The following is a 139493-nucleotide window of genomic DNA, read 5'->3' on the forward strand; positions in this document are numbered from 1 at the left end:
TCTTTCATTGAATATGTCAATTCTCAAAGAGTGTGGAACATATCAACTTCCACATTGATGATATTCAAAAATGATAATAATCTTTTGGCTAATTTGTCATTTTTCAATTGTAAAGAAGTTTTTGTTCCTATACCCATATATATATATATATGAAATATTACTTTGGTCACAATTTCTCTTAAACTTTATATTTTGCCATAGCCCACCAACCCACCAAGTAGAAAGATATATAGCTAGCCTTTAATATTTTCAATTTATACACACACACACATACATATATGTGTGTGTGTCATTCCATATTATGATAGCAAATTTATGACTTTTAGATTTTCCAATGGTGGATTTTTGTCCCATTTAAATATGGGATAGTTCTACAAACAATTTTTTTTTTCTTTTTGAAAGAAGAAGATATTGTTGTTTAATAGACTATTTTATTTTTTTTAGAAAAGGGAAATTAAAAATAAACAATTTTCAAAGAATGACATTGTATTCAAAAACTTTATATTAAAAAGATTGAACTTAGGTAGATTTTATCCACAAAGTCATTGCATTGATTTTAGAAAAAATTGGAACATCTATGCAATAAATACAATAGTAGTTGTTATACTATTTAATAATGAAGCTTTTTCTTCCATTCAACTCATAACATATTGAGTATTTTTATAACTATATATATATTTAAAATTTTCTTACTTCAATTAGCTATATATGAAAATGTTCCTTTAGAATAAGTTAAAATGCCTATTAGTTTATATTATACGTATTTGAGTAAAATTTCGCTACTTATTTTCTTAAGTTTTATGGAAATTTTTAGGACGTAATATATATTTATATAAGTGTTAAATTATGTAAAAGTATCGATCATATAAAATTTAAACCCACTTTAGCTTCATCTTTTTTATTTTTTAAAAAATAGATTACAAAAACGATTATCAAACAAGTTTTGCTTTATTTTTTACTATTATTTAAAAAACGATTCGTAGAGTAACAAATTTACGTCGTCACATCAAACGTTTATAGAGTTTTTTCTTTTTAAATTTTGTGGGAAAAAGAATTTTATAGGGTTAAAAAGATGAGAGAGTTGGTTCAATGCTGTGGGTGGCTCCTTCTACACTTTCTCTCTCACAATCACAGGACTTTTGTCAAACACCTTCTCAATGGAAAAACACTTCTCTATATCATGACTCACCACCCACCCTTTTAAATATTCACCCACCCCCTCACACCTTTTCTTCTTCTTCTTCTTCTTTTTCTTTTCTCCTTTTTCCCATAGGTTTACCGTTTTCTTTATTAAAAACACGTTCGATCATTGATGGTAAAATCAATTTATTGATAGAAGTTTATCAGTGCAATAATAAAAACTGAAGTTTTGCTACATTTCAGTTTTACTATATTTGAAAAATGACTTTTTGTTTTTTCTTTTTGAATTTTAAAAATTAAATTCGTAAACACTATCTTTATTTATAATTTTCTTTGTTTTGATTCATTTTTTTGTTCGTTTCACTAATGCTCTTTGTAAAGCCAACCATATATGATTTCCATGAATCGGAGATAATGAATCCACAACCAAATTCGAACTCGACATACCCTACCACTAAGCTAATAGCCCTACATGTGAGCCTATTTGAAATACATATAAAAGTTTAGGGTGAAAATGGAAGAAATCAAAAGTTAAAGTACCAAATTGAAGGATCACAATTGAAATTTTTCTATAGTCAACTTAAAGAAAATAATAATAATAATAATGAGAAGTTTTGGGCACAAATATTTATAGTTGGCCCAAATTTATAGTGTGAGAGGGCTTTGTCATCTGCCCCCTCAATTATATGGATCTAAGTTCCAAAATGGGCCCATCTCCAATCTTACCTTTATAAAAGTCAATGGTAGGATTTTCTTTTTGAATCATGCCTAAAATCCATCATTTCAATTTGAATCAAAGAATCAAAACTCTAGATTGGAAGTTAATAATATAAATACTATGTGAATTGATATTTTAATTGAAATAATTTAATAGTTATTAATTATTCATATGAAAATTAAAATACTATTGAAAACCTTATATTTTAAATCTTTGTTATTTATAGTTTCACCATTTTTTTTAAAACAACATACATGGAAATAAAAAATCTAACAAAGTATATATAGTTGATAATATTTTATCATAAAATAAAAAATAATCTTGTCTTTTATTGATTTTTTTTCTCTCTCACCCTATCAAGAATTTTAGAAAAAGAAAGGTTGAAAAGAAAAAAGGGGGAGCTCTAAATTTTTATAATATTTAGTATTTAGCAAAAGCTATGATGATGATTAATAAAGACGCTAATCCATATCGATAGTCAATCATCTTTATTTGTGAAGAATCAAAAGGTTTAGTCTTTAAATTTTAGGTAGTAACGATATTAGTCTTTAAACTTTAATATTTAATAGTTTAATGGTTTAATTTTCAATGTAAAAAATTATAATAAGATTTAATAAAAAACTTTACATATATAAATTTTGTTTATTATAAGGTTAATGACTAAGTTGTTAAGTAATAAAAATGGTACTTAATTTTGATTTTTTTCATCATAAGAAAATTAAATTGTTACAAATTGTAAAATGAATGGACTAAATTTACTTATTAAAGTTTAAAAACTAAAATTTTCTTTGGTAACTATTTCATTTTTGTTTTTTGTTTTTGTTTTTAATTTAAGTAAGCTTATTTTCTCTTCATTTTTTGTAATGATTTTTTTTAATACAAAAACGAATTTTCTAAAAACTACATTTTTACAATTTTAGAAAATTGGCTTGATTTTTTAAATCCTTGGTAAAATCTAGATAACAAAAGGAAAAGAAAATTGGAGGTGGAAGTTGTGTCTATTGATTTAATTTTTAAGAATAAAAACAAACAACAAAATAATTACTAAACGAGACGTAAGTTGTTCACATTTGGAAGTAAGTCGACTATTTTGTTATTTTCATGATCAATAATATTTTGTGACATCAATAGAAATTTAACATGATAGGAAAACAAGATTATCTTGTATTTACTTCAAAAATTTTAATATATTTATTTATTATTGAATATTGATAATATATTTATTTATTATTGAATATTGATAATAAATTTAAGAAGTATGAACAAAATGCAATTTAACTCTAAGTTGATGGGATTAAAAACTTAGAGACCTAAATGCAAATCTTTCTTTTTTTCTTAGCTATTCCATTTTTATCTCTTGATCTTGCAAAACTCCTACCTCTATGATGAGAGTTTATGTAAATTATCATTGAACTGAGCTCGTTTTGACCAACGTAATTACAAAACTTTTTTATGTTAGTTTTAGTTAAGTTTTTATATAATTTATATGTTATAATGGATGTCTTATCAACATTTTGTCCGTTCTAAATACCATAATGAGATATAATGCAAATAAGTTAAATTACATTCATGAAAGTGAAAATAGATGTTTTCTAGAAAAGAATAAATAAATAAAAAGGTAAAGAGTATAAGATAAGGCTTTTAAAGAGGTTTAATTCATTAATTAATTAGTCATGAAGGCTAAAAATAAATATTAGATTGCTTTTTATTTTCTCTCTTTAGTTTTTATAGAAAGTTTATTTAGTGATATATTGTTGCTTCAACTATTAACAAAAGTTTTTGAAATCAATAGTCATTTAAGAAAAAAAAAAAAAGTAAAAAGGTAGTTTCCCAAATTTTATTTTATTGTTTCTAAAATTAAATATTCCATAAAATGAATAATTAAGAAATGTATTTCGAGTTTTTTAAAGAAAAGAAAAAAGAAATGATTTCAAGTTTTTATTTTTATTTTTATTTTTATTTATCAAGTTATTAAATACAAAACAACAATGATAAAAATGGGTATCTATAAATATTTCTTTATTATTATTCTTTTATCAGCTTTTTCTGAACCTTTATTTTTCATTTTGGGAAAGCAATTGTCAACCATATCTTTAGCTTTACTTTAGAGAGAGCTAAAGTTTAAAGAAAAAAAATTAAAATAATAATAAATCAATAAATTAACCAAAAAAAAAAAGTTGAAAAATTCACTCGAAATTGAATGTATTTTTTTTTATAGGATGAAAAAGGTAGAAATTGAATAAAAGAAAGTTCATGTCAATTATTGTTGAGCTAAACTTAATTTTGATTAATTATATACTATATTTAAATTAAGGAGGTTTTCGATAGAGTTTTAATAATTTTGAAAAAAAATCACATTTCATAAAAAATTACAAATTTACCATATTAAAATCTAGTTAAATTACAAATTTAGTCCAAAACTTTCGGTTCTTTCCTTAAAAAGTTAAAATATATATATATATATATATATATATATATATATATATATTAGATACAGCTTCATCTTATAACCATTTTGTATTTTAAAATTAATACTATACACACTATTTCCACCTCCAACTTTCTTCTTTTGTTATCTATATTTTGCTAATAGTTTAAAAATCAGAGCCAAATTTCTAAAATTAAAAATTAGCTTTTAAAGATGTGTGTGTGTTTTTTTTTCTTTTTTTGAAATCCGGCTAAGAATCAACGATTATACTTAAGAATGATGCAAATCATTGTATGAAATGAGAGATAAAATAAGGTTAATCATTTATTTATATCCATAATGGTATGATATTATACTTTAGACATATACTGACTTTGGTTTTATAATCACTCAAAATGCCTTTGTATCAATTTGAATAACAATTTTCACTTATATATCCTCTATCATTCATTTCTTAATTCAGGTAGAATTTTGTTTCTACTGATAAAAGAACCTCCCCTCAAACAACGTACTCATCTAGGCTTCCTTCATTTGTCCATTATCGATGACCAATGAGAGCTATAGTTGCATGCAAAGCCAGGTAGAGAATTAGCACTACAAATTATTTTTGTAAAATACACACTAGTTAGCACGATCACCTATTGTATCCTTTAATCTCCTTTCTCTCGAACAAAGATCTACTCCTCTATTCAGTTAGTTTGATAGAGTTATTATTACTTGTTAATCTCTGCAGTTTCAATTGCATAAAATCATACCCACGTAACTAAATTTAGATCCCTCCAAGTACTATTCTTTACTTACTAATATATACATGATCACTTTCTTTTCTAACCGAGGTGAGACTTTGTCTTCAATCTTCTAGCATATTTTATATCTTTTCTAATACTATAAGATTTCAAACTTTCTAACTTCAAAGAAAATAATACAACCAACTACCATTGAAGTTACATGCACGAATTTAGTAACTCTATTTTATATTAGTCATAAAGTGATTCATAGTTCTAAAAGATGATTATTCCATATGTCATATATATATATATAGTTAATAGGTAAATAAAGTGAATTAGTGATTTAAAATATAAGGAAATTGATAAAAATGATAAAATAACTAAATTATTTACACTTTATGATTATCATAAAATCGAGTGTAATGAATTTTTGTCTTTTAATAATTTTTTACCCTAAAATATAAATAGTTTGTATTTTCTTATTATTCTCGAATAAATAAATTCTTCAATATATATAATTTAAAGGGAAAGATAAGTACTAAAGCTAAAGGGATAGCTTTTGTCCAATATATAATTACAATATTTGGTAACATCCCTAAGATAGAAATTTTAATTAATGCAAACACTTTGAAGGAGGTGTGTATTTGGATCATGAAATGTTCAAAGTCTAAATTCAGAGAATTGTTTTTTATGTAATCAAACATTATTTTATGAAAAGATTCTATCAATTTTCAAATGACTTCACCTCCCCCACATATTGTACAATGTTTTGGACAAATTATAGATATGATTCATCAATTTTGGATATGCTTTTCTCATAGCTCCTATACATTTTTGGTGAAAATTCTAAATCTCCAAAAATTACTTTTAACATGATCACTCAATTACCTACAAGTGTATTCTTTAATTTAATTTTGTATTATATATTTCAATTTTGAAAAGATGAATCGATCTTTCTTTTTTTAAACATCGTCATTGAAGTTTCAAAAGTTCCAAACAATTTAAAGTAGAGGTGTGTTTTAAAAATATGGCCAAAAAGTTTTTTTTTTTAATCAAATAAATGAACAAATAATTCTTCAAATACTATCTTTGAATATAACCATATATAAGAAACAAAATATTAACAAATATACTACAATTTTTTTTGTAGAGATAGTAAAATTTAGATCAAATTATTAAAGTCTACCAGTGATATACAAAACTCTTGAGTCGATCACAGATAGATCTTTTATATATTTGTAATTCTTAAAAAATGTTGTTATATGCTTTATTATACCTACATCTACAATGGAAAAAAAGTAGAAAGACAGATCCTAATCATCAGTAAGGTCCTTCTTTTGGTGTCTATGTTGTTGAACGATCAAAACGGAACCACTGATATTAAAGTCCGAAGAAGCCAAGAGGTCTCCGACCGTGCCGAGCTCGGGGCACTCCTCCCAGTCGCTCATCCCTGTGGTTAGGGTGGAGTGACCTCTCCCTCCTTTCCCCACAATAAATAGAGAGTACATGTCTCCTATGTCTCTTAGCTCCGCCACTGTCTCTTCCCCATTCTTCACTTGCTTCTCTACGTACCCTACTTGTCCCGTTGAGACATGCCTACCATAAATTTCAAGAACATAAATGTGAAAAACCATACAGTAGTATAAAGTTTAGGAGAAACCAAACATAAAACTAAAAGCAAATAGAGAAAGAAACAGTGATGCAAACAAACCTGTCATAGAAATCAGCAAGGAAGGTATTATCAGTCTCACTAGAAGTGGTTCGCAAACTAGGTAAAGCCATTAAGACCCCATCATCACTCGACGATGCCGTGGCCGCCGCATCAATGGTCGTTGCAGTCGGGACAAACCTTATAACGGTCAAATTAATCCTCGAATGGCTAATCATTCTCCGACTCCATGCCAACGCTTCCCTATCATCTGGCCCACCAAAAAACAGCGTAGCCACGTGCTGCACGTGATCCGATACCAACAAATGCGAGAACGACGAGAACCCGGTTTGAACCCGGTCCACGAGAATTCCTACTGAACATGGTGCATGGCGCAAAATCTTCTGATTGGTTGTTCTGATCCCTTCCTTCCCACTCTCCATTTTCCCATCAATCCTTTGGTGCTTATGAAATGGAAGAATCACAATGGAAACTCTCAAATCCTCAGCTGCATTACAAACATCCTCATACAAGGTAGGAAAAGCAGAGATAGCTTTTGAGAGTGACATGAATATTTTTGTATCGGATATGAATGCATCAATGGCACAATGTACTTCGAGCACGTCGTTGCCTCCGTAACCTTCATCGTCGCTCAATTCATCTTGTTCGAGCTCGTGGTACGAGACATTAGTACGACGCTTGTGGAGGAGTTCGATGAGGTGGAGCAAGAAAGGGGAGAGCTGGGAAGTGTGACCACCGCTAAGGGAAGAGAGGAGTGGGAATAAGCCAGATAGGTGGCGAGGACCATAGACGCACGCTAGCGCACGAAGCTCGTGGGTCGGGTCCGTGTACTCTAATGAAGTGTGGGCGTGAGAAAATAGCTTGTGTTCACGTCGCATCAGCAAGGCGACGATAGGACCTGAGATTATGGTGTTGATTACTATGCTTATTAAGAGGAGGTTGTAAGCTCGAGGATTGCTCCATGTCTGCAGCCAAAGAGTACACAACTCTACCATGACCATCGTTAGTTTTATAAACATTATCATGGCTAACTCTATATACATTAGTACATTTTAACATGCGACCATGTTTAAGTCAACGTTAAATTATCCAACAGAGAAAAGATTAAAATACAAAATAAGTACTTACCAAGATAGCCTTAGAGGCTCCACCAATGAGCAAGAGATCAGCATGGCCCTTCAAGTTAAGAACAAAACCAAGAAAAACTCCTTCATTCAAAGGAATATTCAAGTAGTTGCATGCAGCCAAAGTTCCACTCATTTTGCTCCCAATACTCAACAATACCATAATTCCCACAATAATCACATTGCTCAGTTTCCAAAGATTGTTCCCATCAAATTGGAATCCAACATAACCAAAATATATTGGTAAAATAAAATTGTGCACTGAATAAGTCAATTTGTGCATTAAAGTTCTTGCTGATTTGCCTTCTTTTGGAAACATTACCCCAAAAATAAAGCTGCTAACAATGCTGTTAAATGCTTCAAGCTCAATTATTACTGATGCTGCAATCACAAGAGACAACAAAAAAAACACTTCCATGTTTTTAAGGTACTTTTGGTTACGGTTTCTTTTGTTCAACCAACTCGCTAAGTATTTGTTCAGTATCACAACACTCGCAATGAATACAGCACAAAATATTCCTTTCCCAAACCCTCGGAATGATCTCAATGCTAAAATTGCATTGAAAACGGCCAAACATGACATTTCATTGATGAGGGCTGATGAAATCGCGAGTTTTCCCACGTCAGAAGTCGCAAACTTCAACTCGGCCGCAAGACGGATGACAATCGGGGAAGCGGTGTACGACAGAATCAGCATGATTATGAAGAAAAACCCGAACTTACTGCTTTTTTCTTCGAATTGTTGGTAGAGGAAGAAGGAGACGGCAATGCCGAAGACGCTACCGACTGCAGCACCTCCACACGCGACAATGCCAGCGACGCGGAGGTTGCGGAGAAGGTAGGGGAAATCGGTCTCCAAGCCAATAAGAAACATGAAAATGATTCGACTTAGAAAGCCAAAGATCTCGTAGTAATCGGCAGCTGAAGCCTGAAAAAATACATCTCGTACAGCTTTGATGTTTGATAGCCCAGTAGGACCCAACACCATGCCTGCCTACAGACGCAAAATTCATCGTTAAATTTTTTGTTATTCGAATACATTCTTAACACTTGAGTTAAATCATCTTAAAAAAATATGTTCCACAACCACTCAAAACAAATCTTGAAATGTGTAATCAAAACATGTCTTGACTGTCTCTTAAGAACAGTAAATTAACGATAGTACCAGAATCTGCGCGATGGGACCGGGTTGGCCGAAGGCCTTGAGGACGAGATGGAAGAAGTGAGAAAGGACAAGAATGAAGGAAACTTGAACACCCATTGATGACAAAGGGTTGAACAAGTCGTCTTGGCAAACCATTCTATGTGTTGCGTCCATTTTGCTTTCGTTCTCGTTCAAAACGCTTTCTTCTTTTTGGTATTTCTTGTTGAGAAATTGATTTGACAACAATTCTAGGAGTTAGAGAAGGAATTACTACTGATGAGGATGATTGTTAAAATGGTCAATAGAGTTTATCCTTTGTTGGGTCTCAACTAATTTTGTGTTAGTTTTTTCCCCCCACACACATAAAAAGAGAATGAACTTAAAAGGATCCACAATTTGCTCTTTCAATTTGACCTCTTCTTCCTACACACCACATCTTCCATTGCATGCATGGCCATCAATTGACCAACCAAAATATTGAACATGACAACTAGCATGTTGATTGAACTTTAAAAGTGTGTCCATTTTGTTCATGTAGTTGACCTAATTTCTTTATTTGTTCTTTAATTTGAAATATTTAAGGTATCGTTTATTAAAAGAAAAAATAAATCAATTCTAATACTTTCGAGATGGTTCAAATTATGGATTTAGATTACTTCCATCTAATGCAATTATGAGATCATGTATTTTACATAATTTTTTTTAAAAAAATTGTTCAATTAACTAAAATTTCTTCATTGGTTTCTATATAATGAAATCTATGGGCTATTTAAAATAAAAATATTATATATAAAAATATTCTTGTGTGGTTTTTTAATGTATTTTTTAAATTTAACTTATAAATACTTCTCGTACCTGAGTTTGTTTCTTTTGGTTACATAATTTCTAACAATAGTCTTCAAAAATAATGTCAAAATCTGGAAACTCAAGGAAGTAACATTTAATTCTTTTCTTTTCTTTTTTAGAAATTGACAAAGCTTATTGACTATTTTAATAATAAAAAAAAACTAAAATTTGACCCATTATATAGAAATAAATAAACACCGATAATTTGTGCATTTCTGAGTAGTTTAAAAAAAGTGTATCTTAGTAACTATACTTCGTAAATCATTTACGAAATATGTCGGAAGAAAACTCGTAGATCCAAAAGAGTTTGATAGATTTTGCTTTCGTTAACTATCATTCTTGCAAAAAGAAGAAAAAAAGACGGTTAAAATTCCTACCTCTCAAATCTGTTCCAATAGTAGCCCAAATTGAACAAGATTTCTTGAAACCCAAGAAACTATTTTACATAACAAAATCATTACAAATATTTTCAAAATGGTAAAAATGTTTTCATTTTGGCATAAGTTGATGATTATATACGAGAAGAGCTCTTGTTCTATTAAAATAAAGAAAGAAAGAAATAAAAACTAACCATATCGATTACGTGGGTCAATAAGTCTATTTACATGTAAGGGGTGGTGCCATGTAGTTTCAAAAAATGGATTTACAAACTTGACATTTACAATTCAAAAACATCACACCGATCTTAGTTGATAGAGTATTAAGCAAACTCAGCAGCCCAAAAAGCATCAGGATCCGGACAAAAAAGACTAATATCTTTCATTTCCAAATTTGCAATGTGCCAATCAACCAATTGTGCTTGTGTTGATTTGAATATCACAAGGATTACAGGCATTATCCACCACTTTTCAGTCTCCCTGTTGTCAAATTAATTCAAAACCAGTTAAGAGGTTAGGGGGGAAAACTAATCATTAATTAATTGAATTGCCATTCAATTCTATGTAGTAAATCACAATTTCGTCTACGGTTCAAGACTCATCTTTTCCAATACAACCTCTTAGGCTCGTAACCATAAACACACCTCCAAATTTCAAGCTTTCTTATCTACATTTTATTATGTATTCAAAAACCAAGCCAACTTTTGAAGGAAAAAAGAAGCTTTTGTTTTGGGATTTTTTCTAAGAATCCAGCACTTGTAAAGCTGCAAATCATTAAAGAAATTAAGAAGAAATAGGCTTCATTTTCAAAAACAAAAAGCTAAACACGAAATGGTTAGCAAATGGGCAGTATTTCTTTATTTTCCCTATCCCCTTTTCGGTTTTCATCAATTTCAGATATGGCAGAAGGTAAAAGGATTATAAATGAGATGAGAATCACCTTCTGTTGCTCCACATATTGGTCTCATTAGGTGGCTGGAAAGTTGAAAGCACATAAAGAAAAATGGCATAAATGAAGGCCACAACCTGTATCCACCAGTGAAGTAGAACTAAGAGACGTAACAATAGAAGTTCTAATTGTAGATTAAAAAGAAAAAAGAAAAAAGAAAAGAAGATGTGAAGTAATTTTTATTAAGCGTAGTCCAACTTACAATATTAACCAAAGAAGTAGCATTCCACAAAGCATATATACGAGCAAGTGATGCTCTTCTAGGCTCTTTGCTGAAAAGTGCATTCAAGCCGGCTGGAAAAGGAGATAGTAACGACAAGGGAAGAACAAGAAGAACAAGAAGAAAAGCAACCAGTGAAATCCAATAAAACTGCAGCAACATAAGCAAGGTAATGGAAATATCTGCTAGAAGCACAATAGTGATAAACAGCTGTACAGTATCCTGAAATTTTCAAGTCTCAAGAGTTAGATCGTAATGAAGATACCTCTGTTATACATATATATGAAAAACATATGCTAACTTCTACTAACCAGATGTCCAATAGGTTTTCTGTTGCGTAATAAAAGAGAGAGAGGATAGAGAAAGTCCCATCTATAATGCAAAAATCTCACGTTAGCCTTGTTTATGAGCCCTCCATTAACTACTCCTGTAATCCTTTTCAGGGATAATGATTGCCAGCTCTGATCAAACTGCGTGAGAGATTCTGTTTCACTTGTAGCATCCTCCCTAACATATTCAATAGACAATACAGCGAACTTTTTAAGTTATTAGAATCCAAATCAAGTCAAGGTTATGAATAATCTTGAATCATTACTAAAGCTGTTTTCAAAAAAGAGATTTTCTTTTTTACTAAAGCTTTAATTCAGGAAAAAAATTAACGATCTTGCAAAAACAGTTCCTGTGTGTGCACGTTTAAAGGGTAAGGACAAACCTAATCATAATCACTCTATACCACGTGTTAGGCTCAAAGTGAAGGAGCCCCATTTCGTAATCTCAAACTCAGTACGCAATCTTCCAAATTCAACAAGTTTTGAGCACCACCTCCCACTTAATAAAATGAGATCCTCGGTCCTCCTCCCTCTTTGAACCCTCCCTTCCCACACAAGATTCCTCATCAATCTCTCAAGATTCTTATTCCCTAAGCCTGAAATCCTAAACAAGGGATCCCACTTAAAATTGTCTTAATAAGAATGAGTCACCGTCCTAAACATGTTTTACTTTTATGATAATCGTTTCTACACCTTGAATGGGACAAGAGTCCAAACCAAATGACTAAATTAACACCCTACCAAAGCAGCTCACAAGCCCAACTTCGAAGAGCAACAATTTGTGCAAATGATGGAACTCTTCTTTCAGTTTATAAAATTGCTAAAAAAGAAAAGACGTCTGTTTAGATAAACAAAAGATGTCTCTTATACCGAACAAAAAAGAGCATAGTCGACAAACTGAAGCGCAACGACGAAACCAAATCCTTACCAACCTTAAAGCCCTCAATCACCCTGTTTCCTACTCCATTCGGCACTAACCTAAATAAGACGACCATCAGGAGAAAGAGGCACAGTCGAGAAGTGTATTTTATTATTTGTTGCTAAACAGATTTATTTCCTCTTTTCGAACAAAATTACATAGCTGAAGCCAGCCACAAGGGAATATATAAAATAAAAATATCTTAAATAAAATTCAGCGAGGCAATTTCTTTTTGATTTAGCTCAAGCTCATAATGGCAGTAACTATTTTTTGGTCACATTCATAACAACGCTACTTCGATAATTATTATCTGGGGACATGCTTTAATTGGCAGGAGAAGGGTGAAAAACTACCGAAGGAAGTAGAAACAAGACAATTTTCTTCTTCTTCGAATTTTGTTTTTAACCTAAATCTTATAAATGAACCTTTACCGCCAAACTGAGCATAATTCAATAGTAATTTGCATGCATTCCTTCCTTTGAATTTAGAGGTTCAAATCCCCTCACATAGTACTAAAACAAACAATCTAACTTAAGCAATGATAAACCAGAAACTATTCAAGCGTACCTTGATGGTTCATTAGTATGCTCATACAACACATCTGACTTTTCTAACTGATGAGAAGAATAATCACCAAATGCTACAACCAACACGCCAAGCTGATAGTAACCAGAAGCAGTAGCTTGAAACCATCCGACCTCAATCTTAACACCATGGAATTCGAGTTGAGGGTTTGCATGACTATTTATCCAATCTATAACAGGAATTAAGGAAGAACGAATAGATCTATTCCTCACTATCCTCAATTGAGCATTCATGCCAGCAACCAAACGATTCCACACAGTTGCTGGGACATGCTACATACGTAGAAGATTTTATCTCAGGTCAGAGTTTTTTAGTCAATACTAATAAAACCACTTCTAAAAGCAGAATCTACCTGACCGATGAGATTGGTCAACAGTGCATCACTGTGAAGGTTATAAGGAGTCATATAGCTTCCATCTCCACCAAAAATGATGCACATTGGATATCTCTTTTCAATAATTGAGACTATGTCTATACGCTTCTCATCACCGCCAAGAAAAAAGTCGATGTATGCAACCATTAAATCTGGTGTTGCTCCAACCTGCATCAGTTTCAATTCAGATATCAAGCAGGATAGAGTTAATTAAGAATAATACCATTTCCATCTAATTGACCGATAAAAAACTTACAAAACATGATACTGGGTGAGTTAATAGAGATTTAGGGAGAGTAAAAATTTCGCCACCTAAGAGATGTAATCTCTAATTCCTCTAAATTTGTAAGAACCTGGTAGAAACTTCAACTTCTTTCTCTTAGTTGACTTAATTTCTCCCATAAATTTTTACAAACTCTCTAAAATCATGTAAATTAAGTTCCTATTTAGGAAATTTTGACAGAGACCAACAGTGAGCGTATAATTGAATAATGTTATGGCATGAGGGACTCAATTGGAACTCACAAAACAGCAGGAAAAAAATAGAAAGAGAGAGGAGGGGCATTCGTAAGTGAAAATAATTCATCCATTCAACCCTTTTTTCAAACACAGCAAGGAGGATTCAGCAAACAACAAGGTCATTCTGTAGATTATAGATTATCATCCTCCAAAATAAAAATCCAAAGATCAAACTCCCTAACGGGTCCAAAACCACATGACATCACTCAATGATTAAACTCAGTTTCTACGAGGGTTTAAGAGAATTTTATTAGAATAAAAACAAAAACAAGGCAAATAAATTTCACAAGAACCGATAACTACTACAATTTATATTATATTCACTTGACTTTACAAAAATCAATATCATAGAAGGACAAGAAGCCGCCCTCTTTGATCATTAGACTGCCAATAAAAGCATTTGGAGAACATCAAATGCATATGGCTTCCTAAAATTAATGCTCAAGGACCATAAAAAATATTAGATTTTATATTCTATAATCATACTTTCATTCCTTTGTATAAAGCACGAGATCTGCAGGAGCGCAGACATGAATGGTCATATTCAGACTTCACATAGTCCTGAAGGCGGTGGATTTTATGCCTACGTCGCCACTGTTTCCAAGTCCATGCGCAAGGATATGCAAGAATACAGAGTATGCTATGTACTGATCCTTCCCACCAATGATATGCAGCCACCGAGTTTATCTCATCAATAAATCTATTAAATGCATCTTCGTACCTGAGCATAATGTAAACAGATCACTTGAACCACATAAACTACAAGGACAATACATATTTCCCAAATCTCTGACAATATCATGTGCATATTGAGACATTAAACCAAATTGAATGACGCAGCATTATGATATTCTAGATAAGGTTTTAACATTGTGTCAATATAATCCACAATACTTTCACACGCATGTATCTCTTAACACATCAAGCTTTTAAGAAAAAAATTAAATTGATGGTTAGTCTAACGTCTTAAAATCTAAAATTACAACTAGTAGAAAATTTCTCTGCTCATGAAATTCGAAGGCCTCTATACCTATCACTATCAGTTTCACGGATTTTCTATGACCATAAGTTCAGTTCAATACAAACATTGTCAAAGCATCAACATTCAACTTAAGCTCATAAGATGATAGTTGGACGTGATCACCATTAAGTTAGGAACCTTATTGGTGAACATGAAATGAATTTAACAGCTTTGAACATGAGTAGTTTAAACACTGCCACTCTAGCTAAGCTAATCAAATTATCGTCTTACACAATTTCTATAATTGCATTGGGAGGAGAGTAAGGAAGATGCCAGGGCTCTCTAAATGTATTGGGGCCCATAAAGTACATTCTGTAAACATGACTTTGAGTTTCCTCAGCTCTAGTTCCACGTACCTATGAACAAACAAAAATTAAACCTGAATTATATGTCAATAACTGCAACTGCAGTAACTGTTTGGAAATCTCTAGTTACATGATGCAGTAGGATTAGAGTAAATCATGGTATATTTGTCAAATCCTTAATTAATTAGGATTGGGTTTCCATGATTGTTAGGATTATGATTAGTTTCCTAGGTTTTTTTAGGTTTGGAATTAGTTTTTCTGATTAATTAGGAGTAAGATTAGTTTTCTTACTAATTCTCTATAAATAGAGAAATTGTCTTCTTGTATTGACAACTTCTAATTGATAATAAACACTAGGTTTTGATTCATGGAAAGAGTTCTCCTTTTATCTTTTAGGCTACATCAATTTGTTATCAGAGTAGCCGACTAAGCCAACGACTGTCGTCAATGGAAAACCGAAGAACTTTTGGCGATGCCAATTGAAAGAGGGAGCTTCCCGAGTTGTGCTTCCCGCGTTTTCAGAAAACTGTAGTTTGGTCAGATCGTTTCAGTTCAGCTTGGCTCCTTGCATCCAATTGATGTTCACAATCCAAGTTATTTGAAAATTAATCCATTCCAGACATTTTCCTTGACTGGAATATTTTTTTATCTATGTATCTTAAGTGTGTTTTTTTGTATTAAGTCCTATGTTAAGTCTTTTACTGTACTGATCTGAGTTATTTCTTTCATTTCAGAAATATGATGAGAGCGCTAAGGCAGTGTAGTTGAGATGACTCGGTGCCCACTGATTCTTAGCTATGGTCTTTTTTATTTAAAGCTCTGTGCAAGTCTCTTTATACTTTGAGCATTAGTTTTTTTATTATTTCAATGAAAATTTCGTTTCCATTTCAGAAAAAAAGAATTAGGAAAAACCTTTTAAAAGTTCTATAAAAAAAAAAAAGGAAATTGATAATAAAGACTTTGTTTTATTCTTGGAGAAAGTTCTCCTTTTTATCTTTTAGGCTATATCCTTATAGTATTCAGTACCTCAGATAAGGAAAGAAGATGCGGAAAATGGCGATGGCTGTGAGATTCAATTGAATCAGCATCCCGGTAAGAACCATATCCAACAAATTTTACTCTGAGTGTGCTTAACAGAATCGCTAAAAGAACCAAAAAGCACGACAATATCACAGAGAAGGGCCAGGGACCCCCAAAAGTGTACATCAGCTCCTCAAGAGGAGTGAAGCAATTTGGCATCCTATATTTTTCAGATATGCATTTATACGGGCAAAATGGCCGATCAACTCCTCCTGTCATAAGTGCGGACATCTTAGCAAGAAGAAGATCTGAAACCATTCCAAGGAAGAAATAAAGCTGAAACAATAACATCAACAACCACTTATCTTGTTACCTCGTCTATATATGAAATTTGCACGACTGGGCAGAAGGTCAAGAGAACAAGGAAAGCAAAGATTTGCATCAGACCCTTCAACATCTTTGTAAGTGCCAATAGGGCATTCCTGTAAATAGGGAAAAAGGTATCTGATGCTATAGTTCGCTATTTAAAAGATTCATTCTGGAATAATATTATTAAGTAATTTCCATAATGTGTCCCACTATTACAGGCTAGATTATACAAGAAAATTTGACAATAATATACGAACATGCATAATTTATTTATGTGCTAATTCCTAATTCAAACATACGTACTAGAAATTAGGTTTTTCTTTTTTTTTTCTTGAAATAGAAATGAGGCTCTTCGTTGAATAATGAATTGATATGCATAAGCAAGTGTAAGGGCGACTATTCTTCCATGGTGTACCGTATGCCTAAAGTATTCTAGTTTGTGACTGGTGCCAACGAGTCTTGAGAGAATGAGGAGATATTGCTCAGGGAGAGTGAACAGGGTAGATATGAAGAGGTAGCATAAGAATTTCTATGTCAGTGCAGAAAATGGAGGAAGAATTGGGATGGAATAAATGAGACTTCCAACTTCTCCATCTTTCAGGCTCGGTGTGGTGAACAGGTCCCTCCTAAACTGAAAAATGAAAGAGACAATCACCAATGACTTGGAGACTTCAGGAGAACCGCAATTTGGTGGCCAAAGATGTTTTAGATGACATTTTCAAGCAGTTGAGCCTTTTTCGACTTATATCAAATCTGACTTATTTCAGTCTAAACAAAAGATTCAGACAATCAGCGAGTGAAATAGCAAAAATCAAATTGAGGGTAAAACTTACTTTAAGTTTAGGGTCAAGTTTAATGAAATTGAAAGTTTAGGGTCGATAATGATACATCCGGACAGGTTTTAGGGTCAAATTTGTGTTTTCCCAAATAATCATAATTGCACATAGACTTGATTCAAGATGATTTTCTATCCCAAAAACATAGTAATGTCAAATTAAATACACCAGTCAACGCAAGTTTACCATTTGCCAGTAATCATCATCAAGTGCAAAGAGCAAAATCTAAGTATTTTGGTCAACTTTACAAAAAACATTGGATAGTCGTATCTTCTAATTCACAGCAACATGCAAGGAAGCTACCCTTATAGAATGGAAACACGCATGAATGTCCAGAAAATCATGATATGAAAGTTTCTATATGGTGCAATTGATGCATGCCATATGTATTCCAGGATTTATGCTACAGTGAAGTGGTACTAAATCCAATTGAACGTACTTCACAAAATGTACCATACAGGCCCTTAGGGCATTCTTTTCCGGTTATTGTGCCTTTTCTCCCATAACTACCACCTTTGTTGCTAGCACCTCCACTGTAAAACACCAGATGAAGTACATTATCATATTATCACAAAGTTCAAAGACGAAATGGAAATATAATTAGAATCTAGAAATAGCTATTTCCTAAAAGATGAGACAAGTGCTGCAATTGCTGCTCTGAAGCTTTGGTGTTATAAGGTTTTCACTTCTGCTTTTACCATAATACAACTCCCCAACTTGCATCTTTTCATCCAAAATGAATAGGCCTTAGTATAATTTATCACCTTCTCCATGCAAATGTATATGATGTAAATGTGAAAACTAAACGATGGATGATTATGATATAACTCTTCACAATGATTTCACAAAGTGTTCATTGTATGAGCAATGCCACAACTTTGGCCTGTCAAAAATTCACGTAAAGAAGGGTTCGTCCATTAAAAAATCACAATATAATTGGTTTCCTACCCTCCTAAACCACAAAGATTGCAATATATAGGAAGAGAAGAGTGAAATTTCAGTAGCCTTGTAGGTTTTGGAACTAATAGTAAGAAAAATGAAGTAAGCAAAAGGCTGAGCTTTGAAATCCACAGAACAGCTCAAAACAAAAGCAGAAGGCACAATCTCAAAACTCTAAAGGCTACGAAGCATCAATTGTGATGGTTTATTAATGCCATATCAGAACTCGTAAAATGGGATAAAGAAGTGTTGAATTTCCTTTGATTTCTCTTGTAAAATTGTGATGGTTTAATGTGCATATTAATCATTTATGTCTAATATTTTTTTCCTTTTTGATAGTTGGTCAGTCTTTCTTCTATATAAGAAGACCTTGTATTTTATTCATCATTAAGAAGAATAATACTACACTATTCCCTTCTCAATTTCAACTTAGTATCAGAGCAGGAGACCTAATTTTAAAAATAAAAATAAAAAATAAAAAAAAGACCAACAAAAAGCATAAATCTACTCAATTGTAAAATATTAGATTGCTGAAATCCATCAATATCATATTCAGCTATATTAAAAGATTTAATAACTCAGACAAGAAAAGTTCAATAATCTAAAAATCAGGCCATGATAAACTGCATGATGGATTTTTGTGGAGAATCAACCAAGTAATATGAGTAGACTCAGGAGCACTTAAACTCACCTAATCCAGGAAATATTGGCCCTCTATACTTAATGTTAATACATAATCAGATACATTCAAAAGAATCACAGAATGTTTACATGCCATGTAACCTGTATCTTATACCAAAACATCTATAGTTTATAGTTAGAAGTCCCATACCTATTATTGATGGAGCCACTTATGCTTGCAACAGGTGTATATTCATCCCCAACGTGTATATTGGACCAATGAAAATGCACCCTCCCACCCCCACCCCCACCTCCACCTAGAGAACCACCATTGCCGCCAACAACAGTGATTGATGAATTCCTGAAAAGCTCAAGTTCCTGAAGGAAAAGAAGAATAGTTCCACCCGAACCTCCTCCATGTCCACCAATCATGCTACTATTATCATTGCTCATTACTTTAAGAAAACTTTGTCCATCAGCCGTTAAGGATCCAAAGATTTTTAGAGTTAACAAAGGCCACTGAATGGATCCCATCACTAGAAGAAACAACACATGGATTCACAATGCATGAGAATAGGTTAAGAGACTAAACAAATTAGAGTAAATTAGAATATCTTGATAAATCCTTAATCGATTAGGATTAGGATTAGTTTTCTTGATGAATTGGAATTAGGGTTAGGATTAGTTCTTTTGGTTTATTAGGACCAGAATTAGTTTATTTGATTAATCAGACTTAGAATTAATGTGCTTTAGAAATCTCTAAAAATAGAAGAATTGTCTTCTTGTATTCATAACTTTTGATTCACAATAAAGAATTTGATTTTATTATTGGAGATTTATTTCCTTTTACCCTTTAGGCTACATCAAAAAATATAAATACCAACTTCGCACTTGTTTGCACCAACTTTATCTTGTTAATTTTTTTTTTTTTTTTTTTTTTTGCAAAGAAAACCGACCTCTTTATTAATACTAATAGAGCTCAAAGTACAAAAGGTTAATACAAAGAGTGAAACAAAAATCTTTATCTTGTTAAGCTTCATTAGATACGCTTTATCGTTTATATTTCACAATAGTACAAGAAATATTACCGATCATTCCTCCTCCAGCCACAGGTGTATCAAAATGATCAGGGCCTTCTGCTCCACTGCCAAGTTCACAGGGCAAAGCAGCATTGCCATATTCTTCTCCTCCATTACTCACCCACCCGTTAAAATATCCAGAACCCCCTCTTCCACCATGTCCAGCTCCACTGCCAGCACCATTTGAATAGTTTCCCTTACCAATTCCTTCATCACAACCTGACCATGACGATATACCACATTGAAAAGCATAAAACACAACTCATATTTTCCCGGTTAGTTTAGGGCTTGAGTTCATTTATTTATTTTCTATTATTTTCATAGGAAACAGATTTTCAAGTGATAAGAACAGTTTTTGGTATTATGTTCCTAATTACCTAATTCTGATGCAGTAATCATGCCGTTGCTATTGACAATAACAGTTCTTGCCCGGTGGATTTGAATAATACTTCCCTTGATAATTCCATTAACAATAAGGTCCTCAACACGACAAATCTAACAAAGGTAAGAGAAAACCATTTGGATTGAACTATGATAAATTGTAAAGCCGCAGTTTCCACATCAGCACTTCTTGGAATAATGGAATTAAAAGCCAATTTGAAAACAAGAATAACAATCGCAGAGCAAATACGAATATGCAAACCAAGTTCATATTGTGATAGATCACTGCTCTTATGGCATCAATTATGCATGGAAAATTTGCATGAGGTTGACTTAAATAGACTATAATTACAATTTCACCTTCCCTAAACCATTTCAAACACAACCAAACCATCAGATGATTTCTTCCAATCTCATGGGAAAACATAGAGGTAAATTATTCAAAAATCACAATGATGTTGAGGCAAATGCATCAAATATATTAACCAGGAAAAAAGAACCTAAGGATAGAAACATTATAGTCTCAGGTTGAGTGAGGCCGCACTTCTTGAGTACCTGATGTAGCCTAAAGGATCAAAAGTTATGAATACAAGAAGACAATTCCCCTATTTATAGAGAATTGTAAAGCAAACTAGTCTTTTTTTTTTTTAAGGGAAACCACTTTTCATTGAATTAATGAAAAGAGACAATTAATCCTGATCCTAATTAATCAAGGTTGTTGCAAAATTGTTGGAAGATTACACTTTCTTTTGGGTTTATGGATTTTGGTCTTGTTCTTGGTAATTTGGTTTGATAGGTCTCAAATGCTTCTTCAAGTTTAGCTTCACATGTTTCGCACATCTAAAGTTGACTCATCTCTGCGCCATCTTGTTGCACTTTTTCCTTCATTTTGCTGGCTCCACTATTCACATTTTATATATTATTTGGGATGCTTAATTCTTACTCTATCAATGTTCTCTTGCTTTTCTTTTATTATCTTCCATCAAGAATTATGTACTGCATTATTCCCTTATCATTCCATTGGCGAAAAGTTTTGTTTCCCTAAAAAAAAAAAGGAACTTAGAAAGGCACAATGGTTCTTTTCCGTACCATTAGAAGTAAATGACATAGAGTTTTCGTCTTGCAAAGGTGTATTTTAATGATGGGTAAGGCTTATTCATAAGCTTAAAAGTACTGAAGAGAATTAGAGCTTAGTTCAGCATAAAGCTTCAGATTTCTTGTCTTACAAATTTCACATCCCTATTTTTGTGTCGTTGGTTTTGGGAGCATGCTTGTGGAATTCATAGATGTACATGCATGTGTAAAGCCCCAATTCTTCAATTGCATGAAAACAACAAAATGTAATATTTGAATTGAATTGAAAAGCAAAATCTAAACGATAAGAATATAATATTATAGTTGGGAGGCTGTTTTGTAAGTTGGTTAGAAAGTTTTATGTATAAGAATGTTTAAGACGTACTTTTAAAGATGGAAGGCGCTATATTAAATTATTTTTCTGAAAAGGCAGCCAAAAGTATCTAGAAAACAATAGACTGAACGCTTTGCAATTAAACCATGATAAATGAGATGAAGTTGCAAAGCATCACCAAATGAAATCTCTTACTTGAAGTGAAAAGGACAGTGTATAATTGAAATGGCAATCATCTGGTGGAGTCAATAAATCCAGTGGACACACATCACTATCACACATTGCTTTTGTTACCCTACAAATTGAAACTTGAGTCTAAGGATTTCAATCCTATAATGCTGTAGAGATTGAGAAAGAAAGCATGCCACTCTTCAATAATTTACCTATAAAAAAACAAAATAAAAAGTCTGGCAAAAAGGCATAACATAAAACATACTCACAGGCTTCTACTGTCATCTTCATCCAATGGAGCTTGAAGGAGAGAACCGGTTCCAACCTGTTATTGTCAGTAGTCTTAAATAGATGTACCAATAGATTCCTTTTTCCCCCTTTTTCATGGGATAAAGAGGTGACGAAGAAAATGGTAGTCTTTTTAACAGTTGAGAAAATGTCATGTCGTTCATGCAAGGAATGGAAAATGTAAAATGAAGCAGGTAAATCAAGAACAGAAGCTTAGAATTTGAACATCAAAAAGAGGTCTTCAAATGAGCTGCTTCAAAATGATCCAACCTTAGGTTTGACGACGTTTGCTTTCAGAAACTCTTGGATTTCTTTCTAACTATAGTTCCAAGATAATTCCTTTTACAGCATTGATCCATAAAGGAGCAGGTGTAGAAGAAAAACAATGACCCATTAACAACTTTACCAAGTTGCACTTTGTATCAAAAAGTTTCTAAAATTGCAAAATTACTTATTTGTCTCCATTTCAAAAAGAATCGTGAAATTACTTAAGAACACTTCTGAGTACTTCTCATGTATTTTGATTTCGACAAGTTTTTGTTTCTCATGTATTTTTTTTTCTTGTTTCTGTATTTCACTACTCTTTCTCTTCTTGTGTTGCCTTTGATGGCCAAGGCTGAGTAGATTTGTTCGGCCTACTTAGTTCTGCTACAGGTCGGCCATGGATATGATGATGGCACCAAAGGGGAGTCGACCTAGTTGAGATGCCCGGGTGCACCTCCTGATTCATCTATACTTTTATATTGCTCATTGTATAGGCCCTTTGTACTATGAGCTTTTATCTCATTATTTATATCATCATTAATAAAGAGATACGTATCCTTTTTTTAGAAAACTAAGTACTTGTCCGAGTACTTCTCCCAATTATAAATTTTAGTGCTTGTCAACAGTTTGAATATTAAGTACATTTCCTTCCGAGAGTTTGTTGTCGTTTAAAAATACTACACCAAAATGACCACCCTAATAAACCTTTAAAATGAGAATGCTCAACCCCATTTCATACTAGTCCAACCCTTAAAAGAAAGTCACAGATGCGTGCATCTTAGCTTTGTTGACTAATAGTTTATAAGAAACTAAAACTTACCATAAAAGAACTTCATATCATGATTATGACTTGCAGTTATTATATAAAACAGCAATAGAATGTATAAACTTAGCTTCCATCATAATGGAAAATCCCTTAGAAGCCGATAAGCCATTGTAAATAGATCATAATAAAAACTCCAAAATGTGAAGATGGCTTACTGTTATGTTATAAAAAAGAGACAAAGATAGTCGCTGCCCTTTGATTGTGTCACCTTCACCAATCAGATGCAATAGCCCTTGACCATACATGCCCAAGTTAGAATTCGAGCTAATGCTTGAATTTTGCTGCAATATTTTAGGCATCATGGAGAACTTAGGTATTAGGAGATGTTCAAAGGACTACAAAGATAAAAGTAAATAAAATTTAATCTTATAATAATAATAAATAAATAAAACCCTGCCCCTGATGTAGTTTAGTTAGCAGAAGAGGTTTGAAGGACAATACCTTTAAAACAACAAGATTCCTGACTTCAAGAACTGAAGCAGTAACAAACGTGTTCCTACCACCATCTACCAGGATTTTAGAGTTCCACATTAGCAGCATCTTAACAAAAACTCTAAGAGCGCCAAAAACCTTCAGTCAAAGAGAATTCAAGTCATTTTGGAAATTAATACAAATAATAAAAAATAAATAAAGCCCTTCATTGGATCCAAGGGCATTCGTTCAAAGGAATTTCATAAGAAAGAATGGCATGTCATACAAACTATATTAAGGACTCTAATCCAATAGATAGGAACAATATGACAATATGGACAGTTCGTTTAAAATTCAAAACCATAGTGTCTAGCTCCGTTTCTTATCAAAATAATAAATGTGTTGGAATTCAACCAATAGAGTAAAATAGTTAAGGATTTGCTTGATCTATTACTCCCTCAATTCTTGTATCTAGAATACTACAAAAAAAAAAAATGGATTCCAGATATCTACATTTTTTTCAACTAGATACAAAATTTGTCATTGATAAAATGAAAAGAGACTAAATACTCAAAGAATATGAGCTCCCCAAGGGATTGATAAGAAAATCAATATATAAAAATAAAATAAAATAAAAGTCAATAAGTAACAGAACAAGATTGTAATGAAAATATAAAGGCATTCTGTAATTTTGTTTTTGGTCTAGTTGGTATCCTCTTGTATTGTACTTAAGCCGGAAGTCTATAAGAATTGGGTATCTTATTTAGAGATCATGAGGATGCTAAGGAGATATCAACCTAGTTGAGATGTCCAGGTCACCTCTTGATCCACTATGCTTTTTATTTCTTTTGCTCTTTCTATTTCCTTTGTACTTTAAGCATTAGTCTCATTTCATTGATTCAATGAAAAGACTCGTTTCTGTTCCAATAAAAAAATACAGGCATCCAAGGGGATGCATTAACTCTTGCAACTTCATATTGAGCCACATGAGTGATTTTTCATGAAAGACCCTTCGGAGGGTACCTTCAAAACAAAATCCTATCAAGAAAATCTTTCACCAAAGTAAAGTAGAATGAGGATTCATCGCAGGACTTCCCTATATTTGAATGGCATTCTCTTTGAATCATTTGTTATGAAAGGTAGCAAGTAATCTCCTACAACATACAATAGAGACAATAAAAAAAAAAAAGTAAGTAATAGTTGTTGTTGAACTTTTAACACTTTATAAAACTTAAATCATCCTGTAATTGAGATCCCCATAGGCGGTTGAATCAACTTGCATCCTCTAGTAGGTGGCCAAACCACGCATTTAACATTCCAACTGGATAAAGAATTTAATTTTGAAAAACAAGTAACTCCAAAGAACTTCCAACCGTGTGCCAATTAAAAGGTTATTTTCCAGGAATGCTTCGAATATCTTGCCTAAATAAAAAATTCTCTTCATTTATAACTCTCCAACCCCACTTGGCAAGGAGAGCCAAATTCTTATTTTGCAGACCTCCCAAACCTAGTCCTCCATTATGTTGAGGCCGAATAACTTTAGCCATTTAGCTAAGTGGTTGATTTTGCTTCCTGAATGCCCTTCCCAAAAAAAATTTCTCATTAATATCTTCAAAGAGGAGGCTACATTGGTCTGGAATTGTAAACAAAGACATACAGAATGTAGGAAAATTGGCCAAAAAGGATTGGCATAAAGTTGCTCTTCCTCTTGACAAGTCAAATCTTCTCCATTTGTCTAACTCTCTCTGCACTTTATCAATAATTGCATTATCTTTACTTCCTAGGGTGCAAATGCTCCCCCTATTTCATCACCATACTTAACCTCTATAAATTAATAATGTTAGGACCACATAATTTTATATTAATTTAAAGAGGTATTAATTAATCAATAAACTAAAATTTAAAAATTATCAGTCCATAGACAATTCCCTATGATGTACTCTTTATCATTCTCTTTCAAGCTTAAGTAGAACGTATGGATAGGTAGAAGCCTCCTAAGCCTCCTCCATCGATCTTCCAGTCCATGGTACCAAGACTTCGTATTCTCCCAAAGATGAGTCAAGACTACCAATGCCAGTATTAAACTTAGATCTGAACTTGAGTCTATTTCCGGTGGTAGTATTGAAGTTGCCTGTCCTGATTCATTCCAAGGCGATCCATGCAATTCAAGTAGGTCTAGTTTTTATATGCAGCTACTTGACAATTCTTAAAAGCAGAAACCTCTGAACATGAAATGTAGGGATCGTATTTTACCATTCAGCTCTCTGTGTGCACCAGGTAGAAACTCCCAAATCTTTTTTTCTTTTTTAATAACAATAAGAAGAAACAAATAAACACACACACAAGAAACCTGATTCAGAAACGTAGATGAAATATATACAAGTTTGATATGGAAGAGAAAGAGTCGAACCGTTATGATGGAATCACTCATCAAAAGTTCTTCAGCAACTAGTTCAAATTCTGATATTGGAAATTCAGAGAGCCCAAAAACAATGCTGCCTCCAGAGTATAGGGTAATTTGTCCTCTAACCTAGAAACCATGGAGCCAAAAGGATATAAGATAATTATCAAAGTAAGAATTCCAAGATAAGTAAAGCAATCATGGACAAAAAAAATTCAAAACATGAAACAAGAAGATTGATATAAACTTATATATGAAAGGGACTAATGCTAAAAATTAAAGATCTCCACAAACGAAAAGGACAACAAGCGAAATACAATGGAAATAATAAACCAAATAAAGGCTAAGATCACACAACTCAAAGCACAAGAAAGAAAATAATGGAGAAGACAAAGGGCAACTAGAAACAAAGCTCTTCCAGACCAACAAAATAAGAACCCTAAACGTGGGATTTTATATAAAGATTATGGCCATATGAATATTGAATGTTTTTCAAATGCTAATTGGGCAGGACCAAAAGAAGACAGAAGAACGATTTCTGGGTATGTGTTTTTGTTGGAGGCAATTTGGTCTCGCGGAAGAGTAAGAAGCAAAACGTAATTTCATGATCAAGTGCTGAGTCAGAATACAGAGCAAGGCACAAGGTTACATCAACTCTTGATTAAGTTGGGTTTTAATACTACAATTCCAACCAAGTTTTGGCGTGACAATCAAGTTGCTCTCCACTCAGTATTTCATGAGCATACGAAGCACATTGAAATTGATTGTCATTTTATTTGAGAAAAAATACAACAAGGTTTGGTGTCTACCGGATATGTGTAGACCGGAAAACAATTAAGGGATATCTTTACAAAAGCTTTAAAAGGAGTTCGAATAAAGTACCTATGTACAAACTGGGCATGATTAATATATATGTAGGAGCTTATTAGTCATTTGTCCATTGTTGTAATTTACTAGTCTTTAGTTAGGGTTCCATGTATGCCTATACATATTGAACTCCATTGTATAGAATGAATTAATTGAGTTATTTCATATTTTCCTCTAACTTCAACACCTCTCACCCCTAGGTAATGCAACACCCGAATAGTAAAAAAATATGCTAGGAGGGCTATGGATGAAAATTCACCCCTTTAGTTAGTTGTTTGTTGGTTGCTCTTATATGTAGGTCTTTTTTGTATTTTTGGGTTAGGAATCTTTAATGTACTAGACTGTGGTGAGAATAAGAAAGCGTGGAGAGTATCCACCCTCTTGATTGATGTGCATCGGCTTGTCTCGTGAATAGGTTACTTTTTTATTCAACTGTTCTTAAGACTTCATCCTAGTGCTCCCTTCTCCAATCCTTAACTGACTTCTCTTTACAGGATATATGTGTTTTTTAATGTCTTTTAACTTTTTTTGTTGCAATCTTGTTCCGTTATATATTAGTTGCTTTTGTCACTTTCCTTGTTCACTCTCTTGTGGAGTATGTATCCATTGAGCATTAGTCTTCTTTCATTTTATCAATGAAAAGTTTTGGATCTTGTTCAAAAAAACCTGTATGTGCGTGGCTTTCTGATCTAAGATAAAGTGAAGTATTTTCCCAAGATTCAGTACAATTTTTAATGCCTCTCTTTGAGTGCATGCAACTAAATAACTTTTCTTTTCTTTTTTTCTCTTTTTTATAACTTTTTGAAAACCATTTTTCCTGATTTTGAACAGTTGAAGTCCCTTTTTAGTAGAGGCTTCCGTTTTCTTGTCTCGGCTCCTTCTGAATTAGAGAAAAAATTCTCTTATAAATATGAAATCATTATATGCATTTCAGAAGTTTTTAACAATTGATTGATAAACCTGTAATATATGCATTTCATCAATTAATCAACAAATATTTAAAGTTTAAGGGAGCAAGGCATTTTCCACCTCTACACAACAACGGAAGCACAAGGAAGAAAACGTCACCCAATACCTGGACTCTTGTCCACAGCAATGGGACCAATGCTTTTGCATTATTCTCCACAAACACGTTTGACCATAGGGGACTAGTAGAAAAGTCTAGCAATGGGGTTTCAGTTTCTGTCGTGAGATTGTCATTTCCAACTCTTAAACTAAGCAAATCAGCATTGAAGTAAGTGCCAGCTGCCCCAGCATTACCAGAACACCCAATACTTATACCACCTGAAACAAGGATGGTGCAAACATAGAGTTGCCAATGTTGTATTCAATATTAGAAGCACTCCAAAAAGTCAAAAAAAAAAAAATTATATTTCTAGTTTCCAAGACAGGCAATGGCATACTACACAAAGCCAGATAGCCTAGTAACCAGTATTGTAGAATCCTTCCCGATCATTATTATCACATAAAACAATAATTATTATATAAACTTAAATCGCCAATTGACCCAAAAACTTAAGTTGATGGAAAGACAAATTTATTCTTATATCATCTAACTCTCCCCTTACTTGAGGCTTCAAATATGTAAAAGACTCAACAAGTGGAAGGCAATTTTAACTAGGGAGGAAATAGAACTGCAGGGGTTTGAATACATAGCCTCCTAGACCATCTGCTCTGATAACATCTTAAATTACCAATTAACCAAAAAGCTTAAATTAGTGGATGAAAGCAAATTAAATGCTATATCATCTAACATATGACGACATTGAATATTTCATCGATTCAAAGCACATACCATGTACAGTAACCTTAATATCTTCTTGAATGCTATAGCAATCCAGAGAAATTCTTCCCCCACCACCTCCACCCCATCCCTTCCCGCCTGCAGCAGATATAGTTCCACTTCCCCTTCTAGGTATATAGAAAGAGAGCCAAATATTAGAAACAGACGAAACAACCGACAGTACACAATCTCTGAGCCAATATTGAAGATATCAGAAGCATCATTCATTTGTGAGATTTCTGCATGCTACAATGAGAGCGCCATTAAATAATCAAGGTACTTTCAAACTTTTCTTCCATTTTTTTCTCACGGTCTAGTAGGGAGCAGACAAAGAATTTCAGTCCTTCAAATGGAACTAAAGAAAAATTTGGCTATAGGCCTAACAGTGAAGGAGCTGATACATAACTTCCCAAGAACAAACAATAGACATCACTGAGCAAGCTATTTTTTTATAAAACAACCTGCTTTCATTGAGAAAAAATGAAAGAATACATTGGCATACAAAAAAAACAAGCCCGCTAAAACACCCCAGCTAGCAGAAAGGGGACCAACTAAGTAAAATGTTACATATAGAATAATTAGAAAAAAGCTTCAAAATCGAAATCCAAAGGAAAACATGAAATCTAGCAAAGACCAAATATCACTATGCTCCCTCTCCCTACCCCTAAAGACCCGCTCATTCCTCTCGCCCTAAATGTCAGCATCACCAAGCAAGCTATATGCTAGGAAGTAAAAGAAGAAACTAGCCGTTTGGAATCTGTTCCCTAAATTTATAATTATTCATTTTATGTATGTCAGAGGCAATTCCATATTAAGTATATTTTGTTATATCGAGGTCATCTTTGTAGGTTCCTCCCCTTTTTGTGTGCTCTCATTTTTTGCATGCTTGTACATTCTTTCATTTTTTTTCCCCTCGAACTTTGGTTATTCATTAAAAAAAAGTACTCATGTATTGATGGTAACTTCACGTGCTTAAAACGGCACTGCCATCACTATCATCAGTGATGTTGTCTAAAGTGTATTAGATGTTATTGTTGAAGATTTCACACAGTTAAGTTAACATTAAACATGCAAAAAGCTTGTGCGGGTTTCAAATTAGATAAACAACACTAATACCAAAAAACTTTAAACATAACATACAAACAAATTCAGTAGTTAAACTTATATGGGTTTCAAACTAGATTAGCGAAAAGGTATGCATCGTAATCATAACCTCAAGAGAAAGCACTTGAAAAGTTTAAACCAATCCACAAGCATGAATTATACTCACAACTTTACAGCATGCACAAAGATACTTCCACCAGATCCACCTCCACCTCTTGATCCTCCGTCTCCACCTTCTGCTAGGATAGAACCATTTAGATATAATACACCTACTATTATAAGTTTCACACGTCCTCCACCAAGCCCTCCATATGGCTTTTCATCTGATATGCCACCACCCTTGCTCCCATAGCTCCATGGTTCAGACAATGTAGACCAAGCATACACATCACCACCCCAATTGCTTGTCTGATTACTTTTAAAACAGGATGCCCCTCGGCCACCATGACCTCCACCAGATCCATCATAACCAAATGGTGTGCCACTCGTTTGAGAAGGAGGTGCTCCACCAAGGGAAGTAGTATTTATGTACGAATTGTATTCCATTGTTAAATTAGCAGCAAAAAAAACCACAGAACCAGCAACAACACCGGCGTGGTGACTGACTTTGATATTGCCAGACATATTAAGAGTAATTGTACAACCTTCTATGGGGCAGCAAATCACAACGTGTGGAAGTATCTCCAGATTCCCCGTTCCAGATATGTAAAAATCAGAATATAAAGACAAGTTTGTGTTTAACAGGCAGGTTGTGTTAAATGACCCAACACCTCCCAGGTCCTCGCATGATACAAAATGATTTGAAGAAGAAAAAAGTATTGGACTAATGTTCTGAGAGCCATTGCCTGTCACTGGCCGGAATTCATGCCGCAAATCGTTCAGAAAAACATTTCCACTTTCATACTGAAGTGAATTGAGGGTGATGACAGACATGTATAGACATCCCCAAACTATATACTGTCTTATGTGCCAGTGCGGCAGGGAAGAACACATCACTGAAAGTTATTTTGCAGAGTCTACTCGCACATAGCACTCCAGATGAATTTATCGAGCAAACTTAACCTCAGAAGTAGAATAGTCTTTGTGGCATTTGCTCTTTTCTGGTGCACCAGAAACATTAATATCTATATAATCTGTAATCAACAAAATAGCTATGGCATTTAGTCCAAAGAGTACGGCTTACCAGTAGAATGCAAATGAGAGAAATAATTTGATTTTATAGACAACCATAACCAATTTTAAATGAGATAAATAATATGACTGCAGACTTTCTTGTTGATCGGTGATAGGTATACGTATTACCGATATACACTCTGAATCCTATCCATTAACAGATTTTCACTTGAATGAAAACTTATATTACATGTCTTCCCTCGAATTTGGATTCTAATTTAGGTAACCAGTCTGAATGAACACGAGAAATGAAAGACAATATCTAAATGTTTTCAAACGTTTATGAAACCTTTTTCTCTAACCCCATTTTCTGAAACTGTTTTCTCCAAAACAGGAGTGGAGTTTACGAAATACGCTTATTTTGCCTCCTATTACCTGAATTAGAATTGACTGAATTGTTCGAGGGCCAAAACAAGATTATGCTTTAGGAGTCTTAAGAAAGCGTGATTGTGACACTAATTCAGCTCATTACCATTACTACCAACAATTTTCTAGTGGGAAAATTGAAATTTGAAATGACACCAGTGTATGACAACGCCGGTGTCTAACAGAAAGCTCTTGCTACCAGCAATTGCTTCACCACCACATTATAATTCAGCTCATTACTCTAAATGGAAGCGATTTCTAACATGGAACGTGAAAAAATCTGTAATGCAAGATAAGATTGCCAAAACTATGTTAAAAACAGAAATAAATTCTTAGCTTGATAACTGAAGATAAATCACTTGAAGCTCACAAACACTGAAACTTACAAACAATTCAACAAACCCAAAAAAAATAAATCAAATAAAAAGAAGGAAGAAAAATTAAAGTATATACCTCATCGAAAGTCAAAGCGACCGAAATGGTCTTACAACAATCATCATCCGTTTGATGGAGACCAAAAATTTCGGTTCCATCCCTGCGGCGTCTTTGAAAGAAGAATTTGGATCGATCTTATTTCGTAAATTACTATTGTAATGCATTTACATAATTAAATAACAAATAAAAAAAGTAAAAATTGTACTCTATTTGGTTTTTATTTTTTCCTTTTTCTTTCTAAAGCGCTTTCCCTTTCCATGTAATGTAGGGCCGTAGGCATGTAATTCCATCATTCTCTCCGGTTAAATCCATTCTAAGTTTTAGTTTTTCTTTTCTTTCCTTTTCCCTTATTTTTTATTATAATAAAACGAATCAAAATATCTTTAAAATATAGTCTACTTACTATATATTGCGATAGATTTATATCGTGAAAATTGGTATATTATTGTCTATAATGAATAGATTGTAATATTTTTATAAATATTTTAAGATGGATTGTTTTACGGTTCTTAAGGGATACAATTTTATCCTAATCAACCGACTTTATCGAGAAATATTACTTTTTTTAGGCCAAGAGGTTGATAGTGAGATTTTGAATCAACTCATTGGTCTTATAGTATATCTCAGTATGGAGGATGATACCAAAGATCTGTATTTATTTATAAACTCTCCCGGTGGAGGGGTAATAGGCGGAGTAGGTATTTATGATACTATGCAATTTGTGCAACCTCATGTACAGACAATATGCATGGAATTAGCCGCTTCAATGGGATCTTTTATTCTAGTCGGAGGAGAAATTACCAAATGTCTAGCATTCCCGCAAGCTTGTTTTTTTCAAAAACAAAATGAGACAACAAATAAATGTTACTATAGTTCATTTGTACTAAACATGCAAAAATAGTAATTGAAAAGATGGGGTTGAATTAGAAGATATATAATAGAGTAAAAATAATAGGTAGATAAAGCATACATTATCTTTATATGTTGTCTAACTAAAAGAAGTGCACACACCCAATCTCATAGGTTGAGGCATCTCCCTAATATAGGCTTGTATCATTCAAAGATTGTTGCATTTCGTATTGCCAACTTAGAAAACAATTCAATAAATTATAATAGAAGTAAATAAAATATTATGATTCGATAAACAGCTAAAAGATAGTGTGAGTTCAATCTATAGTGGTTACATACCTAAAATTTAGCATCCTACACGTCGTTTAAACACTTGAAATATTATAAAATCAAGTTGTTCTATAAGATTAAGTCAAAATGCATATAATCTAATTAAAAAAGTCATGAATGACATGCTAATAATGTACTTAATCAAACTTCTATCTCATTCATGTATATATCCGTTACATTTTCGTGTAATTGATTATATTATATATACATAGCACAAAACAAAGGGATATTATCATATACAAAAAAAAAAAAAAAAGGCACATATATTTATGGGGACTTTTAAAAAATATAAAAAAATGGCAAAGTATTTACGAACAATTCTGAAAATGAAAAAAAACCCATAGCCGCACCGTGTAAAATATAAAACATGGTCCATCGTTTAGATTTTTGTTTTCTTAATTTTATCATTTAATTTAATTTGGTTACATCATCATTTAGATTTGGCTAAACTTTTTTTTTCAAATTTTGGTACAAACGGATTTTTTTCAATATTTTTTTTACACACTATTTAGCTTAATTTAAACTTAAATGTCTAACCCATTTTTTCAAGATTTGAAAGTGAATGAAAAAAATAAAAAAAATAAAAAAGAGGAAGAAACACCGCACCTAAATAAAGAGAGAGAAACAACAAAAACGAAATAAACGAGATATATTTGATTACCGAAATTTAAAAACAAAACAAACGGAAGAAATCGCAAGAATACCGAAAAAGAAGATAAAAATATAAAATAGAGAAAAAAATAGAAGACAAATATGAAATATTTAAAAAATGGCTAACGACCTTGTTAGTGGGACATAAATATTTCATTGATTCATTATATTTAACTAATTTATTATATTTAGAAAAGTTTTCCTATATCTATTAGAATAATAGGCTAAACAAAGTTTTAACTCGATTGTAATTGACACCATATTTTTCTCGACCTTTTGCTTAGAATAAAAGAAATGAATTATACAATACATATTTCTTTACTATTATTATTATTTTTATTGCCTTGATAGTCTATAGGTAAATATTCCGTCAATCTCCACTTCAATACACATTATAGAAATTATTTAGGGAGAAGGGACGAAGTTGTGCAATAAATACAAATCTAATATCTATTAATTTATAGCGAGGGATGCCAGCTTGTACACGTGCACGGCCCAGTTCTCTTGTCCACCCTACCATATCCTTCATTAAATGCCCTTTCTTTTTCCTTCCATAAAAAGAGAAGAAAAGATCGTTTAGTCTCCCTTTCAACGGTACTGCAATAAATGTAAATAATGGGTTCGTTAATTGTCTTAAATAATTGGCTTTTAATGGATGACCATTGATTAAAAAAAATTTGTATTGTATTGTGATTAATTGATATCTATGCGTTTGGTTATTTTGTCCACTTTTCCCAATACCTTTTTTCCATCTCTTTTCTGATAGGGATGGCAACGGAGCCAGCAGGTTTGAAAATCGGGATTTTTCTACGGTAGGTCCAAAGTAAGTGTCAAATTTGATTAAAAATGAATGGACTTTTGCATATGCTAATTGCTACGTGTGATTTGTGAAAGTACCATAATGACCTCAAATCGTTATTGTCAACACACGACCTCGATCGTCCTCCACAAAGAAATTACAGCAAAATAAGCAGATACAACGTCAAGAATCAGCATAACCGTAATAAGGGTTCCACGAGATGCTGGTGAACATGGATTCTAGAGCAACAAATTAATATGGTCACAACTGTCATTCGAAGAATCTGAAAACCATTACCAACCATAATATACAAAAGTGCAAAATTTGAAGGAGCCATGAAAAATCTCTGACCACGAGTTTCTAGTTAGATAACTCCTCATTCATCTGTGTTTGGACCTCCTCGTTGAGCTCTTATAATAGGTCAGATCCCATCTGACAATCCTCAAGAAGACAACAAAAATAATTCTAACAAGAAAAGTTGCTTTATCAATTTATAATATTGTCATTTGATTATTTTTTATTTTTCCACATATATCGTCAACTATATGTTGCCATATAGGAATTAGGTGACAACGGTGAATTTGTCATAGAAAAATAGTCAGATCATATTTTCTATTTTAACTCTTGAAAGCTTGGCTTTTATGGTTTCTTCACTTCTAAATCACCTTGAGCAATTGCAACATCTGCTTTGAAAAACAAACCATGTTGGTGAGAGTTGGAAAGGTTTCAAGACCAACCATGATAAGGATAGTTGTTGTTTACCAACTATATTTAATAGGACATAAGTTTATAAGTTTATATAAAATATAAATAGCTTTTTAAACTTTAAAAAAGGTTTATATTCTTTTCTTAATTGGATTTTAGTGTCCTAATTAACTTAGGTCAATGAGAAAATATTATAAATAACAAAATTACTGCAAAAAAAAAAATATTTACCAAATATACAACGTCGTTAATAAACATTGATAAAATTATATTTCTATTGATAAAATTATATTTCTATTGATATTCACTGATGCAACCTATCATGTTTAACATTAATAAAATTTGAATTATACATACATACATATAGTATGTCGATTTCTACCATAGGCCTTTGTATGCATACTCAATCTAGGTTTAAAGATATTAGGTCAATTAATTATGCAATCCAATTAACTAAACCACCTACTAGAATCCTAAACTAATTAATAAAACTTACATGGATTGTATCGACCCTAGTAGGACAAGAACATTTAATTAATTAAGGCATTAACTTTAATTGATAGTTAGGTAGCCTGGCTAGACCTTTTTTGACAAAGTGACAGCTTGGTATGCAAACTAGTCGGTTTGCACATACAAATCGAATATATGTTTAATTAAGAGACTCTATGATGATATTAGATTTGTATAATTAAGTGACTAGGCGTATTCCAAGTATTGTTTCCCATAAAGACTAGGATTAAAAAATCATAATCTCAATCTCATAGAATCGATATTCTATTACATCATAGAAATATCACCAATAGCAAAAAATAAAAATAAAATAACATTAATATGAAAAATAAAAATAAAATATTATTTTATATAAATATAAATTTACTTGTTTATTTTATATAAATACAAGACAAGCACATGAAAATAATAAAATATTAATTTATTAATTTATTTTATTTTTTGACTTTTTGTTTTTATAATTTTTTCAAAAATGTCTATTTGAATTGAAATTTATGCAAAAAGAAACAAATATATTTTTTTTCAAGCATGCACCAGTATTACAATACTCCTATTAACTGTCAAGTGGTACATGTACCCATGAGCTGACTGGATTGACATTCATATATCAATTGGTATTCGGTGAAATTAAGGATGGGCGGTAAAAGTTCACACAATATTTGACAAGTAGAAAGTAGAAAGTAGTAGAATCATATATGAACCACTTTTGATTATTTATCCACACACACATGACAAAACCAAAACCTTAGATCGGACCAGGAAAGACACCAAGCTCCCTTTGCTCGTTCCATTTCTCAACCTGTACACCAACCAAAGATATGGCCTTATTATATTCACTAGCTAGACTTTAGTGTATATATATATGTATATAGACAGGGTTATTATATTATACGCAGAACTCTCTTTTTATGTCTCTATACTCGTCAGAATAATAAAAGAAGATGTTAGGTGAAGTGTTGTGGTACTGAAAATTTCCCCCTTACCCATTCACCAGGGCATAGAGATCGATAATAGTTGGCGAACTTCTTGCATTCAGGTGCGTGTTCCCCCTTCTTCTGTACGCACCTAATACGAGCCAAAATGACATAACAGAAGTACAAATTAATAAAAATAAAAATCAGAGAGAAATATAATCAATTTCATACACATTTCTAATTGAAAAGATTCTCTTTATGTATCATCGATGGTTGGGAATTAAATGAAACAAATATTTGTTATTACAAACCTTTTAATTCACCTAAGATGTCCCAAGTTAGTCTAGTTGTTTGGATTGAGATTTAAACGACAGAACCCCATATGTTATTAAATGAGTTTGTGCGAATTAAACAAATGGTCGAAAGAACATGTGTATATATGTGTTCAATTAGGTACATTTCAATTTACCTATGATATTCCAAATAGCGTGCATAGCAATGTCGTGTTTGATTGGTGAAAGGAAAACGAAGATCGCTTGGCGCTGTTTCTACTCCCTCATCCATTACCACCTATATGCAATGTTATAATGTGAAGGGATACTCTTCATTAATTCGAAAGTTCAAATCCCCCACGGCCTCCCTAACTAATTCATAGATATATTGAGAAAAAAAAAACATATACTATATTTACACTGAATAATATACCTACACTAACCCATCCATTTAAGCTTTTATGTTCAATCATATGATTTAAGTCGGTTAGAGTTCATAACTCTGGTCCAAAATAAGTATGAGAATTGCCATCTTTAATTAAAAGAAGAATAGTGTATTATAAATCTTTGTCGTGTATCATTTCACACCATTAGTCAGTTCAGTAATACTCACTTGGCATACGAATGATTAACTGCGACCAACCCATGGGGGATAAAAGCAAAATTCTAACTTCTAACTTTTGAAGTAAAAGTACTAAATTCTTGGTTATTCTTTAGGATTAAATGTGTTTAACTCTCTAAAATATAACATTAGAAATTTATAGGGCAATTTAGATATATGATCAACAAACATAATATTATTTTCTCCTCCATCAGTATGTTGATAACCAGTACCTTTATGGTTCATTAGACATATTTTGGTTTAGTTCTTTATGTTTTGGGTTAAATTTTCATTAGTTTTTGGAACATTCCCAACCTCTCACTTCCATCATAAAAAGAAAAATCATGTAAACTATAGTTGAAAATAAATAATTTTACAAATAACAAATTTACTTTCTTAAACCATCCAAACTAAGACATTAATTTCTACCTATCGAAGGAAATTAAAGAGACCTTATTGTCTTTGTCTTTGTCTTCGCTTCCGCTGCGGCGATGGTCGTCATTGGTCTGAGCGGAAGGAACGGAGGTGGAAGAAGGCGGCGGAGGCTTTGAAACGGTGCCGTATTCATGAGCTGGCCTTGGGGCTTGCTCGCCACGTGCCACCTTGCTTACGTCTCTAGATCTCATCTTGTCGTGAGGATCTATCTGGGACGCCGACATTATCAAAATATTTTCTCACCTTTTCTTTTCCTTTTTTTTTTTCTTTTTTATTTCCTTTCTTTGTATATATAAAAATGGGAACGGCATTGAGGTCTTAAGAAGATAGTGTCGGTCTGTTCATGGAACGGGAGCCATGCACGTTGCAACGTGCTTGGTACGTGTTTTCTTTCTCAAAGTCCCATCTGTCATCGTTTTCATCATCTCCAATTTTCTTTGGAAGAAAGAAAGGTTATATATATTTAGAACTAAATTGTTAATTTCATTTTAAAATTAAGATCCATATGGTAATCAATCATTTATATTCTGCTGAATAATAATTTTTTTCAAAGATTAAAGTATAGTTTTTCTCATTTCTTTTATATTAGTTTGCTGTTGAGGAATTGATTAAGATCCATAGGGGTAATTAATACGTATGAGGAATTGTTAGCTAAATTTTAAAAAAGAAAAGAAAGATTTTAATTTCTTTTAGTTCTCTAAATTTGATTTCGTCTTGAGTAAAATGTAGACAACAAAGCAATAATTAGAGTTCTGATAATAGGATCATGTCTTCTGTTATTGGCTGAATGCCTTTTCCTGTGTTTATATCGGTTAGTCTCCCTAATTAATCAATAATATTGAGAAATCTTACTCCAATATCAAAAAGAAGAAGACGACGACGAAGAAGAAAGACAAAACTTAGATCTAAGACAACGTTTTCTCAGCGCAATAATTAAAGATGGATGAGATTCGAACAATCTACCTCCGAGGTAGGAGATAAAATAAATTACTATTGAATTAAACTTGTTTTAGCAAAAGAAATACGTTAAAGACTGAACAATTTTGTAAGGAAACCTACCTTGATTAATTGAATCAGATTTCCCTTCTCATTGATATTGCGTAAATAATGTTTAAAACCGACCTAACGAGCACTTAGCTCAATATCCTCGATAGCGACTTAAACATTAAAATATGTTAAAGAAATAACCATATACCACATCAGTACGAAGCTCTGTATTGATTTGCATATCATATGAGAAATCTATCGATATCAATCAAAACTTATAATTTAACTTCAATCTTAAGAAATAACTGTTCGTATCTTTCTTAGACATTTGATAGTCTTTTTGAAGAAAATATTTATCGTTGATTTAAGGAGTTCTAACTTCGTTACCTTTGGGCGGTCGGTTTACATGGAGGAACATCATAGGCACGTTTTACAGAAATTATAATCACAGAAATTAGTTGTAATTATATTAAGTCACTTTCAAGGGTTCATCAGGCATAAAACCTGATTTGTGCATGATTGACTTATAAGTTAATCACAATCGTTGGTTTTTAAGCATTCACGTTATAATAATTGTAAGAAAGAATAAGAATAACTTTAAATGAACAACAAGAGATTTATGGAATTTTGAAATTTTGTAAATAGTTTTGATATTTTGTTATTTTTTAGAATAATTTTTCAATATAACAAAATATCACTCTATCAATAACAAAGACTGACAAGTAAATTTTTGTTATATTTATAAATATTTTAAATAATTTTATCATTTAAAATCATTAATATGAATAAAGAAAAGTTCATAGTAATTTTTTCTTTTAAAAAAATACAATAATTTTCTTAGAATTTTTAAATTGAATAAAAAATAACATTTCAATTACCATTGGATTCGATGCACCAAAAAACGTGTAGTAAGTATAGCAATAGAACAGGTCGGCCGACGGGCCATTTTGACCCACAACGAGAAGGAACACAGAGAATAATGTCATTTTTTTTTTCTTTCCAGCAATAAACTATTCCTATGTTGCTTTAAAAACTTAGTTCTAGAGCAACCTTTGAGTCCAGTGCACATTTTCAAAATAAATTCGGCAATTCTTTTCTTTTTTAAAAAAGTATAATGTACGGTTGAAAAATATATAGATTAGTATACATAAATCAGGTCATTGATAATTTTTTATTTTTCTTTTTCTTCCACAACGTTTTTAGTAAATGCTTATTTTGCCCTTCAATCTTTTGACACTATGCTTCTGATTAGGTGTTCATCGGAGAGATTTTTCGACAGTAGAGGTACAATTTTTGTCAACATGACACAATGGTTACACATTGGATAATGTATAAATGTGATCCTTGTTTTAAATGATTATTCAAAGTTTATCTGTCCTATGATGCTCATTAAGCTATATAGAACACTCTTAGAGATGTTAGAATAATAGATGTGCAATTAAAAACCACAAGACACAACAATTAGTTTACCGTAAACTTAGTTAATGCACTTTGAGGTTTTTGTTTGTTAGAATTTTGTTCCTTGACCATCTATTGACTTTTAATTTCGTATTTAATGAATATTCGACAAAGTCAAAAACCTTAACTAATTGACCAATCACATAAATTTTTAAAGTTTATGTTTAAATAAAATCTTAAACTTTCAAACCATTTTATTTCTTGTATTTGTTTTTTAAAATTAAACCTACAAAACACCATTTTCATCTTCAAAGCCAAAAAAACTAATTAGTAATTCAATAACTAACGTGCTGTCACAATTCATCTTGAATAACTAACGTGCTATCACAAATCAGCCACTCTCGGTCAAAGCCTATCAAGGGAAGAAAAAACACAAACTCAAGAACACCATCCCATAATATTTTTTTCCTCCAAAGTAAAATAAAGTCATCAATTAATTTCCTCCAAAAATCTGGTTTTCTTCATGAACGTGCTACCCACAAAAAAAAAAAAAAAAAAAAAGGATTATAAATCTCTTTCTTCCTTCAGTTTGAAACTCACAATCCCTAAATTCTCAAAATGGAAAACCCCATTGCAAAATCAATTTTATTTCTTCTTTGTGTTCCAACACTTATTCAATTAGCATATGGTTTGGACATTGTTCAACACTATTGCAAATTAGCTGCGAAAACAGACCCATATGTTGATTACAAACTATGTGTCCAAACCCTAAAAGCCAATCCCAATTCCGAAGATGCAGATTTCAAAGACTTGGTTATGATTTCAATCAACCAAGCAAAGGCCAATGCCACAGAAATTAGGTCAGAGATTTCAGAGCTAATGAAAAGAACAAGTGAGAAATGGGGGAAATATTCATTGAATTGTTTGAAGAGCTGTTTGGAGCTTTATTCTGAGGCTGTTTCTGATTTGAAAAAAGCTTTGAGAGGTTTGAAAATGGAGGATTATGAGACAGCAAAAACAGCGGTGAGTGCAGCCATGGATGCACCAGTGAGTTGTGAAGATGGGTATAAGGAGAAAGGTGGGGAAGTTTCTCCTTTGTCAGAGACCAATGATGGGTTCTTTCAGTTGGTTGCAATTTCTCTTGCTTTTATCAACATGTGTTAAGTGATGGATGATGATGCCCTATAGTTTTTAATGGTTTGGAGTTGGGGCTATAAAGAGAAATTTGATGGGTTTAGAAAGGCCTTTTAGCAATAATATGCATTTTTTGGGGGGCTTTTGGTATATGGTTTGTGTTTTGGGAGTGTTAATTAATGTTTCTGTTGTAGAACAACGTACTACATCGTTTCAAATGTCAGACATCGTTTATGTTGAAAAGTTTTCATAGTACTATTGTAATATTGCCTCTATTTGGTGTTTGCTATAAAAGAACTATGGTTGGTTATATTATAAGCTTTAGACACTAAACTTTGACGTTTGTAACTCTCGAGTTGAGTTTTTTTCTCTTGGTCCTTCAACGGAAAGATTAAAGAGAACGGCAAAATGGGTTTGAACCTTCTCTGGATCCAAAACAATAATATACTGGTATTTACTAGTAACAACACAATGGAGACAGTCGATCAATATAGACTAATTCGAAATTTTAACTCTCCAATAAAAACAATAAATAGTGGATTTGCTAATAACAACCTAATGAATTCCTCCCCCTGCATCCCAGCCCAGCCACAGCAAATTTTATCTCAGAGCAAGTTTAGGCCGATTAAGTACCTGTTTGAATATTTCTTGGTAGGACTGGAAGGCAGAATTCAGCAACAAACTAAACCAATTAATGAGCGAAAAACAAAAATCTGGGAATTATTTGAGAAATTCGTACCTGATACAACCATCTGCATCGAAAAATATACCAAAATCCTGTATGAAAAAATCAACAGAAAAGATATACCTGCAACTAAAATCATGTATGATTTTCTATTGGAAAAATTAATGGCCAAGTACATCAGATGGAAAAATTAACCTTTTAGTATCCCAACCACACAATTGATCCACGTCAAAATTAGAGCCACATAGGAAACAGAACCTCCGAATTTACGGAGGAGAATATGTAACCCATACCTGATACAATGCCATAATTTCTGATACAGATCACCGAGACGGTTGTCATATCGTTAAGATGAGACTTGAAAGCACAGCAGTGCGAATCATTGAGAACTTGGAATTTTACCGAACGTCTTGAATTGTTAATTTGAATGTTCTAACAGCGGTAATGAATCGGAGTCCAAAGGATGCAAAGTTTTTCCTTAGGTTTGAAGATGGAGCATAATATCCGAACAAAAGAACTTTATACTTCAGCTGCTTGGTCATGCTCTTCCAATTCTTTGGATTTGGAATCATGACTATCCAGGTTCAAACCCAATATTCGATGATCGCCACTGTTCATTAGGGACATCTGATCCATGGTTGCATTCCTCTTGTAATTCCATACAAGCATTGAAATGTAATCTTGAGGTGAGACAAGGCCCAGTTCCCTAATGCAGCTACGTTGCTCCTCAAGTGTTCTAGGATCTTCAAGCATTATAAATTCGAGCAGGGCCTTTTCATGATCCGGTCTCCAGTTATTTGGCAAGGGGGTGTAGTCTGTCTCAGGGACAAGAGACATCCGAGTGAACTTAAGGCCATCAATTGACTCAGCAAGGCCCATCCTCAGAAGATTGTGGTACTCAGGCGATTGTCCTTTCTTCTCTTTCAAAGGGCGGCTAAGATTTCGAGCACCAATCTTGTAAACTTTTGCTCGTGAACGGAGTTTGTACTTTGCAGCATATAGCTTTGCAAGTGAACCTCTTAAGATGTAAGAGCAAAAGTTCACCACTTTCCTCCTATTGTCTGCATATTTGTACCACTCCACAATTGTTAACAAAAACTTGTTCATTTGTGAATTTGTGTGAGCTTGTGTCGCATGAAACATTCTAAAACAAGGCTGTGGATCAGGATCTCTATCACCCTTTAGAAAGTTCAGCTTCCTGAATTGCTTAATGCATTGTTTCAAGCTAGCCGTGACAGAAAGGAGCGTACCAACACCTTTCTCGCTAATGATCTTACCACCAGAAGCAGTATACCGAAGCGTTGGGTAAACGACTCTTCGACAAAGTACATGATCGAGAAACATGATACCCTTGGTAATGTGTTCAATGGGAAGGCACTCGCTGTCAAGCTTGAGCATATATTTCTCATCACAAAATTCAATCAATTGCTTTCTTAATGTTGCTGCATCTGCTCTAGGTCCTCGTATGCCAATCAGAATATGACCTCCATATCGAATGTAATCCATCTTCCGTGTCTTGTCCGGACCACTTGTCGGTACAAATTCTGGCCAGGATGTATTTCCTTGATCTGCTTCTCCTTCAGGACTATTCCATATAACATCACTCTTAGATGGAGAGTAGAAGTCTTTGATCTTTCCCTCCATCCAGCGGTCCAATTCATCTAAACAAATATTAGCTAGAAGAGGGCTAAGTATCCCACAGTGTCCCCATGAAGGATTCTTCACTGCCTCTTCAGGAGCAAAACCAAAAAATGTCTCCAACCAATATGGATCAGGCTTTGGTTCATCGTCAGCTAATACTCTCTTCTTCTGATACTTCCTTTTCTTCTTCTTCTTTTCCCCTTCGTCGATCTTGCTTGTTATAACTGGCGTAACCAAAGCAGATTTAATTAAATCAATCACTTTTTTATCTCTAATATCTCTCATTAAAGCATTTATAACTGCCCCTACCTTCATACCATCTAAAATTGTACTTAAATCCCCTTTCACATACCATAAATAACCAGCAAAATGCCTTCTAATTACCCGCAACACCGTATGTGCATTCCTCCCTGGCCTAAATGCATAAGACTTTGACGAAAACCGAGCTTCGTAAATTGGTTCCAGAATCATAAACAGAACCTCTTGAACAATTTTATCTTGAAATGCAGCAGGCTGTGTCGTTGTCAATATAGCCTTTATCTTCCTCTTTGACAATGCTCCATAATCCGTCTTATCTTTTGGTGATTTTATGAAGAACTCCAATCTTGCCCCCCATTTGAACCTACTATCTAGAACTGCATTTCTAAGCGCAAGTAAATCTTCCAATGCTGACCTTTGAATTGCATTTCGAGGCATATATGCGCCCATCTCATCCGTACAAACTTTCTGGTACGCCAAAACCCATAATTCAAACCTCCGAAGATACGTGGTCAAATTGGAAACAATCCTATCCGGTTCGCGAAAATTCTCTATCCACATCTGGGAACAAACAGAGATTCCATCCTCCTTCAACAAGTTGGATGGATCGTCGGGATCAGGCGCACGGCGGTGCGCCGGCATAAAGGAAAACACCCTACACAATGGAAATCCATGAAAACTAGATTTCAGAGGATTGAGCTCGGAGAACAGAAATCCACTGCTAGTTCTGACAACACTGGAACTCGCAAAAATCCGATGTGCAAATATGGAAACGCCACGATGCATTTAGTGCAGAACGTTATGCTCGATATTTTAGATCATTTCACGGGAAGAATTTCATGAACCATCAATTCATGAACCCGTATCAATCAATAAACTATAGAAATTAACACAAACCCTAACTGAAGCAGTTTGCAGAAAGAGATTGAAATGCAAAAGTTTATCGTCCAAGTCTGAGCTAACCGTGTTAAACCCTATGGCGGCTGTGGCTTCAACTGAGTCACTACGGGAGCGACGAAGAACCAAGAAAATACGGCCAGTGAAGGAAGCGGCAACGGCGGAAATGAAAGCAAAAACCCTTTGCTTAAACCCCCCTAGTCGAAGTCGCCGCTTGTAATTTTGAATTTTGCAGCAATGCCCTTCAACTCTGTTATATTATATTGTGTCTCGTATTTAATTTTAGAATATTTAGGTTCGGTGTTGTTTTCTTTTCAAATATATAAAAATGAATTAAAATATTTATGAAATATAGTAAAATATCACATTTAATAGATATTCCTATATAATAATATGATTGTTCTATTATCTATCATAAATATATCGTGATATTATGTTATATTTGTAGTTTTTTTTAAAACTGTTGTTATTTAAAATAAATTTTCTTTCATAGGTATGGCTTATTGATTAATTGTTTGATTTGTTTAGTAGTGTTAATTTTTTTTCGTATAATAATTATGGATAAAGATTCAAGTTCATTTTGGTTCACTTTAATTTGTTTGATGTGAAACCTTGAATTTTGAGTCAATTATTTAATTTACATTTTACACTTAACTCACGTCTTAAATTTAAAGTTGTGTTAATTAAAATTTCATGCTAAGTATTGAATTGATTTAAACCCTTGCGTGAATAACTATTTGTTAATATTTTGATTCATATTGATTGGTGCAAATAAATTTTGCAATCATCAATGTGTTTTTAGATAGACATATAACAAGAAATAGGTTTTTTTGTGGAAACAAGAAACATAGATTCAACTTCACTATTAGTTGTTTGGTTCACTTTTCTTTATTTAGAGAATTTTCAAAACAATTATACTTAAATAATTATTTGAAAAAAATAGGATTGTCATAAAAGTATTGTGAAATTTAGGTGGACAAGTTGTATATCCAGTACACGATTGACATAGAATTTGTGTGTTCATAACGCGACTGTCGTCATAACTTTGACCAGGTGGATTGTGATTGGATTAAAGGAAACCGTATACTCGTACATGACAATTTTACACTATGTTTTACAATACTTTCAACTTAAACCCTTCTTTTGTTTATTTTTTCGTGGTTTCCCAATCTTTGTCATTAGTTTGATTAAAAAAAAAACCTTATTTTTAAGACTAGTCCTTTATTTTGTTGGTCCTAGAATTTGTTTGCAATAGTTCAACCTTAGTAGTGTTAGTTTATCACAATTTGATCTTTATTCTCTACAATGCTACACTTTTGTCGATTTACTTTCCAATTTTTAACAATTAGATTCTCGTTCTAAAAAGGTTATCAAAATTAAGTATATATTTTTAATATTACTTATGATGTATACTCTCTACTTTACAAAAATATTGAGCTCCCAATTAATTTATTACATTCCATCGAGGATTGTATTGCCACAATATTATAAATAAAAATACTAAATTACTATCAACCATATTTTATAAACTAAATCATTGGAAGAAAAAGATCTTAAAATTAAATATGGTATATTATAAAATAGAATTTCGTAAAGACATTTAAATAAAAAATGTAATATAATTTAAAATAACGTTCAAATCATACCAATATAGTTTAAAATATATATATATATTTTTTTTAAATACCACTTTTAAAATGTGAGGAAGAGGAACTAAATAGGACTTGAAGTCAATGATCCAATACATTGGTATTGACATAGGTCAATACATTGATAATGAAATACACATTTATTCATAAGGTTCAAATTTTGTTTTCATTGAAAAATATAGTCAAGGTGTCAAACATTACATCTTAATAATTTTTTTTTTTTAAAGAAAAGACAGCATCATATTTCCTACAAAGTTATATATTAATAATTTAAACAAGTTGAGAATAATATATAAAAATATGTTAATATTTTTTAATTAAAAAAAAAAAATGAAGGGTGAGAACGAACCGAGAAATTGGATCCGACCCGTTTGTAAAGAAATTTAGATCCTTGAGGAGTTAGTGCGAAACTGAAAGCAAATCAACACAAAGAACAAACCAAAATCCAGAGTTTCTTCCATTTGCAACTCATTTCATTTCATTCCCAAACCTTCTTCTCCATCCCTTAATTCTTCCTCTCTCGGAATTTTCAATCACAGATCTCCCCGGAAATGGCTCCCACCTCAGCTCTGGCGAAGTATAAGCTCGTCTTTCTCGGTGACCAGTCTGTTGGCAAAACCAGCATCATTACACGCTTCATGTACGACAAATTCGATAATACATATCAGGTAATTCCTTGCTCAATCCTTAAATGAGTAGATCCTTCGTTTCTATCACACTGCGCGCTCGGATCGGTTTCCAAACTGTTAATCAATGCCTGATCCTGTTGTTTCATCTTTAATTTTGATTCCTCTTGTAGTTTTCTACGATTCTATGTAGCTTTCTTTTCTGCTGTGTGTTGGATTGTGTCATTGAGGAGGATAAGAACTCCGTGTTTACGTTTTTAGATCTTTTGGTTTTTGTTCTTAGGCGATCAGCATTTTATTTACACACTGTAACTGTTTCAATATATTGGTTTTTAGTCAAGAGTTCAGTAATTAAGCAGAGTCTTAAGTCTATGATTCTGACCTTGCTGCTTCCAGGTGGATGATGTCAAATTTTAGCGTTGTTTCTTGTCGACAACATTAGTCTGTGGTACTAGTTTATCGAGTACGTTTTGCAGAATTGTTTCCTCTATGTTACTTTGTTGGATTATTTGAAGAATAGTTCGTTGACTTTGTACTATAAACAACCACTATTTTAGTCCTTACCTCATGGAGTTGGTGAGTATTGCTAATTATCCAACTTTCGACTTGATAGTGCAATTATATGCTCGTCCCATATCATGTATGTAAAAAATGCTTCGACTATCTCTCTTTGACACATTGGCAAAGTTTCATAATCACTTTTATGTTCAATTTGGTAATGCTGTTCCATGTCATGTATGTAAAAAATGCTTCGACTATCTCTCTCTGACACATTGGCAAAGATTCTTAATCATTTTTATGTTCAATTTGGTAATTCTAATTGCACCAAGCTGTAACAAGTATGATTCATGAAATCGGATGTATCTTGGTTATTGTAACTGCATTGACGGCACGACATGTTAAGTTCCATATGGTCTTGGACTCTTGGGACATTTTTGTCCCAGCTACTATGGAGAACAGGATTTGTAGAGGGAGCAGGTAAAGAGTGAATCAGTGATTAGTGTTCCGTGGGCTTGTAGATTGTGCTACTGATTTGTTTTTAAGTTGATAACAAGTAGAAACATGCTAGATCCATCCTGCTTGATGTGGATGGTAGATACACACTTCCATCTTTTTCACTGTCTATTTTCATTCGTCTTTTATCTTTGGTGGGATACTATGAAGTTCTTTCTAAATTTCAGTTTCAAATTTATACCACACATTCACTTCTTGCAATATATTTGTTTTTGTGCCATTGTACAGGCTACCATTGGTATTGATTTTCTCTCAAAAACCATGTATCTGGAAGATCGTACCGTTCGACTGCAGTTGTGGTAATATAAAGATTCATTAACTTTCATGATTTTTCATATCTAGGCGACTGCTTTCTTTTGTTTTTACTAATTCACATTACTCTTCCACAAGAATTATCCGTAAATCACATTTTCACGTCTGTATATTTATTAAGCATGTGATTTATTTGTCCTTGAGAATGGAAGAACTTGTGTGAATTATGTACTCAAGTCCATGGTGTAAATGATAGATTTCTTGAACAAAAGTTTTATGCAAACAACCCAATGTAGCTATTCCTTCTAGATTAAAACTATTCTCTTTTGAAACTTTAAAATAAGTTTAAGGATGCAGAGTCTTCAGACCCCGCGAAAGACATCTGAAAAGTCTGAATTTGAAATCCTTTTTGGTGGAAAATTCTAAAAAAATGATTGAACTGGTATGCTGCTCCAGTCTGTAGACTGTGGAGGTGGGTGCTCATTTGCTGCATTTAACGCTTCCATAGTATTCCCAATAAATTGTTAGAAATTTGAAAAAATTCTTTTGGGATGGATCAAATTTCAAATAGAAAAAGGGAGCCGCCTCAATGGTTGAAATTGTGCCCTCTGTCCTTCTGCAGAATCAATGTCTATATATTGGAAAAACCAAACATAAAGGTTTCATAGCGAGGGAGCCCATGTTCTGGGATAGAATTAATGAAAGTAATGTTTCTCCAGAAAGCTCACTAATTGTTCGTGTTCCTATTCTTTAGATAATAGTTCTTGATCTCACATCATTGTTTATGTATGTGGATAAAATTGAAATTGTTAAATGTGAAAAAGGAGAGAAGTAAAGCCTCAAACCTGGGCAAGGAAGTTGGTGAAAATAACATTCCAGTTGGCACAAAGAGAATAAAACTCATGGTTAACAGTAAAAGGTTTGTACAAATCTGCATCAGGGAAATTCCCTAGAAATAATTTGATTCCACAAAACAAGAAAAACCTCTTGAAAGACTCTATTGTTTCTTTCCAACCATGAAGTCTAAATAAAAGTTCAAACTCATCTTCAACAAATACCACTGCCACTTGTCAGAACAAATGGGGAGTCAGTTCATTAGAGTCTCGTGGCTTCTTTTTAGGTCTCTTTTGCTAATCTTTTCTGTTACCATACTTTCTTTCTGAACATGACCTACTGGGGAGAACCTTTATGTTTTCTTTTAACTTGGCCTGGCCTGTTCACTTTGTGCCTGCTTCGACTCAAAGTTGAAAGAGGAGATACAAAAAGAAAAAGAAAAAATGCAAAGTGTTGTATCCTCTTCCAAAAATATACAAGACTTCATTTTACTGTACAAGGAACTAATTTAGGTTCTATGGAAATCTCATCTAGAAGCTAAGTGACAAGCAATGTTTAATATATCTCTGCGGTTTCTAATTCAATCAAATAAATGATAATGTTATAGGTGCTAATAAAAATTTTCCTTTGATGGTTAGGCACATCTTTTAAATTTATGTATTAATTTTTAATCGTGTGCACATATATTCACGATACTTCTAATTCTAGTTAATTGAAGTGTCTAACTTCCTTATTTGTCCTTTACAGGAAATTGGGTTTTTGCTGTACGTTTTAAAATTTTATGTCACTTTGTTTCTCAGGGACACTGCTGGACAGGAAAGATTCAGAAGTTTAATACCAAGCTATATCAGGGACTCATCTGTCGCTGTCATCGTTTATGATGTTGCAAGTATGGAATCTGAAATTTTCTATAGAATGAGAATAATAATTAAGTAACCACTTGAAAATGTGTATTATTTCATGTGATAAACTATTTTGTATACTCCTGGGGTGGATCTGGGATCTAATATCCGAAAGCCTTTAGATCCTTAATCTCATATAGTTAATTGATTGCATATAGGGAGTCCTTGCCATGATGTGGTCAATGGACTATTTTTAACTGTTTTCATCCTGTTGCTACTCAGGCCGGCAAACTTTCCTAAACACTTCAAAGTGGATTGAGGAGGTGCGCACTGAGAGAGGCAGTGATGTCATTATAGTGCTTGTTGGGAACAAAACGGACCTTGTGGAGAAGAGGTAATACCTGGCCATGGTTTTTCTTTATTTTGTGTGCATGTTCCATAATTTTGGCTGTTTCAAATCTGAATAATTTGCAAACCCTGCTAGCAAAACGTTGATGATCTTGAAGTGGTGATGTATTTCATATTTTTTTTACCTTTTAAAAACTCAAAGCATAATTCAATTAATTGAAACATTAAGGTCTGTCTAAAGGTCATATATTTGAATTTTCCTCCTTACTGCTCAATGCAAATACTACTGTACCCCTTATGAGGCGACTCAGCAAACAATCTGTAATTAGTTATTTCGAAAGTTGGGCAATGTCTAGAACCTCATCCCCCCTTCCCTCCTTTTTTTTTTTTGAAAAAAAAGAAACTAGTAGTAGTTTTTTTTTTTTTTTTATATGCTACTTATTGTACTATAAGATTTCTGAATGTAGCTTTGAAAATAAATTGAAATTTGAGTTTCATCTAGTTAGATACTTCTCTTAAATTAATCACCTAGTTAAATATTGAACTTAGATGACACGTAATAGTATTATACTATGATAGTTAATGAAATTAGAAGAACAAAAGAACAGCAGGAAATAATTGTTCGAAACTTTATATATAGATACATAGTTTTCAACTTTTAGGAAATACTTCCAAGTGGTTCCTACTTATATAATGTTAGCAGTTGTATATTGTATCTTTATCAGATAATCTTACGTTTATGTTGTATGTGATGTGTGGAAAAAGAGTAAATATTGTTTGTGTAGAACATGATGTTGTGATCTACCTGTTGAGGATTCTGCATTGGTTAAACATAGGGACCTCATAATCTTAATAAGATAGTAACTAAAGGCTACTCTCTCATTGTTAGTTGTTCTGAGATGGAATCCCATGTTTTCTAATACTACGATTGTTCTTCTTGCTCTACATATTCATATTTTCATTTCCAAGAAGTCTTGTTTAGCATTTTGTTTCACCATTTTCCCATATGCTGCATCCCTAGGCAAGTCTCCATAGAGGAAGGAGAAGCCAAAGCCCGTGAACTAAATGTCATGTTTATCGAAACAAGTGCTAAAGCTGGATTCAATATCAAGGTAAAATCAATACGAAATCTCATTCCTACTATGACAGGAAGCTCTAATCTATGTTAAATCATGTTAGATAGTATAGTATTAAATTTGAGTTGATCCTTCAACTTAAGCTTTTGATCCATCCTTGGCTTAAAATAGTATCAAAGCAAGTAATCCATCCTTGCAATGTTATTTTCTTTCCAATTAATATTGATTCCACTTGTTGGGCGTTCTTCATATTTCTAGCTCACAAGAGAGTGCGTTAGATGGAAATTTGCCTATTTTTGTCTTTGTAACTGGGGAACTATATTACTTCCACAGGCACTTTTCCGAAAAATTGCTGCAGCATTGCCGGGAATGGAAACTCTGTCGTCAACAAAACAAGAAGACATGGTCGATGTTAACTTGAAGTCCACAGGAAGTGGTGCCGCACAATCCCAGCCGCAGTCGAGCGGATGCGCGTGCTAATGAAGGACAATACGAGGGGTTATTGAAGGAATCCAGTGTTTCTTGGTTTTTGCTTTGAACACCTCAACCTTCTTGAACTGTCAGCCCATTCAGGTAACAAAGATGAGGTTTTATATCTATGAATGCCTTCTTGAGCAGAACTAAATTCGTAAAAATGTAATCGGTGGCAAAGAGTAGACTGAGTTGTTATTTTATTGAGTAATTTGATGTATTGGTTGGTGGAGTCATTGTTTGGGTTTTGGGATTCAGGAGATTGTAAAAAATAGAAAAAAAATTATGTGTTGGACTCGATTACAGAATTTTGCTTTTATCTTGTAAGTTGTAATTCATCTCTAGAATATTTTGTTTTTCCATTGGATTTTTGTCATGTTCTGCCTGCCAGGAAATCATGGTTCTCTGAAAAAGGACGAGCATAATAAATCGAAAAATCAAGTCGTTCGATTTTTTCGAAAGTTTCAAATCGAGAACTTTTAAAAAGTATTTTTAAGTGTTAAACCGACTTGACAAAGCCTGCCCCCTAGTTATTGATGTCATAGTTATTGATGTCAAAGTCGGTTTGACACTTTATTAAATCTACTATGGTTCGGAATCGGTTTTTTTACTAAATCTATATGGTTGGTTCGGAATCGGTTTTATAAAAAAACTGATTCCGACTGACAATTCCGACCGACAATTACCCAAACTGATTCCGACCGACAATTACCCCTGCTTTGGAATGAAGATTAAAATGGTAAATAAAGTACATATTTAACTATTATGTCATAAATTATAACAGTTGAAGTTAATTGTTGTAGTAGTCCAAAACGTGAAGAAAGTTATTTTAATATAAATTGAATTGTGTCGCAACTTATAAATAAATCAGCAATTTATAGCTTTTATTGCAGGAGTAAAGGTCCTTTACTCCTACAATGGCCGATGACCCTAACAAAAACTTAACCAATTAAATTGTTTCAAAAGAGCAAATACCTAATAGCCTACCTAGTAACAATCACACACATCTGATGCCTGGTTGTTGTGGTATCAACGCAGAAGAAACGCTTAGAACAACAATAACCTTATATTGGCGGAGTAAATATTTATACAATATAATATACACTCAAGCAAGTTCGAAGCTACGTCCTGGTGGGAAAAAATAAATATATACTTTGACTGAGCTTTGTTGGGTTGCGCCAGGCCCAGGCAATAGTGCAAGGCAAGGGAGACGCGCAAAGGCCCAAGTAGCAAGCTACTTATGTGGGCCTTGACCCATAAAAAATAAATTTAATATCATGTGGGCCAATGGCCCACGTATCAGATATTAAACTGATAAGAACAGATACTACACTTGATCTTAGCCAAAAGGCCGAGAAAGGTATGAGTGTTCTCATCATCTAAGGCGTCTTTTATATTTGGCGGATGACGCAGCTTTTCTTATAGTTTCCCATGTGGGACTAAAAAAACTTCTAAATTCAGATAATCGATATCATTTGTTAGAGTGGAAATGAATACATATCGTTTCTTGTATGTGTAAGATGGATATATCAGATATAAACAAGCAATACTATGATTTCTCTTTCTAATATATAGTTTCATGCAAAAGTTTAAAGAAAAATAAAAAGAATAAATTTGTTTTCGTGTTGTATTTGGGAGCAACTTTGATGGTAAATACGTGAAAATATTAAAATAAATTTGTTGTATAATTTACTTTACAATGCTAAAATTTCAACAATAAATTAAGACACATCTGCAAATATATCAAAACGAATAAAAAATATATTTACAAAATTCAGCGTGATTTTAAATCTTTCAGTAAGTATTTTCAATCATCTACAACAACTGTTCATCACTTTCTCTAAATTTAGAAAGTTTGTTTGAAAAGAAAATTAATACAAAGAACATTAATAAAATTGTTACATATTACTTTCTAATAAATAGTTTGTTAAAATTTGATGATGGTAAGTAGATAAACCTACCTAAAATTTAATTATTGTATGCTAAAGAATCACAACACGAAAAACTAAATTTCACATATATTACATTTGTTGATTGACTACTATACTAGAGAGATCAAATATTTGATAGACATGTTTCTTTCTACTTTCTCGAAAACTAATTTTGAAATGAAATAAACTATATACGAAATATAATAATAGATCTAAATAAATTATTTTTAGAAATTTTGTTTTTACTATAGCAAATATTTAACTTCAATGTAATTGATCCATAGAATATTATTGGGTGCCAAAGAGATGGCGCCAAAAAGAAGAATTTGAAAACCACTCTAAAATCACAAACAAACATAATTATTTCATTATTCTTTTTGATAATGAAGAGAGTTACGAAAGTCGAATCCCATAAAAACCGTTGTTGAATCGTGTCACCGTTGAAATCGTTCAACATTTCCTCTCCCAACGCTGATATTCCCTATATATATATATATAATATATATATATATACACGAGAATATGGCTATGCTTTTGTTCTTCAACGTTTTCTCGTTCTTCATTCTCATCATACACGCTTTCTTTTCCCTCATTTTCTCTCATGCTGCCATTTCAACTTCTTCTTCTTCTACTTCTCTAGTACATAACGCTCAATTTGGCGCAATGGCTGCCATGGAGTCCTTGATCGCCCTTGTTAACCGTATTCAGAGAGCTTGTACTGTTCTTGGTGATTACGGCGGTGAGTACTCTGCTTTGCCTACTATTTGGGAGACTCTTCCGTCTGTTGTTGTCGTCGGCGGTCAGGTAATTTTTGCTTTGACTTTTATAGATGCCTTTTGTTGCATGCGAGGTTTTATTTATTTATTTATTTTGTTTGTGTTTGGTTGGAAATGTAGAGCTCTGGAAAATCATCGGTGTTGGAGAGCATTGTTGGTCGTGATTTTCTTCCCAGGGGATCAGGTTAGTCAGGGATGTAGTGGTGGTTCTAGTTTTGTTGTTTTTCTTTTTCTAGAAAGTGGTAAAATGATTAACGTTGTGTTTCGAGATGGTTTTTGCTTTGTTTCGGATGGATTTCTGTTAAATATCTGTATCGACGTCGAAGTGTGGAGTTGCGGAAGAAACGTCAGATTGAGATTTACTATTAATTTGAGTCTGTAATGGAGAAGGAAAAGCAACAAAATTATAGAAGACCTTGCGTAAATAATTTAATTGATTTAGTCACGTGGCATGTGTTCAGTGTTAAAAGTTAGTCCAAGAACTTCTACTATCAGTGACTTGAAGAATCTATATTCTGGAGGGAATGCTAGAAGTTTGCCCGGGATGTTACGTTCAATTAAATTAGAACTTACTATTTTCGAGAGGATAGTAATATCTCGCTGAACTTCTGAACGGACAAAATCCCTTCTAATCAATCGCATTCTTCGAATTTCTACTGCCTAGCAGTTACCAAAGATTAAGAATATCCGTCGACGGTCCTACTCTTCCTTAATTATTTAAACCCACCAACCGATAATTTTATTTTCCAGGAATTGTTACGCGGAGGCCTCTAGTTTTGCAGCTCCAGAAGGTTGAACCAGGAAGAGAGGAGTATGCAGAATTTCTTCATCTGCCTAAGAAAAAATTTACTGATTTCTGTACGGTATTTTGTTTTTTTTAATACTATAAAATGTCTCTTTCTGTATTTTTAGACAATAAAATATCCTCTAGTTGGTCAGAAAAGTTCTCCGTCTCTTGCTTTCTGTTTCATATTTAGCTTCAGAGTGCTTCCTGTTACGCCATTTCCATTACTTGAGAGGAAATATTTACTCTAGATTTGTAGTTACTAGTTACTAAAGAATTTTATCATCATCATCATCATCGTTATTTATAATCTTTAGCAGCTTTTCAATAAAAAGAGAAAAAAATTTAAGGTTAATAAATTGAAGTATACAATTGAAATGTTGGTGAGAGAAGTGTCTGTTGTGTATTACCTAAGAAGCATACAAAATTTAGTTTCGCTAGCATGCCTTTGTTGGACACATGTCCGGCACTTGTTGGACATGTATTGGACACTTAATGAATGTGTTAGACACTAGTTATACAAAGTCAATATGGGTCCAACATTGGTTGAGCATGTGTCATACACTTGATTTTGAATTGAGCAAAATGCATTGAACTCATTTTTTAAGCATATAACTGCATCGACTTTGAATTTTTTTCGTATATAAATGGATATTTATATTTTTAGAAATGTATATTTTAATAAATGTGTCATCGTTGTGTCTTGTATCCATATCTATGCTTCTTACTACAATTTCTTCCCTAACAAATGTTACCTTTACTAATAAAACCACAAGTTTTTCACATTCTCATAAATGCCAGGTAAAAACGGCAATCAAACAGATTAATGGAAACATATTAAGATCCAAAGTCATGTGCACAAAGTCATGGTATAGGCTATCATGGTAGTTCTGAAGTCTCTAGGAGTCTCTACCTATTTAGCTATCGAATTGGATTATTGTTGTACTTATCTGTCCTCCAAACTCCGAATACACCTACACTGGCTAGGTATTCCTTTACTTCTCCACTTATATCTCTCACCATCTTGCATCACAATCAAAGTTGAATGAGAAAAGGCTGCTTTTAAATTCAACAGGTATTGGGTTGTCTTTTTAGATACATACACAAAGTTCTGTTTGAAATGTCTCCAACATAATTGAAATGAAAGATGCAATACTTCCTAAGTTTACAAAGCTGAATGTTATGATGTATATCTTATCATGCTTTCCATTATAGAATCAGTAAAATTATCTAGATACCTTGTCTGGCATTATTATCAACTTCTATTAGTTTTTTGCAGCGTTGGTTAGGAAGGAAATAGAAGATGAAACTGATAGCTTGACTGGGAGGTTAAAACAAATTTCTCCTGTTCCAATTCATCTCAGTATCTACTCTCCAAATGGTAATAAATCTAGATTTATGTTGTGGTTCTCATTATTCAATAATATCTGCTTTTTGTATGTTCAGTGATTCTTCCTGTTTTCTCTTCACTAGTTTCTTACCTTGCTTACTTGTACCGATGATCATTAGCTTTTGCTTTCATTGTAGCTAAACACATTATACATTGAAACGTGTTCTTCATATTATGCCATATTTTTAAATTTGATTAGTGATAAATGTTCCTACATAATTCAATGAAAACTCTGTGAAACCTCCAATTAAGAACGTGTACTTGAGGAAGAAACAAGGAACAATTGGTTAGAAGGCTCTGATGAATTGGGGTGGGGACCAGTCTGGTTAAGATTTATTAAGGGTTTTTGCAAGGCTGAGAGGTGGGAATCTTTCTGGAGTGAGTGTTGTCACCACAGGAGAGAATCAGCTCCATCGAATAGCGGCGGATTGTTCTTAAAGTTTCCCTGCTGTCCTTTTTCTTCTTGATTATCTTTCCTTGTAATTAGATACTCTGTCTTTTGGGAACTTCATTATGGAGGGTGAAGTCCTCTGTTTTTCAATTCTTGGGATCTTTCTGGTTGCAGGTTTAGATACCTAGCAGAATCATAATCTTAGGATAGATGCTGCGTTTCTGTTTCCTCTGACCTACATCTTAAAGACTTCGCTGCCACGTTTCTTGGATAAATATATAATTCCAAAAAAGGCTTGTGCTTGGTTTGCCTATTTGATTCATAGAATATAATTGCAGGGTTCTTCCTCTTAATGAGGTTAATCAATATTATTCACTCTCACACATCAGGTGCTGCTCTTCTGATTGTCTCAACTCCAGTATTTTTTTTTCTTCATAGTTTTGGTTTGACAAGATTGCATAGTTTGACAAAAAACTGATCTATATGTAGGATAGGTATTCTGTTTCTGATGACTTTGTCATTCATGTCAAAGAATTAGCTGTCTCTTTTTCAGGATAGTTTTAATTTCTTATTTTTGTATTGTGGTAATGATTGCTTTGCTCATGTATATCATCATATGGATATCTTTTGCATTTTTTTTCATGGATGAAGCTAATCTATATTATTATGTAACCAATTCTGTGTGTTAACTGATGATTAAAATCTTTTGGTTTCTTAATGTTAATCTGATTGCAGTGGTCAATTTGACACTCATAGATTTGCCTGGTTTAACAAAGGTTGCTGTAGGTAAGCTTCCATCATTTCATCCTAAATAATTATAAAATAACATAATAAGTTCCATCGTTAATAAATTTATCTGATGCAGAAGGACAGCCTGACAGCATCGTTCAAGATATTGAATCAATGGTCCGGACTTATATCGAGCAGGTAAGGAAGTATCTTTTACTAAAAAACTTTAGTTGCCAGTTAATGGAGTTACTTCATTGGGGTTATAATAAATTAAATTAGCCTGAAAGTTATGCGTGCTGGCCTGTCTCAATCAAAATCTTATAGAAAAATAGAAAATGGAGTTGATGTAAACAGAGATTTATTACTTTTTCGGCAATTTTTTGCTCCATTTCCTCCTTTAATTGTAGAAGACCTTAATTTTAGAAGAGGATATTGAAATAATGAGTTGGTTGAAATCAGTTAAGTTGATATCCCAATTCAACGATCCTTCCTTGAACAAGTTGCAGCTCTCATTACATTAATGGACTTTGCGTCTAACTAAATAAAGATATAAACGAGAGAAAAGCTAGTAGAATGTTTATTTGAATTTTTCAGCAAGCAGAAATTTCCTGATCTGTTTATGGATAAATTAAATTCTTAACTGCAGCAAAACTGCATAATTTTGGCCATAACTCCGGCTAATCAAGATATTGCAACATCTGATGCTATTAAGCTTTCTCGAGAGGTTGATTCCACAGGCATGTTCTTTTGCTGTTGGCTCCATTTATGAATGAATTATGCAGCCTTATATACAAGTTATAATGCATGTTTATATCTGTTTTCTCTCTCTATTATTTCCTTAGGTGAAAGGACATTTGGGGTATTGACAAAGCTTGATTTGATGGATAATGGAACAAATGCTTTGGAGGTAAGATCTAGTTCTTTTTATGTGTTCAGTTCTATATTTTAGTCTACACTTGCCCATTAAATGATGCCACTTAATTAAAACGTGATTCATTGAGATTGCTCCCTTGATGTTATTTCAAAACGGTTTAAAATAATATCAAGCACTGCATGCATTGATGGATAACTTTGTGATCCTCAATTCCTCTGTTTCCGCATCCCTTTTCTTTCCTCACGCTTCCTCAAAATTGCTCTTTGAAGGTTCTTGATGGAAGGTCCTATCGGCTTCAACACCCTTGGGTTGGAGTTGTCAACCGTTCTCAAGCTGATATCAATAAGAATATTGATATGATTACCGCTCGACGAAGGGAACGTGAATTCTTTGCTTCTAGTGTTGACTACAAACACTTGGCTGGTACAATGGGGTCAGAGTATCTGGCGAAACTCCTGTCAAAGGTTAAGCTGAGATGCATTAACTGCTTACTCTGTCGTTAGTTCAGTATTCACTTAATTCCTATTGGCATCATAAATAACAGTCTCAAATGGTATGATTTCAGCACCTAGAGTCTCAGATAAAGACATGTATGCCTGGCATTGCATCGTTAATTAACAAAAGCATTGATGAAATTGAAGCAGAGCTTGATCAACTTGGGAAGCCTGTTTCTGTGGACTCTGGGGTAATCGTTTATTTCTTGTTCAATAACTAATTTGTTTCTCTATTAACTAAATTTGTTCGGTTGACATATAATAGGCTCAATTGTATACCATCCTAGAGCTTTGCCGTGCATTTGACCTGGTGTTCAAGGAGCATCTCCATGGGGGGTATATACTATGCTTTTTCTATTGAATTTTTATCAGCAAAATCTTGTAACCGTTGTTTGATTTTCAATATGTACGTATTTACCAGGAATTTCATTGTTCATTGATGCGCAGGTTTGTCAATGACATTATGCGTGTGTGTTTTTTGTTGAGCATGTTTCTCTTATCATTTGTATGAAGTGCTAATTTTTTTATAGCTGTCAGGCTTTTGGATTGAAGTCCAAGTTAACATTACTCGTAAAAGGCTTACTTTAGATTTGATGTTTTCTTCAACTACACAGCTGGATTTGGATTATGCTTAGTTGTGTTTTCACATAACTATTTTTCTCTTAATCTCAGACGACCTGGTGGTGACCGGATATATAGTGTTTTTGATAATCAGCTTCCTCATGCTTTGAGAAAGCTTCCTTTTGATCGGTATCTCTCACTGCAAAATGTGAGAAAAGTAATATCGGAGGCCGATGGATACCAACCCCATCTGATTGCACCTGAGCATGGGTATCGGCGCCTTATTGAAGGAGCAGTTAATTATTTTAGACGTCCGGCTGAAGCTTCAGTTGATGCTGTAAGTGCCACCTGTTTTTCCCATGCCATATTTTCCTAATGATATGAGCTGTTTATTGTTATAGTTCGACTATGCAATGGACAAACGTCCTTTAATTAATGTTGTATAGTGTATTTGTTGTATTCTATCTAAATATACCTTGTAATTAGGTGTACGTAATGCAGTGGATTATTCGAGCTAAATCAAACATTCATTGATTTTTAATCTTGTTATGAAAATTTTCCATCTGGTACTTTCAGGTTCATTTCATTTTGAAGGAACTCGTTAGAAGATCAATGGCAGAAACTCAGGTTCAATTAAAAAAATATTACATTTTGATAATGCTAAACTAAAGTAGGAATTTAGGATTGTCTGAGCTAAATTCTTCAAATGGAACAGGAGCTGAAGCGCTTTCCCACTCTCCAAGCTGAAGTTTCAAGAGCTGCAAACGAAGCGTTAGAGAGATTTCGAGAAGATAGCAAAAAGACAACCTTGCGTTTGGTTGACATGGAATCCTCCTACCTAACAGTAGACTTCTTTCGAAAGCTCCAACAGGAAGATGAAAAGGGAGGAACCCCACCATCTACAGCTACCACAGACCGGTACACTGAGGCGCATTTTCACCGGATAGCATTAAATATTTCTTCATATATCAGGATGGTGTCTGAGACTCTGAGGAACACCATTCCAAAGTCTGTTGTTCATTGTCAAGTTAGGGAAGCAAAGCGATCTATATTAGATTACTTTTATGTGCAATTGGGACAAATGGAGGTATTGAACTTATAGCTGACAATCTACTTTTGTTCACTTGTAAAGACATTTTCATGTTTCGCTCGCAATTCACTGAATTATTTGTCTACTACTTGATTCTTTTGTAGGGCAATCAACTTGCAGCTCTTCTGGGTGAAGATCCTGAATTGATTGAAAGGAGAAAGCAATGTGTCAAAAGGCTTGAACTACATAAATCAGCAAGGAATGAGATTGACTCAGTCTCATGGTTCTGAAAACACAATGGTATGGATTTTATGGTAAACTTTTGCTCCCTTAGTTTGCTATTATATGAGTATAAAGCTCTTAATCTAAGTTTTCCCCCATTGATCTTGATTTTTCTTAGATTAGGTCCCTTTTTCTGGCAAGGCTCTGATTTTTGCATTGTCCTTCCTTTTTTCCCCAAGCCTTTTTTGTTTCCCTTAACTTTTGATTAATATCAATTCAAGTAATTCATCAATTTTTTCCAACTTAAAGATTGACGTAGAAGGGTGCACTACAGAAGGAAGGAAAATTATCATATCCTTACACCACAACTAGATACAGTGTGTACAATAATAATGTTCAAACTTAAAGGTAAGCGAGCCAGATGGTATAATAAGATTTATAAATTGACATAACATAGAACATAGAAAAAATCTCAAAAGTTTGTAGAGATTCAAAAGGTAGTCAAGACACTTTTATAATAAAACATTGTCTTGAAGACAATTATTGGCTTTGCATAGGCTGCAAGCAAACTATAGCAATCTGCTCGGCAAGATACAATCACTGGTTCTATTAATACTAAAAATTTTAACTACTTGGATTTGACAAAGAGCTCTTGGCTACTTGCTCTCAACTTAACCCAAGATCCAAAGAACGAAAGTGGAAAACTCTTCGACTTGAAGTGGGATTCTATAGAGGAAGAAAATCTTGCTATTTATATGCTAGCATTTGCTAACTCAATTAAGTTGTTATTTGACCAAAAGCATACATAACTCATTCAAATTTAACTTTCACATATGTTAAATTTGTACATAAAACGTCATCGAATTTGATGGTTTTAACCCAATTTAAAGTTTCTAACCAGAAATTAAATCTTTTATGTTTCAATGTTCAATAAGATTTCACTTTCTTTCCCTACGATATAAATGTCCAATATTCCATACCTCTCCCTGAGATTATTCATTTTGGAACTTATGTTGCCTTTCCTTTTCCTTTCTTGGTGGGTGGCTTTGCTTTTTCAATAAGTTTTGATGGGGAATGTCCAAATGTCAATGCATTTAGCCTGGCTGCTGTCAGCTTTTTTCCCCTTCACCACTTGATATATCCTGCTGAATTTCCTAACTAGTTTTTTTTTTTTTTTTTTTTTTTTTTTTTTTTTGGGAGGCTGTACTTTGAGAACTATTTGATTTCATTTTTTAATAGGGAAAATGGTGTGTGATTTTGAAAACTCAAGGTTTAAAACCATGCATTACTGGAAGGCTGAAAAGGTAATTTTCCTTTTAATATGCCATCAAATGTCTAAATTTAGTTTTTTAATTTTTTTAAGGTCATTTTCATTAAATTTTGAAAGCAGTCCCCACCACTAGTTTAGTGCTAACTGCTAAGAAAGGAAAAAGAAACCGATTACCAAACAAGTCTTCAATTGGAATTTGAGAAACATTTATTTGGCTCAAGTTTGGTGTAAATTTTCTGACTATTAGTGAGGACTACGGTAATATGTTTTTATTGAAAATTTTAACCTAACATATATATGAACTTCTTAGCGAATTGATCTGATGTTAGAACTCAAAAAGATTGTGACCATAGCAAGCATTGGGTGGGATGGGATAAACTATTTAGAGAATGGATTCCATGTCATGAATAATGATGATTTTCCCAAGTCTTAGCCTTTTTTGGTTTCTTCTATTGTAAATCTATGTCGGCGCGAAAGTTGTTTGGCGTCCTTTACTAGCCATTTGTCAATTGTCAACTACCATAATTCCATATTGCTCAATTAAATATAAAAGGGTCAATCTTGGACTTCGCCATAGAAGGGAAGGCTGCTCATTTCTTCCTAAAACCTAGAGCTGATCAAAATTCAATGAACACATTCTTGCATCTCTTGGAAATAAGTTTCTTAGAAAGTATCAAGGGGTCTTTTCTCTTTCTTTTAGATATTGTTCGCCTTGGCACAGTTGAACGTGAACTTCCTAAAGAAAAGTCGGGTAGGAGTTTTGAACCTTAGAACTCGTAGAAATGAAGATAAGTCAATTATTTTTGACTTTTGTTTAATTTGATCATTTTGTGAGAGATAATTGTACTGTTGACTCAAAATTTGGTCTCTCGTGCCTGGGAGTTAGGATCTCACTCCCTCTTAGTTATCGTTCCTTATATTTTTCTATTTTTCTCTTTCGTTATGATTAAATGCTAGTGTCTTTTCCTCTCACAAGAACAAGAAACAATGGATGTGGGAGTGAAACAAGAACAAGAGCTAGAGCATGAATATATGAGCTCGTTTACTCCAATTAGGACATCACGACATGTTATATAAAATTAGTTTCTAAATATGATATGGATAGATTATTTGTACAAAAATCTCAAATATAATAACTTGTTTATTCCCTGACTATTACGTCATTCAAGCTTAAACCGTATGGAATTTTGTTGCTTGAAAGGTGTGCATCCTGGCGCAATGGCATAGGTCAAAGATGATTGCATTCATAGTAATGATACCAAACACAAACTTCGGATAGATAATAGATTTGCTTCAACTTTTTTATCTAGTGGAAACCAAACTGACTTTCATTGATACACAATGTGAAAAGACAAAGAGATGCTCCGATATGGCATTTGACCAACACCTTGTCAGTGAAAATCCACCAAACCTTTTTCTATTTTGAGGCAAACAAATTCAATTGGGTATTTTCTTATTAAGAAAACCATCGAATATATTTTCAGTGTAAGATCAAGTTAGGTGACTCAATGACTTGGTTCAATTCTATCTGTCGTCATCAAATAATTACAACCATAGGCTAAACTTATCTTAAACTCTCAAACTTTGCACGCTCTTGATATCAACAGTTTCGAAGATGGTGCCCCAAAAAGATGCTTTTTTTTTATAGGTGAAAGAGAAAGATCTTAATCTTAATTAATTTACATTATATTCAATTCAAATGACCCAATTATATGACCTAGTTTGAACTTCAATTATGCCTAATACATGTTTAACCTTGTAGTATTTAAATTACCTTTTCTTTTAGACATGCTTATTCGTAATATTCACTATTATTTAACATTTGGATTATCAATATTATTGGAAGGAAAATGGTGATTTCATTACCAATATCTTAACTTTTTCTTTTTTCTTTTTTCTTTTTACACTATTATGTTTTTTAAAATTTGGAATTATTATCCTTAACATTTTTTAAATGTTTCAAATTCACCAAGTCATCGTCAAAGTTGAAACTTGTTTGAATATTGGATAAGAAAGTTGATGTGGTAGAGGTGGCTATGATGCTTGTCTAGATTATATTCAATAGAAGAAAGTTTTTATTGTAACAGATTTTTACAAGTTTTTGGGTAGGTTTAAAATGAAGGACTAAGTTTCGTAATTTCAAGAACGTTTTTCATAACGTTAGCATACCATGTTATATATATTTATATGTTTATATGCCAACTTTTCCCTTTTGATGATTACAATCACTAACAACAGAAATAAAAAAGGGAGAAGAAAACTAATAATCTAAGCTGATAAAGTGGTCTTTGTTTCTCGTCCAACAACACACACAAAAATGAATACAAATGAACCATATAATAAAAGGGTGGAGATATGGAAAAGGCTAAAAAGACTAATTAACAGAATTCCACTAAGCATTTTTAAAAATTACATTCAAATTGTTTTATATAAAAAAATGTACAACGAAAGCTAAAGGAAATTGGATAGGGATAACCCAAATTTCACTATAAATACTTCAATAACACTGCCCGATTTCAATTCATCTCCACGTCTTCTTCTTTCATCTTTCTTCAATAACATCCTAAAAGCTTGTGTGTGCTGCTTTTTTATCATGGCTCTCTCTTCTTTCTCTTCTGTTTTTGTTTTTGCAATAACTTTGCTTCTCATGCTAAGGCTTTCAGAGAGTGCCACATGTAATGATTGTTTCACACGCTCTCGAGCCTCTCATTACCCTAACTCGGAGGAGCAAGGAACAGATCGTAAGTGCTCTCTCTTAGTCTCATATTAGTTAAATTGCAAGTGTTAGTACTTCAAATTTCAAGCTCGTGTCAATTGGGTCTTTAAACTTTTAATCCTGTGTTTAATAAGTTGGTGAACTTATAAAAGCATAATAGATGATCGAATTTTTATTATTTTGTTATAAGTTGATTTGTAAATTTTTAAAAAGTATTTGATCGGTGAAATCATTTATTTGAAAAAAGAATCAATATTGGACATAAAAAGTGAAAGTTACAGTATACTTACTAAAAGTTCGGTTAGATACAAAATTGAAAATTTTCTAAAATTTAGAAACAAATTAAACAATTGGATAACCATTTTATTTTTTAATTTTAAGTTTTTTTCCTTTCTACTTACCCCAGCTTTCATTTTTCTTAAAAGGATATTAGAAATCTAAAAACAAAAACATATTAAAAATTCATTTTTTAAAAGAACTAAAAAACCCAACATAGCAAAATATTAAATAACAATAAAAATAAAAATAATGTTTAGAAGCTTAATTTTCAAAAACTAAAATTAAAAAAAAAAACCAAACTAGTTATTTAGTTAATTATAATTATTTCTCTCAACACGACACCCTTTGCATTATGTCCTTCAATTTAATTTAATTTTAGATGGAGCATGTGGGTATGGAACTTTTGGAGCAACGATTAACGATGGAGATGTTGCAACTGCCTCTGATCTTTACAGAAATGGCCTTGGTTGTGGAGCTTGTTACCAGGTGATCAAATATCAAATAATATTCAATATTAATATAATCTACAAAAATTTAATTAATCTTTTTTTCAAAAGGAAAGTAATGTTAATATATTGTGTTGGGAATATTAATTATATTGAACAGATAAGGTGCATAGACAGTGAATTGTGCTCAGAGAAAGGAACAATGGTGGTGATAACAGATCAAGGCTCAGGTCCTGGCGATTTTATTATGAGCCGAAGAGCCTATGCTGGGTTGGCTCAAACCCCTTATGCTGCTGTCTCTTTGATGGCCCTTGGTGTCATTGACATTGAATACAAACGGTTAGATTTTCTATACTACCTCGACAATTTTTAAGCACAAAAAATCGACACTTTAGAAATATATCTACTATCGAATTATATTTAAGGTCGTATTTATTTTAAGAGACGAAACATAATCTATCTATGGTAATCTAAAAAATGAACTCTATTTTATTTCGTTTGTTGTTGTTTACATATGTTTCAAAATTGTAATGAGTCATAGCTGATATCGATAGTCCAAAAAGTTTTCTGATATAGTTAGAATAATGGCTGCTTATTTATCCTAAACCCCCTATTTTTGTTGTTTTATGTGGAACAGAGTGGCTTGCAGTTACCCAAACAAAAACATAACAATAAAGATTGATGAGAATAGCGATGCTCCTCATTACTTGGCCTTTGTCATAAGGTTTCAACAAGGAAAAAATGACATCACAGCAGTTCAACTTTGTGAGGTATCTACTTCAACATTATGCTCCTTGTATCATCATCGTCTATGCATATTTAGTAATTATTTCATTTTTAGTTTTTGAAAGTAGTATGTGTTTGTTTTGTCAGAAGCTTTTTACGATGGTTTTCATCTTTCTTAAAGTAACAAAACAATTGTATTCAGAACAATTGAAAATACTCTAGAAGATATTTCACAACGTTTACAAGCTTAACTTTTGACAACGTTGACAAATAAGACCTAAACTATTTAATCTCGAGTTCCATGAATTCAAAGTTACCAAATCGTAAACTATAATTCGTATAAAATTTGCAGACGAAAAACTTCGTGTGCAAGTTATTAGATCGAAGCTACGGTACTGTATGGACGACAACATCGCCACCGAGGGGACCGTTGTCATTGAGAATGTTGCTGACAAATGAGGAGGGAGACGAGCAGTGGATTGTCCCCATTAATGATATTCCTCGTGATTGGAAGGCTGGAGATATCTACGACACTGGAGTTCAAGTTAATTAAATTCATCATTCCATATTATATTTATAGAAATTTTTCTTCATGTTTTTATTTTAAAATTTTCTTATAGTTATTTTGATCGGAAATAAATGTCTCACTAGATGAAAAATTAAAATTCTTCTTGTTTTTGTTTGATTGTAGTTTCCCTTTTTTACTTTTGTTGTTTTTTTTTTTTTTTTTTTTTTTTTTTTTTTTTTTTGTTTTGAAATTGGAATATTTGGCTAAGTTGTATTGAATCATGTGTAATCATTCTATTATTTGGTTGAGTGTATGTAATTTTTTCAAGCATGTAATAAAACTAAATATTCGAGTTTTTTCTGTGTAAGACCTACGTCGAATTTTAATTTTCATGTTTACTTTTAACCTAAAATTATATAGTTTCGATTTGATATTAGAGTTGACATCAAATTCATTTATTTCTCACAACATACATCGATAAGTTTATGATAGACTATGTCGTTGATAAATTATCTATTTAATATAAATCTATCAACAATAAAGTCTAAAACTTCGTTGTATTTGCAATTTTTTTTTAATGTTTTTATATATGCTAATATTTCGATTTTGATTGGTATATTTGCAATTATCCCTAAAAATTACAAACGATACTCAAAAGCCTCAATCCAAACACGGGCTTGCGATGGGTTACATTACGACCTCCTAATATATAAACAACTACTTAATTATTAATTAACTATGTTGTTAGAGTGAACTTAGCCAACGATAGTTGACTTGGACTTAAACTATAGGGATAATTGCAAATCTAACTATTAGATACAACCTATTGGTGTATATATCAATATTTTTAAAAAATTGTAAATATAACAAAATTTGACAGAATCTATTAACAACAAGAGTCTAACCAATAACCAATAGATCAAATATTAGCTATATTTACGATTTTTTATAAATATTACTATATTGATCGTAATTGTTCTTAAAATTTGTCATCTAATGTAATCTTGGCCCATGTAAATTGACTTGAATTTTTAAGTATAAGGACAAATAAGGCTTTAAAATTAAATTGTTATTTTTAGCAAAGTTTAAAAAGGGTTATTATTATTGGTATTTTTTCAAAAATATCCTCCAATCGTAGAAACTACGTCGTTTGGATTTAGCCGCAGACCTATAAAAGGCTCAATGGTCAAACTTTCTCTCCTTCAGCTCTGAACTGAAAATGGAGTTCCTGGACGAAGATGCGAAGCCCAGGTTCCTCTTCCACTCTCGCGCCAATCCATCTCCGGCGATGGAGCTCCAATCAGATTCTCAGTCCACCAAACTCTTTCTCTCAATCACCGTCGTAATCTCTTCCATTTTTCTCGTTCTCTCAATCGTATTCGTCCAATTCGAACCCTTCAGATCCCTTTTCATCTGGCTTTCTCTCTCCCTTCTCGTCGGCCCTTTTGCCCCCATTTCCCTCACCGGTGGCGACATTCGTGTCGGTCGAGGTCCGATCCTCGAAATCCCCGACGAAGAACTCGAAGTAGAAGACGATTCGAAGAAGAAACCCGTTCAAAAGCGCTCAAAAGCGCGTAGATCTAACGATGAAATCGCCGTTGCTTCAATCGTAGTCGCTGAAAAATCCTCTGCGAAAATTGATAACAGGAATGGAGTAGGTCATCAGAGTAACAAAAATGGAGTCGATTTTGCGATTGAGGAAGCGGAATGGGACGATGCGGAATTAGGGTTTTTGAAGAAGCAATTAGCGAAACATCCTGTGGGGAAACCGAGACGGTGGGAGATAATTGCTGAGGCGTTTGGTGGAAGGCATAAAGTGGAGAATGTGATTAAAATGGCTAAGGAAATGGGAGAGAAGAAATTAGGCGATGAGGATTCGTATGCTCAATTTCTGAAGAATAGGAAACCAATGGATAAGAGAATTGAGAACGTCAATGAAGAAGCCCCCACGGCCGCCGTCGCCGGAGGTTGGAGTTCAGGTGAAGACATTGCATTGCTTAATGCTTTGAAGGCATTTCCAAAGGATTCAGCGATGAGATGGGAGAAAATCGCAGCTGCAGTTCCGGGGAAGACCAAGGCAGCTTGTATGAAGAGAGTTGGGGAATTGAAAAGGGATTTTCGAAATTCTAAAGCTGGTAATGAAATTTGAGGGAATAGATATGGAGTTTATCAAAGATCAAAGAGGTAATAGAAATTATTGAATTTGTCTAATTTTTCTTTCCCTTCCCCTCTTACACATTTGATTGGTTATATATCAAGTTTTTGCAATTTGCTTACCATTTTCATTTTCTTTGGTGATTGATTGGATGGATCTGCTAGCGTTTTGATGCCAAGGAATACCATGCTCTTTCTTTTGTTTAGAATATTGTTCCATGAAAACTGCTCAATTGGTAAGTTTCAAATATAAAGAAATTGATTAGAGAGGTACATCCTAATCCTAATCTTGTTATAATTAAATATGATTAGCTCAATAATCAGTTGGTTTTAGGCTTATTTTGATTGCTTTCGGCCTATTTCGCTCAAAATCACCCACAATACAATCCAAACCTTTGTATTCTCACAGGATAATTTAAATTCATTTTTGAGTAGCTTAAAACACACTTATAAAAATACATTAAAATTGTTTAAAACACACTTATTTTAAAATATTTTGGGTAGCTTTCATGATTTTTTAAATTGAATATTTAAAAATGTAATCTGAATACACTATTATACTCGAGACTTTTTGGTTAGTAAAAAATTGTCAAGTAAGAATCTATAGTTAATTTTATGGATATACATTAATAAATTAAATTTCTTAATAATTAATATTAAATAAGATAAAATCTTTTAAAATTATTTTAATTATAAAATAATATGAACTTTTAATAAGGTTAAAATAGTAAGAAAAGAAACAATTCTATATATATTTTTTTTAACTCTCCTGATCATGAATACCACCAGTTAACGCTCTTTTATGAACAAAAATAGGCATCTATTGCATTCACTTAGAGTATTTTTTAGCACAAAATACTAATAATTTCTCTCTAAATGGGTAAATCACAAAAACCATCCCTAAAGTAGGACTATAGTCTATAGTGATAATTACACCTTCAATCTCTCAAAAATAATAAACTCCTAATTCCTAAACTTCTAAACGAATGAGATTGCCATAACTGAACTACAAGAATATTATGTAATCTATACAATTATTTAAGGGGAAGTAGGGAATAAGTTTGAGGGGTTGAAATGGAATGTTCCGGATTAAAGACATCAGCGTCACACGTCAGAAGAAACGCACCGTTCCGACGTTACGTTACGTCCAAAGCTTTTTATCCACTTTCAATCAAACTCCTATTTCATTTCCAAAACCCTAAACCATTCTTCACTCCATCTCCCGCGAATTCTCCCCGATGGGTCTCCTTTCATGGTGGAAAGGCCAATCTCCGCCATCCGATTCCACTTCCAAGCCGCCGCAGCCTCCTTCCAAGAATCTCTCTCAGCCTGCCGAAGTCCCCGGCCTGAATGGCGCCCTCGAAGTCCCCCGACCAGCTGCCTCCGTCACCGTCTTTGAGTTCGGCTCTGTCACCGCTTCCTCCGATAAGGTCACTCTCGCCGGTTACTGCCCTGTCTCAGACGACTTCGAGCCCTGCCGCTGGGAGATTATGCCGGCAAGCGGCTCCGATGCGCCTCTTTTTCGCATCGTCTTCTGAGGATGCTTGAGAATGTAAGTTAAATTCAAAGTTTATAAACGATTATTCTAGCAGAGAGAGCTTTGTGAATTACGACTTCGTTGAGGAGACTTTGGATTTTTCCTTTCGCATATAATTGACTTTTCTTTTTTAGTTGTCTTATGAAATTGTTCCATTTTCTGCTGTCCACAATCCGTAATCTACTGCATTTGCGTTTGCATTCGCATTTCTGTTGGTAGTAGAAATTGATTTGTTCATCTTTTGAGTTATAGATTTGGAGCAACTGAGTCTTTATCCTGGTTTCTTAATTTAGGACAGGTTTAGAGTTCGAGCATGCTCGGGTAAGTTATTTTACAATAGTTAATGGTTAAAATAACTTATCATTTTTAAATCACTCTGAACCATGTTATCAATCCTTCCAAACCAATGGGATAATATGAAAACTACATTTTTAAATGTAAAATTTTCATCCAGTATATGATTGGTGTGCCTAAGATTCTTGTTTGTTTTTGTTCTTTTTATTAATATCTGAGCGTTCGGGTCATGGATTGACTTTTTATCACTAGACCCGACCCATAATTCTTGCTTGTGACCCATAATTCTTGCTTGTGAAACCCAAGTTCTCCTCTCCTCAATGAAATCTTTCCTTTCTATGTGAGAAAGAATCTTCTAGTAAGTGAATTCTGACCCGACTTCGAAATTTAGATTTAGTACTTGATGTTTTTGCCATCTTACAAAAGATATATTCTCGTCGAGCTACCTACTTGTTTTGATCAATTTTTAACTGCAAGCTTTGTTCTTCCTCGATACTTAACTTTATATTATACTTGAAGGAAGGCGCACCTCGTTAGTATTGGTATCAATTATTGATTCTAATCATTTATATTACTATACATTTATTTGAATATAGTATCGATTCATCAATGCATTTTTTCTCTAATTCGACATTGCAGGAATAACATTAGAGTTACTTTGTGTTTAAGACTATTAATATCTCTTCTGTTAGGTGATCAGAATCTAACAACCCAATAGGTTTTTCACTTTACATCATATGTAATTTGAGTGGTAAGATCAGACCATTTATTTATTTCAAAATAATGTCTTTTTTTTTTCTTGTAACAACCCTTGATTCTAAAGCAAAATGACATTTTGAATTTTCTGCATATTTATTAACAAGTTTTTCTTTGAAAAGAATTAGCATAATCACGTTAAGCAAAAAAGAAAAATTGGTTGATAACACAGATTAACTTTTCTCAAAACTTGATTTAGGGTAGAATCGAGTTAAAATTTGAATATAAATTTTCTCGCGAAATTTGTACCGATTGCTTGTGATGAAGAATGGTCTTTTGTTAGTCTAGTGTGAAGTCCTATTGTCCATATACGAGTGTGTTCAGCCGTCAACAAGCCACTCGTATCATCATCTTGATTTCCAATCCTTTTTTTTTTCTTTTGTTTTGGAGTATTCTTTCAATCTTGGTCAATGTAATACCTCTACGATCCTCAATCTCAATGGTAGTTAAGTTTCTCGATCCTGATCCTCGACGCACATTAATGATTTTCGATCTCGTTCCATATTTCGCTTGCAAGTCAAATAACAGTTTTGTGAAATTGGTCTGAAAGATACTCTCCTCAGTTTTCAATTCTAACATGAGCTAAAAGTGCTTATCTTCTATCTTCAATGTTAACAATTAAGTTTTACTTTTTCTCACTTTTAAAGTTAGATTTAAAAAGTTTCTTTCTAATTATGTTTAATTTAAAAAAATCCTTTATAATTATTTTAAAAAATGTATTCTTATTTGAACATTTTTTTAAAAAAACTACTTAAAAGGAAAAGTGAATTTAGGTAAAATTTTGTTTGGTTTGTTATATACTAAAAAGTTATATATATAATTTCAAATTATAATAAAAGAATATGTTCCTGAAGATTCTGATAGGAGTACGATAGATCATCTAGATGATGGTCGGGGACTTTGTGTAAAATAATAATAAGAGGTTGATAATAAATATGGTTGAACGTCAATCCACCTTAAAAACGAAGAGCGAAACTTGATCAACAATGCCAAAAATAGTCAACAAAAGTAAGTCAATAATAGTCACCGAAAAAGGACCAACAAAAATTAGGAAGCTTGAGGATGGTATTCAAATTTCATTTCTATTTTAGGCGGTTATTATAAAAGATATCCAAACACATAAATTGAAGTTAAAATTTAAAACATCAATCTGTGACACGTTCGAGACCTAAGCTTAAATAAAAATTAAACCTATAAACTAGAGATTAAACTCTGTAACTTTCTCAATATACTTTTGGCCATTCTTAAGAAAATCACATATAACCATTCGAAAACCAAAAGCAAAGGAAAGAAGACTGCTCTGCTGGGGAGAGAAGGCAGCCTGAAGAACTAACTACGTTGATCGATGTCTTCAACTCCGAAGAAGCGAACCAAAGTCAAGCGTAATCCTAATTCCGATGTCGGTTCTGGCGTCGATTCCTCTGTTTCATCTTCTTCGTTGTTGCTGAAGTCTATGAAGGAACCGCCTCGCGATTTCTTTCCCTCGAAGGATGATCTTGCTGCGCTGATTACTGTACTTATCATCGCCAGCTTGGTTTTTGTGAGCTGTAACTTCTTCGTATCTAGACTTTCAAGTCGCCATCCGGTCCCTTTTTGTGATACCGACGCTGATTCTTTGGATTTGCTTTCTGGTAAGTCTTGGCATTGTTTTGTTTCTTGTGTTTATGTGTTTGGTGTTTTAGAAAATCGGAGATGAGGAAATTTGAAATGAAAATTTTCAATGATTTATAGTGTTTGTTTGTTCTTTATGAAGTAATGTTATTCATAACTAAGATGCATATTTTCGCTCACTTTTGCACATTTGTATTTAGTTTTTCTTTCTTTCTTTTGCCAACAATGATTTCCAGTCGCATGAAATGAATGTTTTAAGGACAATGTCGCCATGAGGTAGTACATTTTGTTAAGCTGAAACTTGGAAGTAACTGGCTTGGGCGGCTAGAGAATCAAATTGCCGCTGCTTGTTTATGTCAATTTCTAGCCGTTTTATCGTGAAAAGGAAATTAAATCTTCATCTGTCATGTTATCTTGAGGTGATATACAATTAGAAGTTATTCTGTCTCTTCTTTGTTCTGATTTCATTGATTTTTTTTTTCTGTAAATACCTAAAGGCCCTTTTCTTTTTACCCTAATGTTTGCCTTTTATAACATTCTGTTTGTGTTATTTATATTCTCCGAGTTGAATGTAAAAGCGATGTAACTACTTTCATTTGGAGCGATCTGTTGGTATTCATTATTTTGGTTCCCATTTGATGGTTCCATACTTCTTACCAAAATCATGTAATGTAACTAATTTCAGATGTTTGTGAGCCTTGTCCAAGGCATGGAGAATGCCGTGATGGTAAGTTGGAATGCCTTCATGGTTATAGAAAGCATGGAAGGTTGTGTATAGAAGATGGAGTAATCAATGAAGCAGTTAATAAACTTGTACGTATAGAGATTTTTTCTCTTGTAGCTGGAATCCTCTTTGTCCATTTTTTATTTGTCAGACTCAAATTTCACAATTTGTCTCATTCTTGCAGTCAGAATGGCTAGAATCTCACCTCTGTGAATCAAATGCTAAGTTCTTATGCGATGGAATTGGGATAGTTTGGGTTTGTTATCTTGATGTCCCTATCAAAGTTTTACTTTTGTATTTATTTCCTCCTATAAGTCTTTCTAGCCTTGCCCCTTTTGGTTTGTTGTTTCTATTTCTCTCGACGAATGAATTTCTTTCTATTAATTGTTAGATTTAATGGCTGAAATTTAGTTGCAGCTTTGAATTGAAAGGACCGAGTATTTTTGCTAGGTTAAAGAGAATGATATATGGGATGATCTAGATGGTAAAGAGCTGGTGGAAAGTATTGGCTCTGACAACACTACCCTTATGTATGCAAAGAGCAAGGCGTTGGAAACTATTGGTGGGTTACTTCAGACACGACAAAATTCTTTTGGGTATGCCCTTCAATATTTTGTATGAAACTTGAAGTTTAGTGGAAACAGTGTATCATTTGATTGAATTTCTTTGCATCCTCCTTGTGTAGGATCAAGGAATTGAAATGCCCAGATCTGCTAGCTGAAAGTTACAAGCCTTTTACTTGCCGTATTCGTCACTGGGTTTTGCAGCATGCTTTTGTTGTTTTGCCAGTTTTCTTACTGGTATTCTACTCTACAAGGGAGCTTTGAACTGATTAGGTTTTAGTTGCAATATGTTGAAGCTAGTTGATGACATTGAGATGTACAGCTTGTGGGATGCACATGGTTACTGTGGAAACTTTACCGAAGACAAAACCTAACAAATAGAGCTGAAGATCTGTACAACCAGGTATAATGACCTTTTTTATTTTACTTTCTGAGTAATAATTTTTCTTTGTCGGTTTTGCCTTGTCTTTGTTTGTTCCTATTTCAAGCTGAAATTTTGTCCTCAAAACATGCATTATCTGATTAACTTTGTTAACATACTACATAGGTTGCAAATAAAAGACCTCTCCACAGATGAACCTTAGAATAGTAAACAATTCTTAGCTGGATCTCCCTTCTTCAAAGGGGTCTTTTCTGGGCTGGTTCTTTTTTATGCCCTTGTATTCTTTCCTTTTTTCCCCTCCATGAAAGCTGAAAAACAAACAAATGAATTTTAGTTTTTTTTTTTTTTTTTTTGGTGAGGCAAGATAAGAAACCATGCTTTCGACATTAGAGGCATGAAACCCATTTATCTTTATTTCCTTGAAGTTTTTGTTTTGTATTATTGAGAATGTCTTCTACTGTCAAGAAAATAGGAGTGTAAATATTTTGCAAGTACAAATTCATTTGTGTAGATTTTTGCATTTTAGCGGTACTCTCTCTGTTTTCCTCACAGGTTTGCGAAATACTTGAGGAAAATGCTTTAACATCAACTAGAAACAGCGATCAATGTGAATCATGGGTTGTTGCTTCTAGGTTACGTGACCATCTTCTTTTGCCACGAGAGAGGAAGAATCCTTTGTTATGGAAGAAGGTATCATGTCCCTCTTTGACTCTCATTTTGTCTTATTTTATTTTTAATTAATAATATCTCACCTTAGAGGTAAAGAACAATTTGACTTGCTTCTTAAGAGCTATCAAGTCATAAATTATTTCATCATCTTGTTTTGTATTGCATTATAGTTTTTTAGTGCTAAACATTTATCTGAAATAACAATCTGATTGGTGGAGTTCTGAATGTTTGGGCTTCAAAGTTTGCTACACTACGTAGGTCGTTTAAATTCATTGAAACCTAACTAAAACTTGTTGTATTTTTTCATACCATAACTTTTGATGACATAATTTCTCAATTCATTACGAGATTTATTCTGTTAAGTAGGTTCTATTTGGATGTGGCAATGACTAAAATTTTTAAATGAAGTAAATTATGCAACCCTATGCTTTGCTAATGAACTAAATGAATAAGGAGACCACACATTCTGCTTGCCCTCTCCACATGGCAATTTACAATCACTTCATTCTTGATGCTTTCCCTTGTACTTTTCGACCAGCACAAGGTCAATAAATTTTATTTATTATTATTTTTTAGATAACTTTAATTGACATTTTATAAGTTCGTTTTCATGAATAAATCTTGACAATTTATTCATTATATGTAGGTAGAGGAGTTGGTTCAGGAAGACTCACGAATAGATCGTTACCCAAGACTAGTTAAGGGTGATGGAAAAGAAGTATGGGAATGGCAAGGTATGAAAATAGTACCCTTTCCTTTATTTCTCTTTCTACCTCATATAGAATGGAACATTCTCATCTATAAATGAAATTGTGGTGAGTGGATGAAGAATTTGACAATGCAGAAAACACACGGCTGCCAACATGAATTTAGCATAGTGGTTAAGGGCTTGAGGTATCCTTACTTTCTCCAAGAGGTTCTAGGCTTGAACCTTCAACCCCACATGAGATGAAATCTTAAAAACTCGTATCTTTCCAAATTATGAGGTGTGGCAAATCCTAATTAGTGAATCTTTATACAGACAAACATTTTTAAGTCACGTTTACTGTAGTGGAGATTAGTACTGAATTTCCAACCGGATTTGGGTTATTGTTAAATATTTAAAAATATCAATGATGAGGACTAAAATAGGTTTTCACAATGCTTGATACACTAAAACATAACATTTCAAGTCAAGAGTTAAGAACAGAATATCAAAAACAAGGAACGAAAAACCAATATATTTGGAAGGTCAAAGTCCAAAATAGGAGTAAACTAATCTATTTAAGCTGAGAAGCACTAAAAGGAATGTTGGAGGCTCAATGTGCCAGTAAGATGAGCCTTTGCATCTGGTTGAGGGAATGGTGTTATTCTGCTATCTCTTTCTAGGAGTGAGCATGATAGACCGAGAAGCCTAGTCAATTGACCAAAATCAACCAAACTGAAGGTGGTTTGGTTGGAGATGAGGAGGGATTCGGTCAGTGTCAGTTTGGAAAAAAATCCAAACCGATGACATTTTAAGAAAATTTCAAAAGCTTAAAATGACCTAAACCGACTGATTGACTAAACAATGGTCGGTTTGTACTCTTTTATGGTGGGAGTCGGTTTGAACATTTACTAAACTAACTATAGTCAGTTTGGTGACAATTTGGTCGAAAAACTGATTCTACCAATGCTCACCCATATCTCTTTCCATCTCCCCTACATTCTAATGTCCATGTTCCTGTTGAACAGTGGAAGGCTCTTTGAGCTCGTCAAAGAAAAAGAAACTGGCCAGCAAATCCAATTCCGCCAGCAAATCCAATTTCTCGAAGGCAATAGGAGTAAATCCTGACCCAATGTATCATAAAATAGAAAACGGTGAGTCATGAAATTATCTTTTACACGAAAAGATATGCTTGTTCCAGTTACAATTTGTTTTTTCCTTTTTGCTCCATCATTGTCATCCAATCAACTTCTTGACTTTGAAATATAATTAAACCACATGCAGACCCAAAGCCAGTAGTTTTGTGACATGGCGCTTTCGGGTACAAGTTAAGAAATGGAATAGAAGCTTAATAGGAAAAAGAATCATCAGAACAGGTAACAAGTTTAGCAATTAACATTCAAAGTCCGTAATTATTATGCTTTTGCTGTGTTGTATGGCTGCCATGAATTATTGAGCGAAGTATTTGCTTAAGGGCGTGTAAACTACTTCCGTGGCGGCGTATTTGTAAGGTAGAAGGTACTGTAATGTATCATTATTCCCTTTTGCTTCTTTCAGGACCATTTTGCCCCACCCACCTTGAGAAAGGCCATTTTTGAGAACTTTGTTTGAGTGTGCGGTTCAAAAGTTGTTTCTAAAGAGCTGTCTTTTTGTGGATTAATATTTTGAAGGGAGACAATCAATCTATATTCTTAAACTTTGGAGATTGTATTACTTAAAACATCAAACTAATAGTTCTATTTGGAAAAACTCGGAGTATGGTTAACACAAAGTCAAATTTATGGATAGATCCATCCAGCATACATGCGCCTGATCCTTTTAGGAGTGTAAAGATTTCAAAGAATAATAATTATTGAGGAGGATAAATTCTTTCCAAATCAGATAATATTCCCATTGATGAAGAGGTCGATCTATAGAATAAAGTTCCACTTCCAGTTGATAGGTTACCCCATTTTTGTCTAGGATCACTTAGCTTTTCACTAAAAAAAGCTTGGCAGTCTTTGGACAGAACTGCTCCAATTCCTATGCCATTAGCATCTGCCACTAGTTCAAATGGTTCAGAAAAATTAGGTAAGCCAAAACTGGAGGTGACACCAACTTGGATTTAAGAGAATTAAAACTATCTAAAGTCTGATTCCAGCTTCTTTTTAGAACTGTTTGTTAAAAGAGCAACTATAGTGTTAAAATTTCTGGTAAATTTTGTGATAGAAAGAGGCAAGACCAAGGAAAGATTGGAGTTTGGACCTTTTAAACTGAAAATGGATGGGATAGTCCTTGATTGCTTTAGTTTTTAAGGATTAGCTAGTATCTGCTCTTGAGATACAGTCGGTCATAAAAGTGCACTTCTTGAAGTTAAAAGCTGTACTCGAGTTTTTAAATTAAGGACTTTTTGAATGAAAAGAGTGGAGGATCCAACTTGTTTCAAATATATACGTACATACATACATATATAAATATATATAAAGTTGATAGTAATAGTACTTTAGGTTCGGTGGTTATTTTGGAGTCTAGAAAATTTCTAGATCTTTCGCTGAGTTGTTGAAAATCTGCAGAAAAGAACTTGGAAATCAATATCCGGTCCCTTGGAAAGCACAAAGTTAGATTGATAAACAAAGGCTTAATTGGAAAAATAGCAGTTTTGAAAAAAAAATTAGGGAAAGGGGCACTTTTGAAAATCATTAGATAAATAGGGTTGTTTTTTCTTTTTCTTATTAGATAAAGAGTGCTAATGTGATTGATTTACCATTTTCATACGATTGGCTAGTGGGGTTTACATAATCTTCATGCAATTTCACTCTTTGCTCATCTATTAGATTGCATTATCTGACTACCGATTTGGAAGCGGTCCCAATACTTTATTACGTTTATGGAACATAGTTGAACAAGTGTCATAAGTGGAGTCAATTTTTTAGATTATCATCGATTCATTAATGTTTCTTCGGGAAAGAACATGGTGTAACTTCATTTGAGTCATGAAGATTCAATTGTAATTGAGCATACTTCATGAATTGATTATGAAACCATGGTATGCACTTATTGAATGCCGGAAAAATCGAACCAAACATAAATTTTTTGTCAAACCTTGTCATATTCTTTTATTTTGCATTTTTTGCAATAAACTTTGATTTCGAATATAACACCATATCATGGTTCATTTTTTATTTGTTCAATTTTCTCATTTTTCTATTAAAACCTGAAAATTCAACTTTTAAAACGAACTTGAAACTTCTCTGGGTGAAACAAACAATGAAAAAACTGAATAGTCTTAACGAAAAGATATGTGTTTATTTTTTAAGCGATTGGACAGAAGAGATGTATTTTCTTTCCTCTCTTTTTTGACCTAGACAATTGAAAAAGGATGGTTTCTCTTTCTTTTCTTGGAAGAAAATTGAAAAGGATAGTTGAGTTTTGGTGGGACGAAAAGCTAAAATGTTTGAGCATTTTGTAATGTATAGAAGAGTTTGAGAAGAAAGATGACAAAGTGATCTATAACCGAGCACTGTTGCCAAAGATACGCTCACCTGCCTGTGATCTTTCGTGGGCCCCATTCTCTTCCTCTTTGTGGCAGACAACTTTACTATGTCGTCGCGCTGGACCAATCCAAACTTGCCTTCATGTACCTCCCGGTCATCTTATCCAATGGCTTTTCACCTTATTATCTCTACTTTTCTTTACAAACAAAAATTATGATTCATTTCCAACAATTATATATAAGAACTAGAAATTGAATTAATGTATTTTTTTTCTTAGAAATTTCCTTCAAGGTGCATTTTCATTTTTTTTTCTTTTTCCTTCATGATTTCTGATTAAAAGTTGATTAAAAATATATTATTATTTTATTTTTAAGTATACAAGAGAAAAGCTAACAGAGACTTGTCTCAGCAAACTAACAAATCTCATTAAGTATCAAGAAACCAAACAAATTGTTGATAATCGCTCTACTATTTTCAACTCAATAATCTCCTCCATGAAGGACTTCACAACAATAAAATTAATGTTCTCCCTCTTTATCAAATGTATTGTTGTCAAACTATTTGACCCCACTTTGATTAGAACTCATTAGCGGTGGTCCACACCTTCACGAGTAAAGATCATATTCTCCACGCACGTGCCAACACCCCATGCCTCTGAGCCACCCTTTATGATCCCACAAAACCTACTCCAAAGCCATGGTCCCATCCCCTTTCGTCGCTAGCCGTCTTTACTAAGAGCAAGACAATAGGAGGGAGAGTAAGTCGTATGCGAGAAACCCTAACCTTTGTCTACACATATTATGATCGAGGTCTTACTTCATCCTCCACCACTAGCACATGCCTTTTGAAACTCGTCAACGAAACCTTGAATGAGATCTACAAGAAAAGGCAGCGAGACACCACCTCCACGAATCACCACATGGTTGATTATGCAAGGTTCAGGTCGGCCACAACACCACGAGCAACATATGTACTGATATCCTCGTGACCCCATCACGTGGAACATAAGCAACATTACATACAAAAGGAACACTCCAAACATTCCTAGCCTCTCTATAGTTCTAGAGTAGGTGGTGCAGTACTGAAGTCTTAAAGCTAAGCCACCAATGCCTTGGGAGATGATGATGACCCCTCACCTCTTGCACCCAACCAAAACTCAGTCTTTGTCCACCTTCATTCAAAAACACAGTTTTTATGTATCATTCCCTCTTAAGACCATTCCTTAGCTATTGGTAAGAGCAAATTTGTATTATCCTCCGGACAACAATGCCTAATTGGGTCACGTAAGATTATTGCATTGTCTCACTTTTGTCAACGAAGATTTAACCAACAACCTAAGACTTGTTCACTTACTGAGGCATTGGATTGGTTGGTAATTTGATGATATTGAAAACTTAACTTAGTTTTTGAAAACATTAGTAGAAAGTGTACAACAGAACATAAAATAAATTCATTGACAGATGTTAATAATAAAACAATAATTAAATGATTAAATGATCAAATCAATTCAAAACCATTAAAGAAAAGAATAGAAATGAGGCGGATAAAAACATTAGCATAAGGCCAACTAAGTCATCAGACTCTTCGATTTAATCAATAGATATTCAATGAGTGGATTTGCTTTAATGAGTACTCTTCGGAGTGTTGTTAGCAAACAAAAGACAACCCTAACCTCAACTATAGCCACTAATTTTTTTAAACTTTAAACATAATTCCATCTCATGTTTGTTTTGTTTTGTTTTAATGTAGGATCGAATGTTCAAGAGTACTCGTGTTCTTTTTTACCATTTAGATAATTAAAATCTTTAGATGCTTGAAATCATGGATAATAGAAAATATACGTACATGACATTCCTTTTTATAATATGTAGCATCTACGATGGACGATCAAATCTTAAGCCACAAGATTGATATATAGTATAACAAAAAAATTAAATTACAAACAAAAATGCTCATGAATTTTGTAGTTTGTGTCGAGATATTCTTAAACATTCAAAAATTTTAAAAAACTTTCTTAAACTTTAAAATGGTTTTAAAATATTCTTATCGCTAATTTTGGATAGAAACTGTTAAAATTTTATTTCAAAAATACCCTTGGATTATCGAAAAGTTTCATAAATACCCTTGAGCTTAAAAAGTTCAAAAATGCTATCATTGATTTAAAAATTATACTAAGAATAAAAACCAAAACTTTAAGTTAAAACCATAGTTTTAAATTTTCATCCATATGTTAATATTTCTATTGGTATCTTTATATTTACATGGGTTTGAGAGCAATAGAAGGGGTGAATCAATATTTTTATTAGTTCCTAGAAAATCCATGAATCACAGAAAAATAAACATCAAATTGATATTAATATAAATATAATATAAATAATAGCTTTGTTTACTTATTTGAAAACAATAAATATTTATTTAGTAACTTAATTTTTTAAAAACATTTTTTTATAATTTTGTAACGACCCAACTTTTCCGGACTAAGCTGAGGTTACTACCAAATACCAAAACTCGACCATTCAACATAAAATTTAAAACGGACCAGATACGATTCATTAAAACATTATAAACCTTACAAAAGACAGTTTCGGGCCCTATTTTAAATAATTTAAAAAAAATCACAAAATAAAATGTCAAGTCACCAGTCCAAAAATCACAGTCAAAATATTCTGACAAAATACATGGCGGAAGCGAAAAGAAAACCAGACACGTCCATATGGCCTTCACGCATCCTTCCTGCCTCTCGTCGGTCTGCCCCTCGCTGCACCCCTACCTGAAAAGTTAAAGAAGGGAAAGGGTGAGTATAAACATACCCAGTAAGGGACCCACTACTGGGCCCGTTAGGAAACAACAGTTAACTTCCTATTCGGGGGTACCCTACATATCAGTCTAGTGGTTCCGTAGAACGCACATATCAGTCTAGTGCTCCCGAAGGATGCACATATCAGTCTAGTGCTCCCGAAAGATGCACATATCAGTCTAGTGCCCCCGAAGGATGCACATATCAGTCTAGTGCTCCCGAAGGATGCACATATCAGTCTAGTGCTCCCGAAAGATGCACATATCAGTCTAGTGCTCCCGAAAGATGCACATATCAGTCTAGTGCTTCCGAAGGATGCACATATCAGTCTAGTGCTCCCGAAGGATGCACATATCAGTCTAGTGTTCCCGAAGGACGCACATATCCGTAAGGCACACTACCCCATAGATGAAGCTAACCGTTACCCCTCAGTCCAAATTAAACTGTCTACATCAGTCACCACCCAACGACATTCATATTACAGTCCCGCCGTAGACTTTGTCAGTCAGATAGTATAGGTTTAAACATCTACACCCTCAGTTGCTATATGCATTACCGATTCGTACACCAATAGGGAAGCCCTAGGTCCAAACGACTAACCAACCAAAACCGGACTCACTGTCTTTCCCCGTCCAAATTCCATGAACCACAACCAGACCAGTGTTTTACTACATACTAAACCGTAACTTTAAGGTCCATCAACATATAATTTCAATCCACAAATAGCAGTCACATTATATTTTAATCAGACAAAATATAATATCAGTACTTAACAGTCAACACGCATACAGATATTCAGTACAGTCACTACCGTGTAATCCCCTGTGGATTACTACGGTTTTAGCCTGGACTCGGGGTCCAGTAGTAGGAAAACCCTTACCTGAAACTCGGTTATGCCCCTCGATCGAAATCCACGCTCGACAGATCTACCTAACGAAACACGAAAGTTTAGTTGATGACTTTAGTAGCAGTTGTTTTAAAAGGTCATCCGCTGACTTACCCAAGGAAAAGAAGCTAACTCCAACCAGGTCTGCCGCGGAACCCGAGAACTTAAGCGTCAACTCTGCACTACCTTCAAGGGAGAAAAGTAGGACCATATCTTAAATCAACATTCAAACTCGAATCGGACGAGGTAACGTTAGGGAATTCATCAGAACAATCCTTACCGAAGACTCACCGTGAACCGAATTTAAGGAAGGAAGGCTTAGGTGGCTCGGCTCGGCTCGGCTTGGACTCGGCTCGGCTCGGCTCGGCTCGGCTTGGTTCTCGGCTCGACTCGGCTCGCTCGGCTCGGCTCACTCGGCTCGCTCGGCTCGGCTTGCTCGAATCGGATCCGTGGCTCGGGTCGGGTTGCTCGAATCGGATCCGTGGCTCGGGTCGGTTTTCTTCCCTTTTTCTTTGCTCCGCCCGACAACGCTCGAGTGAGAGACGTCGACGGCGGACGTGGGTGGCTCTCCTCGGCGTTCAATGCTGCGTCGGGAACACCGATTGAAGTGAAGCCGTCGACGGTGACAGAAACGGAGGAAGAAGAAGAGATGACGGCTGCCGGCGGTTGGGGGCGAAGCGAAAACGGATGGAGGCCGCAGCGGACGGACGTCTGCTGTCGTCGGTGGGGGCTGTAAAGAAGAAGGAGAAGGAGAAGAAAAAGAAGGAGGGATGATGGTGATGGTGGCGAGGCAGAGACGGGGAAGGAAGAGATGGAGGAAGAAGAGGAGATGGATGGGGCTCGGGTTTATCGGTGGCGCGGCGCGAGGAAGGAGGGAAACGGAAGAGAGAAAAAAAAAAATCGATGGGGGGCGGCGCGAACTTAGGGTTTTTCTTTTTTTTTTTTTGTAATAAATATATATATATATATATATATATATATGTAATAAAAATAACTAATAATAATAATAATAATAATCTTAATTATAATAAAAATAAAAATAATAATGATATATATATATATATATATATATATATATATATATATATATATATATATATAGAATAAAATTAATATAAATTTATAATAGAATATTAATATATATTATTATAATAATATTAAATAAGAATATTAATATTTATTTTAAATAAAATAAAAGAAAATATTAACATTAAAATAATAATAATAATTCCCGATAATAATAATATAATCAATATTATATTATTATTTTACCGTTTTACCAAAACTCAAATTTTCGAACAATTTACTTAAAAATGCTAAAATTTTACCTCGAACGTCGGGGCGTTACATTCTTCCCTCCTTAGGGAACTTTCGTCCTCGAAAGTTTTATTCCTCGAACAGCTCGGGATAACGAGACCTCATGTCATCTTCACGCTCCCATGTAGCCTCTTCTACCCGATGATTCCGCCATAAGACTTTAACTAGGGGAATTTGTTTATTTCTCAACGTCTTCACCTCTCTAGCAAGCACCTCAACAGGTTGTTCAACATAGCTCAAGTTTTCATCAATCTCTAGTGGCTCGTAATCCACTACGTGGGATGGATCTGGCACGTACTTCCTCAACATAGAAACGTGAAACACATCATGAACTGTCGAGAGTGATGGAGGCAACGCCAAGCGATAAGCTACAGGGCCAATCCGCTCCAGAATCTCAAACGGCCCAACAAAACGGGGACTCAACTTTCCCCTCCTTTCAAAACGCAAGACACCTCTCATAGGTGCTACCTTTAAGAACACTTTATCCCCTACCTCAAACTCAAGGTCCTTCCGCCTCACATCTGCATAACTCTTCTGCCTACTCTGAGCGGTATGCATGCGTGATCTAATCTTCTGAATCGCTTCGTTAGTAGACTGAACTAACTCAGGACCCATCAATCTCTGTTCACCTACCTCATCCCAGCAAACCGGGGACCTACAACATTTGCCGTACAGGGCCTCAAACGGTGCCATGCCAATAGTAGCCTGATAACTGTTATTATAAGCAAATTCCATCAAATGTAAGTGGGAGTCCCAGCTACCTGGAAATTCCAATGCACACGCTCGCAACATATCCTCTAAAACCTGGTTCAGACGCTCAGTCTGACCGTCAGTCTGTGGATGGAAAGCCGTACTAAAGTCCAACCTCGTGCCCATAGCAGTCTGCAAACCCTTCCAAAATTTGGAAGTGAAACGGGCATCTCTGTCAGAAACAATCGACACTGGCACTCCGTGCAATCTCACTATCTCAGACATGTACAACTGTGCCCACTTACTAGCAGTATAGGTGGATTTACCCGGAACAAAGTGCGCTGACTTAGTAAGTCTGTCCACCACAACCCAAATCACTGTAAAACCCCTCAGAGTTCTCGGTAGCCCTGTAATGAAATCCATGGACACGTTCTCCCACTTCCATTCTGGTATGCTCAAAGGTTGTAATAAACCCGCTGGTTTCTGCCTTGGTGCCTTAACCTGCTGGCACACCAAGCATTTACTAACAAATTCTGCTACTTCCCTCTTCATGTTACGCCACCAATAAACCCGCTTCAGGTCCTGATACATCTTCGTACTACCTGGGTGCATGGAAAATGGGGAACTGTGCGCCTCAGATAATAATTCTGTCTTAACCGCACTATCTGACGGAATACAGAGGCGTCTCTCAAACAACAGTCCACCATCAGAGGATAACGAGAACTCAGCCGTTTGCCCTGCCTCTGCTAGGCCACGTTTCTCAACCAGATAAGGATCGTTACTCTGAGCATCAATGATCTTCTGCCTCAAAGTCGGCTGTACCGTCAACTGGGCTAACTGCGTAGTAACTGCCCCCACTGACACTGCAATCTCAGCCCGCTCGAGATCCCGATGCAATGGGGCCTGCCGGGTAATAAGTGCTGCAGAATGGGACACCTTCCTACTAAGAGCATCAGCTACCACATTTGCCTTGCCTGGATGATACAGTATCTCACAATCGTAATCCTTCACTAACTCAAGCCACCTTCGCTGTCTCATATTCAATTCTTTCTGAGTAAAGAAGTATTTCAAGCTCTTATGATCTGTGAATATCTGTATCTTTTCACCATATAAATAATGCCTCCATATCTTCAAAGCAAAAACCACTGCTGCCAACTCTAGATCATGTGTAGGGTAGTTCTGCTCATGACTCTTCAACTGACGAGACGCATAAGCGACCACCTTACCCTGCTGCATCAAAACACAACCCAGACCCTTCTTGGAAGCATCACTATAAATCACGAAACTGCCAGAACCATCGGGTACCGTGAGAACTGGTGCGGTAACTAGCTTCTGTTTAAGGGTCTGGAAACTGTCCTCACATGCCTTGCTCCAAACAAAAGGAGCTCCCTTTCTGGTCAACTGAGTAAGAGGAGTAGCTATACGAGAAAAGTTCTCCACAAATCGTCGATAATAGCCTGCTAAACCCAGAAAGCTACGAACCTCACTGACTGTGGAAGGTCGGGTCCAACCGGTGACTGCCTCTATCTTAGCTGGATCCACAGAGACTCCCGCCTTGGAAACCACGTGGCCCAGAAAGGACACCTGCTTCAGCCAAAACTCGCATTTCGAGAACTTTGCATACAACTTATTATCCCGAAGTGTTTGCAAAACCATACGTAAATGCTCCTCGTGTTCGGCCTCCGTCTTGGAGTATATCAAGATATCGTCGATAAACACGATCACAAAAGTATCTAGGAATTCCCTAAACACTCTGTTCATCAAGTCCATAAATACTGCCGGAGCATTCGTCAAACCAAAAGACATCACAATAAACTCGTAGTGTCCATATCTGGAACGAAATGCTGTCTTCGGTACATCCTCATCCTTAATTCTCAGCTGATGGTATCCCGACCGAAGATCAATCTTAGAGAACACTGTGGCTCCCTGTAACTGGTCAAATAGATCGTCAATCCTGGGCAAGGGATATCTGTTCTTCACGGTTACCTTATTCAACTCCCTATAGTCAATGCATAGACGCATCGATCCATCCTTCTTCTTAACAAATAAAACTGGCGCACCCCAAGGCGACACGCTCGGTCGAATGAATCCCTTATCAAGCAATTCCTGTAACTGTACCTTCAGTTCTTTCAATTCTGCGGGGGCCATTCTGTAAGGGGCTCTGGATATAGGAACCGTGCCCGGCTCCAACTCTATGGCAAACTCAACTTCCCTGAGCGGAGGTAACCCTGGAAGTTCCTCAGGAAAAACGTCCGGATAGTCCCTCACTACTGGTTCTGATGACAGGGATACATCAGCCTCTCTAGTATCCACCACGCTCGCTAAGATACCCCAAGTACCCTGACTGAGCAGTTTACTGGCCCTGATGGCTGAGATTACCTGAGGCAACGACTTTGACCCTCCTCCCTTAAATTTAAAACTGGCCATCGAGGGAGGGTTAAACGTTACCTCCTTACGTGAACAATCTATGCTGGCGTGGTTAGCGGCCAACCAATCCATACCCAGGATTACATCAAAGTCCAGCATATCCAGAACTATCAGCGTTACTTCGATCACATGGCTTGCTATCTCAATCTGGCATGCCTTCACCTTTTCCTTCGACAACATACATTCCCCGGAAGGAGTAGATACTGACAGAACATGGTGTAAGGGCTCTACCTCTAAGCGGGCATGCGACACAAATGCGGAAGAGATAAAAGAATGTGACGAACCCGAATCAAACAAAACTAAGGCGTAATGCCCCAACACTGGGAGCGTACCTGTCACTACTGTGCCTGCCTTCTCAGCCTCAGTCCTGTTGGTAGCAAAGACTCTACCCTGATGTGGAGCACCTGCTCCCTGATTCTGCGCGATCCCCGTGACTCTCAACGGGCATCTATCAGCTGTATGACCCTCTTGCCTGCACTTAAAGCAGGTCCTGGTCCCGAATAAGCAACGGCCCAAATGGTGCTTCCCACAAGTGGTACACAACGGCTTCCCTCTGGCAGCCTCCCCTGCCTCAAAAGGTTTCTGCTGGAAGCTGCGAAACTCACCACCTGGTCTGAAATTCCGCTGTGGCACTGGAACAGGCTGCTGCTCAGCCTTCCTCTTCTGTCCCGACGTCGAACCTCTACCAGCGGTCTTAGACGAGTTGGCCCTCTCCTGTAAACTGAGATCCACTGCCAGGCGCAGTGCATCGGCATGAGTAGCGGGTCTGAAAGCTCGGACCAAACCCTGAATGTCCAGTCTGAGGCCTCTAACAAACTTGTCAGCTCTGGCCGCCTCGGTCGCTATCATCTCGGGAGCGAAGCGGGATAACATGTCAAACTCCGCATCATACTGCTCCACTGTCATGTCACCCTGCTCTAAGTTCAGAAACTCTTGCCGCTTGGCATCTCTCAAACTGGCAGAGAAGAATTTCGCATAGAAACTCTCCTTGAACTGCTGCCACGTGATCTGACTCACATCACCACCTAGCATCCTCTCTGTAGTCTCCCACCAGGCAGTACCTCTGTCAGTCAACATAAAAACAGCACACTGAACTTTCTGATCCTCAGGGCATTTCATGTAACGGAATATGGTCTCCAAGGACGATAGCCACATCTGAGCTCTGGTGGGGTCCTCCAAAGACCCATCAAACGTCGTGGGATTATACTTCCTGAAATCCCTCAGGTGCTTAGCCTCTGCTGACAACTGATCCGGCACAAACTGGGGTGCAACTGGTACCGGAGCCGGAGCTGGAGCAGGAACTGGTGCTGGAGCTGGCGCCGGAGTTGGCGAGGCAGGCTTCTGCTGCTCCCGCATTTGCATAATCATATCTCTAAACCTCTGCTCCATGGCGGCTAGGTCCGCATGAGTAACTGGCGCAGCCGGGTCAGGGGCTTGGGCTACAGGCTGCACCTCAGGCTGAACGCGTCCTGCTCCCCTTCCTCGGCCTCCTCGGCCACCCCTTCGTGCACCTCTCCTTGGTGGCATTTCCCTAACAACCACCAATGATTCCTTTAGTCACAAATGGTAATTGAATTTGCAGTTTAACTTAGGTAAGGTAATGCATGTAGAGTTATACATATACTTTCATGAGAGCGTACCTGACGAGCGGCAAGGATCGTTTCAGCCATAAGGACACAAAACACAGACTCACATTATAAGTCAGTCTACAGATCCTAAAACTTAGGCTCTGATACCAACTGTAACGACCCAACTTTTCCGGACTAAGCTGAGGTTACTACCAAATACCAAAACTCGACCATTCAACATAAAATTTAAAACGGACCAGATACGATTCATTAAAACATTATAAACCTTACAAAAGACAGTTTCGTGCCCTATTTTAAATAATTTAAAAAAAATCACAAAATAAAATGTCAAGTCACCAGTCCAAAAATCACAGTCAAAATATTCTGACAAAATACATGGCGGAAGCGAAAAGAAAACCAGACACGTCCATATGGCCTTCACGCATCCTTCCTGCCTCTCGTCGGTCTGCCCCTCGCTGCACCCCTACCTGAAAAGTTAAAGAAGGGAAAGGGTGAGTATAAACATACCCAGTAAGGGACCCACTACTGGGCCCGTTAGGAAACAACAGTTAACTTCCTATTCGGGGGTACCCTACATATCAGTCTAGTGGTTCCGTAGAACGCACATATCAGTCTAGTGCTCCCGAAGGATGCACATATCAGTCTAGTGCTCCCGAAAGATGCACATATCAGTCTAGTGCCCCCGAAGGATGCACATATCAGTCTAGTGCTCCCGAAGGATGCACATATCAGTCTAGTGCTCCCGAAAGATGCACATATCAGTCTAGTGCTTCCGAAGGATGCACATATCAGTCTAGTGCTCCCGAAGGATGCACATATCAGTCTAGTGCTCCCGAAAGATGCACATATCAGTCTAGTGCTTCCGAAGGATGCACATATCAGTCTAGTGCTCCCGAAGGATGCACATATCAGTCTAGTGTTCCCGAAGGACGCACATATCCGTAAGGCACACTACCCCATAGATGAAGCTAACCGTTACCCCTCAGTCCAAATTAAACTGTCTACATCAGTCACCACCCAACGACATTCATATTACAGTCCCGCCGTAGACTTTGTCAGTCAGATAGTATAGGTTTAAACATCTACACCCTCAGTTGCTATATGCATTACCGATTCGTACACCAATAGGGAAGCCCTAGGTCCAAACGACTAACCAACCAAAACCGGACTCACTGTCTTTCCCCGTCCAAATTCCATGAACCACAACCAGACCAGTGTTTTACTACATACTAAACCGTAACTTTAAGGTCCATCAACATATAATTTCAATCCACAAATAGCAGTCACATTATATTTTAATCAGACAAAATATAATATCAGTACTTAACAGTCAACACGCATACAGATATTCAGTACAGTCACTACCGTGTAATCCCCTGTGGATTACTACGGTTTTAGCCTGGACTCGGGGTCCAGTAGTAGGAAAACCCTTACCTGAAACTCGGTTATGCCCCTCGATCGAAATCCACGCTCGACAGATCTACCTAACGAAACACGAAAGTTTAGTTGATGACTTTAGTAGCAGTTGTTTTAAAAGGTCATCCGCTGACTTACCCAAGGAAAAGAAGCTAACTCCAACCAGGTCTGCCGCGGAACCCGAGAACTTAAGCGTCAACTCTGCACTACCTTCAAGGGAGAAAAGTAGGACCATATCTTAAATCAACATTCAAACTCGAATCGGACGAGGTAACGTTAGGGAATACATCAGAACAATCCTTACCGAAGACTCACCGTGAACCGAATTTAAGGAAGGAAGGCTTAGGTGGCTCGGCTCGGCTCGGCTTGGACTCGGCTCGGCTCGGCTCGGCTTGGTTCTCGGCTCGACTCGGCTCGCTCGGCTCGGCTCACTCGGCTCGCTCGGCTCGGCTCACTCGGCTCGGCTTGCTCGAATCGGATCCGTGGCTCGGGTCGGGTTGCTCAAATCGGATCCGTGGCTCGGGTCGGTTTTCTTCCCTTTTTCTTTGCTCCGCCCGACAACGCTCGAGTGAGAGACGTCGACGGCGGACGTGGGTGGCTCTCCTCGGCGTTCAGTGCTGCGTCGGGAACACCGATTGAAGTGAAGCCGTCGACGGTGACAGAAACGGAGGAAGAAGAAGAGATGACGGCTGCCGGCGGTTGGGGGCGAAGCGAAAACGGATGGAGGCCGCGGCGGACGGACGTCTGCTGTCGTCGGTGGGGGCTGTAAAGAAGAAGGAGAAGGAGAAGAAAAAGAAGGAGGGATGATGGTGATGGTGGCGAGGCAGAGACGGGGAAGGAAGAGATGGAGGAAGAAGAGGAGATGGATGGGGCTCGGGTTTATCGGTGGCGCGGCGCGAGGAAGGAGGGAAAGGGAAGAGAGAAAAAAAAAAATCGATGGGGGGCGGCGCGAACTTAGGGTTTTGCTTTTTTTTTTTGTAATAAATATATATATATATATATATATATATATATATATATATAAATAATAATATATATATATATGTAATAAAAATAACTAATAATAATAATAATAATAATCTTAATTATAATAAAAATAAAAATAATAATGATATATATATATATATAGAATAAAATTAATATAAATTTATAATAGAATATTAATATATATTATTATAATAATATTAAATAAGAATATTAATATTTATTTTAAATAAAATAAAAGAAAATATTAACATTAAAATAATAATAATAATTCCCGATAATAATAATATAATCAATATTATATTATTATTTTACCGTTTTACCAAAACTCAAATTTCCGAACAATTTACTTAAAAATGCTAAAATTTTACCTCGAACGTCGGGGCGTTACAAATTTCCTTGGAAATATCGATTAAAATAAAAAATTCTTTAAAATTAAGACACTATATATTCATCAAAACCTTGAATAAAACATAAAATTCTACATAATCTCACGAAATTTCAAAATAAAAATAAACATAAAATTCCACATAATCTCACGAAATTTCAAAATAAAAATAAACATAAAATTCCACATAATCTCACGAAATTTCAAAATAAAAATTTCTTCTTAAAACATACTAAAAGAATAATTAGTCAAGTAAAAAAATTATCACACTATCACACTAATATATCTATCAAATACATTTTTACTTGACAATTAGCTATATATATTAACTACAACAGAAATTATTGAGATTGATTTGTGTGTTTTATCACCATGTGTTGTAGTTAAATAAATTTAAAACTTGAAATTTTGGACTTTATCTTAGTCGGTGAGAAAATTTGTATAAAATTGGAATACTTTTCATATTTTAAAAATATTTTTGAAACAAATTTTTAAAATTTTCGTAAGTATATCGTTGGATTAAGATTATTTTTTAAACTTTTAAAACTAATGAAAATTTATGAGTATTTTCTTTTATATAATTTAGGCTTTTAATTATGTATTAAAGAGCAACATAGTGGGACGTGGAATGTCTTCACCCAATGTTTCTCGGGGAAGGACAAATGTCAAATGTCAATCACATTCCCTTTTTCTTTGTGTTCTATTAAAACGTGCTCTATTGATTCTTATTCTTTCTTCTTATTATTACAAATTTATTGAATTGAAACAAAATGATTTTTTTCTTTTTTTTTTTTTTTTGCACTTTCAAGTTTGAAGTTAACTAAGACGATTAAAATACAAATATAATCAACAAATATAATGAGTTTTTATTCTTTAAAAGTCATTTTTTACTAAAATGTATCGATAGTTTGTATTTTTTTATTATTCTTGAAAAACCTTCTTTTTCTATTTTATTTGAACGTCCTCTCGAGGAGATGCACCCTTGTATCCAATGTTTGGATCTAAAAACATTTTTCTCTTTTTTATTTTGAAAAACTATGTTTTTTTATTTTCAATTTAATAAATATGTACTTTTGGACTCTAAGGGGCCGTTTGGGGGAAGGGTTATGGAGGAAGTGTTATGATAAGATGTGTTTGGGGGAAGTGTTATGAAAGAAGTGTTATAATAATGTTGGGAAGAAGGATTGAGGAAAAGTTGAAAAAGGATTAAGAAGTGTTGTAGAAGGGTTGAGGAAGGGTTAAGGAGTTAAAACTAGGGTTACATAACCCTTCCCCCAAACGGGGGTTGGATTACATAACCCTAACCCCCGTAATCCAACCCTTCCCCCAAACGCCCCCTAAATTTTAAAAATGAAACATTTTCGACCGTTAGGTTTATAATAATAAACACATTTGGTTCTTGAGTTTTCAAAATGTACATTTTTGGTATCTGAATTTTTAAAAATAGGTTTTTAAGATTCTAAAAGTATTTTATGGTTGATCTTTTAAAGATAATTATATGATATTTAAAATTTTTAAGATTAGATGGAAAGAAGATATGATTTTTAGACATTATTCTTCTAATTTAAAATATCATATAATTATTTAAAATAAAAATATAAAGTTATTTGAAGGGTTTTTAAATCTAATTTTTAAAGTTCAAGAATTAAAAAGGTATATTTTAAAAATTCGAGAACCAAATGAGTTTTTTCTCATAGGACTAAAAAGATCTATTCTTAGAATTCGGTACCAAACGAACATATTCATCAAATCCTAGGAATTAAAAAGATAATTTTTCTTCATTTTTTTTCTTTTTTTATTTCCTATATACTGTCTTCATTATTTTTTGTCTTGTCTTTTAGTTTCCTTAAAAAAATCTATTTTCTTTTTATTTTTACTCTTAATTTTTCAACTCAATTTATTTATTTATATTAAAAATTTTAAAATCAAATTTTAGAATCCAAAAAATACATAAAACATAAATATCTTTTGTTCATAAAATTGGAAGGGATATCTATTTAATTAATATTTTTTTTTAAAAAAACAGATAATATATAATAGAATATGAAGAAATTTGACCACACAGAAAGGATCTTTATTGTGGTTGAAAACAATCCAATTTTTCAAATATATTGTCATACATAATAAGTATCTTTGGGCATGATTTAAAACTAAGCAGACATAAAGTTAAGTAATCATGCAATTATATTTAATCTTTTGATTTATATCAATTAAAGACAAAAATAATAATAGTTTTAAAGTATAATTCTTTTAACTCTCAAACTCAAAAAAAAAAAAAAAAAGAAAAAAAAAAAAGAAAAAAAAAAAAAAACTATAATTGAAGCCTTTTCTTTTCGTATTTAAAAAAGCTCAAAAATGTTGAGAGCCACAAGACAACAATCTGTGGGCTGCCAAACTATGTGCCTAAAAAAGAAGAATTCAAAAACCATTTTTGTGTAAAAAGAAAGAATTCAAAATCATCATTATGATTTTTCTTTTTGCTAAAAGATTAAATCATTAATGTGTTGAGTAGTCTTTTATATGTAAAGTTCCTTTGCCCATTTGGTAGGCCACATTCTTCTCTCTTTTTCTAAATTCAAATATCATAATTCTTATCTTTATCCTCTCTTATTTTTTTTGTTTTATTTTAGATCGATGTAATTTCAATTAGTAACACCATAACGTGTTGCAGTAGAATTGGTATCAAATGATTTAACTCTTTTACAAACTTTAACGATATTCGTTATCAAAGTTTGAATATCTTATCGATAAACCACGTACCTTTCTCTAACTAAATAACTTTACACTTCAGTTACTGAGTTTTTGAACCTACGTTTTATAATTCAATTCAGTGTCACAAATATCCATCAAATATAATAAAATTTTAAAATCAGACAATTAAAAATATATGAACTAAAATCATATTAATAACATAAAATAGTTGAACGAGAATGATATATATATATATATATATATATATATATATATATATATACACGTTTCATGATCTTAGCCACATAGATATTGATATAAAATTCCAAATAATTCCAAAAGTACCCTAAACAAACAATGTAATAAAGAAAAAGTATTTAACATTTATCAAATTTATTACCTACATTCTCTTGAATTAGAAAGAATATATAATATTTTGTGTTCTAAAGAAAAATATTGTGCTTAACTTGTTTGAATGTTCTTTCATATCAACTAGAGATGCCCAAGAAGTGATGTCTCGATATAATTACTAATCATTGATTACATTGTGAAATATATTAACTTCGTACACAATTCAACAATTCCTTTCATGAAATGATAAAAAGTAAACATAACTCAACCAATCTTGTCTTATTTTCTTATCAACTATTATTTACTACACATGTTAGGGTTTCATTCCTCTATGTGTGTTAGCATTTCAATCGATTAGTAACGTCAATTCTCTCAAGTCTCATCTATTTGTTATTTTGAATGGTGTAATAATGTCTCTTGATTATTGATCGAGTATATCGTTTGATGATTTTGATTTTTTTTTTTAATTACTTTGTTCGGTATATACTAGATCAATTAAGAGTTATTATTACGCAACTTTAGGAAAAAAAAAGACGTATATGTCATTTAATAGCTTTTATATAAAATAAAAATAAAAGTCAAAATTACCGGTTATATGTATTCAGAGACATTATTATGCAATTCAGGATAAAAAGGACATTTTTAATTTCTGATAAATGTTTATGATAATCTCCACTCTGATCTTTATATGAAATATCACGTAACTGGAGAATGGAATCGGGAGAGATAGAGAAAGCCATACACAATTTCTCCTAATCAACCTTTCTACTTTGACATTCGGTTTTATATGGTTAAGTGAGACGATTATACATAAATATTCTTTATTGATTAATTTAGGGAAAATAAAATTATGATTAAATTATTTCTAATTTGTATAATATATAAAATTAACAAAAATCTCGATCTCAATCACCCTACCTTGCTTTTTCATTATACTCGTTGACACAACATACCACTGCCTTTGGTCTATCACTTACGATCTAGTCTAGTAAAACTTTTAGATCTTTTTTTCAAAACAACTACCTCGAATGATCAACTCCAACGACCAACCACTAATAGAGATGTATCATCGTTAAGGATTTCAACTTTTTTTTCTTTGTTGAGATTGCGTTTCGTTCCTATTTGACAAAATTGACTTCTCAACTTTCGTCATTACATTTTTTGTATTATTTTATTACAATTCGTAGATAAAATAAAAAAAGTGAAAATTGAATAAGAGGTAAAACTTTTAGACATTTCAATCATGGGAAAGAAACTATATTTCATATACATTAATTTAAATGGTGAGATCATATCAAAAGCACATTTCTATGACACTTTTTTGTTTTACATTGAGGTGGAAAGAAAATAGCCATTTATTATTATTATTATTATTATTATTATTATTATTATTATTATTATTATTATTATTATTATTATTATTATTATTATTATTATTATTATTATTATTATTATTATTATGATTATGATTATTATTATTTTGAAGAAAAGGAAAAGAAGAAATGGGAATAATTTCTTTCCTATTTAGCTAAAAGAAAATTAAATAATGATTTTTATTATTCAATATAGTGTTTTGATTATTTAGTTGTCATATGAAATCAATTTAATGTCTCGAGTTGACTTGTCAATGCTAAACTTAACCTTAATAATTGATATCTACGTATATCCAAATTGTCCATCAATTCCTATATTCCATTTCCAATTGAGTTTCAATCATAATAATTTATCACGAAAATTGCATAAAATGTTAAAAAATTAAGAAAAAAATATCCCACAACACCTCTTTTTTGCATGTTACTAATATGGCAAATATGATAGCCATCAAAGGTCATCGGAGGGTTATCAGGAAGCTATCAGATGACTATCTACTTTTAAATTTGTTACTTTTGCAATTTAGAAAATGTAGTGAAATAAACTCTATTTTCATACATTTTTTCTGTTATTTTTACAAAAACCCTAATTTATTATTTAGCAAAATTACAATTCTTTTTTAGTGTTGTAGGTCTTTTTCGTTCTTAAGTTTTTAAAATATATCTTTTTAGTACTGATTTCTAGTAAAAGATATAGTTACATGTTGCCGCTAAATTTTCAAAATTTGTCCTCTTAAATCTCCAAGTTTAATATGTAAATGATGTGACATCTTGAATTAGAATCCCATCTTCATCAATTTTTTAACTTTAACCTTAGAATTTGGGATAGGTTAAACTTTTTTATGTTTTTTTTATGAGTTGAATTCGAGTTACATTTTTTAAAATCTGAATTGACCCAACCAAGTCCAAATTTTTAATATTATTAAAATATATATTACAACTTATAAATATTATAATTCGTAAATATTATTGATTTGAAGTTTACAATAGATAAGTTGAATTTTGATATTTAACATTTGAGTTTTTTAAAAATAAAAAAAATAAAATAAATAAATAATTCTACAACTCAACTTTCAAATTTTGAGGGTTGGGTTGGGTTGGGCCGAAGATTTTATTTTGGTTGTCAATTTGACCAATCCGAATAACCGAGTTGGTTCAACGATCTCTCCAACCCAACTCATTTACACTCCTATAATCAATCAAAGATGAGTAGAAATCGGTCATCTTCACCCAAAAATATTGTCTCTCTCTCTGTTTTTCTTTTTTGTTTTGGGTAAGACCAAAAGTATATTTTACTTATTTTATTTTGAAAATATTTTACTTTAAAAGGTAAAAGTTGTAATAAGCAGTGTGTCGTTGCCCAACTTAAGTTGAGTTTTGTCGCCACTAAATGCATTGTCACACCATTCTCTATTTTATTATATTACATAAAGTGACAATCCATATGCCTCTTTCATCTTCATAATCAAAACTTTATTTAATTCCAAATTTGTGAGTTTATGATATATTACTTAACATCTTTTTGGTCCATTAATTTTGAGCATTGTTTTCAAGTTTTTAAATTTGGTTTCAATTTAATTCCTACACTTCAAAATCTTACGGTTCATTTTTGATATTTAAGTTTTCCTTTCAATCTAATATTAGATTTCAATATTTATACTTTTAACATCGAACTTTATTTGGATGGTATAATCTATTATTTAACTTTGAAATAATTATAATTAGTTAAAGTTTAACTATAGTTCATCACTATTAAAAATAAATTTACACTTTACAATTATTTTAAATTAATGTCAAAGACGGAAAATGTGTACGCAGTAAAATTTATGGACCAAACTGAAATAAAATTTTAATTAGAAGGCAAAAATTGTAATATTTTGGAATCAAGAACCAAAACTAAAATCAAATTCAAAATTAAGGACTAAAATGAAACATTACGAAACATGTATGAATCAAATCGAAATTAAACTTCAAATACATATGGATCAAAAAATATTCTTTTTTCATTTTTAATTGAAAATAAGGTATGTTTGTATAGTTAAATGCTTACATCAAAAACATAATTCAACTACCATATAGTATGCATTTAATGACTAAAATGTCTTTGTATTTTATAAGAACGTTGAGTTTTTACCTATTTTTAAGTGAACATTGGTCGGTCAGAGTCGACTTACCTTTGTCAATTAGTTTAGGTCGTCTTAAGCATTTGGAGTTTTTTTTTTTTTTCAAATGTTGTCAGTTTGAATTTTTCCAACCCATCATCGACCACCTTCGATCCAATCAATTTTGATAAATTTGTTCGGTTTTTCAGTCTATCATATTTTTTCCTACCTAGTTTACCATTTTATTTACATCAGAACTCCTCAAATTCAATCAGTGAATATATAATTAATGAGATAAGTGAATCTGTGATTACCTAATGCTCACTTGCACAGTTCCATTGGTGAGTTCTATGCCTTTTTATGACAAACCCTTGATTCTTGCGATCCGGTTTTTCTTTTCAAATTGCCGAAAGACGCTGCCGCTGCCGCTTCCCATGAATTATTGTTTCACAAAATCCTCTAAATTTGTATATATATTTGCATTTTTACATTTTTCTTTTCTTTTATGTAACTTTTTAATTTAAGAAAAATAAACCCATGCATGGATATAAATTATATAAACCCATGCATGGATATAAATTAGTTTTAGAGAACTATGTAAACCTACGTATTAATAGTGTACAAACATAGGGATTTTGATTAATCATGGTCTCTTTAATAAGATTTTTATTCTTTTTATTTTTATTTTAAAATTTTAAGTTAATTAATACCATTATCTAAAACTTTATTTATATAAACTTTTTAGATAAAAACTATTTAAAATATACTTAGAAACTATTTTTAAAAGTTACTAGACACTCTAATTTTATCGATAATTATTTATTTTCTAAATTAAATACTTTAAAATGTATTCTAAATACATTTTGATTTTAACAATATAGCATCCAAAGTATATAAGGTAAAGAGCTGGATAATTATAATTGGGTTATAATAGTTTGTATTTGAAGTGTAAATTATTTTAGTTTGTGTTATAATAATGTATTTAGACATAAATTATTTTAGCTTGAAAAGAAAATAGTAATCACGTGGTAAAAAGATTTAAAAAAATTTTGAAGATAGAATATAATATCATTTGAAATAGCAAGCGCATGCAGATTCTTAGCAAAATTATTATAGTCATCGACAGATTTAGCAAATGTCAAGGGAGCTCGAGCCTTCCCTCAACTTTGGATATGTTTGAGAGTGATAGTTGAAGCAGTGATTTTAGAGAAAAAAAATTAGGTACAATTGATTTTGTAAAATTGATTTCTAATCAATCAAATTTATGTTTAGTTACAAACTCTTAAAATTGATTTTCAATTATTACGCTGGATACTAAAAGTAATTTTAAAACTATCAAATTACTAAAAAGGGTATTTCAAAAATACTACATAAAATAAGATGATGATTATCGGTTAATCACTTTTTTCCACCATCATCGCACAAAATTAATTTTGAATGATTTCTTATTTTTCCAAAATCACTTTCTTTAGGTTGTCAAATAACATATTTTTACGACAAATTGCAAAAGTGATTTTGGTATCACTACCAAACACACTCCTTATATTATATATATATATATATATATATATATATATATATATATATAAACTAAGATAATATCAATTTCATAAGTTAAAATTATATTTAATTTTTACCCTTTTATATTTAGATTTAAATTTCACTAATTACATATATTTTAAAATATATAATGAAATAAAATTTTATAGAATACGGAAACGGCCCCATGAAATTATAAAAGACATTTATATTTTATTAATTTGTTAAGAAAACATCACATGTGTGTATTTGAGTGACGATGTACAAAAAGTTGAAGCCTACAGTGTAAACTGAAACTTTAATTTCTAGAAAGGGAAGAATAACACTCCCAATAAATAGATCATCCTTTAGCCCGCAAAAGTATTTCAACTACGTACGCTCCAATTTTCCTTCTTCTTTCTTCATCTCTCACACTGTAAGCTTTCCTTCTTCCATTTCTTCTCTTCAATTTTTCTTTCTATCTTTGACACTGAACCACAGATTCCACAGTTTTCTTCATTACCATGGATGCAGTGCTGTGGTCCGCAATCCTAAGGATCCGTGATCTCTCACATTTCCACTCTCTCTCCATTTCTTCTTGCTTTATTTGTGTAGATGCTGAACCTACGTACCAGTCCGTCAGAGCAACAACACACGAAACCGTGATTGATGTAATATCCTTTCCCTCTCTTTTCGCCTTTTTTTTTTTAATTCCTCAATGTTCCAGCGTTGTTTTTTTTTTTTTTTTTTTTTTTATGCTCCTGTGATTGTTATGAGTTTGATTTTCGTTTCTGTTGGAAGGATTTCGATATTCGATATGATTCTTAAATCTCTCTATCTCTATGTTTGGTTGTTTCCTGATGCGTTACGTTGGGAATATAAGTTTTTCTGAGAATTTAGTCTTCGAATAATGGTATTCTGCTTCATTAATGGAGTTCAGGATGTTTATGGTTACTGTATAGTGTATGTGCCTTTTTGTGTAAATGCATTATCGTTTTCGCGAGTAGTCTCTTGTGCTGAGACGTCTGTGTGCATTTGTTTTACTTTTTTCCTCGAGCGTTTCGCTCCATTTGTGAGATTTCGATTGGCTGTTCGATGTTTTTCTTTATATAGATATGTTGAAATTTCCATTTGAAATGAGTTTATGGTTTGAATATGTTTGAGTTTTGCCGATGAGCAGTGATATAAGAAGAAACATGCCAAGCGAGCTATGGTTTGCACTGCCGACGATTTACAAGAATGGAAGGACTTCCCTAAGGGTCTGAGGGTTCTTCTTCTTGATAGGGACAGTTGCTCAGCGACCGAGATAAGATCAAAACTTGAGGAAATGGAGTATGTTGGTGAGACATTTCAAAATATCTTTTTGTTAGAAATTCTCTTTCTTTAAAATCGATGTTTCTTTGCTGTCTTTTTCAAGATTCAACTATGTTTTCTTTACTCACGCTCTAAAGAAACTATCTTAAGGTACTTGATTGCTTGAGGAGATATGCATTCTCTTTTCTAGAATCCACCTTTGGATGCTAATTACATGTATAACTTAGCCCTCTTTCTTTTTTGGCTTGGTTATGATTTGAGGCTCGAACTTTTATCCATCCATGTTCCTTTTGGTTGGAAATTTGATTTTGGACCTTAAACTTTAAGTATACTGCATATTTAGTATTTATTGAAAAAATGATCATGAGTGAGATGACATCACATTGTCAATAAATTAGTTATACATCTTTATTGTAGGGAGTACATATGGAATATAATTATGCTCGAGGACTAAAGTTGAAATTCTAAAGAAATAATAAAAAAATAGAGAATAGAGACCAAAGTAGTACATTAATGAAAGTTCAAGTACCAAAACTATGTTTAATATTTTTTTATTAAAAATTGTTACTATAGCTGGAATTATGAACAGATTGAAAATGCACTTATTTCTACTCAACGACTATAGAGTTTCACTATTTTTTTCGCAAAATGTGTATTTCCAAATATTATTAACTTGTTGAAATCTGATTTGGTACACTGATCCCATTTTCAGGTTCTCCATTCCTTTAAGAAGTTTCCTTTTTTACTTTCTTTTGTACTTCTGTGCGTTGAGAAGTTTCACTTGTCATACTGCAGTTTATTCCTGCACTGATGAAAAGGAAGCTTTGTCAGCAATTTTGAACACACCGGGAAACTTCCATGTTGCGATTCTGGAGGTATGGCTAATGACTTTCTGAACGGAATTATACATTTAGGCCCTAAGCTGACTCCTCTGGTATGTTTACTTGATAATATTCACTGTCTTGTTTAAGTTCTTGGATCCATCTTTGGTCACAGGTTTGTGCAAGAAATTACGATGAGATTTTTAAGTTGCTTGGAGCTTCCAAGGACTTGCCTATAATAAGTAAGTTAACAACAAAAACTGTTTAAAATATCTATCTCGGAACAAAAGGTCAAAGGTCCAAATCTCACCCTTATGCTGTTGTACTACTTAAAAAAAGCAAAGCTAGGTTCTCAGAATAAACAAGACAGGTTTAACAACTTCTTTCAACTAATTTTTGGGTTTCTGACCTGCCACTGAGATTATGTTTTTCTTTGGCGCAGTGACTTCAGATGTTCATTGCTTAAGTACCATGATGAAGTGCATTGCAGTAAGGATTCTAGTCTAATCTCTCTTTAAATGGCCTCTGTCTTTGGTAATTCCAAAACTGGACATTAGTTTAGCTCGGGCCTTTCAAGTTTCTTCGGGACTGGTTACTTTGTATAGATTGACTGATTGCAGAAAGCTTTCCCCTATCATGTGTGTGTTCTCCAATAGTTGATTCTCATAACTATGGTTTTGCATTAATGTCTATGCATCTAGATTTACAATTCACGTTCAGCTTGGTGCAGTTGAGTTCTTGCTGAAACCGCTCTCAGAGGACAAACTCAGGAATATCTGGCAGCATGTTATTCACAAGGTATTGTTCAGTTCTAGCAAAAATTGTGATATGCAAAAAAAAAAAACACAGAATTATATTGACAAATGTATTGACCGGCAATATTTTGAGAAGGCGTATTCCAATACTTCAAAGCCGGGTGAAGAATCCGTAGCATCCTTGATGCAACTCCAATTAGAGAATGAAGACAAGAATGGAGTTCCGGAAGACATGGAAATTCTTTCTTGGATTCAGGACATTGTGTGGGAGCAACCAGAAGGAAGTGATGATAAGTCTCAACTGAACCTTGGAGCATCTAGGCAAGGTAGCTGGGAAAGCGGAGATCAAATGAACTGTTCAATGGAAACAGATTGCAAGGACAAGGACGTGCAGTCTAAATTCGTCGAAACTACTTCACATGATTTAGTTTGTGAAGGCCCCATTCAGGAGGGCCAACCTCAATTATCTGACAAGGTAATGGTCAAAGAAGACAAGAACTATGCAGTTTGTTTAATGATGGCAGCGAGTAACGTTTATCATCCCTTTGCAGAAAAAATTTGGTGTCGAGAGTGATCCTTTAGCTGCTGAGAACTCAATCCAAGGAACTGGTGTGAACCAATCTGCTGGATCCAAAGCGAAGAAAACAAAGGTAAAATTATCCGACACAAAGGTAATATTAATGTTACGTTTAATGAGGAGTGTCTTTTGTGTGCATATATTAAGTTCCTGCATCTGGAATTTCTTTGTATCCACGCAGCGATTTTTTTGTGAAAGTGTGTTTCTTATTCAAGAATGTCACTCATCTAGATAAAAATTTAAACACATGAAATAGGCAAAATGTTGAAGTCGCTTTTATGAAAACTGCTTACAAAAGAATCCAGTGTAACTTTTACACCTCCATGCCAAAGTCGAGTTATCATTTGACTGTGGTGGCCACACACACACACCCACAAATTTATGTGGATGACAACTTAATGTTATAGGGTCATTGATTGTTTGCTTGTGTATAAACTAGCCAAGTATATCATGAATGTTAAAAGAAAAAAAAAACTTCCTATTTACAGGCTAAGAAGCATGGACACGGACATGGACACGTTTTATGTTTATGTCCTTTATATCTTTGGTTAAAAAAATAGTTTCCCTTTTCTTTAAGCATATAGGTGAGTTGGAATTTAAGTTGGGGTCCAACATAAAAGGTTGGATAGTTGTTTTTCAAAAAAGTGTCCCAGGCAGGTTCAAGAAGTGTCCCAAGCATGTTCCACACGTCTGAAACTAAAAATAAACCATGGAAATTTGTGTATCTGACACGAACATCATCCAGCCTCAAATGACTCGTTTGTGCTTCGTAGTTTACGAGATTCTGAATGGTATATGGTTTATTAGGTGGACTGGACCCCAGAGCTACACAGAAAATTTGTTCAAGCAGTTGAACAGTTAGGGATAGATCATGCAATTCCTTCCAAAATACTTGAGCTTATGAAAGTTGAAGGTTTGACAAGGCACAACATTGCAAGTCATCTCCAGGTGGCCACCTGACTTTGCTCTCTTCCATATTCTAAAAATTCTTCACCTCCTAATTTCTTTGTTAATTACTTGCCAAATTGACACCTTTTCTTTCTTTCTTTTTTCTTTTTTTAATTTTGTTTAAGCAGAAGTATAGAATGCAAAAGAAACATGTGATGCAGAGAGAAGAAAATACAAGGTGGTCACATTATCCAAGAAGTACATTACAAACCAATCACTTGAAACCTATAATGGCTTACCCTTCTTATCATCCAAACTGTGGAATATCAGTGTCTGCTGTTTATCCAACATGGAGACAGACCAATGACCGTCCACCTAATATCCACGTCTGTGGTCCGTTTGGTTATCGCCATTGGCCACAACCTGGAATTCAGCCCTGGAATTCCTATGCACGGGTAACGTTTTCTTGTTCTTTGAGTTCACTATCAAATAATGGGTCTAGTCCCAAACAACCACATTAAATACGTTGTAGTTCTTTGCATAAAACGCAAAAAGAGAATGTTTAGGAATGAATTTCATGGAATTAAAATTGCTTTTGTCATTGTTAAAATTACTTTTCTTAAAAAAAAAAAGTTGAAAATTATTTTTGGAAAAATCTAAAATCACAATAATTTTTTAAAAAATAATTAATCCCTTTTCTGAGTAAAATTATCTCACTTATTTTTCGATATTTTCTAAAAGTAAAAAATATTTTTTTAGTAATTATTAATGTAGTAATTCCAAAAGCATTTTCTAAACCAAACAGAATAATTCAAAATCAACTTTAAATATATGGAAATTACTTTTAATAGGTTGGAACCAAAGTTCAATAGGACTGTATGAAAATAAATTGAATTATTATATTATGATTTGAGCGTTTGTCAAACATCAACATTTTATAGAAAGTGATCTTGTCGATCACTAAAGTAATGTTCTAGACATACTTAGGACTAACAGTAAGATTTCTCGCTTTCAAATGGTAGGTACTTAAAGAATAAGAAACAAAAATAAATTTTTGGATACATCTATTTTGTTTTATTTTCAAAACTTGTACAAATTTATTTCTTTTAATGTATATTATAGACTTATTGTTTTGTTTCAAACTTTTTAAAGCTACTATTCCTCACAAGAACAAACGAAATAATAGAATGAATTGTAAAAAAACAAACAAACAAGTGGTCTAAGAAGCGTGAACTCTTTGGTGTGGACCTACTCATGTCCTCTAACATGTATCAGATATTTGGACACTTTATGGTTGAATACTAGAAACTAATTTCACAAACATGTAAATGCATGAATTCATTGACTTTGAATTTTATTCTTCCATGAAGGTTGATATGTTTTAAAAAAGACGTACTATTGTAGATAGAAAAATTGTTAAAAATACTTGCTAAATATAGCAAAATTTAAAATTATATCAATGATAGACATCAACAAAAATCTACGCACTGATATAAATTCTTATCAGTATCTACAGAAATAAAATTTTGCTCTATTTTGTAAGTACTCATTTTTTTTAATTTAAAAATCTCCCTTCAAAGAACGTATAGTTTAATAAACATAGCATTGTCATATCCGTTGAACTATTTGTTGTAGGTGCAAGCTGATACATGGGGTTGCCCTGTGATGCCGCCTTCTCATGCTCCATATTTTTCATATCCTCAGGTGAGAAATATGGAGTTCTTTTTTTCTTTTTACCTAGAGGTAAACTGAGATTTAACCTTCCTTATTTATTTAATTATGGCTGCTCTTTTTTGGCTATTTTGCAGCTTGTATCAGCATCACAACACAATATGCATACAGTAAATAAGAGCTATGGCATGCCTCAGGGTTTATTTGATCTTCAACCAGTAATATATATACCTCCTTTTCTTTTGCGTTATGTGATTATTCGTTTTGATCTAATCTAAAAATCTTTATCTTTAAAAAAAGAAAAATACATTTTGTCTGTTACTCAAAATTATTTTTGAAAAGTTTTCACAGTTTATTTTTTTAAACCGACTTTGTAAAAAAAAAAAGTAAAAAAAGAATTCTCAAAAAACCTTTTTTATTTCTAGTTTAAATAATTTAGTTTGTTTTTTAAAATATCAATAAAAAGGTGAATAACAAAACAATAAACTTTATAGATAAGATTAGAAAAAACGTAATAGTTATCAAAGCCAAAAACTTCCATTTATCGTTTTTAAATTGGTTTGTTAACTTGCTTAGTTATTTTTTAAAAATTAAATTATAAATACTACTTTCATACTTCTATTGTGTTTCCTTGTAATAAAAAAATCAAATGAAATTTTGTTTTTGTTTTTAATATTTGGCTAAACTTCTAACTATTTATACCGATACTTACACGTAACAAAAAAAATTACGATTGTTTTAAAAGAAAAATCAAATAATTATCCAATGGAGTTTATGAGATGTGATTTAAATAACTAATAAATTGATTAATTGTTTTTGGTAGGATGAGGAGGTGGTTGACAAGATTGTAAAAGAGGCAATGAGGCAGCCATGGTCACCCCTTCCATTAGGGCTTAAGCCTCCTTCTACAGAGAGTGTTCTCACAGAGCTTTCTAAGCAAGGAATCTCCACCGTCCCTCCTCAAATCGACGGCTCCAGATCACCCTGATTTTAACCATGTTTGTTAAACAATATTACTTCTTTTGGAAGGGAATAACAGTAATTTATTTAGATAAAAATATTGTTTTAAATTGCATTTTTTCTATCACTAGAGTTTGAAATTAACGTCTATTTGATCAATTTTTAAAACGTTTTAATATTCTTAAGTGTTTGAATATAATTCCTTAATGGTGAGTGACTTAACACCATATTCGACGAATTGAATTGAGCTTACAAAATAATTTGATTTTTATGATTTTAAAAGTCTAAATTTAATTTATATAGTTTGATAAATGGAAAATTTCCAAAAGATTAAATTAAACGAATTATTATTATTAAGTTTTGTTGTGCTCGAGTTTGATATTCATTTTAATTATATATGTCACTATCACGAGTGGCACATTAACATAAAGGCATTCTTAAACCATTTCAAAAAAATTTATATACCAATAATAAATCTCAAAGTTAAAAAGAGATTTCTTTATAATTATTTTAAAAATAATGCTAAAAGACAAGAGGATATCATAGTCTAAGTTCAAAACGCAAACAAAACCCAAAACAACAAAACAACCAATCCGCCTAATTCAAGAGCACACCTCTCACCAAACAATTTCTTTGAAAGAGAGCTTCGTTGAAAAAAGATCATTCAACTAACCACAACCAATCGGAGAGGAGAATCAAGAAAGAACGTTAGGATCCAAAAGCAAAAACCAAAATCTTCCAAAGAGGAGGAAGAAGCGACACCGTCCAAAAAGAGGAGAAGTAACCAGAAAAACAAAAACACACTTTAGCAAGGAGCTGAGTTACAAGAACGAACACACTTCGAAAAGAACATCTTCAAGAGTAATACATTTTAACCACAATTTTAGTTTTGATTTCCACGGCATACACCACCACACAAACTTAAAATGGAGACTTTAGATTTTTTTCTATAATTTAGTCTCATTTATTGTTTTTTATAATGCAGAATTTATTCTCTTTTTTCCATTTTGTTTTATAATAAATTTTTTCTAATGTGCTGCAAATAAATAGAATTTAACTTCATATAATATGTGTTTAATGATTAAGAAATTTGTTGTTTGAAATCTCCCGACACTGTTAACTAAAAGAGTAGGAATGATTTTTTTAAAAATTATTATTTACGAATGGATGGTAAGATATTATAAATACTCAACACAGTTCAATAAATTAAAATGTTTTACGATATATTGCAAATTCTCATCTACAATAGTAAACTAAAAAGTAAACATGAATACAGTTTAACTGTTATGAACTTGCATTATAAGCTTTTGAGTATGAGATTCAACCCCAATCCCAAATATTGAAAATACATATAAGCAAACTTAAAAAACAGTTAAATCAACCATTTTCTAAACAAATCATCAATAATCGATCAAGTGATAAATAGTGATCAACGTAACGTTTGATGAAAAGTTACGAGCGAGCATAAGTTCAATCCACGATGCTCAATTGCCGATTAATGTTGTACGTTCTTTCCCGGGATTAATTAGATATATATAAAAAGAACAAATAATATAAATTTATATCCATAAACTTTAACCTAAAATTGATATTTGAAAAAAAAAGCCAAAAAAAAATAATGAAACTAAAATTGGAGTTGAAATTATATATATATATATATATATGGGAGGTGGTGTAAAATGTAAATAAATAATTAATGAGGGGGCAAATGAGAAATATAAATGTTCAAACTGTCGTCATCCGAAATTGACAATATTGTCCCCGGAACATCCGGGCACCCAAGCGTAAAGGGTAAGGACAGAAATGTCCTTCTGTTAAAAAGAGCCATTAGGGTGCAATTCCATTTGCCAACTGGCCTCAAGAGAGCTGGACCGTCTTTCAAATTCCATTTTCTTTTTTTCTCTCTCTCTCATTTCAAGGTCCGCAAAAGCGAGCAATCCGATAATCATCTTCTCTCAATTTGTAAGTTCTCCGATTTCTTCCATCATCCTCTTAGATTTTCAGCTAGATTATGTCCGCTTTCGTACTTTCTTCGATGTTTATTTGAACAATTTTGCATGATTTCATTCTAAAGCGGAGAATTGGGATATCTAGATAGAATTGTGCTGTTTTTGGTATTAATTCCACTTTGATTGTTGATTTATGGGGAAGGGAAGTGTTTATTTGAAGTTTTGAGGATTTTATTAGTTCAGGTGTTTTGGAAATTTGAAGTTGTTGTAGTTTAATTATAGGTGAGGATCCGTATTTATTCGGTTTTCTGGATGGAGAATTTCGTGTTCGGATTCTTTAAGTTTGGGATATTGTAGCTAGTTGTATGTATTGAGAAATTGTTGGGGTTTTTTTATTTTTTATTTTTATTGGATATTAATTAGGGTTCTAATGCATGTAAGATGCATATTTGAAATGTTGTTTTAGGGATCGGAAGTACATATAAGATGGCCTGCAGAGGGTGCTTTGAGTGCCTATTGAAGCTTTTGAACTTCTTCTTATCTCTGCTGGGTCTTGCCATGGTGGGCTATGGGATTTACTTGTTGGTTGAGTACTTGCAATCTTCTAGTGATGTTCCAGGACCTTCCTTGAGTGGTGATCATGATCTGGTCCAGCTTGGTCGACCAATGCTAATGGCCGTGTCTCTGTCTTCTAACATCTTTGATAACCTTCCAAAAGCCTGGTACGAATTTTACTTTTAAATTTACCGTTTAAGTTGTAACATGTATGTTTCTTGCTGCTTGTAATTGCGGAATTTAGGAAGCAAAATATTCTGGAAAATAACAAAGGGCATGATTGAGCTTCATAAATCATTGGTTTAGTGGCCATGAGCCCGAGATCCCCATCTTCGCCCTCCCCCAATTTCTGGTGTAAGAATATGATAACTTTTCAGAAAAGAAAAGGTAAAACAAACAAACAGACAATGAACCTGAAGGATCAAGTGGTACATGATTGAACGATGTGGTGGGTTTATGAAGTACCTAAATTATGATTCCACTCATTGACGATATAAAAATTATGGATTTCCCATACATTCCACAATATTGTTTTGTCCCTTAGTGTTTCAGAAGTGACATTTAGCTTTAAGGTTGTTCCATTTGTTTGTTTGGAAATAGTTCAGTTTGCTGTCACAGTGGAATAGTTTCTACTTTTTCAAGAACAGTATAGAAGTTTAAGGGTCTTTTGTCATTTGTTGATTTCTGATATTTGGATAAGTCAGCGAACCCATTGAGTTTTTGGTTGAGCTCCTTCCTATTCAAGAACTGTGTTTTTTTTTTTTTTTTTTTTTTGCCCCAGAAAGAACCCAAATCCATAAAATCTCTTCAAGACTACAATCACATAACATACTTACACGAGTTAAAGAGGGGAAGTATTGATTGGGTTTTTAGTGGGTCAACTGGTTCGAATGCTTACAAACATTTATAAAATTTTAAAATAAAAATGAGCGTAGGATATGGTTGTCCGCTATAACTTTTTAACAGCAGAAACGGTTTAAGTGTATCAGTGAATTACAATCAACTTCGAGATTTTCTTTATTGTAGATGTTGAATAGGAATTGCTCACTGGTAATGTTATAAATTTTCAACCACTACTCATGTTGCTTAATTTCATTGAAACTCAAGCCAGTTTATTGACAGTCTCAGCTATATATTGGAACTGGTGTACATATTGATCTGCAGTACATTGCATTAAGTATCGTTGAGAATATAAGATATCTCGTTGTAAAATGATGGTATGCCATATCAAAAGTATTGGATGTGAGTTGTGACATCTTTGCCTCTTCTTCTTCTCCTCCTTTTTTTTTTTTGTAATAATAATAATTTTTTAATCTGAAAGGTTTAGATTCCCTCAATCTTCAGACACAAGCAAATTCATATTGTCAGTCAGTTATTTTCGGATCTGATTAATCTGTTTCTTTTATTTTAATTCTTTTGCAGGTTCATATATTTGTTCATTGCTACGGGAGTCATTGTCTTTGTTGTCTCTTGTTTTGGCTGTATTGGAGCTGCAACACGTAGTGGATGCTGTTTAAGTTGTGTATCCTATTTGTCTGCATGTCTGCATTGTTGTTTGATTTATCAATTATTGATGAAACAATTAGGCCACCAGGGAACCACTTATTGGCATTCCGATAATTACAATATTCATAGAGATAAGATGGTGATCCTAAATATAATACAACATATTAATGATAACAAATAAAGTTGAATCTAAAAAGTTTGATATCTGTTTTCATTTGAGTTTTATATTACCATATCCTTAATGATCACAGTATTCGATTTTATTGCTTCTACTGATTTTGGTGCAACTAGGATGTGCTGCCTTCATATTCTTTGACAAAAATTGGAGAGATGTGAGTATTCATTCACAAACTAAAATTTAACATATAAGTTCATTTTCTTATGCTCTTTCTTCTTATCCTGAAGGAAATTCCTGGGGACAAAACAGGAAACTTTGATAAGATCTATGAACTTCTGGAGAACAAGTGGAAAATCATCAGATGGGTTGCATTAGGAACTATAATTTTTGAGGTACGTGAACCCCCTTTTGGAGTGTTTGAATCTTAGACTAGCATGATGGCGGACATCGTTGGGTAAAAGGGCCTAGTGATGATCTAACCTCATAACTAAGTGATGCTCTAACTCCATAACTAAGAGGGCTAACATAGCAGAAATGTTGATTGTCCCTAAACTTTTGTAAGTGTATCAATTTACAACCTTTAGGTTTTGTTCTAAAAACATTGTATGAAACTTAGAACTTTTAGTTTTAGCAATCAAAATATTAGAGTCAATTTAGACTTTTCATTATGACTACCTTTGAAAATCATCATTGCATTAATTTTCACACATGTGAAGACTTCTCCAAATGTTGGTTTTACAAATGGACAATTGTAGTTGAAGCATGGACACCTCTAAAGAGAAATCCTAAATAAGCATTTTAATTGATTTGCTAACAAAAGTTTGGGGGTTTTATTAATACAATTAAATATCACATGTTTTCCAAACAAATGTAATGGTTTTAGTTAATACAACTCCTAAAGTTTATGAATATAATTTGATTTCTTCCCTTGATATAATGATTAATAGAATATATTGCTGGAAAACTTTGATTTAATTATTGAATGGATAGTATCAATAATCAATATGCTAATTTAATCTCAATAAGATAGTCCATTTTTGTTTTAAGATTCAAATGACGTTTGAAATTTTTATTCTTTTTATGATCTGGGTTTAATCTTATTTTAGTTAGTTATCTACTATTTACTGAAATTCTCTCGGCAACAATGTCACCGGCGGATCTAGCATAGGCCCAGGGGAGGCTCGAGCCCCCCCTCAACTTTATTGCCTTTGTATAATATATATAAAGAAAGCTACTTAATTGTTAATAGTTACCATTAGCTTAGTGGTTACTTTGATTGTCAGCCCCCCAAACAGGTTCAAATCTTACCTATGTAATTTATTTTTCATATTTTTCTTTTAGCCCCCGTCAATATATTTTCTAGATCCGCCACTGGCAATGTGTACTTTTACACCCTTCATTAAATTTTAGAGATCCATTTCTTTGTCTAGTGAATTTTGGTTTAGAGGATTTTTTTTTCAGGATGAGTTTAACATGTGTGATTTGTCGGGTTTTAAATTCCAATTTGTGATTCCATATCAATTCATTCTACTTTTACATCAATGATAAAATTTGCTGTGTTGATCACAAGAGAACTCACAACTTGTAATACTTGAAATGTTGCTTCAACGTAGTTGGGTTTCTTTTGCCTCCTAATTGATTTAATAACTGTATGTTTTTTAGTTTTGCCTAAGCCACATAGCTTCGAATTCCCTTTTACCATGAATAGCCATGGATTTGCTTTTCACCGATTATATCTCCTTTTTTTTTCTCTCCCAGTGAGATCAAAAGTTCCACTTTGTAATAATACAATATCTTGATAGATTTCTCTACACACGAACTTCTTTTGTAAATACAACCTTTTGATGATTGTCAGTGACAATGATTGGAAGGCTCTCATAGTTTTTTGTTTGGGGGTGCCCTCTACCTCCGTCCCTAGGTCGATCTTGCTCTTTTTGGAACATCATCCTTTTGTTTCTTAACCAAAAAAATTACTGTTTTGTTGTATTTGCAGGCTCTCCTTTTCTTGTTGGCTCTTGTGGTTCGTGCAGCAAACAGACCTGTAGACTATGACAGTGATGATGAGTACATTGCTCCAAGGCAACAAATCCGACAACCGTTGATCAATAGGCCCGTTGCTCCAGCAACTGGTGTGCCTGTTGCTGGGACACTTGATCAACGACCAAGTCGAAATGATGCTTGGAGTGCACGAATGAGGGAAAAGGTATAACCTTCTCTAGGTTGAATTTTCCCACTGAAAATAATGACAATGTAAAGATATACAAGTCAACGGCAAAGTTTTCCTTTCTTCTATTCTTTCATTTACTATAGGATAGGAAATTGATCCTGATATTAATCGAATAGCTAAAATATATTGAAGATAACATATAGAGGAAATTCGTGATATTTAGACCTTCTCACTTTAACCCACTAAACAATTGCCTACCTTCTACTCCTCTCGCTCATTCTATTTAGTCAACTCCGGCTAACGAATTCCTTGGCTAAGTATTAATGTCTTTAATTCCCTAATAATATTTCTAGCCTCCCAAATATCATTCCTTTCAGATACTAGGACTTCTCTTGGCACTTTATCTGTTGGGAGATTCCATTTGAAGTTGGTATAAATATGTCAGACGAGAGAAAATTAATTGTTAAATAGTCTTTCTGTTTCCCTAAGAATCGTAGGTGGCATCTTTTTGCCTACCTACTTATACTGATAAACCCTTGACCTTTTGATTTTAATTCACCTGCAAACTTTGGGTGTCATCATTGGTTCACATTGAGCACAACAGAGCTCTTAATTGGAGATTTGCATGGGTGTCATCATTGCTTTTGTCCCAGACCATGAACTACTTTATATATGATCTGATGGCATGTTCTTTTTCACAATTTATTTCGATTCTGACTTTCTTCTTTTTCTGCTTGAAACAGTATGGGCTGGATACTTCGGAGTTCACGTACAACCCATCCGAGTCTCACAGGTTTCAGCAAGTTGCTCCTCAGGCAGCCGAAGAAAAGAGCCGCTGCACCATCATGTGATAGAAGTATGCTTTGTACTATTTGTTTCTCACTCCACTGTGGTGTTTTAGCGGGTCCAAATGCTTGTGTCCGCTTGTGTTCACTTGTGTATAACCAAGAGGTTTTTCCCAGAGGCTTTACTTGTGTAACCTGAACTTTTCAGAAAAAAAAAAAAAAAAGTCGTGACTATTTGTTGTGTGAAACCATTCTTCTACATTTGGATTTGTCCTTATGTTCAAGATGGAATGGGTCAACATAGGACCAAGGAAAATGATTGTAAGCTCCATCTCAATTGTGGAAAAACTGCTTGCTGGAAGTTACTTTTAATTGTGAGTTCAATCCAAAGTAAATATGCAATGTTATTATGTGTCATGCTAGGCCTCTGCTCTCCTTGAGTCCTCTCGACTTCACAAGAAGACCGAATATTTATTCCATAACTGCTCGTGTTTTTATTTTTCTGTTGGGCCTATTTTTGTTGCTTTGTTTGTGCTTTGTTCTGTGTACAAAGAATGAGGAGTTGAACCACCATTTTTTGCTTTAGCTATTTACAAGAGTTTGAGTCAGCCTTAAGAGTTTGGATGTTGATATTAGGAACTCGGTTCTCTCAAACTAGTGGTTTTGACTTTTGAACTTGTGTTTGTTTTGATATAAATGTAACTAAACCATTGCCTTTGACTATCTAATTTGTAGATAAAAAATCAGCATTAATCAATTAATGCTTTACTTGAAAGCAATTTTTCTTTTCTTTTCTTGTTTACAAATTTAATTAATAGCTTGATCAAGACTAGCTTACATTCTTGTGCTTGAAAAGAAGGCTGTATAAAAGGGTGTAGAATAGGTGAGGTTGGGTAGAGTTTGTTGTATCAACTTTGATCAAAATCTTCAAATGGGGAATTTTTTAGGGAAAAAAATGGTACAATTTCTTACTATAAAGAAAACTACTATGGAGCTTTCCTTTGTCTTCCATCTTCAAAACTTCACTATCAAAACATTTAATGGGGATTTTGAAGATATTGGTGGTGGTAATATTTGGTGGTGTTTTGCATGGAATTGAAAGTTTAGGGGAAGGACTTTTGGTTTTTGACTACTACAAAGAAACATGCCCTTTTGTCGAAGATATTGTTCGACGACAAGTTGAGATTGCTGTGCACAAAGATCCTCGAATGGCTGCTTCTCTCCTTCGATTGCATTTTCATGATTGTTTTGTTATGGTATTATCTATCTCGTTTTTATAAATATTCTCTTTTTGTTGTAAATTTCATTATAAGAGTATGGTCTAAAATCTTCATTGATAAAATAGGGATGTGATGCATCAGTTCTTCTAGATAGCATTGACGAGATGGTGAGCGAAAAGCAAGCGGCTCCAAATTTAAACTCTCTTCGTGGTTTCAGTATCATCGATGAGATAAAATACATATTGGAAGAAGCTTGTCCTTACACTGTATCTTGTTCTGATATTTTGACCATTGCTGCTCGGGATGCTGTTGTACTCGTACTAATCTTTCTTCATCTATTTCTTTTTACATTTAATTTCATTTAAGAACACATCATTATTTTTTTTCTCCCTAGAGTTAAAGTCATATTCAAAATCTTACATTAATATATACGCATAGATTAAATTATCTTTGTACCATATTCATGAGCATCCTTTCAAGTATGACTTAAAATTAGCTTAGCACATTGTTAATGCAAATGTAGTATGTGATACTAATTACTAAGTTGATTTTTTATTTTTATTTTGTGGAAAGAGAGGAGGACCTGAATGGGCAGTGTTATTGGGAAGGAAAGACTCCTTGAAAGCAAGCTTTGATGGTGCCAACAAATACATTCCTTCTCCCAATTCTTCCCTTGAGACCTTAATTGCCAACTTTCAACAACAAGGCCTTAATGTTCAAGACTTGATTGCTCTGTCAGGTAAGTCCTAAGTTAAGACATCTTTTCGTTTAACTTTTTCAGGTGTTTAATTCTGAAAATAAGTCATTATGAAAAAACTTACTATAATTATTTTGTGATTGTCGTTGTTGCTCGTTCTAATTTAAAATAGAACTACTTTAACTTCCATTATACTTTTCAACCAAAATTTTGCTTCAATACACCCGTGAGATAAATGCCCTAAATTCATCTTTTGTTTAAAAAGTATTCATATTTAAGTTGTAATATTATCTTTACTTTATAAATATTTTAAAACCACCTTGAATAGGGGTTTCTTAGAATGTTGTATCAAAGTTTTGCATTTGTTTCAATCTCAATTTCCATACATCACCTCATTGTTCTATCAACCAATTTCTACTCCACTATTAGTTTTGATCATTTGAGTTTTGAAAAATTACATGTATTTTGTCAAAGTGTTTTTTAACCTAAAGAATAGATAAACCAATTGTGTTGTTTCATTCACTAACATCTACAAGTGTTCTATTGTGAAAAGGAAGCCACACCATAGGGAAAGCAAGATGCTTGAGTTTTAGACAAAGAGTATATGAAATGAATGAAGGAGAAGAAGGAGGAGGAGAAGAAGGAGATAGATACAAGAGATACAATACATATAAAAGAATTTTAAGGTCAATTTGCCCTAAAACAGGCCAAGATCAAAGGGTAGCACCCTTGGATTTTAGGACACCAGCAAGATTTGACAACCATTATTTCCTCAACATTCTTGAAGGCAAAGGGCTTTTAGGGTCTGATGATGTGCTCATAACCCAAGATTATGAAGGTGAAATTAGAAGACAAGTTTGGAGCTATGCTTCTGATCAAACCCTCTTCTTTGATTCATTTGTTAAGTCCATTGTCAAGATGGGGAATATCAATGTCCTCACTTCTCATGAAGGTGAAGTAAGAAGAAATTGTAGGTTTATCAATCACTAATTTCTCGTCGGTTTACGTACCACGAGAGTGATTATGCAAGGGTTTGAAATCACTTTTGTTATTTTTAATCAAAATTCAGTTTTGACGTTAAGAAACTTACATTTATAAGTGTAAAAAGTAAATATTAAATTAATTCTGAGTAATTAACGACATGTTTCAAAGTGATTTTAGACATAATAAAAATAATCATAACAATTGTTAATAGAACCATAAACATCTTATATTCAAACTTCAATTTAGGGTTTTTAATATATAATTTCAAATTAAACCAATGTTATTTGTATATTTTGTATACTATATATTGTGTTTCTGAATTATTTAAAAATCACATGTTTTTATAATTACTTCAACCTAAGTTCAAACTATTGAAATGATTGATTGTAGTATTATCAAAATGAGCTTAATTGAACAATAATTGACACGACCTTACATCTTAAAAATTGAATGCTCGATTTTCTAATTATGTAATTATCGTACTGAAAAAGTTATAAAAATTATAAATCTAAAAATGAATTGAGTTAAGAGACCATCGAAATTAAAAACTAAAAACCAAGATAGAAATCTTTTAGTATAATTATTGACATGGAAAGTATAAGAACTTCAAGTATTATTTACATAAAATAAAAACAAAAGAAAATAGACCTTTTACAAAATATTATATTTATAAAATATATCAAAATAGTCGAAGAGATTGGGCTCAAAATTTTGTTATAGGCCCAAGCCATGGTCCTTTTCATGGGCCGAGCAATCCAAGAAATGGCAAATCTGCTTTCCGACGGAAGAAGCTTCAGGCGACGCCAACAATGGCGACAGCTTCCCCATCAGGTCGAAGCAACAGAGATGGAACAGCCAAAGCCATGGTTGCCGACCACATTTCTCAGTCTGTGCGATCCACGTCAAATCTCCTTCATCTAATGCAGCAATCTTCTTCAGCTCAGGCATCCTCTCTCTCTCTCGTTTGTGTTTTCTGCAGCTTCACGAGTTCATTCGAACGGATGATGATCTTGATCATATGAATAGATGATTGAATTTCCTAATCTTAATTGTTCGTTTTGTATCTTTTCCATTTTCTAGCTCAGTTAATTGAGAAATTACGTTTTGTTTCAGGAAATTGTGTAATATTGTACGAAATTTGACTGTGTATGTGTTGTTTGCATCGAAGTCATAATTTCAAGTTTTCACTACCTTGGACAATTGAAATGAAAGTTATCTCTGATTTTTAGATGGATTCAACTCTTGGAAGTTTTAGTCATATTGCTGAAATGCTATTTTGTTTGAGATTTTTTGTTATTGCATTGCTTTCAGATTTTCAGTTTTGTCTTCTCTGCAGGCTCAGTTAAGAAAGTTGCCAAAGAATCTTTTGGCGAAAGCATCTACCATGAGAAATACTGGGAAAGTATGTAGCATAAGTTAATAACTTCAGCATGTTCTTATTTCGTTTATTTATTTCTTTACAATAAGCCTTCTGATAGTACTTTCACTTCTCTTCTTCTGATGCAGATCTTAGAGCAGATGCCGCAGGTGGTTTCATCATTAGATGCATATGTTGAGAAGGGACTAGAAAGGTTCTTTTTTTACCTTGAACATGCATTGGTGGAATTAATTCTATTTCTATGTTCAAATTTATAAGCTCATGCGTTATTTCTTTGGTGAAGAAACCAATGGTTTCCGACAAATTTGATTATAGTTATTGAAGTGCATTAGTAAATGCTTTGTTTTCCAGTGATATATTTAAATTAAAAGAAATTCATGTTGAAATTGATACGCCTGAGACGGTGGGGAGGCTTGATGATTCTTGAAAGAGTAAAGAGAGACTTTGATGGTGGAATTTGTTGACCTAATCAGGAAAGAGACCAGCAGCTGGAGGCAAAATGCTAAGAAGGCCATTTTGGCTGAAGGAGGGGATTGGAACTCGGTCTTTCTTTCTTGGGATGGTTAGTGGTAGGAAAAGTAAGACCGCCGTTTGTTCATGGTATTGATTGGTGTTATATTTCTGAAAGGGAAGGGGTTAGGTTGCTTGCTCCCTTTTCCCTCGAGTAGATTAGTAGAACAGTGTTTGAGTAATGGGAATCTATCCCCAAGTTCAGATGGTTTCTCCCCACGGTGTTCTATCACGATAACTAGGATTTTGTAAAGAGAGATTTAGAAGGAAGTTTTAAGGAATTGATGTAGAAAGAATGGGTTAATTGGTTAATATTCTAGGTTAATTTCATTTTTACGCCCAGTTGTAATAAAGTCTATAAATAGGAGTCTTTTCCTCTTGCGTGAAACACATTATCATTCTAACAAAAGATTCACAATCTTTATTCTTAGACAATTACTCCTTGAGAATACCTAGGGTACGTCAAGAATTCTCTAAAAAGGGCATCTGGAACAATTCTATCTCTGAAACCTTTGTGTCCCTTATCCTTAAGAAGATAAAGCCAGCAAGATTAAGGACTTTCACCCTAAGATGCCTTGAGAATGCTTTCAATGATTTCAATGATTCAAAATCAGGTTTTTGGTTGCATAGAAATCACTTTTGAAATGTAAAATCAAACATTAAATTAATTTTCTATAGATAAGAGCATGATTTGAAGTGACTTTTGAACTTGACAAAAGTAATTTTAACCCTTCTAAACGCACTTCCTAAGATGCCTTCAGAGTGCTAGGATTCTGCTATTGCTAATAAAACAACTTTCAAGGAAAAAAATTTCCTAGATATTTCCTCTTCAAACAATATTTTCTTAATACTTTAGTTACTATTGGCATAATTTTTGTTGGCCCCAAAGGAACTGATATCAATGGATTACGCCTGATGACATTCTAGATAATCCATTGGACAGATATTTCACTATATTGTCTGAACTCTGAATTATTACTCTGTTCTTGCCCTCTGGTATATCTAGTAAAAATTGCTTCTACTTTTACTCTATCCTCCACAAGAACAAGTGTCCTATGTTGCATTTTAAGACAGTTCTGTTCTGTCTACTGATCAATTTGGTTCCTGTCTTGATTTACTTCCTTCCCAATGTTTGCAGCATTCCTCGTTTGCAAACTGTCGTGCAATTACTTACAAACATGGAAAGCTCCCAGCTGAAATCTCTCTCTCAATTCCAACACCCTCAAGAGGTTCGACTTCTCCGACCTCCTTTTTCCCTCGGGTTGAGGGATTGCCTTGTTTTGTTCTATGGTAATTTGTTGACTTAATTTCTTATGTTCAACTGTTTCTCTCCTAGGAGAGCGAATCTCTTCATCAACCGAAAGATGTGGACTAGCAATTCTGTCCTTCCAAAACATGTAAAGATAAGGCCATAAGAGTAAATACCCTAATCTTTTTCCTTCTTGTCGTTAGCTATCGGAATGGTACTATGTATGTGTTGCCTCGATTTCATTTGTTTAATCCCATTCAATTCAAGTCGATTTCCGCTCATTAACCTAATTGTTTCCTGCATTTAGATCTTAACTGCGACGCTGACCATGTAAAATGAAATTAATGAATTGCCACATATCCATATATCATTTTGATTGTTGGTTGAACAGAGTGATGATATATTTTAAATTCTCATTTTTATAGATCCTTGTAAGAATTTGTTTTCTCCATCTTAGATACTTGTATGAATTTGTTTTCCCATCTTACTCCTTCTGTAAGAATTTATTTTCTTTTGTTGCATAATCGTATATGATCAAAATTTAGGGCCATATTGCAAATTTGGAATCATTTGGTTTGATTTTCGCTGAATCTGACCTGGAACCCTAATCGATTGATTGAATTTTGTATGTTTTCTTTTGTTTTTAATTGATGCAGACATTCACTTACCAATTGTGAAGTGTGAACTAATGAATCCCAGTTGGATCAATCAATGAAGAAGCCAATTTTGGTTTCTGTGTTCCATGCTTTCAAGCATGGATTTAATTACCACGTCGATATCGATATATAAATTTTACCGATCTATGAGATATCGATAACGAAGATAAGTCGTGAAATTAATAAAATTTAGTTAGATTAATAACTAATTTTTTTGGACTAAATAGATAACATTTCTTTTATATGTTTTATGAGCATTTATAAAGATGTTGATATTTGTGGATGTTTAATATAAATTTCGAACTCTTCGATTTCATCATTGCTTTTGTTGTAAGACTTTTTTTAGGCAATCAATAAATGTCTATTGAATGACATTAACTAAAATGTCCTTTTAAGTGTGTTTTTTTATACCAATTTTGATTGCCAAACATTTTTAATGTGCTTTTTATTGGCATTGACACGATGTAAACGCCATTGTCATCCATTAAACACTTCGAAGTCTTTTCTTTCCTCGAAGTTTGGTTTTTGTTTAAGAAAAAAACACATTTTAAGGGTGCTGAGTTGAATAATGTATGTTTGGACTTTGGAGTCAGTGACCAAATTTATTCTTGTAGATCCTTTAACAATCTGATGAAATGTTGTTAGCAAAATGTAGTTTTCGTCACCGTCTAAAAGAACATATTGCAATGCAAAATTAGTTATTGAAATACGTTTTTAAAAAGACAATGTTTGGTCAAGTGGTTATGATGTCCTTCCTTTGTCGTAGAAAAAATGAACACATCGTTGATGAACTACGTACATGTGTGATATTTAATTGTCAACTTGTTAACATCAACTATCTAATTGGAAATAAATTTTAAGAGTTCATGGTTGATGTTTGTCGTTGACAAAAGTATCTAAATGTGAATGATTCTAAGAGTTGATTTTTGTCGTTATTTGCTAAAATTTACGTACGAATAATAAGTCATAAATTTAATGAGCAAGAGGGTGTATTGGTAAAATTGCATAAGAGAAAAACGTTGTGGAAGAGGGAAAAAAAAAACTCTTTCCAAACTATATGTAGTCTTTTTTAAAGAAATTTATGTTAGATGGGTCACTTCTAGCAACTGGCAATTACTCATATGGGCACATATTTAACTCCTATGGACTAAATCATTATACTGTTTATGAACATTCACAAACATCTTCCTTCCTAAAGGCTAAATAATGATCGTATTGGTAACCATTTTTCATCATCAAAACAATCCACTTACGTTATAAACTTTTCATTTTAAGTCCGTAAATGTTTGGGTCGTTAGAATCCACTTGCATGTTTTTTCCTTTCTCTTTGACAATATGCGAGCGTGGAAAATCATACTTCAAACTTTAAAATTAACAATATCAAATCGTCTCAATTGAATCATATTACTCATGTTTGCATTATCATAACATATCGATACCATTTTCCTTAAAACTAACATACTTTTGAAGTAATTATTAGTAATAAATAGAAGGAAGTATGATCTTGATGAATAATTTAGTACGTGTAAGTTGTCTCGGACACTCACGATACAAAAAGAATCATGGAAATTTAAAAATAAAAAAGAAGGATAAGAATGGTAATGTGACAAGGAAGGAAGAGATAGTGAGAAGAGAGAAAGAAAAGATAAGAATGCCAACCATTTTGAAGATGGGAAAGGGATGAGAATGATGAAGTCAAGAATTTATCAAAGTTTCATGGAAATAAATAAAATAAAATAAAAATGCTGACGTGGATATATTTAATTGAACCAAATAACTCAATTCCAAATTATTTATTTATTTATTTATTTATTTGGGTCACTTTTTAAGAATGACGTATGGAAAAATGACAATCCAATTCACTCCGTTTTTGATGGCCATAACGCATGCTTTTAAATAATTAAATTTCAAACGTTTTCTTTGACTTTTTCTACTTATTAAATGTATATGTAAATAATGTAACGTTTTAAATTCAACTTCCCAATGCTTTTCTTTTTCTTCTCTTTTACTCTCCTTTTCTATTCCTTTTCTTTTTTCTTTTTATTTTTATACTTTCAAAATTTTCCTTTGGGTTTTATATATTTTTACAATAAGAATATTTTGGTTGATTATTAATTTATTTATCTTATTTTTAAGATACATTATATTTTAAAATACATATATGAAAACTAGTATTTGAAGAGGAATTAAAATGAACCTAAATTGAAATTACGTAGTTACTCACTTATATCGAATCTACTAATTTAAACTTTAAATTTAAATAAATATATTGACTCGTGATTAAGTTTACAATGTTAGAAAATATTATCACGTATTACTTTATAGTATATACTTATTTGTCATTTTTTAAAATAAAAAATAAAATTGTTGAAAGAAATTATAGAATATTCCCTATAACTTTTTATTTTATTTTAGGGCCGTGTTTTACGATAATTAACGTATACTCAATTTTTTATTAAATATTTAAATTTCAAAACTCTTGCTTGTTGTGCCATTTTTTAGACAATTTTAAAATGTTAAAAGTTCATTGAATGTTATTAAAAGCTTGTGAATCCAATCCGCATAGATTTTAAAATTTACCCATTTTTGTAATTAGCATTTTCGATTTTGTAGTACAACGATCCTCGAAATAGAAATACAAACCTACCACCTTTAAAATGAAATATCATATCAGTTATTGTTGAACTAAACTAACTTTTGAGCGATTTTCTATTATTATAAACAAACAATTTAGCAATTTTCCTTCACCTTTGCATTACTAAATTAATATTTAACAAACAAATAAAAAACAACCGTTAAAAATATCATTTTGATCCCTATACTTTATAGTCTATTAAATTTTGATCATTCTACTTTTAATAAATCTTAAATTTAGCTTTCGAAGTTAATTTTTATAGAAATTGATTAAATAATCACTATAATTTTCTTGCAAATAAACATAATATATTGATATATTTTTAAATTTTATAGTGAAAAACGCTAATGAAAAATTATACAACAAACTAACCGTATATACTAAATTTAAGATTTATTAAAAGTTTCGAGAAATAAAATTGAACGATTTCTAAAGTACCGATATTTAGTAATAATAATAATAATATAGTAACAATTGTTGTTACTTACAAGTTAGAGTCATCAAACAATTGATGCCTACCATTCAAACTTATCCATTCTTTTAGAAAAGAAAAAAAAAAGGCTCAAACTAACTTTAGATTTAAAGGAGAGTGGATGATATAAGCTATCCTCCAAATCTTTTATATAATACTATTTTGTTTGACCATTAGTCATTAACATTAACATTAACCAATATGAATAAATCACTACACCTTTATTACTATAATACTTAATTGGAGTCTTTATCTTAAAATTTAATAAAGTTATGAATCGTTTGACAATTACCCATTTACATTTATTAAGTATCTTAACAAGTTGTTTAAGAACTTACAAAATTTTCAATCCAAAAATAATATAATTTATCAAACTTTTAACTTATTAATTTTTCATGATTGAGTATTGACTAAATTTACATGGTGTGTTAGTTATTTATCGTGTGTTTAGTGCGAACATAATATGCATTTTCTTTAGTTAGTTTAGATGTTCGATTTGAGATTTAACGCTTGTTGTTTTAAGTGGTCTTGAGACTTATCTTATAAAGACCTCAAGAATTCCTGTTCTTCGATATATTTTCCTTCATCGTGTATGATTCACTTAATTGTTTTGTTAGTTTTTGTCATTGTTTTCATTTTTCTTGTTTTTGCGTGTTTTGACCTTTGATCGTAAATCCCTTCTTATAAGCAATCCAATATTTTTCATTTTAAAAATATATCGAGTAACATTTTTTTTAGAAAATTGTTTGACCAAGTAATAATATATATGTTTAATGCAAAGTCAATTTAATATCCTATTTTACATGTGAAATGGAAGAAAAATAAATAATTTTACTCGATTATTTAAGATAAGACGTAGAGATTCTTTTTTTACTTTGTTAAATTATACGTTTGATTTTGGAAATTTGTATATTTAGTTCCTAATTTTAGTATGAATAAGTAAATCAACTCTCCATTCTCGACAGATCTTTAAATTTTGAATAGTATTTAACAGATAATAAAAAACTTTTAATTTTGTATCTAATAGATCTATAAATTTTCAATTTTAGGTTTAATTTAACAAATCTTTAACTTAATTTAATGTCTTACAAAATTTCATGGATGTACTCGAATCAAAATTCAAAGGTTATGGTTTATATGACATAATATTCGACGTCGCATCTAATAGATGAATTACTTTTAAGCATATCAACAAAATTGATCGATGTTACAAGACATATATAAGAACAGTTGTAAAAGTATGATGACCTGTTAAACTCAACATTACCCTATTGAAAATTCATATAAATTTTACGATATACTTTGGAAACTATAACTAAACTTTATTTATTTATTTTTCTTCTTTGTTCTTCTATTTTCTAAGTTTAACAATTTTACGACGAAAAATTAAAACATCGATTCTTATTATGTTAGTTGATATGTTATCCACTAAGCTATATTATTTTTTTCAATTCAAACTAATCATTCATATGATAGATAAAATACATATCTTTATGAACGACAAATATTAATTAGAGTTGTTTTCAAATAAAGTAAAATGAATCAAAACATCTCCAAATATAACAGTCAATTAGATTTAGATAAACTACTATTAGATGAAGATAAAAAGTAGTATATCTTAATCAATCATCGGTAATTAGTTGTGATATTTTTACTATATTTATGAATATTTTAAAGCCTTTCGTCATTTAAAATGTTTTTCTTTCTTTCTCTTTTAAGATTTCATTTAAATGTTGTTTTCAAATAAAGTCATCTGAAAACCTAATTGGAATATTGGACTTCTTGGTCATCTCGTGATACATAATTTTGCTCATTTGTTTTATTTTATTGTCTTTTTCCCTTACTTATATTTGTAATGTTTAAGTCCTTTCACACATGATACCTACACACGTACACGTGATATGACTTAGTCAATTTATATGTAATTCGATTGTTCTTACCAAACAACTCACATGTGTTTATCGATAGACTCCGTCTTACAACTTTAATTTATACTTAAAAAGTCAAGCTTTCTAACTTCAATCCGTTGATATGAGATTTTATCACTCAAACTCAATATCTTAAAACATACCTATAAGGTTTATTTTTAAAAGTTTATTATTTATAATTTTAATCTCAAAACAATTATTTAAAATAATGTAAAATTTTTTTAGACCCTATAGACTTATTTTTACGTGGTTCAAAATCTAAAGCATCATTTTTTTTAAAATTTAAGAGCTAAACGCATATATATTAGAAAAAAGCTAAAAAAAAGAAAAGACAATCGTAAGAAATTGCAAATTTAACGAAATATTTGTAAAGTATAGTAAAAGATTTTAGGTTCTACCAATATTAAATATTGATAGATATCAATATGATTCTATTAGTGATATTGATAAACAGTAATAAAATAAAAGTTTATTTGTGTATATTATCAATAAAATTTAAAATTTTACTATTTTTTATAAATATTTTAATTTTTTTTTTTTGAAAAGAAAGTATAAGACTTTATTCTTTCAAAGGATATTAGTTTCGTATTAGAATGAGAAACATTAATTTGTTTGTGGACTTTGAACTTTTTATTTTCAAAGAAAGGAATTTTGATTCTAAAATGTCCTTTTAATTTAGATTCTTTTTCTATAATTTTCTCTTTTTTCTTTTCTTTTCTTTTCTTTTCTTTCACCGGACCCCACACTCCCACAAATCCGCAGCCAAACAGCCCCTCTTTAAGAAGGAATAACCTTGCGTCAAACGACGACGTATCAGGTGCTTGATGTGACTCCTTTTTCTCTCTCACAATGAAAGAAAATGAAAAACTTAAATTTCGTAATTAGGGATTATAAGTAAATAAACAAATAAATGTAAATAAAGTTTTGTGCTCTACCGCCATTGATGTGTATATATATATAAGAAGCTCACAAAGCTGTTCTTCGTCATCTCCTCAATCTTCTCTCAAATTTTGTCTTGTTGGAGGGCTTAACCCTAGCGTGCTTTTTGCTCCTTTAATCTGAAAGAAAGGGCTTCTATATTCTATGGCTGCGTTGACTCTGTCGTCTTCTTCTTCTTCTTATTTGTCGTCGTTGTCGTCGTCTTTGTTCTCTGTTGGTCCCCTTGACCATGATGGTTTTGTTCCGAATGAGTCTCGCATTCGAATGTGTTCCAATGGCGGAGTTGTATGCTTCATCTTCCTTGGACTTTTTCTGTTATTTGTTTTGGAGATACTTTTGATTGTTTTTGTTTGTTGTCGTGGTTCCTGAATGCAATGCGGATGATTGGTTTTTTTTTTTTAAAAAAAAATTTGGATTCTGTTGATTGGTTTTTGTTCATGAGAGGATTTGATGAACTTTCAGGTGAAGGAAGGGATTTTTTTTTTTTTTGTGTAGAAGAATGATGGGGGAAAAAAATGAGATAATACAGTTTTAAGTGTTGAATGTACAGTTCTGTCATGTTTGAAGATCAATGTTAGAGATGGGAAGTTTTGGGGGGTTTTCCCCCTTTCCCTGTTGTTCTAAGAATTGTGTTGCTATTACTTTTCTGACCGTATAAATATTTTGTTACTGGTAAAAGTTTTCTCTGTTAAGGTTCTGTTGCATTCATTCTTATGTTTTGTTTTAACTTAGTTTTTTTTTTTTTTGCCAGAGATGTGATATGTCCGAGTCTTTGAGGCATGTGAACGGGAAACCAACAATTCCAATTGTTACTGAACGGACGTTGCCCAAGTTCTTGGAGTCAGCTCGCATGGAGAAAAGGGTTAATAGAAGTAGTACACGTTTGAAATTGTTTTCTGGGTCTGCAAATCGTTTACTTTCTCAGGTTAAACTCTTCTATTGTACTTGTGGAACGTTTTTTTTACAATGGAATGAAAGTTATATTTTGACTTTTCAAATGACTGTTTAGTAATCACCATCAAGATGACATGATATGTGGTGGGTTTTCTCTTGATAAGTTAGTTTGATTATTGTTTTCGTGGAGGGGGTTTTAAGGTTTTAATAATGATGTCTTGGTCAACGGAAGAACAGCCTACTCATGTTGTTGGTTTGGTCGAAGTGAAATTTTCGTTGGCTATTGTCTAATCAAATGACTTTATCTTCCTTATATCTTTATTTGCTAGATTTTGACTTTTCGTTCTATATTTCTATTGATTTACTTTTACTCTTTAATAGTTTAGTTTAGATATAAATGATTTTAACACTTAATATTGCTTATTTAGGCATATCATAACATGTTCATAATTGTGATAATATTATTAAGTTGGAATTCAGCGAGTTCAGTTTATTCTCCAACCAATATTTTTTTCTAGGTAATTCTGTTGAACTTGTGGGGTTGCTTGTTATTTTTTGTATTCATTCTCTTGGAGGACGATTGTTAGCTGAACTTATCATACTCGGTTAAAGTGACTGAAAAGGCTGAATAGTTTTAGCCATCAAAGTGTTCATATTGAAAAGTTTCCCGAGCAACATGCAAATATGGATCATTTTTTCTCTCTGGAGACTAGTCTTTGTTTGCTAAATGTGAGTTATTTACTTCTCAGGAAATTGCCTGTTACATGGGGCTGGAACTTGGAAAGATTAACATTAAGCGGTTTGCTGATGGTGAAATATACGTTCAATTGCAAGAAAGTGTTAGGGGATGCGATGTATTCCTAGTACAGCCCACCTGCCCCCCAGCTAATGAGAATCTTATGGAGCTTTTAATTATGATAGATGCTTGTAGGAGAGCCTCCGCCAAAAATATTACCGCTGTGATTCCTTATTTTGGATATGCTAGAGCCGATAGAAAGGTAATATTTTTAGTTGAATATTTTTGTAAGTCATGTTTGAGTATATGCTACAAAGTGATAATTCTTAAATGAGTGAGGAATTTGAGTTTGATGTGCTGCTTTTATTAAGTTTGAATAGAATAAACGTTAGGAACGCAGAACTATTTGCATTGGGTTTGTTTGATGAAGTGCTCTTGGACGAAAGTGGTTTCCTTTATTTGCTGTGTAACAGTCTGTTTATACTCTTCCACTAGACTCAAGGGCGAGAATCCATTGCTGCAAAGCTTGTTGCCAACATCATTACTGAAGCTGGTGCAAATCGTGTTCTTGCTTGCGATCTTCATTCTGGACAATCCATGGGTTACTTTGATATTCCCGTGGATCATGTAAATTGCCATGTAGGTTCATTCATTTCTTTTTTTTTTTTCTTTTTGCCATCTATTGGAAATATTAAATCTTTACTGAAATTTGTATTGTTTGCCTTATTGTCATCTACTTTATAGCCCGTGATTCTTGACTATCTTGCCAGCAAGAGGATTTGTTCTAGTGATTTGGTTGTGGTTTCTCCTGATGTTGGAGGAGTTGCCAGAGCACGTGCTTTTGCTAAAAAACTATCTGATGCACCTTTAGCCATAGTGGATAAGAGGCGCCATGGTCACAATGTTGCTGAGGTAATTTTGCACTATACTCTGTGGCTATAATCTCTTGGTGTAAGGTTTTATCTCTTGAACTCAGTGAAATATGCACCAAATCTATTTATATTGAATTTCGTAATCTCTAATTTAGAATAAATTGTGGCATGGACAATTGTGGTCGTACAGGGAATTGAAATCATGATTTGTTGGGTTTATCGACAGAATTCTACTCATTGTTTGTTGATGAAGCAATATATACGTTAGATTGCTCAGTTGAAACTGGACCACCCCCCCCCCCCCCCCCCCCCCCCCAAATGTTTTTCAACAGTTAGCCTTTTAACGAAAGAAATAGGAGGGTAACTAATATGTACTTGAGATATGAGATATTTGATGCCGTGGCATTTTCCTTCTCTTGTAAAATTAATAGAATGCTGATGGATATAGGAAAAGGTAGTCCTGACTAAAGCTTTAGATTAAATTACTTATTATATCTTTATGCAACGTGTTTGCAGGTAATGAACCTGATTGGTGATGTTAAAGGGAAGGTTGCTGTTATGGTTGATGACATGATTGACACAGCTGGTGAGTTTAAGAAACCTGATATAGTACCATCTGCTTTATCCCACTTCCCCATTGATACCACGTTTTCTAAATCTTCTACCTTGCTGGATGTTCCTTTAAAGAAACATGTCTAATATAATAAGCTATTGTGGGTGTTAGGAACAATTACTAAAGGGGCTGAATTGCTACATCAAGAGGGAGCCAGAGAAGTTTATGCTTGTTGCACCCATGCTGTTTTCAGGTATGTTCTTCCCTCCTCTTGATACAAACCTTTCTCTACTTAAACAGAAGTAATTACAAATTTATTCTCTCTCACTGATTATCACTGTAACAGTATTTTATAGATTTTTGTTAAAGAGTTGATAAGATCTTGATGGCACAGACTAAAACAAATAATTTTTAAGTTCAGAGACCAAGAAGAACACTTGAAATTTTAGGAACCAAAATAGAATTATATTTAAAATTGCAAAATAGGATTTAAAACAAAATAGTAAACATAGTAATAAAAGGGAATCGAAATAGTAATGCTATTCTAGGTTATAATATTTGGAAACACCAACAATTTTAATTGGATTCCAAACATGGAGTAGACTATAATAGTTCGCTTCACTCACTTGTACGAGTATCCATAGACTGTTTTCCCCCAACAACATTTGACCTCTTAGATTCGATGGTATATGCCTAAACCAGACTTTTGGCCACGACGTTCTATTGTTATTGCTTGGGATTTTTACCTGTTGGCTGTTCCTTATAATCTGATGGCTTCGCCTTCACCACTTAAATTTGAATGTCGTCATGGATTTCACTTAAGGAACATTCCAATATGCGGTAGCATGTATCAATTTCACTTAACGAACTCTCTCTCTCTGCAGCCCCCCTGCCATTGAGAGGTTATCCAGTGGCTTTTTTCAAGAAGTGATTGTGACAAACACAATTCCAGCCCCCAAAGTTCACTTCCCTCAGTTAACAGTCCTCTCAGTTGCAAACTTGATGGGTGAAACCATTTGGCGTGTTCACGATGATTGTTCGGTAAGTAGCATTTTTCAATGACGAAACTTCAGTTTGCCGCTGCTCCCTTATTTATGGAGGTTTTGTGGCCAACTTATTTTACAATTGGCATATAGTGTTTGTTCCCTTTAAGAAAGTGAGAAAAAAAAAGAAGGAATCTCCCTTTATTTAATTTATAGCTTGGACTAAAGTCCCTGGCTGAATGTCATATTTACTACAGAAAATGGAAAAGGAGAGGGAGGTTCTTGTAATAGAGAGAGATTAGGAAGATAATTAGCAATTAGCATAAGTTATTGCTTTTTTTTAGCATTGGAAGTGAGGATTGTGGACTCTAAATCAAGGTTTCTGTCAGTAAGCTTCCTTGAATGTATAAATATTTGAGTCTCATTTTTCAATGTCCTTAAATGAGAAGCATCTGCAATTTTGAGCCTAATCGGGTAGAAGAATCATTTTCACTTTCTTCTATGACTTTGGTTTCACTTTTATGGAATATCCTTGTGATTTATGATCTTTGTTTTATATTTCACTTTGATCAAAATTGTACCCTCTTTTTTTCTCCCCTTTCCAAATAAAGACCATTGATGAAGAATTTGATTTATAGGAATACAATTCTTGGTGGGAATATTATTCCAAAAGTGTCCTTTTCTTTTCCTTATAAAAAAGGGTTTTTTTTTCCATTTTTTTCTCTAATGTAGTATTTTTCCTAATTGATCCTCTTTTACCCTTAAATTTTGAGTTGATTTCCAATTGATTTTATTTCTATATATATTTTAACACTTACCATTATTTTTACTAATGTTCACTTCTAGATTAGAATACCGAATCATAGTCAAAGATCATAATAATCATCCTTCAGTTTTTGCAAGAAACAGAAAGTCTTATTTATCAATTTAGATAAAATCTTTGTTTCCATTTTCTCGCTATTTTTATCAACCACAGATATTTTTATATGGGTAATTTTGTAGTAATATATTTTATAAAAAAGTACCTAATTTTTATTATATTTATAAATTTTAAAAAATATTGTTATTCATGTGAACAATTTGAATCTAATTGCGGTATCTACAAACCTATGATAGCATAATTCTCATCGTGTCTTTGGTAATTCAAGCAACGTTTTATACAATGTGTTATATGTTATATAAAATTAAAGGTTGATTATTATTAATAATTAAACTTATAATAAAAGATTATATTTAAATATTAAATACAGTTGGTCTTAGCGTACCCATAGTGTATTTTGTTTTGAATATGATTTAATTCAATTATTTTTTAGAAGTATTATTATTAGATATCCTTTTAGACTATGTCATCGCTACAACAGAATAATTCGTGATAAAATAATAAAAAGAATAATTCTCTTATTAGTCAATTTTAAGGTAGTAAGATAAGATAAATCCGTACAACGATTAAAACATACATCGAGTTTTATACTTATTGTATTAAATTATTTTACCAATATATATTGGCTTGAAATGAAATAAAGTATTTAGAGTAATACTTTATATCACAAAATCCGTTTTATTTAGTAAGAAAGAAAAAGTAAAATTTAGCGAAATCGAAAACCATCCGAATAAACGGTGAGATTTTACTATTTAACCCTTCAATTTTCGTCTACTTTAGTATCCTCCGTTTCAAGCACCGGCGGTGTGATTCCCATTCCGTCGCAATACTCGTTAACCGCACCGCTAACCTCCGGCGAAAACTCTCCACCAGACGAAAAAACCACGGCAGCGCATTTCTCCGGCATTCCATGTAAAATCACTTTACAACAATCGTAACTCACCTCGATCTCATTACTCTTCATCGCCGTGTCGATTTGATTCTGGCATCCTTCCACCGCGTTTATCGCGTCCCAACAATCGGCTGAATAAACCGCCTCCGCAATTTTTCTAACAGCGAAAGCCGATTGAAACGACGATGAAATTGCTAGGGCACAGAGGAAGAATCCGAAAAATCGAAAAGATTTAGACATTGTCAGGTTCGTTTGATCTTCTTCTTCTTCTTCACTCCCTTTTCCTTTGATTGGTTGAATGATTGATTCTACATCTTCCTTCTTCGATTTGCTGTTTATATATATGCATATATATATGAATAGAGAGATAGAAACGGAAATATGAAATTCGTTTAGGTTTTAAATTGAAAAAGCAGTTTAGGAATTCATTTAATTGGTGCCGATGAATTTGATTCTTACAAGTTTTTTGGTTTCAGTTTCGTTTTGGCTGCATTTATTGTGTTGGTGAGTTTCACTTAAATTAGATTAAAACATTCTTTCACATTCTCACGTTGTTCCTTTGGTTGATAGATGAATTGATGAGTTTTATTGCTTAAATCATTGTGTGGGTAAGTGATCAAACCAAGAAGAATAGAGGATTGGTGTTCATATTATCTAGTTTTGTGATTCAATGGAAAATTTGGATGTTTAGAGATGAGAGAATATTAATTTGTGGATTGATGAAAGGAAATCATAGTAAATAAATCTTCCATATCTTTTCTTAATACACATAAAACAAGGCAAGGCTCCATGAACTCACCATCTTTCGTCTTGGTTGGGGATGAGGTCGAGACAGGCCAATTTGACCCAAAGGTCAAAAATTTGCACTCACGTACCCTCAGAGCTTGATATCAAAGTTTAAGGAACAATCATATAGCTCAAATCTAGAAATGTGAAACAAATGACAAACTCTTAAGCAAAGGGCAAGAATTTTGTATTAATATTTTCTTTTCGTTTTTCCACCTGTTAGAAACCCTAGCTTCTTCCTCTCTTACTATCGTTTCTTCATCATGTTCGATTTATTAAGAAATCTAGATCTATCTCCATCCTAGTCTCTTGTTTTAAGCTTCCTTTCTTTTGCTTTTATACCTTATTTTGCGCGTCTAAATTGAGAAGTTGTGTTAGCCTTGTGGAACAACCAACTTTATGATTAACACAACCGACATATCATTATTGCTTTTAAGGCACACAATCGACATATCATTATAGCTTTTAAGGCACACAATCGACATATCATTATTGCTTTTAAGGCAGTGATTTATCACAATACAACAATTCCTTTCAACATCAATTTACAACATAAAATACCACCTATACGTACGTATAGATCCGTTATATACATATCATAGTCGGCTTTCCAAGGAGCAAGTCAAATTTCACTTTAAAAATTTTTCAAATATAAATTTTTTCTCAACATTGTAACAATCATTATTCCGATATTTAGAACATTTTTCTTTACCTATTGATCCAAAAGTTTTATATAGAGGTACTATATAATAAACACACCTAAAAGATTCAAATATTGAAATCTGAAAAGGTAAGACTCGAACAACATAATTTATTTAATTAAACACTTCAAAATTAATATTAAAATATAAAAATCGATAATGTGAGGGGGACATGTGCTCCGTTGACTCCTACATAAATACATCGATGATCACATGTTCTCCAATCTACAAAGTGAGAATTGAGCACATGCCAATTTCATACAGAAGATATTTTTTCTCTAGATTTGTGCATCTATGTATAACTATAGGACAAATTTATATTTTTCTTTCCTTTTTTACAAATGGTGGAAAAGGTAGCTAGCTAGCAACATGGACTAATTTAACATTTATATGGGCAGAAAATTGCAAGATCCTACGGTGGACAAAAACCTCAAATAGTGGCCGTTGGATGATGATGTGTATTGACACGTGGCGGTTGTAAGGAAGATCAGGAAAATATATTCTATGTTATATTCGATTTTATTTTATAAAAGAATCTTCGATATACGAGAGAGATGCCTGTCGTCGTTCGTTGCTATAATAGAAAAAGATCTTCCTACCATTTTAACACACTCACTTGCTTATTGCCGCGTACCTTTCACCGCTAAACAAATCCCATTTTCTTGTTTCTTTTCTTTTCTTTTTTTTTTCATTCTTTCAAAATAATTGACAAATTATAAAATAAATAATTTTTTTTAAAAATAATAAACAGAATATTAAAATTTATCATTTAAATGTTATAAATATTATATTTATGACAATTTTCTTAAAATTAAATAATTGCAAACTCCCTTTTTTGTGACTAAATTTTCAAAGAAGGTTTGTAATTGTTAAATTATAATTCATACAACTATTTCATTTTTTTTTGTGAACTAGTTTGAATGGGTAAAGATTTTAAAAAATATAAAAATTTTAATTGAGGTTTATTCTTTTAAATTTAAAAATTATAATTTTATGGGTTTCCACTCCTTTGAACAAAACCACTAAAAAACAAAATTTATTACATTTGATTTTTCTATAAAGGGTGAATATTTTTGTTAAATGTTCTATTTTAAATTTTTTAAAAATTTTTATCAATATAAAAATTAAAAAGTTGTATGTTTATCAATTTACATCATCTGGTTAAAAAAAATTTGTGTTAAACTTATGATTGTATTAATTAAACTTGTTAACTTCATAAATGAATCAATTTAGATTCTTAGTCGTTTTATTTTAGAAACCGTTAATGCTTTTACTTTAATTATCCATTTTGTAAAACTGACATTCGAAGACATCTATATATGCTTAATAATTGATGCACTAATGATTTTCAAATTTGGTCATAATTACGGGGTTAAATTGAGTGTGGAATGTAAGTTTAAGAATGAATCAAATTGAAAATTAGGAAATAAAAAAAGAAAAGGGGAATTTAAATAAAAAGGAAAAATAGGGTGAAGAATACGCGCGTGAGGGAAAATGAAGAAGAGAAAGAGTATAATAAAAAATGTGAAAGAGAAATGAAAGAGTGATAAAAGGAGTCAGAGTCAGAGACCCCTAACTGTCCCCAAAATCTGTGGCTCCCCTTCTCTCTCTCTCTCTAATATAACACAAACTCCACTCCACCGCCGCCTCCTCTCGACGGCCGGCTGCAGCTACATCACCACCACCTTCTGCCTCTCCTTTAGCTCTTTCACTACGAAACTTCTCCTTCTCTTTCACCATTTCTCAATCTCTCCGGCTTCATACACTATCCTTCTCTACTCTTCTTTTCCAGGTTTTCATCTATGGCGACGTTTAATCTCTCTACTGGTGTTCCTCTCTTGAAATCTGATTCTACCAGAGTCGCTGACCGCCTTGCCTCGTGTAGAATTGTTTCTGATGCTTTTGGTCTTGACGTGAAGAGTGGAAAGATGTGTTTGCAATCGAAGCAAATCGCTTTGGTTAGATGCTTGAGAATAGTCGAGCAGCGGGAAGTTGCGTCCTATAATGCCTCTGTGGATACTGTGAGTTTGTGTTTTCTTCTTGTTTTTTTTTTTTTGTTTTTTTTTTGATGTTTACTTTGGTGCTCGTTATTGGCTGCTGATGATGTTTCTCTCTGTCTTGTTCTGGACATAATACATATGTTGGCTCTTCTACGAGCATAGAGTTTTTATGGATATTATGAGAATGTTGTCTTCTTCGATTTTACTTTGTGTAAATTTAATTTGTTATGTTTGGATTGTGCTGGAAAAGTTTAATGAATATTTGACGCTGGAGTTCAATGCTGATTATTCACTTTTTTCCTTTTTTCAGTTTAACTAAAACGGAATGTTTTGTTATTTCTTATTGCTATTGTTGATGCATCACGGTCCTAAGAGTGAGATTTTTGTTTGGTTCAGGATCAGGACGTTTCGAACTCTACCTTTGAGCTTCAGTCTAATGCATTCCATTTTAGCAGGACGAAGTTAACGACAAAGTCTAGAAGGAAAACTAAGATAGTATGCACGATTGGCCCTTCGACAAGTTCACGGGAAATGATATGGAAATTGGCAGAGACTGGGATGAATGTGGCGCGTTTAAATATGTCACATGGAGACCATTCTTCCCACCAGAAAACAATTGATTTGGTTAAGGAATATAACGCCCAATTTAATGACAAAGTTATAGCCATTATGCTTGATACGAAGGTATGTTTCTACCCTCTATATGCTTATTGAATGTTGAATTATGACTCGTCCAGAAGGAACCAAAGTTAAAACTTCAGATTGATCTGTAACTCTTAACCAAACGATACTTGAATTAAATGATTACGAAATTTTCTAGAACCTATTATTCATAAGTAAGTATGCTTTGATTGGTTAGTGAGATTTTTGAAGCTAATTTCAATTCGATCTTCTATAGAATTGTTCATTACTGTTCAATTTGCCTACTGGTACCCAAAATTTATTCTACTCATGGAAATATGATTTAATGATTGATGCTTTTAATTACTGCACTATTTTTCTATTTGTTTCATTCAGGGTCCTGAGGTTCGAAGTGGAGATGTACCTAAACCAATCTTGCTCAAAGAGGGACAAGAATTTAACTTCACAATCAAAAGAGGAGTCAGCACAGAAGACACTGTTAGTGTCAACTATGACGACTTTGTAAATGATGTAGAAGTTGGAGATACTTTACTTGTTGATGGTGAGTATATTGCTCTTGTTTGTTTCACATTGGTACTGCAAATATATGATACAACTTTTCTCAATCAGCGGCTTGTTTTATGTAATGATCAGCCAAGTAAAAGTTTAACTGCCTATAAACACTTCTAATGATTGGGAACTCACTTTAAAATATTATTCTTGTGGCATGTGGGTTGGAGAGGAGGTGCTTCAAGATAACCTTTACTTCAGTTAGAATTACAAGTCTTATGGTTTTACGATTTTTTGCGTTATGGTGGAAATTCTTTACTATATTTTTGAGACTATAGCCTTCTCCTACTACACATTGACATTCTTTATCGCTTTTAGATGATGAGTTATAGAATCACAGTTGACTATTTTACTGCCTCAAAGAAAAACTTTATTTTCCATACTCTAGGTGGAATGATGTCATTGGCTGTTCAATCAAAGACGGATGATTCGGTTAAGTGTGTAGTCATTGATGGCGGTGAACTCAAATCAAGGCGTCATTTGAATGTTCGTGGAAAAAGTGCAACTTTGCCTTCTATAACAGGTATGTTCGGTATTTAACTTCAGTGTTGCATTATAGAATTTCCGTTAATTATTTTGTTAAAGAGTTATATAATTGCTATGATACAATCACAAGTAGAAGATGAAGTGTTAACTTGGTATGTCGCATGAACAAAAAGAAGTGGCAACATATCAGTATTGAATTGGTGTTATGACAACCTTTTATTACTTCTTCAAAAGTCAAAATACAAAGAATTAATAAGTAAAGAAAAAAATACATAGGAAAATATAAGAGCAACAAGGACAATGCAAAATAGTAAAGAGAGCCTAGGCTTCAAAAACTATTTGAGACTTCAGCACTGTTTCAAAATTTCACGAGACAAAATATACTTTCTTCCAACTGAAGAAACTTCCAGCAAGGACAGAACTTGTAACTCAACGATTTAAGAGCGTTGACTACTTCCAGCAGAGGGCAAAACTTGGGGCTTTGGCCGTTTTGGGTGCTTCCAGTTTGAAATTTGAAGATTTTCTTATTTTGAATGCTTCTGCCTTTTGTTACAATTTAAATGGATAATTGACTTAAGGGACTGAATTGGTATGTCCACAAAACATTTACCAAAATGAAACAAATGCAAGGATAGAGACCCAAATATAAAATATGGGAAAGGATGAGGACCATAACTATAAAATAACTTTGAATTTAGTATCTTCTAAATATATTTATATATAATATCAACTTTTAATCTATTAATCTTTTGTGGTGCAGACAAGGACTGGGAAGATATAAAGTTTGGGGTGGATAATCAGGTTGATTTTTATGCTGTTTCTTTTGTGAAGGATGCTAGAGTGGTTCATGAGCTGAAAGACTATCTGAAAAGTACATTTTTGTATATATCTATTAGTTGCCCGTTATGTACCTCTTTATTACATCTATGCTTCCTCTCATTCTGATAGCAAGTATATGTATACTTTTTGT

The 139493-nt window shown here is 33.2% G+C and overlaps 17 protein-coding genes, 1 long non-coding RNA gene and 1 other non-coding gene across 38 annotated transcripts in view; 14 read left to right on the forward strand and 5 right to left on the reverse strand.

The window, feature by feature from the left end:
* Positions 1-6218: 6218 nt before the first annotated feature.
* LOC103504000 (cation/H(+) antiporter 1-like) lies at positions 6219-9251 on the reverse strand. Its single transcript, XM_008468421.3, has 4 exons — positions 8973-9251; positions 7812-8801; positions 6726-7648; positions 6219-6610 (listed from the first exon to the last, which is right to left on the reverse strand). Exons 1-4 carry the CDS (start codon positions 9123-9125, stop codon positions 6328-6330), a joined length of 2349 nt encoding a protein of 782 aa, XP_008466643.3. The 5' UTR covers positions 9126-9251; the 3' UTR covers positions 6219-6327.
* Positions 9252-10353: 1102 nt separating this feature from the next.
* On the reverse strand, positions 10354-32329 carry LOC103503496 (uncharacterized). 2 transcript variants are annotated; one of them, XM_017048060.2, is made up of 24 exons: positions 32155-32296; positions 31808-31981; positions 30329-31295; positions 29071-29186; positions 28351-28559; positions 26418-26537; positions 24038-24166; positions 23752-23877; positions 22488-22543; positions 22243-22342; positions 20636-20753; positions 20268-20477; positions 19391-19715; positions 18059-18152; positions 16788-16896; positions 16421-16686; positions 15321-15445; positions 14555-14789; positions 13529-13717; positions 13159-13448; positions 11655-11850; positions 11326-11565; positions 11115-11200; positions 10354-10654 (listed from the first exon to the last, which is right to left on the reverse strand). In XM_017048060.2, exons 3-24 carry the CDS (start codon positions 31153-31155, stop codon positions 10498-10500), a joined length of 4323 nt encoding a protein of 1440 aa, XP_016903549.2. In that variant the 5' UTR covers positions 31156-31295; positions 31808-31981; positions 32155-32296; the 3' UTR covers positions 10354-10497. The 2 variants fall into 2 exon arrangements, with proteins under 2 accessions (XP_016903549.2, XP_050939425.1); XM_051083468.1 differs by lacking the exon at positions 31808-31981 and having other exon boundaries at positions 32155-32329.
* Positions 32330-36583: 4254 nt separating this feature from the next.
* Positions 36584-38669, reverse strand: LOC103503497 (putative cytochrome c oxidase subunit 6b-like). 2 transcript variants are annotated; one of them, XM_008467696.3, is made up of 4 exons: positions 38220-38669; positions 37364-37464; positions 36964-37045; positions 36584-36779 (listed from the first exon to the last, which is right to left on the reverse strand). In XM_008467696.3, exons 1-4 carry the CDS (start codon positions 38424-38426, stop codon positions 36726-36728), a joined length of 444 nt encoding a protein of 147 aa, XP_008465918.1. In that variant the 5' UTR covers positions 38427-38669; the 3' UTR covers positions 36584-36725. The 2 variants fall into 2 exon arrangements, with proteins under 2 accessions (XP_008465918.1, XP_050939426.1); XM_051083469.1 differs by lacking the exon at positions 37364-37464 and having other exon boundaries at positions 38197-38669.
* A 2460-nt stretch (positions 38670-41129) lies between these two features.
* On the forward strand, positions 41130-42036 carry LOC103503498 (putative invertase inhibitor). Its single transcript, XM_008467697.3, has one exon. It carries the CDS (start codon positions 41206-41208, stop codon positions 41749-41751), a length of 546 nt encoding a protein of 181 aa, XP_008465919.2. The 5' UTR covers positions 41130-41205; the 3' UTR covers positions 41752-42036.
* A 98-nt stretch (positions 42037-42134) lies between these two features.
* On the reverse strand, positions 42135-45444 carry LOC103503499 (nuclear intron maturase 2, mitochondrial). 3 transcript variants are annotated; one of them, XM_051083472.1, is made up of 2 exons: positions 42700-45444; positions 42135-42473 (listed from the first exon to the last, which is right to left on the reverse strand). In XM_051083472.1, exon 1 carries the CDS (start codon positions 45089-45091, stop codon positions 42926-42928), a length of 2166 nt encoding a protein of 721 aa, XP_050939429.1. In that variant the 5' UTR covers positions 45092-45444; the 3' UTR covers positions 42135-42473; positions 42700-42925. The 3 variants fall into 3 exon arrangements, with proteins under 3 accessions (XP_050939429.1, XP_050939427.1, XP_050939428.1); XM_051083470.1 differs by having other exon boundaries at positions 42135-42498; XM_051083471.1 differs by having other exon boundaries at positions 42135-42529.
* Positions 45445-47248: 1804 nt separating this feature from the next.
* LOC103503500 (ras-related protein RABH1b) lies at positions 47249-52676 on the forward strand. Its single transcript, XM_008467699.3, has 6 exons — positions 47249-47519; positions 48720-48790; positions 50378-50466; positions 50702-50813; positions 51789-51879; positions 52177-52676. Exons 1-6 carry the CDS (start codon positions 47403-47405, stop codon positions 52321-52323), a joined length of 627 nt encoding a protein of 208 aa, XP_008465921.1. The 5' UTR covers positions 47249-47402; the 3' UTR covers positions 52324-52676.
* Positions 52677-53482: 806 nt separating this feature from the next.
* LOC127149271 (U2 spliceosomal RNA) lies at positions 53483-53678 on the reverse strand. The gene has a single exon (XR_007820673.1). It is a non-coding gene; the product is annotated as a U2 spliceosomal RNA (small nuclear RNA).
* A 1150-nt stretch (positions 53679-54828) lies between these two features.
* Positions 54829-62874, forward strand: LOC103503502 (phragmoplastin DRP1E-like). 2 transcript variants are annotated; one of them, XM_008467703.3, is made up of 16 exons: positions 54829-55049; positions 55142-55205; positions 55772-55879; positions 57085-57186; positions 58322-58372; positions 58452-58513; positions 58962-59052; positions 59158-59222; positions 59459-59653; positions 59755-59874; positions 59949-60019; positions 60356-60581; positions 60821-60871; positions 60960-61331; positions 61439-61574; positions 62736-62874. In XM_008467703.3, the coding sequence occupies exons 1-15, from the start codon at positions 54909-54911 to the stop codon at positions 61562-61564; spliced, it is 1845 nt and encodes a 614-aa protein (XP_008465925.2). In that variant the 5' UTR covers positions 54829-54908; the 3' UTR covers positions 61565-61574; positions 62736-62874. The 2 variants fall into 2 exon arrangements, with proteins under 2 accessions (XP_008465925.2, XP_008465924.2); XM_008467702.3 differs by lacking the exon at positions 62736-62874 and having other exon boundaries at positions 61439-61790.
* Positions 62875-65278: 2404 nt separating this feature from the next.
* Positions 65279-67796, forward strand: LOC103503501 (expansin-like B1). The gene is made up of 5 exons (XM_017048036.2): positions 65279-65507; positions 66141-66247; positions 66368-66546; positions 66845-66977; positions 67286-67796. Exons 1-5 carry the CDS (start codon positions 65360-65362, stop codon positions 67484-67486), a joined length of 768 nt encoding a protein of 255 aa, XP_016903525.1. The 5' UTR covers positions 65279-65359; the 3' UTR covers positions 67487-67796.
* Positions 67797-68634: 838 nt separating this feature from the next.
* LOC103503503 (transcription factor MAMYB) lies at positions 68635-71304 on the forward strand. Its single transcript, XM_008467705.3, has 2 exons — positions 68635-69625; positions 69761-71304. The coding sequence occupies exon 1, from the start codon at positions 68661-68663 to the stop codon at positions 69588-69590; it is 930 nt and encodes a 309-aa protein (XP_008465927.2). The 5' UTR covers positions 68635-68660; the 3' UTR covers positions 69591-69625; positions 69761-71304.
* On the forward strand, positions 70717-71304 carry LOC103503504 (uncharacterized). Its single transcript, XM_008467706.3, has one exon. It carries the CDS (start codon positions 70834-70836, stop codon positions 71131-71133), a length of 300 nt encoding a protein of 99 aa, XP_008465928.1. The 5' UTR covers positions 70717-70833; the 3' UTR covers positions 71134-71304.
* A 1850-nt stretch (positions 71305-73154) lies between these two features.
* Positions 73155-80572, forward strand: LOC103503505 (uncharacterized). 5 transcript variants are annotated; one of them, XR_540846.3, is made up of 11 exons: positions 73155-73813; positions 74479-74606; positions 74702-74773; positions 74968-75113; positions 75203-75317; positions 75403-75483; positions 76015-76152; positions 76778-76865; positions 77845-77970; positions 78101-78192; positions 80272-80417. XR_540846.3 is itself a non-coding variant. In XM_008467708.3 (10 exons), exons 1-10 carry the CDS (start codon positions 73528-73530, stop codon positions 78121-78123), a joined length of 1203 nt encoding a protein of 400 aa, XP_008465930.2. In that variant the 5' UTR covers positions 73155-73527; the 3' UTR covers positions 78124-78512. The 5 variants fall into 5 exon arrangements, 2 of the variants coding, with proteins under 2 accessions (XP_008465930.2, XP_008465929.2); XR_001764755.2 differs by lacking the exon at positions 80272-80417 and adding an exon at positions 79630-79896; XR_540845.3 differs by lacking the exon at positions 80272-80417 and adding an exon at positions 78374-78565.
* A 20511-nt stretch (positions 80573-101083) lies between these two features.
* Positions 101084-107916, forward strand: LOC103503507 (two-component response regulator-like APRR2). Of its 10 annotated transcripts, none has more exons than XM_051083473.1 (14): positions 101084-101251; positions 101326-101486; positions 101996-102155; positions 102925-103004; positions 103126-103192; positions 103393-103439; positions 103671-103748; positions 103842-104180; positions 104257-104376; positions 105090-105230; positions 105356-105625; positions 106806-106874; positions 106979-107059; positions 107665-107916. In XM_051083473.1, exons 3-14 carry the CDS (start codon positions 102026-102028, stop codon positions 107827-107829), a joined length of 1587 nt encoding a protein of 528 aa, XP_050939430.1. In that variant the 5' UTR covers positions 101084-101251; positions 101326-101486; positions 101996-102025; the 3' UTR covers positions 107830-107916. The 10 variants fall into 10 exon arrangements, with proteins under 10 accessions (XP_050939430.1, XP_050939433.1, XP_050939435.1 ...); XM_051083476.1 differs by having other exon boundaries at positions 101085-101251; positions 105359-105625; XM_051083478.1 differs by having other exon boundaries at positions 101085-101251; positions 104257-104355.
* A 1697-nt stretch (positions 107917-109613) lies between these two features.
* Positions 109614-115298, forward strand: LOC103503508 (tobamovirus multiplication protein 2A). Its single transcript, XM_008467714.3, has 7 exons — positions 109614-109763; positions 110217-110472; positions 111728-111827; positions 112063-112143; positions 112217-112321; positions 113923-114132; positions 114840-115298. The coding sequence occupies exons 2-7, from the start codon at positions 110237-110239 to the stop codon at positions 114945-114947; spliced, it is 840 nt and encodes a 279-aa protein (XP_008465936.1). The 5' UTR covers positions 109614-109763; positions 110217-110236; the 3' UTR covers positions 114948-115298.
* Positions 115299-115447: 149 nt separating this feature from the next.
* LOC103503509 (peroxidase 20) lies at positions 115448-117887 on the forward strand. Its single transcript, XM_008467715.3, has 4 exons — positions 115448-116137; positions 116227-116418; positions 116675-116840; positions 117352-117887. Exons 1-4 carry the CDS (start codon positions 115922-115924, stop codon positions 117786-117788), a joined length of 1011 nt encoding a protein of 336 aa, XP_008465937.2. The 5' UTR covers positions 115448-115921; the 3' UTR covers positions 117789-117887.
* Positions 117888-118532: 645 nt separating this feature from the next.
* LOC103503510 (tobamovirus multiplication protein 2B) lies at positions 118533-121894 on the forward strand. Of its 2 annotated transcripts, XM_008467717.3 has the most exons (6): positions 118535-118726; positions 119119-119184; positions 119289-119353; positions 120809-120899; positions 121007-121087; positions 121576-121894. In XM_008467717.3, the coding sequence occupies exons 1-5, from the start codon at positions 118592-118594 to the stop codon at positions 121043-121045; spliced, it is 396 nt and encodes a 131-aa protein (XP_008465939.1). In that variant the 5' UTR covers positions 118535-118591; the 3' UTR covers positions 121046-121087; positions 121576-121894. The 2 variants fall into 2 exon arrangements, with proteins under 2 accessions (XP_050939440.1, XP_008465939.1); XM_051083483.1 differs by lacking the exon at positions 121576-121894 and having other exon boundaries at positions 118533-118726; positions 120809-121276.
* A 5647-nt stretch (positions 121895-127541) lies between these two features.
* LOC103503511 (ribose-phosphate pyrophosphokinase 1) lies at positions 127542-132057 on the forward strand. Its single transcript, XM_008467719.3, has 8 exons — positions 127542-127834; positions 128301-128474; positions 129193-129441; positions 129675-129818; positions 129924-130091; positions 130568-130637; positions 130776-130857; positions 131489-132057. The coding sequence occupies exons 1-8, from the start codon at positions 127694-127696 to the stop codon at positions 131664-131666; spliced, it is 1206 nt and encodes a 401-aa protein (XP_008465941.2). The 5' UTR covers positions 127542-127693; the 3' UTR covers positions 131667-132057.
* A 1082-nt stretch (positions 132058-133139) lies between these two features.
* LOC127149009 (uncharacterized) lies at positions 133140-135457 on the forward strand. The gene is made up of 2 exons (XR_007820180.1): positions 133140-133605; positions 135245-135457. It is a non-coding gene; the product is annotated as an uncharacterized LOC127149009 (long non-coding RNA).
* Positions 135458-136409: 952 nt separating this feature from the next.
* The window catches only part of LOC103504001 (pyruvate kinase isozyme G, chloroplastic), an 8004-nt gene continuing 4920 nt past the window's right edge, over positions 136410-139493 (forward strand). The window contains exons 1-5 of the mRNA XM_051083484.1: positions 136410-136867; positions 137243-137530; positions 137864-138029; positions 138426-138560; positions 139284-139394. Coding sequence (XP_050939441.1) covers positions 136649-136867; positions 137243-137530; positions 137864-138029; positions 138426-138560; positions 139284-139394 — 919 coding nt within the window. The 5' untranslated portion in view covers positions 136410-136648. The remainder of the gene's footprint in view (positions 136868-137242; positions 137531-137863; positions 138030-138425; positions 138561-139283; positions 139395-139493) is intronic.

This window comes from Cucumis melo, chromosome 4 (assembly GCF_025177605.1).
Source record: "Cucumis melo cultivar AY chromosome 4, USDA_Cmelo_AY_1.0, whole genome shotgun sequence".
NCBI lineage: Eukaryota > Viridiplantae > Streptophyta > Magnoliopsida > Cucurbitales > Cucurbitaceae > Cucumis > Cucumis melo.

What these genes read in the sequence shown, in the direction of transcription:
- LOC103504000 (XM_008468421.3), bottom strand. Translation starts at nt 9,125, where the DNA reads ATGGACGCAACACATAGAATGGTTTGCCAAGACGACTTGTTCAACCCT. An exon ending in GAGCCTCTAAGGCTATCTTG is followed by an intron (nt 7,649 to 7,811) that starts GTAAGTACTTAT and finishes CTTTGGCTGCAG; the next exon opens with ACATGGAGCAATCCTCGAGC. An exon ending in CTTGCTGATTTCTATGACAG is followed by an intron (nt 6,611 to 6,725) that starts GTTTGTTTGCAT and finishes AATTTATGGTAG; the next exon opens with GCATGTCTCAACGGGACAAG.
- LOC103503496 (XM_051083468.1), bottom strand. Translation starts at nt 31,155, where the DNA reads ATGTGTTCTTCCCTGCCGCACTGGCACATAAGACAGTATATAGTTTGG. An exon ending in CATACTAATGAACCATCAAG is followed by an intron (nt 11,851 to 13,158) that starts GTACGCTTGAAT and finishes TGAATATGTTAG; the next exon opens with GGAGGATGCTACAAGTGAAA. An exon ending in GAAAACCTATTGGACATCTG is followed by an intron (nt 11,566 to 11,654) that starts GTTAGTAGAAGT and finishes TGAAAATTTCAG; the next exon opens with GATACTGTACAGCTGTTTAT.
- LOC103503497 (XM_008467696.3), bottom strand. Translation starts at nt 38,426, where the DNA reads ATGTCGGCGTCCCAGATAGATCCTCACGACAAGATGAGATCTAGAGAC. An exon ending in CGCTATTTGGAATATCATAG is followed by an intron (nt 37,046 to 37,363) that starts GTAAATTGAAAT and finishes GGCTCGTATTAG; the next exon opens with GTGCGTACAGAAGAAGGGGG. An exon ending in CTCTATGCCCTGGTGAATGG is followed by an intron (nt 36,780 to 36,963) that starts GTAAGGGGGAAA and finishes GTTGGTGTACAG; the next exon opens with GTTGAGAAATGGAACGAGCA.
- LOC103503498 (XM_008467697.3), top strand. Translation starts at nt 41,206, where the DNA reads ATGGAAAACCCCATTGCAAAATCAATTTTATTTCTTCTTTGTGTTCCA.
- LOC103503499 (XM_051083472.1), bottom strand. Translation starts at nt 45,091, where the DNA reads ATGCATCGTGGCGTTTCCATATTTGCACATCGGATTTTTGCGAGTTCC.
- LOC103503500 (XM_008467699.3), top strand. Translation starts at nt 47,403, where the DNA reads ATGGCTCCCACCTCAGCTCTGGCGAAGTATAAGCTCGTCTTTCTCGGT. An exon ending in ACCGTTCGACTGCAGTTGTG is followed by an intron (nt 48,791 to 50,377) that starts GTAATATAAAGA and finishes TTTGTTTCTCAG; the next exon opens with GGACACTGCTGGACAGGAAA. An exon ending in AAGCTGGATTCAATATCAAG is followed by an intron (nt 51,880 to 52,176) that starts GTAAAATCAATA and finishes TTACTTCCACAG; the next exon opens with GCACTTTTCCGAAAAATTGC.
- LOC103503502 (XM_008467703.3), top strand. Translation starts at nt 54,909, where the DNA reads ATGGCTGCCATGGAGTCCTTGATCGCCCTTGTTAACCGTATTCAGAGA. An exon ending in CAGTATCTACTCTCCAAATG is followed by an intron (nt 57,187 to 58,321) that starts GTAATAAATCTA and finishes ATCTGATTGCAG; the next exon opens with TGGTCAATTTGACACTCATA. An exon ending in AAGGAGCATCTCCATGGGGG is followed by an intron (nt 60,020 to 60,355) that starts GTATATACTATG and finishes TCTTAATCTCAG; the next exon opens with ACGACCTGGTGGTGACCGGA.
- LOC103503501 (XM_017048036.2), top strand. Translation starts at nt 65,360, where the DNA reads ATGGCTCTCTCTTCTTTCTCTTCTGTTTTTGTTTTTGCAATAACTTTG. An exon ending in ATTGACATTGAATACAAACG is followed by an intron (nt 66,547 to 66,844) that starts GTTAGATTTTCT and finishes TATGTGGAACAG; the next exon opens with AGTGGCTTGCAGTTACCCAA. An exon ending in CAGCAGTTCAACTTTGTGAG is followed by an intron (nt 66,978 to 67,285) that starts GTATCTACTTCA and finishes TAAAATTTGCAG; the next exon opens with ACGAAAAACTTCGTGTGCAA.
- LOC103503503 (XM_008467705.3), top strand. Translation starts at nt 68,661, where the DNA reads ATGGAGTTCCTGGACGAAGATGCGAAGCCCAGGTTCCTCTTCCACTCT.
- LOC103503504 (XM_008467706.3), top strand. Translation starts at nt 70,834, where the DNA reads ATGGGTCTCCTTTCATGGTGGAAAGGCCAATCTCCGCCATCCGATTCC.
- LOC103503505 (XM_008467707.3), top strand. Translation starts at nt 73,528, where the DNA reads ATGTCTTCAACTCCGAAGAAGCGAACCAAAGTCAAGCGTAATCCTAAT. An exon ending in ATGAAGCAGTTAATAAACTT is followed by an intron (nt 74,607 to 74,701) that starts GTACGTATAGAG and finishes TCATTCTTGCAG; the next exon opens with TCAGAATGGCTAGAATCTCA. An exon ending in ACACGACAAAATTCTTTTGG is followed by an intron (nt 75,114 to 75,202) that starts GTATGCCCTTCA and finishes CTCCTTGTGTAG; the next exon opens with GATCAAGGAATTGAAATGCC.
- LOC103503507 (XM_051083473.1), top strand. Translation starts at nt 102,026, where the DNA reads ATGGTTTGCACTGCCGACGATTTACAAGAATGGAAGGACTTCCCTAAG. An exon ending in CCATGATGAAGTGCATTGCA is followed by an intron (nt 103,440 to 103,670) that starts GTAAGGATTCTA and finishes ATTCACGTTCAG; the next exon opens with CTTGGTGCAGTTGAGTTCTT. An exon ending in GGCAGCATGTTATTCACAAG is followed by an intron (nt 103,749 to 103,841) that starts GTATTGTTCAGT and finishes TATTTTGAGAAG; the next exon opens with GCGTATTCCAATACTTCAAA.
- LOC103503508 (XM_008467714.3), top strand. Translation starts at nt 110,237, where the DNA reads ATGGCCTGCAGAGGGTGCTTTGAGTGCCTATTGAAGCTTTTGAACTTC. An exon ending in TTGACAAAAATTGGAGAGAT is followed by an intron (nt 112,144 to 112,216) that starts GTGAGTATTCAT and finishes CTTATCCTGAAG; the next exon opens with GAAATTCCTGGGGACAAAAC. An exon ending in GTGCACGAATGAGGGAAAAG is followed by an intron (nt 114,133 to 114,839) that starts GTATAACCTTCT and finishes TGCTTGAAACAG; the next exon opens with TATGGGCTGGATACTTCGGA.
- LOC103503509 (XM_008467715.3), top strand. Translation starts at nt 115,922, where the DNA reads ATGGGGATTTTGAAGATATTGGTGGTGGTAATATTTGGTGGTGTTTTG. An exon ending in TTCATGATTGTTTTGTTATG is followed by an intron (nt 116,138 to 116,226) that starts GTATTATCTATC and finishes TTGATAAAATAG; the next exon opens with GGATGTGATGCATCAGTTCT. An exon ending in AGACTTGATTGCTCTGTCAG is followed by an intron (nt 116,841 to 117,351) that starts GTAAGTCCTAAG and finishes TATTGTGAAAAG; the next exon opens with GAAGCCACACCATAGGGAAA.
- LOC103503510 (XM_051083483.1), top strand. Translation starts at nt 118,592, where the DNA reads ATGGCGACAGCTTCCCCATCAGGTCGAAGCAACAGAGATGGAACAGCC. An exon ending in AGCAATCTTCTTCAGCTCAG is followed by an intron (nt 118,727 to 119,118) that starts GCATCCTCTCTC and finishes TCTTCTCTGCAG; the next exon opens with GCTCAGTTAAGAAAGTTGCC. An exon ending in GTTGAGAAGGGACTAGAAAG is followed by an intron (nt 119,354 to 120,808) that starts GTTCTTTTTTTA and finishes CAATGTTTGCAG; the next exon opens with CATTCCTCGTTTGCAAACTG.
- LOC103503511 (XM_008467719.3), top strand. Translation starts at nt 127,694, where the DNA reads ATGGCTGCGTTGACTCTGTCGTCTTCTTCTTCTTCTTATTTGTCGTCG. An exon ending in TGTGTTCCAATGGCGGAGTT is followed by an intron (nt 127,835 to 128,300) that starts GTATGCTTCATC and finishes TTTTTTTGCCAG; the next exon opens with AGATGTGATATGTCCGAGTC. An exon ending in TGGATCATGTAAATTGCCAT is followed by an intron (nt 129,819 to 129,923) that starts GTAGGTTCATTC and finishes TCTACTTTATAG; the next exon opens with CCCGTGATTCTTGACTATCT.